Source organism: Triturus cristatus, chromosome 4_2, assembly GCF_964204655.1.
Source record: "Triturus cristatus chromosome 4_2, aTriCri1.1, whole genome shotgun sequence".
Classification (NCBI taxonomy): domain Eukaryota; kingdom Metazoa; phylum Chordata; class Amphibia; order Caudata; family Salamandridae; genus Triturus; species Triturus cristatus.
The window spans coordinates 215,968,202-216,112,380 of record NC_140586.1 but is presented as its reverse complement, the minus strand read 5'-3'; the positions used below and the strand labels follow the sequence as shown (position 1 = coordinate 216,112,380).

The 144,179-nt window shown below is 46.4% G+C and overlaps 1 protein-coding gene across 1 annotated transcript; it reads right to left on the bottom strand.

The window, feature by feature from the left end:
* Nucleotides 1-99,391: 99,391 nt before the first annotated feature.
* On the bottom strand, nt 99,392-143,828 carry ENTHD1 (ENTH domain containing 1). Its single transcript, XM_085600072.1, has 2 exons — nt 143,394-143,828; nt 99,392-100,454 (listed from the first exon to the last, which is right to left on the bottom strand). Exons 1-2 carry the CDS (start codon nt 143,740-143,742, stop codon nt 100,201-100,203), a joined length of 603 nt encoding a protein of 200 aa, XP_085456198.1. The 5' UTR covers nt 143,743-143,828; the 3' UTR covers nt 99,392-100,200.
* Between the last annotated feature and the right edge of the window lie 351 nt (nt 143,829-144,179).

Here is a 144,179-nt window from a genome sequence, read left to right as displayed (position 1 = left end):
GGAAGAGGGGGCATCATGTGCCATGGTGGTGTGTAGGGCTGCAGAGGTCTTGGACCTGCAGCTCCCTACAGTGGCAGTAAAGACTAGCATCTTGACAGAGGTCTTGCAGCATGGGGTCTTCAGCTCGGAACCCTTGCTGCCTTTTAATGAGGCCTTAACTGATGTCCTTCTGGGCACCTGATCCAAATCCAGCACAGGGCTCCTGTGAATAGGATGATTGCTCACTGCCATCGCCGCGCGCCGAATGACCCTCTTTTCCTCACCACCCACCCCACCCCAAAAAGCTTGGTGGTCCAAGCTTCCACTTCCCGTGGTGCGTTCCCTTCCACATTCCCGGACAGGGAATCCAAGAGACTGGAGAATTTTGTAAAGAAAATATTCTCTTCCGCCAATCTGGCATTGCTGTCAGTGAACACCGTGTGCCTTTTGGGCCATTATTCCCATTCTATATGAGACACGGTTGCGCAGGTGCTGCCCAGGGTCTCGGAGGAGGACTGGGCTGTACTCTCTTAAGTAATTTCTGACGGTAGGGACACAGCAAAGTTCACCATCCAATGTGGCTTGAACACGACAGACTCGCTGGGTGGAGAGATTTCCACAACTGTGGCCATCTGTCGCCACACCTGGCTGAGAACGTCGGGAGTTTTGGGAGATGTCCAAGCTAACCTCATGCCCTTCGATGGCTCCTGTCTCTTTGGATACAAGGCAGATGCCGCCCTCGAGCATTTCAAGGACTCACGGGCCTTGGCCAAGTCCTTGGGCCTCACCATAACTTCCTGGGCCTCATCTGCCTTTCGCTTCGTTTGTGGCTACGGAAGGGGCTATCAACTGAGCCAAACCTAATCCGGCCAAAGGGACCAGCAAGCTCAGCAGGGCCCTGGATGCGGTTCACCCCTAACCCGCAGGTCGGGAGGCCAGAAGTTGAGCCAAGCCATGATCCCCTCCTCCACTGCAAAACCTTCCTAGTTCGATCCTTCAGTATCATTTACAGCCAGTTGGTGGCAGAGTACACTATCTTCTCTACCTCTGGCGGGACATCACATCGGACAGGTGGGTGTTACAAATTGTCCGAAGGGGTTACTCCCTAACATTCGAGACTACCCCTCAACTGATGCCTCCAGTATACGATCGGCTGACAGTGGAGCACCTTGCCCTGCTCCACGAGGAAGTCAAGACTCTCTTGGCCAAGGGATCCATAGAGAGGGTTACTGGGCCAGAAATAGGCTGTGGTTGTTATTCCCACTATTTTCTGGTCCCAAAGAAGGACGGAGGCCTTTGTCCTATCCTAGACCTCAGAGCCCTCAACTACTTCCTCAAAAAGGAGAAGTTCAAGATGCTCACCCTAGCTCTGGTCCAGTCTGCCATGGACCCGGGAGACTGGATGGTAGCGTTGGACTTGCAGGATGCCTATATTCATATCCCTGTCCAGCCCATCGTCGCTACCTGCAGTTTACAGTGGGCCACAAGCAGTTTCAATTTGCAGTGCTTCCATTCGGCCTCACCAGAGCCCCTCGGGTGTTCACAAAGGTGATGGCGGTGGTCGCAGCCCATCTGCGTAGATCAGGGGTTCCAGTCTTCCCCTATCTCAACGACTGGTTGTTGAAGGCGGGCTCGTCCCTAACAGTTGTTTCTTACCTCCAGACTACGGTGAGCCTCCTGCATTTGCTGGGGTTCACTATCAACGTGCTGAAGTCACACCTAACTTCCTCTCAGACGCTCCCTTTCATTGGAGCAGTTCTGGACATGGTACAATTTTGGGCCTATCCTCCTGAACGACAAGTCGAGGATATTCAGATTGTGACACTGATGTTTCAACCTCTATCCTGGATTTCGATGAGAAAGCCTCTGAGGCTGTTGAGCCTCATGGCCTCCTGCATCCTGCTAGTGACCCATGCACGGATGCATATGCAGGCGTTGCAGTGGAACCTGAAGTTCCAATGGGCACAGCATCGAGGAAATCTCACCGACCTGGTTCAGATTTCAGAGGGAACTGCGAGAGACCTGCATGGTGGCTAACAGACCACGATTGGTTCAAGGGCAGACCTCTCTCCCTTCCCCACCCAGAGCTCACAGTAGTGACGGATACGTCCCTTCTGGGATGGGGTAGCCATCCGGGGGAGGTGGAGATCAGAAGACTCTGGTCTCCGGCGGAAGCCAAGCTCCATATCAATCTGTTGGAGCTTCGGGCGATCCGACTTACACTGAAAGCCTTTTTACTGCTGATAAAGGGAAGGCTCGTACAGTATTCATGGACAACACTCGTAGGGGTCGTGGACTCTTTACCAAGAGGCCCTGCATCTCTAGACTTGGCTGGAACAAAAGGGTATTTCCCTGGTGGTTCAACACCTGGCAGGTTCTCTGGACTCCGGGGCGGACGAGCTCAGCCGAAGGTGCCTTGCAGATCACGAGTGGCGTCTCCATTTGGAGGTGGCACAAGGTCTCCTTCGGCAGTGGGGAGAGCCTTGGTTAGATCTGTTCACCTCCGCAGAGAACGCGCAATGTCGGCAGTTTTGCGCTTTGGCGTTTCCAAGGCGGCTCTCACTCAGCTTTTTGCTGCGAGTGGAGCTCAGGCCTCCTATACACCTTTCCGCCCATACCACTTCTGCCCAGAGTGCTCAAGAAGATCAGGAGCGACCAGGCTCACGTTATTCTTGTGGCTCCGGACTGGGTACGGAGAGTTTGGTATCCCGAGCTTCTAGACATGAGCATCGATCTCCAATCAGGTTGCCCCTTTGGGAGAATCTTCTGTCGCATCAGCCGAAGCTGTCCACTCTCCGCCTCCTTGCTTGGAGATTGAGCGACGATAGTTGACAGCTTTCGACCTCCCTCCCAAAGTCTGTGAGGGTTTTTTGGCAGTCAGGCGTCCCTCCACAAAATCGGAATATATGCCTGCTGATAAAACAATTTTGGTAAATATTGTACAGACCGGTCTATTCACCCTCTGCATCTTTATCTGATGTTCTCCTGTTTATTCTTTCCCTGGCCTGGCAGTGTTCTGCTCTGGGCACCTTGAAGGGATATCTTTTGTCCCTTTCTTATTTTCTTCAGCTGCCTGATCAGCCTTCTCTTTTCAAATTCTCTCTAGTGCAGAGGTTCTTGAAGAGGTTCCCTCTTGTTCCCCTCTTCACCCTTCATTATGTCACAGTGGGACCTTAACTTGGTTCTCAACTTTCTGATGTGGGCACCGTTTGAGCCACTGCACAACTGCCCTCTACGGCTGCTCACTAGCAAAACAGCCTTTTTAGTGGCAATAACCTCTTCTGGGAGGGTGAGTGAACTGCAGGCACTCTTCATCAAAGCCTCCTTACCTGACGGTCTTCCCGGCCATAGTGGTACTCTGGACCAGGGCATCTTTTCTGCCTAAGGTGGTGACACCCTTCCATCTGGGACAATCTGTTACCCTGCCTACCTTCTATGCAACCCCGCACCCTGCCAAGGAAGAGGAGCGTCTCCATCGCCTGGACCCAAAAAGAGCATTATCTTTCTATCTTGATCAAACCAAAGTTTTCCGGGTGGACGACCAACTCTTTATAGGGCACGGTGGGGCAAAGAAAGGACGTGCTGTCAAGAAGAGGACTATATCCCACTGGGTTATCCTCTGTATTAAAATCTACCACGCCTTAGCGTCCACCGGGGCAAAAGCGTCCACCGGGGCTCTTCAGCGTGCTGTCCCTGTTTATGATATCTGCGAAGTGTCGCTGCACACGTTTGCCAGACACTACTGCCTGGATTCCCACGTTTGCAGAGAAGGCCTGTTTGGTCGCTCTGTCTTGCAGGGTCTCTTGGTCTAAACTTTCCGCAGTCCCTCCTCCGGGGAAGGCATTGCTTGGGTATGTATCTGTTCTAAGGTAAGGAATCTGCGGCTAGATGTCTCTATCAGATAGACAAGTTACTTATCTTCGGTAACGCCTTATCTGGTAGAGACATGATTTAGCCACAGAGTCCTTACCAACCCTCCCATCCTGCCCGCACTGTGGAATTGTTTTTAGTGTCAGGGATGTTTCCTTTCAGGGCCATAGCTGTTCATTTTTTAAAACACCAGGGTCATTCACTTCATGGCTTTGCGCGGTTATATATTGATGACGTGAACGTCATGACGACGATGAACACGATGCAAACTACGTCACGTAGAGTCGACCGACGTCACCTACCGGCGCGCAGGGGTACTGCTAAGAAAAATCTTCTGGATCCAGACTGATGCCTGGAAGTTCAAAGGTAAGCAATCCGCAGCTAGAGCACGTCTCTACCAAATATGGCATTACCGAAGGTAAGTACCTTGTCCGTCGGGCCACTTCGTAGCTATCAATATCATTCTGGCCTTCCAATAAGACAGCTTGATGATTATAGATGAAATCAGGGGAGTCGGAGGAAATGTGTAGACTACTTTACCAGACCAGTTGATCCAAAAGGCATTTCCTAATGTCCTAGGTTGGTAGTACCTCGAGGTAAAATTTGGGCATTTTTTGCTTTCCGTGGTTGCGAATAAATCTATCTGAGGAAAACCCCACGTGCAGAAGATGTTTTAAGCAACCTCATTGTGTAAAACCCACTTATGATTTTCTTGAAGAATCCTGTTTAGGGTGTCTGCTTAAGGATTGTGGACATCCAGTAGAAGGGTTTGGGTTTTAGCGATTTTCAGGTTCTTGGCTAGCAACCAATTACATGTTGTTTGGGCTTCCAGTGAGAAGGCTCTGGACCTTGTCCCCACCTTGCTTGTTCAGATAGTACATCGTTGTTGTGTTGGCTGTCTAAACAAGATTTCGTCTTGAAGCGTGGTAGGAAAGACTTCAAGGCCTAATGAACAGCATTTAGTTCCAGAAGGTTGATATGATAAGTTATTTCCTTCGAAAACCATTTTGTTTATTTATTTTGACGGTTTAGTATAGCGCGAACAAGACCCTTGCGGGTATCAGAGCACTTTACAGGGTAAATACAGGTGAATGACAAACATATAAATACAATGAATTATACGAATACATTATTGGTAAATATTAGAGACTAGCACATATCTACAAGAATGTATAGAAAGTTCAGGTGAATTTGGACAAGAGAATCGATTTCACTTCTTTTGTGAAGAAAGCAGCAGACAACCATGTTCCCTAAATTTGAAGGTGATACATGTGCGCTCCCCAACCCAACAGAAAAGCATCAGTCACTATTGTCTGAGAGGGAACATTCTGATGGAAAGTCATCTCTTGTAGGAGATTTTTCGTCTTGCACCACCATTTGAGGGATTTCCTTGCTTTGAGTGAAAGTGTAACCTTGTCTTCCCAATTGCCTGAGAATTGACTCCACTGGCCCTCCAGACATTCTTGTAGTGGTCTTGTGTGGAGATGGGCATTTGGTGTCAGAAATATGACACTTTTCTCACTGTTGGATGAGAGACTTTCATGAGAGATTGACATTTCAGACGTATAGATAAAAGTCTCTCCTCTGGAGGACACACTTTTGCTTTAATGGTGTGGATAGTTGGTTCTACATAATGAAGAGACTGAACTGCTGACGAGGTCAATTTCTGGTTACTGACATGAAGCCCTAGCCGGTTGAGAATAGAAATAGTTATTTGATCATTATTTTCTGCTTGTTATTGAGTTGACACCTCAACAAGCTAGTCGTCTAGATATGGATATGCAAATATTCTGAGTTCCTTGAGATGTGCGGCGACCACTGCCATGCACTTTGAAAAAGTTCTAGAGGCTGACTTGCAGGCAAAAGGAAGTACATTGTACTTGTAGTGCTTAGTTCTTTCTACCAGTCTCATTAATTTGTGGTGCTTTCTGGCTATCAGAATCTGAAAGTAGGCATCCTGAAGGTCTATGCAAAAGAGCCAGTCTCCTTGATGAGGATAAATGTGATGTAAGGCAAACATTCTGAATCTATTCTACGTATCCATTTGTTTGTGACTCTCAGATCTAGTATAGGTCTGAATTCGTTTTTGGGGCATCTCTTTTTCACAAAGAAATAATAGGAATAAATCCCTGCTCCCCATTGGTTGAGAGGTACGAGATCCACTGCATGCTTCTGCAGAAGGATGTTCACTTCTGATCTCAGCATCTGTAGATGTTGGTTAGATGCTTTTGGTGGAATACTTGGTGGTGGACTGGTGAATCTGAGACAATAACCATTCTGTAAAATATTCAGAACCCTGGCACCGTTTGTAATGGATTTTCACTTTGTGTGATCTCATCTCTTTCGAGACTGAAGGTAAAATATCAAATTTGCAGATACCTAAAGAAACCAATACGGGGAAGAGTAAACTCCTGCTGCATGGCCTCAAAAGAGAGAGACATCCCTCTCACACAATTGTCCCAGGGAAAAAATGTTTGGCCGCCTCTCAACTCTCCCGAAAGCTGTGATGGACACAAAGATGTAAGTTAGGGCTAAATCCTAAATACGAATATCGATTAAAAGAGGTAGTGCCTTAAAATACTTTTTCGAGAGAATTCCAGCTAAGATGGAATAGCTTTAAAGTCTTGAACTGAGTCCTTTTAAAGTAGACTATATCAACCATGCCAATCCCTGGCACAATCGAATCCCCTAGTGGCAAGTAATCCACAAGTATGAAGCCCTGCTCCCACATCCCACAGCCCATTACCAGACGGAGTCGAGAACAAAATGAAGCGAGAGAAGACCTCACCTTTCTCATGGGGCAACTAGAAGAACTGTATCTTGCAGTGAGGTTTATTATAATTCCAGATGAACTTCTGCCATGAGGACTCTACCTTATTTAAGGAAGCCATAGAGAAAAATAGAGGTATGTATTGGAAAAGATACCAATACCGGGGAAGGACAATCATTTAAAAAAGATTACACCTGCCAATTAGTCCGAGATGTAATCGATTCCACTTTTTCAAGACATAAACTGTCCATCGATAATATTTCCCATGATTATGTTCGATGATGTCCTCCATTGAAACCCGACAGTTCTACCCCCAGATAAGTGGCCGAATGTACCCATTGCTAATCGTGAACGGGAGGGATAACATTAGACAGAACCTGTGTTTTGTAAAGATTGAGCTTGTATCCTGTAAATTCATCAAAAACTTGCTCGGCCGCCTCAAGTGCCTTTATGGCCCTGGCCGGGATTGGGATTACGACTGCCACATCGTCTACATATGTTAAAACCTTCACCTCAAATAGGTGTATCTGCAAAGAATGGATATGCTCCGTCATTGTAAGAGATTGAATATAGGGCCCGATGTATGTGAATAAGATTTATAAGGACAAATCACTCCGCTCCTGGTAATTTTCTTGTTTTTTTTAAATTATATATTGAGCCTTTTTTATTTTCAAATTAAAGCAATTGGGTAATATAGCCTCATTTATAGGCTGCAAAATGGTTTAATTAATTATGTGCTAATTCTCATCTTCCTGAAGTAAGGCGAACATCTACACTTGGGAATATATATCTATTGTAAAGAAGTGCTCCGGAATCCCCACACGTGGGCGGGACTATTCAGAGCTTATGATTATCAATGGAGATCCCCTGAGAGAGAAAAAGTGTTTGTGGAGGATGTTTTTAAAAGATCACTTTTTTATTTTACTTAAGTGATTTTTAAGGGTATAGCCCTTTTTCCTTCTAAATTTTTAAGTAATTCAATAAGATTGGCAATGTAGCCTGTTTTTAGGAAAGAAAAATTTTACATCTCTGACACATATGTTTCCCTGCCTTTCCGAAGTAAGGCGAAGTAGACGTGAATTTGAAAGAACTGCTCCGGGTCCTCGCATATGGGCAAGACTATTTAGTTCTTATGATTATCAATGGAGACAGCCTTAGAGAGAATCAATGCATGGCTTCCATGGGTCTGCTCAACAGATCAGATACTGGAAGCCTGCACTGTGGATACATTGTCAATAACTTGGTTAGAAGGTCGCCTGTATGCCTTCCCTCCACTCCCCCTTCTCCTGAAGGTGCTCTAGAAGATTCAGAGGCAATGTGTAAAAGAAATTCTGATTGCCTCTTTTTGGCCAAGAAGAACTTGGGCCCATATGTAGAAATTCCGAATTTTGGATTCCCAAATAGCGAATCCATAGAAATCGCTATTTGTGAATCGCAAAACGGAATGTATATACACTGTGGTGTCCTAACAGCGATTCCTACGGATTCACATTCGTTATTGAGAAATCACAAATTGGGAAATAGTAAAAGTGCAATCTCCTATTAGGAACATGCAAAATTTACACAATAGTTCCTACACGTCATGATCATCAATCAATCAATCAAGGGTTTGTAAAGCGCATTACTCACCCGTGAGGGTCTCAAGGTGCTGGGGGGGCAGTTCCGGATCAGTCTCTGCCTCGGATCACTCGAAGACCCAGGTCTTGAGGTCCTTCCTGAAGGTTTGCAGGGTTGGGGAGCATCTGATGTGCACGGGGAGCTCGTTCCAGGTCTTGGCTGCGATGTAGGAGAAGGCTCTCCCGCCTTTTCTAGTTCTGCGGATGCGGGGGACTTCTGCCAAGGCGAGGTCAGCGGAGCGGAGGTTCCTTTTGGGTACGTGGAAGGAGACTCTCTCGTTGAGGTATTTTGGTCTGATGTTGTTGAGGGATTTGTAGGCGTGGGTGAGGAGCTTGAAGGTGACCCTCTTCTCGACGGGGAGCCAGTGGAGTTCTCGCAAGTGTTGGGTCATGTGTTCGTGGCGCGGAGTCCCGGGGATGAGTCTGACGGCGGGCTTCTGGATCGTCTGGAGTCTGCGTATAAGACCTCTGTTGATTCTGGCGTATAAGGCGTTGCCGTAGTCCAATCTGTTAGTTATGAGTGCGTGGGTGACGGTCTTTCTGCAGTCGGGGGGGACCCATTTGAGGGTCTTGCGGAGGATGCGCAGGCAGTTGAAGCTGGTGGAAGCGACGGCGTTGATCTGGCGGTTTATGGAGAGGGAGGAGTGAGGATGATGCTGAGGTTTTGTGGGTGGTCCATAGGGATTGGTGGTTCCCGAGGGCTGAGGGCCACCAAGTGGTGTCCCAGGCGGACGTGCAGGGTCCAAGGATGAGTACCTCGGTCTTCTCAGAGTTGAGCTTTAGACCGCTATCCTTCATCCAAGCTGCCACATTCTTCATTCCTTCCTGAAAGCAGCGTCTGGTGTCTTCGGGTTTCTTCGTGAGTGTGAGGATGAGCTGGGTCTCATCGGCGTAGGGTACAATGCTGAGCCCATGCTGTCTGACGATGGCGGCGAGGGGGGCCATGTAGATGTTGAAGAGCATGGGGCTGAGCGATGATCCTTGTGGTACTCCGCAGTTGATGTCAGTGGGTTCGGAGAGGAAGGGAGGGAGTCTGATCCTCTGGGTTCTACCAGTGAGAAAGGATTCGATCCAGTTGAGGGCGGTTCCTTGTATCCCCGCGTCTTGAAATCTGGCTGTGAGTGTGCAGTGGGAGACGGTGTCGAAAGCTGCGGAGAGGTCTAGGAGGATGAGGGCCGCGGTGTGACCCTGGTCGAGTAGCATGCGGATGTCATCGGTGGGTGGCGGCGAGAAGGTCGGTCTCGGTGCTTTTGTTGCTGCGGAATCCAGACTGGGAGGCGTCATGTGTCCTTGTTTTCACAAAATCAGGACTGCTATCAAATCCTCCTTTTAAGTATTACAGTAGCAGGGACACTGCAGCACTAGAATATAGACAAAGTCCTGACATAGTAATTGTTTGAAAGGGATATGCACATTTGTTTCTGGAGAGAATGAAAGGAAATGATATTCAAGTGCCCCATTTCTTGGATTCACTGGGAAGTTCTGTTTTAGTGAAAGATGATAATACACACACACTCAATGGGAGGGGGGCACAATCACAGTTTTTTTCTCATGAGCGTCTTACAGAAAGTGTGAAAAACATGCAAAAGTAGCTAAATTCCATGTGAGCTGAGTCTTCATGTGAAAATCTTGCACATGTTTAATTTGTATTGAGGCACCCTTGAGGAAAAGCATAACCAGGCATGCAAAGTGCATGCAAAATACTCGCGAGTTGCCAGTGTGACATGGTTTCAAAGTTCTAGTGAGAAAATGCCAAGCAAGGTATGCCTGGTCATGCAACATGCTTACAAGTTACATGAACTAGTTGGATGAGAGGCAATATATACGCATGCACAGTTTGTACAGAAAAAAGCACATCAATAATAAAACGTCAGCAGAGAGTCGTTTCTGGTCTTTTATTTCCAGATATACTGGATATGCAATTGATGGAACCAGTCAATGCGTTTTGCCCAAAAATGGGCTTCTTCAGGGCTGTAATGGCATACAATGAGGGTATAATTTAGAATGTTGGTATAAGACCACGCGAAACATATTAATGAATGAAAAATAGCAGAAGTTGGAGAAAAGAGGAAAAGAGACGAGAGGAAAAAAACGCAACCAAGGAGTGGTGGAGTTATGGAAGAATGGTGAAACCGTGGAGGGGATAGAAAAGCGTGCCGTCGGAAAGAAAAAGTGAAAGCACCAGTGACATTCAAAAGATGTGTTTAGATGTTGCAGGGTAGTGGAAACCCACAGAATCCTTAGGGATAATAAACGCAGTGATTCACAAGTGGAGCTAGGTCAAAAGAAAAAAGTGTCCGTGCTCAGAGAGAGACTATTAAAATCCAAGGGTAGGTGGCCTACTAATAAGATAATGATATGAGTTAGATCCTCAGTAGCCGGATCAAGAACGGGGAATAAAACCGTTCTGAAAAAAGCAAATTCAGAAATAGAGATAAATTTTCCTGTTACGCATGCCAAAACTTTAATGATGTAATGGAAGCACAGATAGTGCAAGGGTGTGTAAGCGACATACCTAAGACGTTATGAAGAATTCTCCTGGTGAAGAACAGTTCTATGTTTAAGCGAGGTACCTGCAGATAAAGGAGTAGTGCGATAAGGTTTTCAGCGCTAGTAGTTTAATCCACCGCAAGGTGAAACCAATAAATGAGTATTATTATCAAAATGTTTAAATACGGGAGAACGGTCAAGTACCCACTTATAAAATACTTAAAGTAAAGTGATCACAAACCTAAACAAAGCCGAGAATGAGTTTAAAAATGAGAAAGGTAGTCAGATGCAAAGCGGTAATGCCCATAGTTAGGGATAGTCATGTATGGTGCGCATGAAACACAAAAGACATTAAAAACACATTGTGTATGTGACTAGAAGTGGAGCACAACGTTTTAAATGGAGTCAAGAGTCTAGTCTATAGCGGAAAGGACCACCGGTGAGGTAAAATTGTACGTAGCGCATAAGGCGCCCATAGAGAAAAGCACAGCGTGTACAAATCTATAATGGAGAAAGCGCCAGAACTGAACAACGTGAGAAAAACAAACTTAAGGGATGGCCTTCTTTGTGGACGGGGGATGTGAGCTGGTGTAGTGTAGAGTACTATTGACAGCTGTTTCCTTCCTGTGAAATGTACTGTGAATGGTGTGGCCCTGGACATATAATTCCAAGTCAAGGAAGTGTATCTTGGTTTGAGACATTTCGAGGGTAAAAGAGACATTGAGAGTGTTATCATTGAGAAAATTGAAGTATTCTTTCAGTTCTGGACCAGTGCCTGTCCAGATGATGATAATGTCATTAATGTAGCGGCCCCAGAATTGGATATGTTTGGTCCATTCTGAGGCCGCTCTGGACCATGCATGGGTGCGCTCCACCCACCCCATGAAGAGGTTGGTGTACGACAGCGCAAATTTACCGTATATAGACTCATGCTACTTAGCAGCGAATGCAAGCGCAGGGCAGATTCTACCAGACACGCTGGCTACAGGACGCGGTCCGGACACGGCTCTGATCCATTTCACAGCGAATACTGAAATACGGTAAGATTTACCCACTCTTCCGTATTTGATCTCTTGCGCGACGCATTTCTTGTAAGGTGACGATTGTAGTTTGTATCTGCTTTTTTAAAAGGATTCACGGTGTACCTTCGTGCTTTGTGCATCACGGGCACCGTGCATCCAAAGTTTGTTTTTCTCACTTAGTTCAGTTCTGGTGCTTTCTCCATTATAGATTTGTACATACTGTGCTTTTCACTATGGGCGCCTTATGTGCTACGTACAATTTTACCTCAACGGTGGTCATTTCCGCTATAGACTAGACTCTTGACTTCATTTAAAACGTTGTGCTCCACTTCTAGTGACATACAAAATTTGTTTTTTTGTGTCTTTTGCGCTTCATGCGCACCATACATGACTATCCCTAACTATGGGCATTACCGCTTTAAGTATTTTCTAAGTGGATACTTGACGGTTCTCCCATATTTAAACATTTTGATAATAATACTCATTTATTGGTTTCACCTTGCGGTGTGTTAAACTACTAGAGCTGAAAACCTTCCTCTTGCTTATCGCACTACTCCTTTATCCGCAGGTACCTCGCTTAAACATAGAACTGTTCTCCACTACGAGAATTCTTCATAACGTCTTAGGTATGTTGCATGCACACCCTTGCACTATCTGTGCTTCCATTATATCATTAAAGTTTTGGCATGCGTAACAGGACATTTATCTCTATTTCTGAATTTGCTTTTTTCAGAACGGTTTTATACCCCATTCCTGATCCGGCTACTAAGGATCTAACTTGTATCATTATCTTATCGGTAAGTCAGCTTCCCTTGGATTTTAATAGTCTCTCTCTGAGCACGGGCACTTTTTTCTTTTGACCTAGCTCCACTTGTGAATCACTGCGTTTATTATCCCTAAGGATTCTGTGGGTTTCCACTACCCTGCAACATCTAAACACATCTTTTGGATGTCACTGGTGCTTTCACTTTTTCTTTCCGACGGTACGCTATTCTATCCCCTCCACGGTTTTACCATTCTTCCATAACTCCACCACTCCTTGGTTGCGTTTTCCTCTTGTCTCTTTTCATCTTTTCTCTAACTGTTGCTATTTTTCATTCATTAATATGTTTCGCATCGTCTTATACCAACATTCTAAATTATACCCTCATTGTATGCCTTTACAGCCCTGAAGAAGTCCATGTTTGGGCGAAACGCGTTGGCTGGTTCCATCAAATGCATATCAAGTTTATTTGGAAAAAAAAGACCAGAAATGACTCTCTGCTGACGTTTTATTATTGATGTGCTTTTTGCTGTACAAACTGTGTGTGCGTATATATTGCCTCTCATCCAACTAGTTCATATATTCATTTTTTTGGTTTACAAGCGGCAGATCATTTGAGGTGGCCAATATCATTTTTTGACGTAGTGACTAGTCCAGGTGGTGCAGTCTTCTAAGATCCAGCTGCTTTCCTTTTTGTCCTTCTGCTTACAAGGTACAACTGACATTTGTGAGAGAAAAGTATATCAGTGCATAATGAATGAATGAATGAACAAAATGTTGATCAGTGTAACGTTCACCCCAACGGTATTTTGGCATTTTGACTAGCTGAGACAACACGTGATTATAGTGATGACCATAGGTAAAAGGAAAAGATGTGCCTTCAAGGCTCTTCAGATAGTACCGGATGTGCTTCAGTAAGTTCTTCCAGAGTTTACGTGCCAGTACTGAAAAGACCCAGCCTCCTAGGTGCAAGAGGTATAGCGGAAAGGGTTCAAGGAAAGATAGGGGAAAATTCAGAGCTTGAAAGATATGAGCTCCTGGCCGTATAGAGCACAGCGAACTATGCACAGGGATTTAAGTTCAATATTTCTTTCCACTGGTAGCCAATGTAGCTTATGACAAGCAGCTGTTACATGGTCAAACTTCTGCAGCTTGAAGACTGGTTTCACCATCCATATTTTGGAGGGGTAGAAATATGTTCATGTTTTTTTTCTGGGAGCCCCACATTGCACACATTTGCATAGTCTAGTCTAAACGAGATGGCTGGGCCCACCGAAAGAGCTTTACTCTGGGGTTTAATGTAAGGAAGAATCTTCCTTAGGGTTCTCAATCCGTATCAAAACAGAATCCAAGATTCTTGACTAGAACAACCAGATGGGGATTGGAGAGCACCTCATTGTTTAGGTTAAAAATAAGCTTTTATTAAAAACAGTGCTGCAAATGAATACCTTGCTTTTGTCTGCATTAAGTTTAACATATTCTCCGACACCCAAGATTGAATGGTTAGAAAGCAAAAGTGAAGAATATGTTGTAACTCCTCTGGGCAGGATGATTAAGTCTCAAGATCAATATAAGGTCATCCGCATAGGATACACACTTTATGTCCAAAGATCTAATGATTTCAATATTAGGCTTCATGTATGTTAAACAGAATGTATGATAGTGATGGTCTCCGGGAGACTCCACGTTTGGGTGCTTTTTTAAAGTTTGTACCTGATTACCACTAGATCGATTTGATGGTAATAGCATTCCCTAAATGGCCATTTTTCGACTAGTGGCAATTAGGAAATGCTAAGTACATGCGGTTACCGATTCGCAAATAGGAAATTCCTCTTTGCAATTTCCTATTTTACAAATCGCAAAATGTGATTGATACTGGGTAGAATTTCCATTTTGCAACACCACATATGCCATTCATACATACAGAAAGGCAATTTTGCATTTCTTAACGGCCCGAAATAGCGACTTGGACCCTCAAGAAATGCAAAATCCTTTCCGACATATGGGTCTTCGTTCCCACTATTAAAGAAAAAGTCAATGTATTCCCAGGAAAACATGATAAAGTTGTTTACAAAGTGTTGAAAAAAGATTTGAATTGTTTACAAAGCATTGAAAAAGAATAGGAGGAAAATAGCAAGAGAAACTTGTCAGTGATGGGCGGGAGACACCACTAAAAGGTGAAGAATTGGAAAAGCATGTGCCTATGTACAAGAGAAATCTAGCAGTTCCACCAACAATAAAAAAATATACTGCTGAGTTTCCTTCTATACCCACCTTGCGAGGAGATCTCTCTACATAAGTTGAATGTAGGAAGAGCTACATGCATACATTTGAACAGGGTAAAACTTTTTTCACATGCTCACCCATCATTAGTTTCTTTTGGTGGAAGTGGGAAAGAGAAAAAAAAACATCTACAACTGCATTAAGTAGATGGGTGAAGTTTGCTATCACATATCATGATATATATGCTATGCAATTTAAATTAATTTAATATTCTGGACTGCTCAATGAGAAGAATTCACGGATTACTCATTTACAGATCATCATTTTTTTTATTTGTTTTATATATCTTCAGTACAGCACATCCTGATATTTCTCGTCACAGACCTAAGGGGCCGATTACGATGGCGGGCGGATCACCCCCGCCGGCCCGGCGGAGGCGTTCCGCTCGCCTTCCTGCCTGCAAAGACACCCCGCCATATTATGATGGCTGGGGCTCCGCGTCGGACGGAAAGACGGAAAACGGGTTTAATATGGTGGTGGTGTCTGGAAGACACCGCCATCCATATTACGATGCAGGCTGTGATCAGCCTTTCCATGGCTGCATTGCCGCCATGGAAAGGCTGGCGGTTCCTGCTGTTGGGGGCCCGTAGCGGGCCCCCAGGGTGTCGGGTGGTGGGGGGTGCACATGGGAGGTACCTATGGTACCCCCCTGCGTTTGCATGTACAATGTGGCAGGCACTGAGTGGTGCCTGTCACATTGTGCATGTAAAAGCACAACATGTATTTTTTACATTGCGGTGTGTGCTGTTTGCAGCACCGCCCGCCGCAATGTAAAATATACAGGATGCGCCCACCACACTGGCGGGCACATCATAATTCGTATGGTGGGACCGCCGCAACTATGGTGGGCGGTCCCTTTTGCAGCTGCGATGGCATCGTAATCGGCCCCTTAGATTCCCACCTCCCGCTCCCTAAAAATAACACATAATCACGGTAGACTTGGAAAAGTCGATATTTATAAAAAATATTTAGGGAGGAAGGGGTGGGTCTATGGCAACAGAACATGGTAAAGATACTTTCATTTTTAGGTAGGGCCTGGGCAGCGCATGCGCTGCTCTGCGAGACACTCTCTATTGGGTATGGAATAGAAGCTCTGCCCTCTACTCCTTTATCCGCAGGTACCTCGCTTAAACATAGAACTGTTCTCCACTACGAGAATTCTTCATAACGTCTTAGGTATGTTGCTTGCACACCCTTGCACTATCTGTGCTTCCATTATATCAGTAAAGTTTTGGCATGCGTAACAGGACATTTATCTCTATTTCTGAATTTGCTTTTTTCAGAACGGTTTTATACCCCATTCCTGATCCGGCTACTGAGGATCTAACTTGTATCATTATCTTATCGGTAAGTCAGCTTCCCTTGTATTTTAATAGTCTCTCTCTGAGCACAGGCACTTTTTTCTTTTGACCTAGCTCCACTTGTGAATCACTGCGTTTATTATCCCTAAGGATTCTGTGGGTTTCCACTACCCTGCAACATCTAAACACATCTTTTGGATGTCACTGGTGCTGTCACTTTTTCTTTCCGACGGTACGCTATTCTATCCCCTCCACGGTTTTACCATTCTTCCATAACTCCACCACTCCTTGGTTGCGTTTTCCTCTTGTCTCTTTTCATCTTTTCTCTAACTGTTGCTATTTTTCATTCATTAATATGTTTCGCGTGGTCTTATACCAACATTCTAAATTATACCCTCATTGTATGCCCTTACAGCCCTGAAGAAGTCCATGTTTGGGCGAAACACGTTGGCTGGTTCCATCAATTGTATATCAAGTTTATTTGGAAAAAAAAGACCAGAAATGACTCTCTGCTGACGTTTTATTATTGATGTGCTTTTTGCTGTACGAACTGTGTGTGCGTGTATATTGCCTCTCATCCAACTAGTTCATATATTCATTTTTTTGGTTTACAAGCGGCAGATCATTTGAGGTGGCCAATATCATTTTTTGACGTAGTGACTATCCAGGTGGTGCAGTCTTCTAAGATCCAGCTGCTTTCCTTTTTGTCCTTCTGCTTACACGGTACAACTGACATTTGTGAGAGAAAAGTATATCAGTGCATAATGAATGAATGAATGAACAAAATGTTGATCAGTGTAACGTTCACCCCAACGGTATTTTGCCATTTTGACTAGCTGAGACAACACATGATTATAGTGATGACCATAGGTAAAAGGAAAAGATGTGCCTTCAAGGCTCTTCAGATAGTACCGGATGTGCTTCAGTAAGTTCTTCCAGAGTTTACGTGCCAGTACTGAAAAGACCCAGCCTCCTAGGTGCAAGAGGTAGAGCGAATAGGGTTCAAGGAAAGATAGGGGAAAATTCAGAGCTTGAAAGATATGAGCTCCTGGCCGTATAGAGCACAGCGAACTATGCACAGGGATATAAGTTCAATATTTCTTTCCACTGGTAGCCAATGTAGCTTATGACAAGCAGCTGTTACATGGTCAAACTTCTGCAGCTTGAAGACTGGTTTCACCATCCATATTTTGGAGGGGTAGAAATATGTTCATGTTTTTTTTCTGGGAGCCCCACATTGCACACATTTGCATAGTCTAGTCTAAACGAGATGGCTGGGCCCACCGAAAGAGCTTTACTCTGGGGTTTAATGTAAGGAAGAATCTTCCTTAGGGTTCTCAATCCGTATCAAAACAGAATCCAAGATTCTTGACTAGAACAACCAGATGGGGATTGGAGAGCACCTCATTGTTTAGGTTAAAAATAAGCTTTTATTAAAAACAGTGCTGCAAATTAATACCTTGCTTTTGTCTGCATTAAGTTTAACATATTCTCCGACACTCAAGATTGAATGGTTAGAAAGCAAAAGTGAAGAATATGTTGTAACTCCTCTGGGCAGGATGATTAAGTCTCAAGATCAATATAAGGTCATCCGCATAGGATACACACTTTATGTCCAAAGATCTAATGATTTCAATATTAGGCTTCATGTATGTTAAACAGAATGTATGATAGTGATGGTCTCCGGGAGACTCCACGTTTGGGTGCTTTTTTAAAGTGTGTACCTGATTACCACTAGATCGATTTGATGGTAATAGCATTCCCTAAATGGCCATTTTTCGACTAGTGGCAATTAGGAAATGGTAAGTACATGCGGTTACCGATTCGCAAATAGGAAATTCCTCTTTGCAATTTCCTATTTTACAAATCGCAAAATGTGATTGAAACTGGGTAGAATTTCCATTTTGCAACACCACATATGCCATTCATACATACAGAAAGGCAATTTTGCATTTCTTAACGGCCCGAAATAGCGACTTGGACCCTCAAGAAATGCAAAATCCTTTCCGACATATGGGTCTTGGTTCCCACTATTACAGAAAAAGTCAATGCATTCCCAGGAAAACATGATAAAGTTGTTTACAAAGTGTTGAAAAAAGATTTGAATTGTTTACAAAGCATTGAAAAAGAATAGGAGGAAAATAGCAAGAGAAACTTGTCAGTGATGGGCGGGAGACACCACTAAAAGGTGAAGAATTGGAAAAGCATGTGCCTATGTACAAGAGAAATCTAGCAGTTCCACCAACAATAAAAAAATATACTGCTGAGTTTCCTTCTATACCCACCTTGCGAGGAGATCTCTCTACATAAGTTGAATGTAGGAAGAGCTACATGCATACATTTGAACAGGGTAAAACTTTTTTCACATGCTCACCCATCATTAGTTTCTTTTGGTGGAAGTGGGAAAGAGAAAAAAAAACATCTACAACTGCATTAAGTAGATGGGTGAAGTTTGCTATCACATATCATAATATATATGCTATGCAATTTAAATTAATTTAATATTCTGGACTGCTCAATGAGAAGAATTCACGGATTACTCATTTACAGATCATAATTTTTTTTGTTTGTTTTATATATCTTCAGTACAACACATCCTGATATTTCTCGTCACAGACCTAAGGGGCCGATTACGATGGCGGGCGGATCACCCCCGCCGGCCCGGCGGAGGCGTTCCGCTCGCCTTCCTGCCTGCAAAGACACCCCGCCATATTATGATGGCTGGGGCTCCGCGTCAGACGGAAAACGGGTTTAATATGGTGGTGGTGTCTGGAAGACACCGCCATCCATATTACGATGCAGGCTGTGATCAGTCTTTCCATGGCTGCATTGCCGCCATGGAAAGGCTGGCGGTTCCTGCTGTTGGGGGCCCGTTGCAGGCCCCCAGGGTGTCGGGGGTGGGGGGTGCACATGGGAGGTACCTATGGTACCCCCCTGCGTTTGGATATACAATGTGGCAGGCACTGAGTGGTGTCTGTCACATTGTGCATGTAAAAGCACAACATGTATTTTTTACATTGCGGTGTGTGCTGTTTGCAGCACCGCCCGCCGCAATGTAAAATATACAGGATGCGCCCACCACACTGGCGGGCACATCATAATTCGTATGGTGGGACCGCCGCAACTATGGTGGGCGGTCCCTTTTGCAGCTGCGATGGCATCGTAATCGGCCCCTTAGATTCCCACCTCCCGCTCCCTAAAAATAACACATAATCACGGTAGACTTGGAAAAGTCGATATTTATAAAAATATTTAGGGAGGAAGGGGTGGGTCTATGGCAACAGAACATGGTAAAGATACTTTCATTTTTAGGTAGGGCCTGGGCAGCGCATGCGCTGCTCTGCGAGACACTCTCTATTGAGGTATGGAATAGAAGCTCTGCCCTCTACTCCTTTATCCGCAGGTACCTCGCTTAAACATAGAACTGTTCTCAACTACGAGAATTCTTCATAACGTCTTAGGTATGTTGCTTGCACACCCTTGCACTATCTGTGCTTCCATTATATCATTAAAGTTTTGGCATGCGTAACAGGACATTTATCTCTATTTCTGAATTTGCTTTTTTCGGAACGGTTTTATACCCCATTCCTGATCCGGCTACTGAGGATCTAACTTGTATCATTATCTTATCGGTAAGTCAGCTTCCCTTGGATTTTAATAGTCTCTCTCTGAGCACGGGCACTTTTTTCTTTTGACCTAGCTCCACTTGTGAATCACTGCGTTTATTATCCCTAAGGATTCTGTGGGTTTCCACTACCCTGCAACATCTAAACACATCTTTTGGATGTCACTGGTGCTTTCACTTTTTCTTTCCGACGGTACGCTATTCTATCCCCTCCACGGTTTTACCATTCTTCCATAACTCCACCACTCCTTGGTTGCGTTTTCCTCTTGTCTCTTTTCATCTTTTCTCTAACTGTTGCTATTTTTCATTCATTAATATGTTTCGCGTGGTCTTATACCAACATTCTAAATTATACCCTCATTGTATGCCCTTACAGCCCTGAAGAAGTCCATGTTTGGGCGAAACGCGTTGGCTGGTTCCATCAATTGTATATCAAGTTTATTTGGAAAAAAAAGGCCAGAAATGACTCTCTGCTGACGTTTTATTATTGATGTGCTTTTTGCTGTACAAACTGTGTGTGCGTGTATATTGCCTCTCATCCAACTAGTTCATATATTCATTTTTTTGGTTTACAAGCGGCAGATCATTTGAGGTGGCCAATATCATTTTTTGACGTAGTGACTATCCAGGTGGTGCAGTCTTCTAAGATCCAGCTGCTTTCCTTTTTGTCCTTCTGCTTACACGGTACAACTGACATTTGTGAGAGAAAAGTATATCAGTGCATAATGAATGAATGAATGAACAAAATGTAGATCAGTGTAACGTTCACCCCAACGGTATTTTGGCATTTTGACTAGCTGAGACAACACGTGATTATAGTGATGACCATAGGTAAAAGGAAAAGATGTGCCTTCAAGGCTCTTCAGATAGTACCGGATGTGCTTCAGTAAGTTCTTCCAGAGTTTACGTGCCAGTACTGAAAAGACCCAGCCTCCTAGGTGCAAGAGGTAGAGCGGAAAGGGTCCAAGGAAAGATAGGGGAAAATTCAGAGCTTGAAAGATATGAGCTCCTGGCCGTATAGAGCACAGCGAACTATGCACAGGGATTTAAGTTCAATATTTCTTTCCACTGGTAGCCAATGTAGCTTATGACAAGCAGCTGTTACATGGTCAAACTTCTGCAGCTTGAAGACTGGTTTCACCATCCATATTTTGGAGGGGTAGAAATATGTTCATGTTTTTTTTCTGGGAGCCCCACATTGCACACATTTGCATAGTCTAGTCTAAACGAGATGGCTGGGCCCACCGAAAGAGCTTTACTCTGGGGTTTAATGTAAGGAAGAATCTTCCTTAGGGTTCTCAATCCGTATCAAAACAGAATCCAAGATTCTTGACTAGAACAACCAGATGGGGATTGGAGAGAACCTCATTGTTTAGGTTAAAAATAAGCTTTTATTAAAAACAGTGCTGCAAACGAATACCTTGCTTTTGTCTGCATTAAGTTTAACATATTCTCCGACACCCAAGATTGAATGGTTAGAAAGCAAAAGTGAAGAATATGTTGTAACTCCTCTGGGCAGGATGATTAAGTCTCAAGATCAATATAAGGTCATCCGAATAGGATACACACTTTATGTCCAAAGATCTAATGATTTCAATATTAGGCTTCATGTATGTTAAACAGAATGTATGATAGTGATGGTCTCCGGGAGACTCCACGTTTGGTTGCTTTTTTAAAGTTTGTACCTGATTACCACTAGATCGATTTGATGGTAATAGCATTTCCTAAATGGCCATTTTGCGACTAGTGGCAATTAGGAAATGCTAAGTACATGCGGTTACCGATTCGCAAATAGGAAATTCCTCTGTGCAATTTCCTATTTTACAAATCGCAAAATGTGATTGATACTGGGTAGAATTTCCATTTTACAACACCACATATGCCATTCATACATACAGAAAGGCAATTTTGCATTTCTTAACGGCCCGAAATAGCGACTTGGACCCTCAAGAAATGCAAAATCCTTTCCGACATATGGGTCTTGGTTCCCACTATTACAGAAAATGTCAATGCATTCCCAGGAAAACATGATAAAGTTGTTTACAAAGTGTTGAAAAAGATTTGAATTGTTTACAAAGCATTGAAAAAGAATAGGAGGAAAATAGCAAGAGAAACTTGTCAGTGATGGGCGGGAGACACCACTAAAAGGTGAAGAATTGGAAAAGCATGTGCCTATGTACAAGAGAAATCTAGCAGTTCCACCAACAATAAAAAAATATACTGCTGAGTTTCCTTCTATACCCACCTTGCGAGGAGATCTCTCTACATAAGTTGAATGTAGGAAGAGCTACATGCATACATTTGAACAGGGTAAAACTTTTTTCACATGCTCACCCATCATTAGTTTCTGTTGGTGGAAGTGGGAAAGAGAAAAAAAACCATCTACAGCTGCATTAAGTAGATGGGTGAAGTTTGCTATCACATATCATAATATATATGCTATGCAATTTAAATTAATTTAATATTCTGGACTGCTCAATGAGAAGAATTCACGGATTACTCATTTACATATCATCATTTTTTTTGTTTGTTTTATATATCTTCAGTACAGCACATCCTGATATTTCTCGTCACAGACCTAAGGGGCCGATTACGAAGGCGGGCGGATCACCCCCGCCGGCCCGGCAGAGACGTTCCGCCCGCCTTCCTGACTGCAAAGACACCCCGCCATATTATGATGGCTGGGGCTCCGCGTCGGACGGAAAGACGGAAAACGGGTTTAATATGGTGGTGGTGTCTGGAAGACACCGCCATCCATATTACGATGCAGGCTGTGATCAGCCTTTCCATGGCTGCATTGCCGCCATGGAAAGGCTGGCGGTTCCTGCTGTTGGGGGCCCGTTGCGGGCCCCCAGGGTGTCGGGGGGTGGGGGGTGCACATGGGAGGTACCTATGGTACCCCCCTGCGTTTGCATGTACAATGTGGCAGGCACTGAGTGGTGCCTGTCACATTGTGCATGTAAAAGCACAACATGTATTTTTTACATTGCGGTGTGTGCTGTTTGCAGCACCGCCCGCCGCAATGTAAAATATACAGGATGCGCCCACCACACTGGCGGGCACATCATAATTCGTATGGTGGGACCGCCGCAACTATGGTGGGCGGTCCCTTTTGCAGCTGCGATGGCATCGTAATCGGCCCCTTAGATTCCCACCTCCCGCTCCCTAAAAATAACACATAATCACGGTAGACTTGGAAAAGTCGATATTTATAAAAATATTTAGGGAGGAAGGGGTGGGTCTATGGCAACAGAACATGGTAAAGATACTTTCATTTTTAGGTAGGGCCTGGGCAGCGCATGCGCTGCTCTGCGAGACACTCTGTATTGAGGTATGGAATAGAAGCTCTGCCCATATCCCACCCATCTTTTCAATTGGCATCTGTTATTGTCCTTTTAAAATCGTTACTTTTGATTGATAAAAAGGCTTAGTAGTCCCTGCTTGGTACCGTCTTGTCTGTATTTGTAACCTCCCATAAGGACTGGACTTTTAGGTCTCGCCTAGGCAGCGCGCATGCGCTGCTCTAGGAGGGCCTTTAGCCATCGGTCTGCTCATTTTCAAGCACACACTCGTGCTTGTGGTGGCATCCACCTTGCGGGAGCGAGCAGCGGCGCGCCACAAGAACGAGTGCAGTGGTTGAACATGAGCAGACTGCCCTCCCAAGCGCGTGCACCACTCACGGGCTCCATTTCCATTAAAGCGTGCACCACCCTGCATTCTTTATCAAATGACTGCGTTTTCAAAGCATATGTTGAAATGCACCCTCCGCTCCATTGAAGGAACGTTTTACTTCAGAAGCAGTTAGGAGTAAAGAGCTGTTCAGAACGTGCAGATAGATATAATTTGTCACGTCTGTTTGGGATTTTACTCCCAAATTCACGAAATGCTTGCATTCTACTAACCGCAGAAACCCCGTCTTACAGTTTCAGTGTTCTGAATCTGCTGTCTGAGCAGTGTTTACTTCGTCTCCAAACTCTGTGTAGCTGAGCCTACAGCACACTTTAAAAGGTAGTTTGCGATTTAGAATAAACTTTTCTCCTTGCCCTACTTCCGGAATGCCTCATCTTTGACATTTGTTATCCTTTGGGAGAAAGTCCCTACAGTTGTCCAGGTGGCCCCGGCCGGTCACACGAGGCGTTCCTTACTTGTCTCAGGAAGCACTCAGTTAAGCAAATCCTTAACTATGTGAAATGTCACTTCTCTGACCCGCTTCTCAGCTCCCCACAGCACCAGTTAGCCGGAGCAAAAAATCCCTAAAGTTTCTGGCAGCGTTTGAATATTTGATCAACTTATTTCAAGCAAGTGTTTGCTTTATTTGCCAAAGTGTTTTGTTAGTTGTTACTTGTTTTGAGAAATGTTCCTGAATATTTCTGCTTAAATGTCCCATCTGCCCCTGTTAAAAGAAAAATCTTTTTTTCTTTAGGGTGCAAATGCAGATCTATTTGATTCATTTCAGCACCGATGATTTCATTAGTTTGTGTACAGTTCGCTTTCTGTGCATGCTTTAACCCAGAGAAGCTTGTGTGGGACCACAAGGCAGTCTCACGGTGTCCTTTGTACCTCACTTCCTAATCAGTACGAGCAGTTATGTTCAGTTTTAATCACAAGGTAATCCTAATTCGATTCCCAGTGAAAAATGTCTTTTGTAAGTTACATTTTGGTTTAATTAACTATTTTTGTATTTTGCCAAATTCATGCCTTGATCTCTTACAAGCTGTGTCAGCCTTCATTTAGCAGGGTTGGGTTAATCTCCCCGGCCTTTGGTCTAACAGTATAATTTAGTTAGCCTTCGAAGGTAAATAGCTATTGCTGCAATACCTTGGACCCTGTTTTGCGCTTACACAAGGATTTCACTAACTTATGTTCCTTGCAATAAAGATCCTCCTTGTCTTTAAAATGCAACTTATTTCAGATCGAAACCTATGCTTCTTGAGGATATTCTCAGAAATGCAAAAGTATTTAGATTTTTTTTCTCTATTGATTATAGTCTACAAAAATATTTTAAAATATATTTCCGCAAAAAGAACTACTTATTAGAACTTTGTTTTGGATTTTTTCCATACAATTTATTGGTGTTCCATTAAAAGTTGAAAGACTTAATATCTTCCAAATTGTGCTTTTGTGGCATTTTGATGAAAGTATCTAGTGCTACAAAGGCGTACCTTAGGTGTGTGGACTTGCATATTTGGGCATAGCACTGACAGGATGCAGAATTTTTTTGAGAACCCCTCCTAAAACTACAGCAGGTTGAAGTACATATGGGAACCCGTTTGAAGACATAAAGGTGATGGGAGGAATGCTTTCAATTTGTCTAACCACTGGCAGTCATTCAGGGTAGCATTTCAACCTATCATTATTTTGCCCACCATGCCTCCTCGGATTAGACCCAGTCATATGCAAATCAGTGTTGGTCTTACTCCTGTAGGAACTGTGCATCCTGAATTGCTAAGCTAGATCCACTTTGAATCAGAACTCAAGCAACCCACGACTGGTTTTTGCCAATTTAGGCCTCTTAGTGGGGTGTAGCTTGGTTCCAGTAGCACAGTGAGCACAGGACTTGCATCTGGGTATACCCTTAGTAACTTAGGGCATTATATCAAACACACAAACCATGATCGGAGGATTGCTTGCAATTTGTGTTAACCACTGCCAATCACCCATTGTTTTCTGCCCACTGTGCCACCTCCATTTAGAGCCAGCCATATGCAAATCAACCTTAGTGCTGCTACAGTAGGAACAGTCCAGACCAGACTGCCAAGCCAGGTCAGACTGAACTGAAAAGCCAGCAACCTCAGAAATTCAGACTGCTGCTCGTGAAATGGAAGATTCTAAAGCTTGTGTCCAGGAACATTCTCCACCCTTCTGTGGTGGTACATTTGGTAACGAAGGTTAGGACTTCTTTAATTACAACTCAAACCTCTCACGCACAGATGCAAAGCCCTACACAACACAGGGCCAGAATACCAGAACAGCCGCATACACTTTCACCAACCCACCAGACACCTACGCTCTGCCTCACTCTCCCCTGCAAACATTCCCTGCATCCGCAAAAAGAAAACTGGAGGTCGCTCATTCTCCTACATAGCACCCAAGACATGGAACTACCTCCCTAAACACATCTAAGCCTCTGCCTCACTTCTTGAGTTCTGCAAGAAGCTGAAGACCTGGCTGTGCTTGGTACACACATGCTTTTTACATGATGCCGGGATTTGGTTTTGTTGACAGGTTAGCAGCAGCTCTTGTAGTAAGGCCTCTTGGTTGTAGATTGTGCTTGTACTGAGTTGGACTGGGGTATGTGACATTGGTCCACGAAGGATGGATTAATGCTAGATTTTCGGGATGACTACAGATATCTGAATGATTCCCATTGGTATTAGTTTGTATTAATTGTATGTTAATGTGTGTCATGTAGCTATCCTGACAACGCTCTAGCTTTATGGACCATAAGTGTGTAAGTCCCAGTAATAAAGTGCATTTGGATGCTATTCAGTAACCCGTAATTGATTCATAGCCTATACATACTTACAAGTGCAATAACATTACTTCACCAGTCAAGAAGCCGAGAGCCGCAAAAGTAAAACAAATTGAAAGGCCTGCTTTCTCTGCTTACAGAATCCAGTATCTAGATTAATATCCTGCCAGAGATGAGGCTTCATATCTCATTTTCTCCTCCCTTTAAGACAGGAGGTGAAAACCCACCTTTTCAACTATATTTGTTGCTGTTTATACGCACTTACAGCTTCTGTATCGTTCTGGGTTGTGCTCAAACAGACCCTTCCTCTTCTGTGCATTATCATGAATCCCTCTTTCTACTATGGACACTGCTGGCTTGATTCCTTACTGAATTGGATGACAGATGAATGTAGTGTAGAATAACTATGCCAGGTATGCAGGGAGGATCATAAGTGTAAAGGACTTCAAGGCCCATCCTGAGTACCCGCAGTTGGGTCTTGCTTAAATTAATTGAATCAACCATAGTTGTAGAGCGCCTAGGCTAATAGGTTGTAAGGGTTGCCAACCTAGATATTGATATCACCATTTCATTGGATCTTTCGAAATGGTGGCCCCATAATTTTTGAAGGCCTTAGATTCATCCAGGGTGGAAGAGAATAGGCTGAAAATGCTGTAAATTAACGATGCACAAATAATGAGTCCTAGCAATGAATCATTGGACTTCTCATGGCGGCTCCCCAGAGCTCAGCTCTTCAGTTATTCAATACCTCGCCTCGTGAAATTGGTCCTTGCAGTTCTCCATTGTCAAAAAGTCCCTGGAGCTGTGATCTCCCAAGGCTGCTGCTAGCAGAAACAAGCATTGACATAGCCAATAGGTCTCGCCTTTGAGACCTTATAAGTGTTTAGCAATGCAACAGTTGATGTTGTTTCACCAAGGATATTGTGCTGCATAACTAAAATACTTATAAGGTTCCAACGGCTAGACCTATTGGCTATGCCAATGCTTGTTACTTGTGTTGTTACACAGTCTGCTTTATCTAGTGTGTGAGCACAATTTTCTTTAATGATCTTCCAGTATTCCACCCACGACTTGCTTTCCTACAAGGCAGCACGCCCCCGCTTATATATTTTTAATAGTAATAGCTGCGGGCCTGCTTTAACTATAGCGGCCACACTTATTTATTTATTTAATTTGCGCAGCATGGTCTGCTCTAAGTATAGCAAACATGCTTTTTTATTTATTTAATTTACGAGCGCGGTCTGCTTCAACTTTAGTGGCTGCACTACAGAACGTTATTTATTTTTCTATTTATGTGAAAGCGCTCCATACTGCGCTTTCACTTTAATGTTGGATGCACCCCTTTCTTTAGACGCTGCTCCCTGTAACCTGAATCCGGCAAGCAGAAAGGGGCGCGGCCAACGTTAAAGTGGTCTCACATTTTCGAGAATTTGAGCTATTGGCATTATAAATAACAATTCCTGTTATATGTGTGTTTGGTTTAAAAACTTATAAATAAAAGTCATTGTCATTTACAATGCCAATAGCTTATATACTCGCAAACGCGAGACCTATTGCATTAAAAATGCTTGTTTAACTAAAGGATCTAGAAAAGGGTTGGAGGAGGATGTCTCTGTCACGATGAGTAATAACGTCTGTCTCCACATTCTGCGAGAAAACCTTCTGGTGCCATGTCTCTAAACACCCCCACCCCAAAAAAAATTCCTCAAACTTTGTATGCACTTTACTGCGGTTTATTGATCAGAAGTGCTCATACGGGGCTACATACATGCTCTTCAGTGGATGGAATTATCTGCAGAGCGTGTTTTTAGAAGGTAACTAGGGTTCAAGGGTGTTGTGGAGTTTGTGGCCAGTGGCCCGTGTCAACACAAAGGGAACTTGCACTAGAATTGTTGAGCTTCGAGTTTCTTTGTCTGAGCGGTAAGGAGTTCAATTCCTCAAAGTTAATTGAGTATTTAAGCGGTCCGTGACTATTTCCTAGGACCATTAACCTTGAGCTCCGCGCGAGGGTGGTAGCTCTCTGTGCATACTAATGGCCCCGGAATGCCTCTCTCGCAGCCCCCAGCCTCGCTCCTGAAGGGGAGCAGGGCGGCCGGCTCGCCGGTTAACGGCTGCCGTTTTATGGGCGCTGCCAGGAAAGGGAAATGCCTGACTTAAGCTCGCGCCATCTCAGCCGTTCCGTTCCTGCAGCCAACGCTCAGCACCGGTATCATTGCCTCGATTAGACGGAAGTAATAGTCTTTTAAGTGCTTTTTGAGGGCCTTCAGATAAAGCACTTTACAGAAATGTATTTTATGCAAATAATATTGCATTGCAGAAGTGAGCCTCGTTTTATGGGCGCAGATAAAAATAGGCTAAGTTCGACCTTGTCCAAATTGTAGCATTTACGCCCCAGTTAACACACATGATCAAGCCCCAGACACCAAAGCCACGGATTGAGTTGCTCTTGTATCACATATTCACCAGTGTCGGTCTGGCCTTTAGGGCGAACTGCCAGTGCCAGAAGGCCTTCTATGATAGGTCAGGACGCGGCCCGTTTTGTGGCAGTTTGTGGGCTTGTTTTCTTGTCTGTTGGGCGGGTTTTTACGGTGGCTTTACCACAATAATAACACAAACATTGCATATAGCTAGCACAAATGCATGCAGTCTCCCCTAGAGTAAACTATTTTTTTCATCAGACATCAGAGCTATCTCTCGAGATACACTACTTGTCAAAGCTCCAGTCAACAGTTTTCCACGTGGTTAAACTGTCAGTGGTATATGCCTCACACAGCAGAGCTATCCATCGATATCACAGGTTTGTGCCTTGAAGAGCATGACTCTCCCTTCAGTTACACTGACAGAGCTGGCGGTTCTAGAACTTTTCACCGCAGGACAGCCAGTGACACCCTCGAGGTGCAGGTGAATGTCCCACAGTGAAGCTTCGCTCCCCTCCATCAACCCCCCCGCATACCCTTTTTTAAACGCTGTTCTTCCATGTATTTGTTTGGAAGAGTGGCCTCTCTGATGGTTGAAAGAAGAAGAACAGAAACAGAACGTGAGCCCAGTTTCTGCGGCCCATCTCCATTTCTGATATTATTAGGCCTGGCTTTGAGACCGCTTTAGAGTGTATTTCTAAGATAACAGTGTTAATATACATATTGAGAGGGGCTTTCGGTCAGAGGACTTTATTCACTGGTCTGTTGAATTGTCAGTCACATTTCGCTTCTACATAGCATATAGCACAGCATAAGTGGTTACCTACCCCCTTTCTCAATGGCTCCTGTCACTTTGAGTGACTGCACAAAGTCTGTGCACATTGTTTACTTCGAACTAAAAATAGATCCTTTTTCGTCAGTGACAAAGCTTTGTATATTAACTTTAAACACCAGCTATTTATTTCGTCTGCACATTAGGTGCTTAGATGGATATGTATTTTCTTTCTCCTTTTTTTAAAGTTATAAAGTGTTTAAGTAACTTTGTAACTGCTCGTAATTTGAGTGGTTGTTTGTGAGGTGATTTATTCTTATCTCCTTCACAAATAACAATAGTCACTCAGTCAATAAAATTGTATTGGGCACAAGGCCATAAACATAGGGACATACTATACATACAGATACATTGGTGTTAAAAAAATAAAAATGACAGAGTAAAACTCCATAGTGTTAAAAATATAAGACAATAATAAAAAAAAAGCATGGCACAACTGAAGGGTTTGGAATTTGAAAACATCACTAGTGAAATGGCCACATTAGTGAATGTTTTTTAAATATAATATTTTAACGTAAGCATGTGCCAGCCATATACGGATATTCTTTTTTTCGTTTTGTGGCATATGTTTGCAATGAAACAAAATGCACCACTTGCCAATGTCTGACCTATTGGCTTTGCCAGTGCTTGTTTTCTTACTGGCTGGTGCCTCCTCGTTTTCCTTGCTGTTTCTTTTTTTTGTAGTTTTTAAAATAGTGACCACTACATACTCCCACGTCTAAAAGTCCGACTGGCCGCACTCTGCTCATCCTACCAGCGTGTTACCCCAGGGCATTGTGGTCCGTGAAGTAGCGTCGGCGAACACGTCTATGCCAAAGTTTTCAGTGAAAGTAAGTGTCGCGTTAGCCATCCCTGGACACGTGTTTCGAGGTAGTTGCCTCTCGTCAGCAGGGAGTAGGTATATGTGTAGGGTTGCTGCGTAGGCTGCCAAAAAAAAAGTATTCTCAGGTAAAGTACCACTCATGGTGCGCAGGTGCGTATCCATGGGCTCGTCAGCCCCACCGGCTCAAGGGAGCCTGAATACAAACAAAAGTCCGACTGGCCGCACTCTGCTTATCCTACCAGCGTGTTACCCCAGGGCATTGTGGTCCGTGAAGTAGCGTCGGCGAATACGCCTATGCCAAAGTTTTCAGTGAAAGTAAGTGTCGCGTTAGCCATCCCTGGACACGTGTTTCGAGGTAGTTGCCTCTCGTCAGCAGGGAGTAGGTATATGTGTAGGGTTGCTGCATAGGCTGCCAAAAAAAAAGTATTCTCAGGTAAAGTACCACTCATGGCGCGCAGGTGCGTATCCATGGGCTCGTCAGCCCCACCGGCTCAAGGGAGCCTGAATACAAGCAAAAGTCCGACTGGCCGCACTCTGCTCATCCTACCAGCGTGTTACCCCACGGCATTGTGGTCCGTGAAGTAGCGTCGGCGAATACGCCTATGCCAAAGTTTTCAGTGAAAGACTTTTGTTTATATTTAGGCTCCCTTGAGCCGGTGGGGCTGACGAGCCCATGGACCAGCACCTGCGCGCCATGAGAGGTACTTTACCTGAGCATACTTTTTCGGCAGCCTACGCGGCAACCCCACACACATACCTACTCCCTGCTGACGAGAGGCAACTACCTCGAAACACGTGTCCAGGGATGGCTAACGCGACACTTACTTTCACTTACAATTTTGGCACAGGCGTATTTGCCGATGCTACTGCATGGACCACAATGCCTTGGGGTAACACGCTGGTAGGAGGAGCAGGGTGCGGCCAATTGGACTTTTGTTTATATTCAGGCTCCCTTGAGCCGGTGGGGCTGACGAGCCCATGGACCAGCACCTGCGCGCCATGAGAGGTACTTTACCTGAGCATACTTTTTCAGCAGCCTACGCGGCAACCCCACACACATACCTACACCCTGCTGACGAGAGGCAACTACCTCGAAACACGTGTGCAGGGATGGCTAACGCGACACTTACTTTCACTTACAATTTTGGCACAGGCGTATTCGCCGATGCTACTGCATGGACCACAATGCCTTGGGGTAACACGCTGGTAGGAGGAGCAGGGTGCGGCCAATTGGACTTTTGTTTATATTCAGGCTCCCTTGAGCCGGTGGGGCTGACGAGCCCATGGACCAGCACCTGCGCGCCATGAGAGGTACTTTACCTGAGCATACTTTTTCGGCAGCCTACGCGGCAACCCCACACACATACCTACTCCCTGCTGACGAGAGGCAACTACCTCGAAACACGTGTCCAGGGATGGCTAACGCGACACTTACTTTCACTTACAATTTTGGCACAGGCGTATTCGCCGATGCTACTGCATGTACCACAATGCCTTGGGGTAACACGCTGGTAGGAGGAGCAGGGTGCGGCCAATTGGACTTTTGTTTATATTCAGGCTCCCTTGAGCCGGTGGGGCTGACGAGCCCATGGACCAGCACCTGCGCGCCATGAGAGGTACTTTACCTGAGCATACTTTTTCGGCAGCCTACGCGGCAACCCCACACACATACCTACTCCTTGCTGACGAGAGGCAACTACCTCGAAACACGTGTCCAGGGATGGCTAACGCAACACTTACTTTCATTTACAATTTTGGCACAGGCGTCTTCGCCGATGCTACTGCATGGACCACAATGCCTTGGGGTAACACGCTGGTAGGAGGAGCAGGGTGCGGCCAATTGGACTTTTGTTTATATTCAGCCTCCCTTGAGCCGGTGGGGCTGACGAGCCCATGGACCAGCACCTGCGCGCCATGAGAGGTACTTTACCTGAGCATACTTTTTCGGCAGCCTACGCGGCAACCCCACACACATACCTACTCCCTGCTGACGAGAGGCAACTACCTCGAAACACGTGTCCAGGGATGACTAACGCGACACTTACTTTCATTTACAATTTTGGCACAGGCGTATTCGCCGATGCTACTGCATGGACCACAATGCCTTGGGGTAACACGCTGGTAGGAGGAGCAGGGTGCGGCCAATTGGACTTTTGTTTATACTCCCACGTCTCTCCTTTTAAAACAAGCATTGGCATAGCCAATAGGTCTTGCCTTTGGGACCTTTGAATTGTTTAACCATGCAACACTTGATGTTGTTGCACCAAGGATATTGTGCTGGATAACTAAACACTTATAAGGTCCCAAAGGCGAGACCTATTGGCTATGTCAATTCTTATTTTAAAGGAACGGCCCGTGCAGGTAAGAGCAGTGATGCTGTGAGGTGGAGTGGGGGGGACTCGACAGACGATGACAAGGGAAAAAATAATTATTTATTTATTTTTCCCTCGTTTCTGTAGAGACCACGCCCTACTGCTCTTACCTGCATAGCTCATGGGCGACCCTTTGGAGACTGGTGCGCTAGTGTACTAGATACACTCTAGTGTCCCACAGCAATCTTCTTTCCTTGAAACCAAACTACAAAAGAACAAGGAAACTATTAAGGCAGAGGAGGGAAGGATAATCTTCGCCAAACTGGCTTTATAAAATCTAAGCCTTTTGTCCCATGTGTGAGGGAGAGGCTCTAATATTTTAATTAGGTTCCAAGCCAGTCATAAATAATAGGCTTGTAATCGAAAAGTCTAAAAGGAGATTCATAAGACCAGTCTGCTGCTTTCATAACATTCTGCACGCTACCACAAGTCACAAATGCTTTTGATGTCATAACTCCCCCCACCCTCCAGTTGGAATAGCACCTAAGCCAGATACACCCTAGCATTAATAATCTGAACCGACTTGCAAAGGTGGATGTAGAAATAGGTGTACAGAGCTTCTTCAAAGAAGTTAAGATTGAGAGACTGAAAGATGTCTGAAATCAGTCTGGGATTCGTATGGTCCAAGGCATTTAACAACGCATAATTTGCCATCATTAGCATAACTCGAGTAAAACACAGGAGTCAGAAAAGCAGTAGTGTGTCTATTGCAATTTCTGTATTCACATCCAGAGTGTTCACACCCCACACCTTTCGAAAGAATATCAGACAAAAGAAAAATCAGTTTGACTGACAGTTGCTTCAGATTGATTGAAAACGTGAATGTAAAACCTCTTTAACACATCCCACAAGATGGAGATTTGAGACTTTGATGGAACCTTAAGATGGATGGGACGGACATGGTGTGTTTATATGGTGGGCTGGAAAGGAGGGGGCCGGTTTTGGGGTGGTGGGGGCCGGTTTTCTTACTGGGGGCAGTTTTGCAGGGATGCTGCAACATCGGGCCCCAGTTACAAAAGTAGCAGTGCTGGGGGCCACTGGTTCCCAGTCCGGCCCTACGTAAGGCTCTGTGGCTCTTACAATGGTGAAAGGCACGCGCATTAGTAGTAGAGCAAGGAAACGCTGTGTGGTTAAACCAGGCTCGCTCATGTGCTCCCAAGCTCTCACGGACAAAACAATTCCCTTGTGAGCATTTAAAAACATTAGATTCACGTGCTCAGAAATGACTCACACAGGCCACCACAGCGCCAGTGGCAGAGTAAACGGCTCCAGGCCCAGCAGTCAAGGAAGGTATCAAGTAAAACAAAAATACACTTGATAACAAGGCGGGCGGTACTGCATTAATATTATTGCAGTGGCCTTTACAAGCACTTCGCGGTGCTGACAACGGGAGCAGGCGAGGCAAGAAGGCCAAAGTGAATGCGAGCCGATCGGCCTGGCCTGACTCAGCAAGTAGGGAATAAGGGCAAGATTCTCCGGCCCGCGCCGAGGCTGACAGCCAGTGAGATGCTGTAGCCGCTGCCATGGCAAGCGAGGAGCCCGCATGTTGCCAGCCCGACGGCGTTAGCAGCGCACAGCGCTGCTCTTGCCATGTGAGGACTTTTTACATGTGCACGCGTACGGAGGTACAAAGATGGCGTCGGGCTGTCCACATGCGCGTACATTTGCAGCTGTATGTGGACAGCCCGACGCCATCTTTGTCTCTCCGTACGCGTGCACATTTTGAATTGATTGCAAAAAGCCCTCACATGGCGAGAGCAGCGCTGTGTGCTGCTAACGCCAGGCGAGACCTAAAAATGTCTCTGCTTCCAGTTCACCTAGTGTGTTATCCCGCAGTGTGGGGCAGGGTGGAAAAAGCCTGTCAGCTGGAAGGTAGTGGCAATTAGACCACTTACGATCATTGTTTTATGCAGTACTTCATGCTGGGCTCCACTGATACACTAGTTTATGCCATGGATAGCAAAGCTATCACTCAGGTTACATAGGTTTTACAGTCCCAGCCCCCAGTCATCAGAGCTATTTGAAAAATTATAGACATTATATAAATTCCCCGGCTCAGGCATCTTGCAACCAGGGCCGGACTGGTGATTCCGGGCACCGGGCAATCCCGCGGTAGGCTGCATGCGGTAGGGGCCGTTTTTTTCAGAGGGGGCTGGTTTCCTTGCTGGGGCCGATTTATTTTAATTCACCCGTCCACACAGTCAGGCAGGGAGTGATTGATGACCGTCAGGTGCGTGAGTGTCACCACCTGACCACCAGAGAGAGACTTAATCATCCCCTAGGGTGCAGCCGTGCACGACAGGCGGGTGAACTTGGGGAGGGAGCGCAGATTATTGGTCTGACTCAACGCGACGCGCGAGTCTGACCAATGATCTGCGCCTCCTCCCAAATTTTGCCCGCCTTCATTATGCATAGAATAGCAGTGCACAACTGCGCACCTTCAACTTCTGCCTGATACACCGTACACGCACACGTCGCAGGCACCGCAGACCGGCCGAACACAGAGTAGAGACATTGCTGAGTGCATAGGCCGCCCGCCGCCTGAGTTGCCTGGCCTCCTCCACTGTATAAAGTAAGTGTCCCGGCGACTGTAACCTGGCTGACTTTGGCTTAAGTTAAAATTGTAGCAGTCACACTCCCGTCGCGGCCTCGCATGATGTTGATGTATCATGTATACAACAAATGCGTTTAGTCTGAACATTGAATACATTGAGAGGTTGTAAGAAAATAGGATTAAATGGGTTTAAAGTTCACACACTGATTTCATATGTCAAAAATGCAAGGAAAAACATATCTATGCCACCATTACTTGTGTATCGTCTGTGAACAAAAATGGGGTTTATTCAGTACAAATGTTGCTATCTTTTCTGCAAATGAGTGAATACTTCCACTTCTGGCAAAACACTAGCGTGTTTATTCTTACAAAGCGGTTAACTAGTGAACCTAAAAAGTGTAATCATGTGTTTACATACAAAACACATTTGGATGCAACAGCGTCTTATGATGGTAGCATGGGGTACACAGCAAAGACAGAAAAGTTACACAGCGACTGAGGGGCATGTTTTTGTGGCACAGTACTTGATAGGAAGCTCTCTGCCATTTACATGCACAGTAATTATGCGTATCCCTTTATAAAATAGTAACTTTAGGTTTGGTCATTTGGTGCACACTAAATGATGCTGCTGTCGTTATTGATAGTAGTACCATTGACCTGGCCTTGTCAAAGAGTGAAGGGCAAAGGGTGTCTTCCATCGATTTCAGCTTCTGGAAGACTTTATAAAAAAAGAAAAAAAACAACAACAAAAACCGCCATTTTAATTTTGTCTACATGTGAATAATACCTATTTAGTAGTTTATCACGGCGTGAAGGAGACACAACACTCCAAACTTAAAGGGCCCTTTCAACCTCATCCCATCCACCATACTCCTGCCAACGCGACAGCATGTTACACCATCAGCCAGGCACACACACGTTTTTCCGAATAATGCACTGGGCATTGATTAACCTACATTGTAGGTTCATCATGCGAGGCCGCGACAGAAGTGGGAGTGGGACTGATGGAGGTGCTACTACAGCAGGGGGTGGGGTCCGGGCCCGGGGGCTGCTTTTGTTATGTATCCTCGTGTATCCTGATGACATATCTGCCAAGGTTCCAGATTGCTATGTGTGACATTTTCATAATTTCACTGTAATTATGAGGGACATTTCAGCGGCTATGAGTGACACTTTGTTAGGAGCAAAATCAAGTAATGAAGACGAGGGAAACATAAATATCAGAACCCATTTGAGCAATGAGAAACGATAATATCTTAAAACTGCTGGAAAATACAAGAAATCAGGAGAGCGAGGCACACATTACAGCCAACCAGGATGCTGTATAAGTCTTGACTATACTATGGCGTGTTCAACCCTAATAAAATCAGCACTGCTGAGCGGTGTCTGCCCCACTGGGTGCACTGCTGCCCAGCCCCGCAGCACCAGATCTGCCAGTAGGCTGCGAGTGCGGCTGCCACAGAGCTTCTATGCACACCAGGCTCTTGTAGACTAAGTGACACCGGCCACACGGAAAGTTGACAGACACCAGTGTAGGCCTGCACCAGTGTGGTCACTCACTGCAGGCTGGCGCTGTCTGCACTCACTAGGACTGAATGGGGCTCCGGAGCTCTTTTGGTCCTGGGAGGAGGTATCCCAAGCCAGTTCTCTAGAAATCCATGTGCTACCTGAGCCTGTGTCCCACAATGGCTCTGGAGGTTGTGCCAAGTGGTTTTGTGGCATGGTAGGGTATTTTGGCCTGGTTGTGGAGTGCACTACAGTGCCGGATTGCGCCGGCGGGATGCAGCTGCGACAAGGTCAGTTCAAACATCGAGTCTTAGCTGGCGCCGCTGCCGGCCGCAAAGTGTTAGACTGGGGCAGGTGTGTGCTTGCCGCTCACTGTGGCGCTATGGTTGGCACATTTTAAGTGAAGGAATCACTTGGCTTTGCTTGGTGTGGGGGTGGGAGCGACTATTCGAGCGGCGACTACTCCAGTGGCAAACGCCGGCACGGCCACAAATCTGGGCCTGGCTTGACAAATCAGCAATCAAGAAAAAACCAAAACCCCCACACTAACACTTCAGGATTTATATCCGCAGAAAGGACGGGGGTGTTCACGGACGTTCAAAATCCACTCTGTAGGAATGTCTGTGATTTTAGACTGGGTATCCTGGTGCTCCATAAGGTAATCATTTACTATGCTTTAAAAGTTAATGCAATATAATATGTAATGAAAAATGTGTTGAAAATGCATTGTTTTGGCCTTTCTGTTTCCAAAATTTTCTTGGGGAGGAGAACCCCCCCCCAAACTCCCCCTAGTAGTGTTTGCTCACTGCGTTTGCTCGCGACACACCATATGGGGGCTGATCTCACTTATACTTTGTTCTCTCTGATTCACTACTCTTGTTTCTATTTTTGGTGCTCTCTGTAAGAATGTCTATGGGTACATTTGACTGGGTAACCAGGTACTCTTTAAGGTCATCATCTGCTATTTACTGTGCTTTAAAGTTGGTACAATTAAATATGTAATGAAAAATGTGCCGTAAAATGCACCACTTTGGTCTGTCTTTACCCAAAGTTTTCTTGGAGGGGGGACCCAACCCCCCTAGTAGTGGTTGGCTTCACTCGCTGTGCTCGCTCGCTACGTGCCGGACGGGGGCTGGTCTGGCATCATTTGCCAGGGCCGCTTTCAGTTCCCAGTCCGACCCTGCCTGGAACCATGGGTTACTGCTGGTTCCACAGGCACTGCTTGTTTGATATGTGTGTGGGGTGTGGTGTGGTTTCTGTGTGTGTCTGTGTGTGCGTGTCTATGTAGGGGGTTCTAATACAACCTGTAAACAAACGGATACAATGCGCAAAATCAAGGATGCAGGCTGTGTGTGCTTGTATGACTACTCCATATGAATTCAACACCCTTTGTTCACTCTCCATGAGCAGTAGCTCCCTCGGTCCCAGGTTCATCTTAGCCCCAAGCACTCAGGCTTCTCAGGATAAGTTCCCTCAATAGACAGTTTTTCTCTGGCAGGCAGGCAGAGATGCCAACCTCCCTGGAAAGTTCCTCCAGCATACTGTCTATTCTCAGGAGTGGTGACACAACTGTTTCTGTACATTCCAAGTGGGGAACTGTCTCTCCCAGTTGAGTGGGGTAGGAGAAAGCTTGACTGGTATTTTTCTCTATTCACTGTAACATTGTCTGGGCAAAAGATAAGCGACCATGGGCAAAGCCAATAGGTCTGGCTTTAATGTGCTAATGCATACACAGGCAGATAGAAATGCACAGAGACAATTTGTGCTATGCCACTATGCAGTTTACTTCACGGCAAGGTAAGCTTGGCATAGTTTCATAAAAGGACATGTTGTACAGAGAAAAGGTACAAATAGTATTTCAATATTTATGCAAGCCTGTGTTTTCATGCTGGAACCTTAAACGTTAGAGTGCAGACGTTGGCCAATGGGCAAAGCCTGCATTCTCTTGCCAGTGCACCTGATGGCCATTGGCCGACACTAGATACGGCTCTATAAGACGCTTTGGTGCTCATACCAAAGGGTTTCCTTTTCTCAATTTTTAGCTCGGCCAGTCTTTTTTTTATATTTAAGGAAGTGACTATCAGTGCGTATAGTGCACTAACGTCATTTCTGTGAAAGTGAATGAGCCGATCCACTCATTTAACTCTCATTGAACCAGTACTTGGGGCCTATCTCAACTCATGAACACCAATATAGATAGGTGAGGTATCGCTGTAAAAGGAAGAAAGCTCACTAGACACAAGGGAGTAGTTCTAAAAATAATAACGATAGGTAGTGGAGGGTGCTTACTCAGGGCATGGCCATTCCCCCACCCAAAAAAGGGTGAAACAGTCTCTCTGCCCCCCTCCTCCAGGGTGTGGGGAGGGAGGCACTGGGTCATACTCCCACACCAAAAGGGACAAACCAGAATTTAGACCCACACCAAAAGGGACAAACCAGAATTTAGGCCTCCCCTAAAGGCAGAGAGGGGTTTGCCCCCAGGGCTGAAGAAAGCACACTCAATGGCAAGAATGAAAATAAGTTACTTACCTGTAACTATGGTTATCCAGTATTGGTATCTTTCATAGATTCATATGCTTGAATCATTCCCCGTCGTCGAGATGGGACTCCCATCTCGACGAACAAGCATGTGAATTTATGAAAGATACCCCAATTCTGGATAAATTGTATTTTTATGAAATAATTGGGTGGGCCTGACCCATCCTGCCATCATGCCCCACCCTCACCCCTAAAGCCTCAACTCATCTTTCGACCCCTGCGGACTAAAACATCCCTTTCCAGTGTCAAGCAAGAGGACATTTTATTCTTTGAGAATGGAGCTAAATGTCAATATCCTCCAATTTGCCTTGGTGAATGGCTATCATTTTTGGGCTTGGATAGGCTGCCACCTGGGGAAACCTACTAGATCCTGAAATTTCTGAAAACTAGACATCAAGGGAAGTCCAGGGTGGTATGGCTTCCGTGGGTCTCATGAAGTTTTCTTACCCACAATATTCTGCTTACGTCAAACTGCCTAAAATCACACATTGTCTTAGCATTTCTGTGATGTAAACTTCCTGAATACACAGGGATCCTCAAAACTCCTACTGCCCAGTGTTCCTCCACTTTTTTTCTGATAAAAACTCTATCCTTCTTGTTTGGGTGAGCCTAGTGTCCACAGTAGGGAAAGCCCCAAAGCGTAATGTAAAAATTCCTGTAAAAACGGACCTGATGTGGCAATTGGGGTAGCTGTGTTAACTGGGTCTGGGCGCGGATGCCAACTAGGGAAACCTACCAAAACCAGAAATTTCTGAAAACTAGACATTCGTGGGAGTCCGAAGTGGTGTGCTACATGTGGATCCCACAACATTTTCTTACTCACGCTGCCCTGAAAACCTCAAAATGTGCCTAAAACCACAGTTTCCTCGCATTTCTGTCACATAATCTTCTGTAGGGATATAGAAAATTCCTACCACCCAGCCTTCGCACACTTGTCCTAATAAAAATGCTACTCCACTTTTGTGGCTGGCCTAGAGCCATCGCAAAGAACAGATCAAACCAGGCTCAACGAGAGTCCTCCCAGGGGACTCCCATTGACCTTGGTGTGATCTATTCCTGTTGCGGTCACTAGGCCTAGCCACACAAGTAGGGCAGCGTTTTTATCGGGACAAATGGAATATCACTGGGTGGTAGGAGTTTTGGGTATTCTTGCTGATTCTGGATGTTACCATTACAGTAATTTATGGAAAATGCATGATTTAAGGCAAAGTTTGAGGGTTGCAAGGTACTCTGGCTAAGAAAATGTTGTGGGGTGCACACAAGGCACACCACCCAGGAATCCTATGGAAGTCTAGTTTTAAACAAGCATTGGCATAGCCAATAGGTCTCGCTTTTGGGACCTTATAAGTATTTAGTTATGCAGCACAATATCCTTTGTGCAACAACATCAACTGTTTCATGGCTAAGCACTTATAAGGTCCCAAAGGCGAGACCTATTGGCTATGCCAATGCTTGTTCCACATGTTATCACTGTCTGGGCAAAGGTCTCACCTCATTACCAGTTTAACATCCAAATGCAGTTATAAGCATCTGAAAGATGACCAGTCAACCATAACATAGGGCCTTCCGCTGCAGGGCAAACAGATCAGCGTGATTTTATTAACGTTTGTTCCGTTTGAGTTGGAAACATTTTTGTTGTTGTTAAAAGCTGTAGATTGTATAGCAGATGACAAATTATGTTAAAAAATTCCCACAAATCCATAATTATGTAGAAAACGCAGCAGCCAAAAATCTGCATAATTCCGGTGGCCCCGACTGTAACAGAAAGAAGTAGATGAAAGTATTGCAGCGGAAGGAGGGGCAGGATGGAGGTTAGGGCAATGGAGGGGGCACTCGGAGGGGGAAGAGGAAAGAGACACATTTTCTGCAATTGGGATGAAGACAGAGCCCTCCAGGGCAGCCCACTCAGTCACAAGCTGAGCTGTCACCGGGCCCAGCGCTTCTACAAAATTGTTGTGCTGTAAACTGGCTGCGGTGATTGTTTGTGGGAGGGGGAGAGAAAAACATGCTCAGTGCAGTAATGAAGCTGTGGGTGGCAAAGCACTTGGTGCTAACCTTGAGAGCTCTTTTTGAGGCTGGGGCAGGTGAGGAAGGAGGGGGTCAATGAGTGCAGCTAAGGTTATACATCATCTTCAGCTGCTCTGCCGTCACGATGTGTGGGGTGAGTTAGGACGGGTGGAGGGTCTGGACATGGGGCATGCTCACATGCTCTGAAGGTTTGAGGTAGAGGCACGTTTTACGGCTGCCAATGCTTGTTATTAGTGAGTTAACCACATCCACTGGACTTCGAAAGAGGGTTTGGTGTCTGATGATTGGACTGTGTTACTCAGCCGTGCAGTGAAACAAAATAATCTGGTTTTGGGGGGGGGGGGGGGGAGTGTGTGGCGGTAGCATTCGGCTCATGTGAGTAACGGCTGGGCGCTCGGAGCTGAGGTATCTTTATATATCTCTGGGACGGGGTCCAGCGCGAAGGGAGGACGGAGTTGAGGCAAGCGAAGAAGAAAGGCATGTTAGCGGAGAAGGGAGAAACATTCTGCAGTCGCCCTGCTGCCTGGACTCCTCAATCTGGGAAAGATATTAATCCCGGCACCTTGGTCAGAGAAAGGAGCGGAGGAGGCGATGGGGGGATGAAACGACGGACCATGGGCTGTGATAAAAGGAAACATAGGGAATAGGTCAATGGGGAGGGCGGCAGCAGCAAAGTGAATTACAACAGGATAGTTACTAAACAAGCAAAGGAAAAAGAAAAAAAGCCCACTTACATGAAACGAGACGCGCGGCCGCGAGACACGCTCTGTGGTGGGGGAGGAGCGAGCAAGACAGAGAGGCGGAGCGAGGCGCGCGCGCTTGGGAGAGCGAGAGGAAAGCCAGATGGCGCCTCTGCTTGTGCCTGTGCGCGTAACCGCACGCAGTATGCCACCCAAAAAGCTTGGGTAGGCTTTTTAAAGCCCACTCACTAAATGTATCGCCAGGGCAGCGCATGCGCTGGCTCAGGCGAGCCCTAAAAATGAATGTGGTTGTTAGGTTTTAATTGGTGGCGGACGAGCATGGCCCCAAATACCGTTGCTACCCCCAGTGCTGATCTCTCCAAGTAGCGCTTTAGGGCTTTTTATGCCACAATCTATTGGCCCACCTACACAAGTGGGGTACCGCTGTTACAGGGAGACGCATTGGAACTCTGGCTGGTATGAAATTTGTGGATGCCCACAGATTCTGGAACTTTCCCGCACAGATATGTGAGCATAATGTGCGTTTTTAGCCTAACTGAGGTTTGCAAGGTCTTCTAGGTAAGAAAACCCGAAGATAACTATGCATGTCACCCCACCCTGGATTTCCCCAAGGGCCTAGTTTTCAAAATGTGTTAATTTCCTTGGTTTCTCTACATGCCAGCTAAGCTAGGGCCCAAAATCCACAGCTATCCACAAAGCAAACAAAAAAGTCAGTTTTCAATAGAAAAATTTGATATCTTCATGTTGTTTTTTGGCACCCTTACTTGTTGTGTGCACATATACATTGCCGGCCTACATACACAAGTGAGGTACCACTTTTATCATGAGACGAAAGGGGAATACTTGGTTTTAGGACATTTGTGGCTCCCCTCAGATTTCAGATATTTTTCCTGACAGAAAGGTGAGGAAAATGTGTGTTTTTAGTAAAACTTTGAGGTTTGCAAGGGCTTCTGGGTGGATAATAAAACCTGGTGAGAACTGTAAAAGTCACCCACCCTGCATTCCACCAGGTGTCTACTTTTAAAAGATGTGCAGGTATGCTAGGTTTCCCTAAGTGTCAGCTGAGCTAGGGCACAAAATTCACAGCTACTCACATTGCAAAAAAAGGATCAGTTTTCAGTGGAAAATTTGTATGTGTCCATGTTGCGGTTTGGGCCCTTTCCTGTTGCGGGTACTAGGTCTACCCGCACAAGAGGTACCATTTTTATCAAAAGATTTGTTATTCTCAATTGGATTTCTCTGCATTTGTGCCTTCTAAATGTAAGCCGGTGTGTAAAAAAGAAGATATTTAAAAAAATGCCCCCTGAATCGCTTGCTAGTATGGATAGCCACAAATTCAGAGATGTACAAATAACCACTGCTCCTAAACTCCGTATCTGGTGTACATGTCAGAAATAAATAGGTTTCCATCATACCCATTTTTCACTTTTTATATCATACCATATGAATTGCTCTATACTCGGTACCACAATGAAAAGCCATTATAAGATGCAGCTTAGTAGTTGGCTGTGGATACCTCGGGTTCTTGGAAAACCTGCAACCCTTACATTTAACCAAAACTAGAAGGGTCTAGAAGAAGTAATACTATATTGCTTTTGTAAATCAGCGATCTTGCCAACAATTTACAGATGAAAACGTTGTCTAAAATGCCCAGTTATTCCTACCATGTTCAATATTTTTTTATTTCAACAGCTAGTTTCAAGGGAAGACCTTGAGGGATCTACACAAGTTACCCTGTGCTCAATTCAGAATTCTGTCTTCTTTTGAGAAATATATAGCCTTCTAGGGTCACCTGTGGGTTTCACACCAGTTACCACCACAAACTGGAAGTATGTTGAAAGCACAAAAATTAGGAAAAATGGGCTGCCTCTTAGAAAAATGCCAAAACTGAGATAAATAAATAGGTTTTTTTGATTCAGCTCTGTATGTTTCTGAAAGCTGAGAAGATGGTGGCTTTAGCACAGCAAATCTTTTGTTGATGGTATTTTCTAGGCTAAAAATGGACACTTTTTTGTGGAGCTCTTTTTCATATTTCTCCCTATAAACTCAAAATGTAGCTATATTTTGCATATTTTCTGGGTCCTCTCTCCAGAGGAATCCAAAAACCCAGAGTACCTTTATAATCCCCATGATGTTGGGGAAAAAAGGGCGGAAATTTGTTGTGTAAACCTTATGTTGGGAAAAAGTCATGGAGATCTAAAGCACAAACTACCCCAAATTGCTTAAAAGGGTTCAGCACTAGGATGAAAAATCCTCAGCGGTTAATCTATTTATTGGCTTTGATGTTGCTTGTTTGTATCACTGAGACGCCATGAGTGCACAGAGTATACAGTGATAGAGTCCTGTGCTTATAGTGCCACAGGACTATAGATGTGCCTCCAAGATAAGGCCCAGCATGTCAAACTTGTTTTCGGTTGCTTGCGTACACATTCAGAGGAAGCATAGCTTAGCGCAGAGGTCTTCATACTTATTTTTGCTGAGTCCCCTCAAGGCAAAATGATTTCTGGTCTGCTCCCTTCAAAACCTTAGGGTTGGAAAAGAGGGGACGGGCTTATTAAGTTATGTGAAGGTGGGGGCAAAAGGGGGAAAATAAACAAAATGATTTTTTTGTTCTCATTTTAAATAAATACACATAATTTAAATAAATATACTGTTCAGCGAGAGAATCACACGAGAGAGAACGCAACACAGAGCATGAGGTAGTTAGACAAGGCAGAGCTTGCAGCCCATGAGGTAAACAGCATGAGGCGAAAAGGAAAGCCTTTGAGTAAGTAGCAAGCAAATGAGAGTGAGAATAAAGCCAATGAATGGAAAGCAATGGGTGGGCTGTAAGTGCTTGATAAGTCCACAATAGGTCTCTTGCAACTAGGCAACTGCGCCGATAGGCTAGACTTAACTCACAATGAGACAAAAAATAAACATATTGCACCCTCCAACCTCAACCCCACCGTGGGCCATTGCTACGAGGCTCCCAGCAGGCAGTCGCTGCTGTCTATTTGCATTTTTAAAAAAACAGAAATTACAGTGAGACAACCCCTCCCCTTGCACTTCAGCCCCCTCCCCAGGGCTATCACTCTGAGGCCCCCAGGAGTTTGAACACAGGGCAGCTGTGCCATAGGTGGGTGCCAGAGCTGGCCTGACAGCTTCCTTCTCCAATTCCCTCACTTTCAATGATGTGTTAAAGAAGACAACTTGGAAACAGGCCACGTCACACTTCCAAACTATTCTTACAAACAGTGGAGCACCGCTCTTTGTCTCACCTCTCCCGATTTATGGCTGCACCAATTTTGATGAAGGATGTGCACCTTCTGCAAAAAGTATCATGTGACTCCATGTTTGAAGACCTCTAACTTAGTGTCTCAGGTTGGACTGTTCGTCCTGTAGCAGACTCAAGGTTTTTCTACATATAGTTGGGTTCCATCTGTAGTGGTGGAATGTGGCCCAAATACCAGTGTCCGAGAATAATTCAAGCACTCTGCATATCATTTCTCAGTGGTTATAACTGTGTTCACTGCTGCCGATCCCTCTCTTTCTGGTAGTAGCTGTTGAGATGTTATACCGGTTTTGGTGGCAGCTGTTGTCTCTGATGTGGTTCCTGATAGTTGCTATTACTGTTGATGGAATCAGGTTATGCATTGATTTACGCAACCTTAACAATAATATACGGATTGAAAGGCATCCCTTACCCCGCATCCGTGAAATTCTAATTATTATGGGGGAAACTACATGTTTAAGTGTTCTGGACCTATCCATGACCTACCACCAGGTGTAGTTGAACCCCAAGTCTCGGTAGTTAACAGCATTTACCACACCTATGGGCACATTCATGTTCCGCAGAATGCCATTTGGACTAGCGTCTGAGGTCTTCCACAAGATTATGCAACATATCTTGGAAAAAGTACCCAAGACCTTATGTTTCCTAGATGATGTCCTGATATATGGTGCCACAGCTTACCAAACTCAGGGATGCAGGGCTCACTTAAAAAAAACACGTGTCAAATTGGTGTTAGTGCAGTGGAGTATCTTGGACACACCATTTCTAAAGAAGAGTTTAAACCCAAAATATGCCTGCTAGAAGCCATTAAGAAATCTCTGGCTCCAGAAACAAAAGATGAGCTCAAGTTGTGTTTAGGACTTGCAGAGTATATGGCAAAACCAGTTAATGTTGCAAACCTAAGGAGCAACCTTAGAGACCTGGTAAAAAAAACACACTCAATACAAGTGACTGGAAGAACACCGATTTTCCTTTGAAAAACTCAAAGAAGCTATACTTACAGCCCCGTACTTATGCAATTTCGAACACAGTACAAAGACCTTACTTACTACTGACACCAGCAACAAAGGACTAGGTGTCACATTATCGAAAATCATTGCTGGGAAAGAAAGAATTGTTGCTCTCACTTCACAAGCCCTAACAAAGTCAGAAATGAATTACTCTGATGGAAAAAGAAGCCCTTGCATGCTTCTGGGCCGTGAAGCATTTAAAATTCTTCTTGTGGGGCCTACAATTCAGTATGCGCACCGACCATAAACCACTCATATAGGTTTACTTTAAAATGGTCTTCCAACAGCACCCCTGCATAGAGAGTGTTTGTTTCAAAATGAAGTATGTTCCAGGAAACCAAAACACAGCTGTGGACTTCCTATCCGTAGCTCCATTTGACAAGGAAGAAGAATAAGAAACTCTGAAGTATTTTATACTAGGAATTAGTTCCCAGTTATTACTTCCAAGGATTGGGAGCAGAGTACTGCAAAGGTTGTATCTATGAAGCAACTTAAAACATACGTGTTACAAGGTTGGCCCAATTCTTGTAAAGAGGTGAATGAAGATGTCAAAGGGTTTTGCGAAGTCCTTCATGAGATCAACATTGATTAAAACCTACTACTGAGAAATGACAAAATAATACCCCCCATTGAGATAAAAACTAAAGTTATATATCTTGCACATGAAGGCCAATTAGAGAGGGGCTTGACCAAATCAAGACTTAGGGAATGTTATTGGTTCTGCAACATTGATTCCATGGTTGAGTTTAAAGTGAAAGATTGTACAATGTGTGCCAAGAGCCCATAAACTGCAAAGGTGTAATGAAGCGTTTCACATTTGTCTTAGTTGATTATCAATCTCATTGGGTAGTCACTAGGATGGTGAATCGGATCACTACAGAAGCCCTCATAACTTTTTTAAGAGACTCATTTAATACTGAAGGCATACCATCCACCATCAACACAGACAATGGGGTACAATTTACTTCATTAGCCATGACAGACTTCTTAACTAAATCAGCTATCACACATCAGAAAATGGCGTTGTACTATCCCAAGGCTAACAGCCTTGTTGAAAGAGTGAACTGAATGATAAAAGAGTGCATTCAACTTGCATGTGCAAACCATCTACATGTAGAGAAAGCCACACGGCATGCTCTGGGCATGCCACTCTACTCCCAACCAAGTTACTGGGTTATCACCATTCTTATCCCTTAAAAGAAGGAAGCCAAGCACAAAAAAATCCACAAGCAGGTTGGGGGAGGATAATATACATAATGCGAGAAGCAAAATCGCATCACACCAAACCAAATACGAAGATTACTATGGCCACAAACACGAACCTAGCAACAATAGTGGGATGTCAGAGACTGGGTATCTGTACAAAAAACAGTAGGAAGAAGTGACAATGACTCAAAGTTTTTACAACCCATGTGTATTGTCGAAATCACATGCTTGATTTCCTTAGGCATGGGTCATAGGGAAGGTGATTGGCGCAGCGCACCCCAGGTTTAAGCGTGATAGGAAATGTCTGCAGGCCTTGTGGCTAAGGATTGCGAGCACTTTTATGCAGGGACAAGCTGCGGACAACTGGTGCGGAGGAATAATAAGAAACAAACCCTATAACAAGCCTAAAGCAACAACAATCAGAGCAATATATGGTGACTTCATTCCGTCTTGATGCAAACACTGGTACCGGGCGCACCACGGTCGCGGCATAGACAGCCAGTCTAAACTTCCCAATCGGGGGACACAGCTTCCACAGGAGAGGGAAGAAGAAGAACAAATGACTGCATGGCTGGGGATTCTCACTGACTCCGCCAGCCCTGTGCTCTCCTACCTAGCAATCCTCCACTTCTTCAGGGAGTCTCCGGTGGCACTGGCGAGCCAGCTAGGGTGGTGAGCATCGCCTGTCTATTTTTGGCCATGTGGACTGTGTTCAGTTTGTGTCTCCCAAGGGCTCCTTTCTTTTTGTACCAGCTATACCGGCTGTGCCCTTTACCATCCAGGGAGTCGTACTTCCCTTCCGCAGCCTCCTATCCATTAAGGCCCACGACCTGGAGAGCCTCCCTGAGGGATCACAATTGGCGCAGACTGCCCTCATACCAGAAGATGAGGTGAAACGGGTGCCCTCAAGAATATGATATCCCTTGCTTTCTGAGGTGTGACGTGATAGGGCGGAAGTCTCTGCGCTTTTGGAGGGTAATCATGGACAAGTCCTGATACAGCACTTGAGCATGGTCACTAAACTGGACCGGGTGGATCTCCCTGGCCCAGCAAAGGATTGACTCCTTTAGCTAAAAGTCATGAACACACGCAAGAATGTCCACAGGAGGAGCATTTCCAGATCTGGGCAAGCCAACTCTATGCACCAGATTAATGTGGATGTCTGTTTTTTCTGGGGACCCAAGGATGTGGCGGAACAAAGCCCCAACGTAGCCCCTCAGATCCTCACCCTCCGTCTGGTCAGATGCCCCTCGTATTTGGACGTTGTTCCAGCGGGACCGGTTTTTCAGGTCTTCTGCATGCGCCTGGAGCTCAACGTGCTGCTCCTTCAGCAGATGGATCTCCTGCTGCATCATCTCCAGTTCCTCGTCCCTCCCCGATTCGCGGTCCTCCAGCACAGCCACTCTTTTTCCCACTTCCTCTAAGTCCTGACGCATCTCTTTCAGGTCTGCCAAGAGCTGAGCCTTCATCGCCTGTAGATCCTCACACAGGTATGAGAGAAGCAATGCCATAAAGGCTTTCGTGGCCAGTCTGTCCATCTCCTCAGTCTCCATTTGGGGGTCTGAATTAGTCATGGGGGACTTTGATGGTGCTCCGGCCGCCATGGGCTTGGTAAGCATGTCTCTCAGGAACTGATCTTTCTTTGGTCGCACAGCCTCCATAATGTGGGTCAACAGTCAGCCCAGCTAGCTCCGGACTGCCAGGGCCTACCAGCTTCTGGTCCGAGAACCCCCACCCAGTGTTGGGATGATCAGACTGGATGAGCCCTCCTCCAGGGCACCAACGGAAGGAAGACACTAGTCGGTCACAATGTCCAGCTCAAGAAGCCTGCTTGCCCAGCAGTGCGCCCAGGGGAGTAAGGCATTTCCTCTTGCTTCCGGGCCCCCTGTACCTCAGCAGGGGGCCCGGAAGCACTCGTCTATCAGTCACGGGGCCAGGACCGCGCACACTCACCTCAGGCACCAGAGGCACCAGACACAGGCGGCGCATCACCTCAGAAATGGTCCTCCATGGGTACAGCCACAGCAATCTAGCTGCTGATCACCCGAAGGCGGACGCCCCTACCAGGAATGACCCCTTTCCGCAGGGCCCCACTGCCTGCAGTTTGCGGCTGCAACTACTCCTCTGGATCAAGTGCGCCCCCAGCGGGACTCACAGGCACCTCGGAGCAATCCTTACAGCAAGTTCTCTCATGGGCTCCGCCTGCGCCAGGCTATCTCCTGAGCCTATTGCCACAGACACCTCCCCTGCTCAGCACAGCTCAGCATCAGACCTAGGTTGCACCGGGACAGCCTTGTCGCCTTCACCTATCACATGACAGGAGCCCCCCAGCCCGGCCCCCACCTGCTCTGCACCACTAATGAAATGCATGGGGGGAATTCACACTGCCTCCCAGTCCTCACCCTGCGTTGATTCCGTGTAGCCTTCCTCAGGCCCCCCAGCTTAAGCATCCGGTCCGTTCCTCACTCCACTTCCTACTAGGCTGCCCCCGCAATCCCCTCGGGCGTGGCCGCTGGTGCAACACCGTACACAATCCCGACTTCTTCTCATGTGGCCGCTGCCACACAGCCAGTACCTCAGGAGGCCTCCAGCCCTCCTCTGCGTGGTTGCCTCTGCTGCCTCTCACTCACTGGGGCCCTCAACTATACTACTCCATTGATAAGATGCGTGGGGGGAACACACCGCCTCCCTGTTCCCTCCCCTGGTGATGGTCCGGTGTGGTCTACCACCGGTGTCAAGCCCTGGGCAACCAGGTCCACGAACTGCTCCGCCGCTGCAGTCTCACTCGCAGTCTATCCCGGGGCCGCCCCCCAAAGCTGCCTCAGTGCACGGTCTTCGGCATACCACCACGTGCAGTCCCAGCTCTTGTCAGGCAGCAGCCGCCATGCAGCCCGCACTTCAGGTGGCCGCCAGCCCTCCTCGGCATAGCCAGGCCCCAGCTTCTGGGCACACCACAGGACGTCCTCGCTCACCAGCAGGCCCCCACTGTAGAGAGGGGAGACTCCCCCGCTCTTTGGTATTATTCCATCTCACTAAGGAGGCAGTAGGACGGCGCTGGTAGCTGCTGCTTCTTGGCGAAGTCGGAGAGACCCGTAGATGCTTTCCATCCGACCGCCATCTTGGCCACGCCGCCAGGTAAGTATTTTTTAAATAACATTATTTTAATGTTATTTTTTTTTATAAAAAGGGGGGTTGAGGTCATGGTAGTGGTAAAGGGGAGTAAGATTTAGGGAGATTTTGGGGTAATAGGTTTGGTAGAGGTAAGGGTGATTTTAAGGTTACAGGTTGGGTAGAGGTAATTGGAGTAAGAGTGATTTTAGGGTTATGGGGTGGTTAGATGCAAAGGGAGGCAGGGGTGCTTTAGGGTTAAAGGATGGGTAGGAGTGAAGGAGTTACGAGTGAATTTAGGTTTTAGGAGTGGGTACAGGTATAGAGAGGTAAGGGTAATTTTAGAATAAAGGCATGGGTTTGTTAGGGTTCAGGGATAGGTAGAGGTAAAGAGAGATAAGGGCACTGAAAAAGGAGGATTCCCCTCCAAACAGACCCAATAAAGTGAGACAGTTTGGGGGGTCACCCTCAAAAGTTACACACATATCAATATGAATGATATAAGATTAGCTTCTTATGTTCAAGGGACAGCCCCACCTGTGTAAAGAAACCCCGCTACTCCAGATGGAAACTGGAGTGAGGCACAACAACCGCATAGAAAGTTCTGGAGATCTTCTCGCTGTTTCAGCAGAAGCCAAAATTAAGCTTGAATCTTGCTCATGAGCCTGCCTCACCAAAAACAAGGGCAGGCAAGATTGGGCAGTCAGAGACTGCAGCAATTCCGGAATCTTCGAGCAATCAACCATCTGCTGCTTCTAGCCAGCCTGTATCCTTACCAGCAAAGGACACAATATCATATTACGATAATAATACAGGGTCGCCTCCCATGCAGTGCCCACTTTCTCACCTTTAGGCTGAATGCCAGTATTATGTCTGAACTAACACCAATACTGGAAGATATTCTTGGTGGGATAACATCACTCAAACAGCAGGTTGAAATGGCAAATTATACAAAAACTCATACAGCTAAACCTGAGGCACACATGACACAATCTGTGGACAGGATGGATGAAATGGAGCAACAGGTATCATGTTGCGAGGATAAACTATCTGAGTTTACTCAGCAAACAGAACAGATGGAAAAGAAGATTGTATTTCTGCGGGGCAAGAAGGAGCAACTGGAAAATCATTATTGGCTATTCAACTTAAGACTAACAGGATTTCCTGAGGGGGAAGGAGCAGAGTGCGGATCCCTTCACCTATGTGGAGTCACTCATCTGGAGCCACATTCTGCCTGACTTCCCTCAAGACTTGACAATAATATATGCTTGAAGAGTTCCCTCACAGATTCCACGAGAGCCAAGTACCCACTTACAATTAAAATCAATTTTGGGGATTTTAGAGTCAAGGAGTTGGTCTTATCTAAAGCAATTATGGAAAAAAGCTTTTCAGTACAAAAGGAATTTACATTTAAAATGTTCTCAGATATGACAGTGAAGACTGCCCGGAGGTGTAAAGACTTCAGGAACATGATTCTTCCTTTTCATACAGATGGAGGTCAAGCCTTCCTAGTCCAGTCGTCTAACCTAAAAGTTCTTTTGAGAGGCAAAATTCATGTGTTTAACAAAATCAAGGAAGCACAATGTATGTTACACGAAATTCTAGAAAGCGAATACGTGGGGTTAGGGAGATAAATGGTGGTTCACCATCTCAACTGTTTAGAAAGCTGTGGCTATGAGTCCCTCTTTAGAGCAATTTCAGAGGCTCACTTAATTGTTAAGTATGGGCTGTTTTATGTGAGGTGGTGGGGATGGAGATGGGGAGGGGGGGTCATTATTAGTAGGAGCTGGAATACTTAGTCACTCTATTATGGCGCCAAAAGCCTTTCGACTGTGGGAGCATGCAGATGATGGGCATCGGGGTGCACTACTTGTTAGCACAGTTGTTAGTGGAGTAGGGGTTGGGTCATCATGGTTTGCAGGTGAGTAAAACAAATGCATGTACTGTATATGTACAGTTCACTATGCAGAAGCACTTTTAGAATCTCAAGCACTTTTATCATTTTTTATGATTTTAAGGCTTTTTGTAATGTATAATACTATGTATATATGCATAGTGCACTTGATGTTTGTGCATGTATGTTTATGCCCTTGATGCACTTAAGGGCAAAAGAATATGGTCCGCATGAGGGCTGTGATATAGGATGATGGAAATGACTTACTCTAGGTTATTCCCGCCTATCTCAGAAGATAGGAAGTTTTAGAACAATAGAAGATGGTCGATAGTGATAAATTGAAGCTCAAATCATTCACAGTGAATTGCTTAAATAACAAGAGTAAAGCAAAAGCTATTGAAAATAGAATAGTGGGTATTTCCCCTAAAACAATACTGATTTAAGAGACTCAATTGAAATAGGATAAACTGGCTGTTTTTTCAGTTTTTCATAAATGGGCTGGTTTGGGTTTTTTAAATAAAAGCAATATACAAATATAAGCAAGCTACTTCAGATGGTGTCACAGACTAAGGGTAACTGGACGCATTTGATATGGCAAGGTACGAAGCTGTTTGTTTGGTACCAATATTGGAATAGTGCCTTATTATATCTAATGTAATATGGCCCACACTTAATTTTATTAGGTTATCCCTCGCAAACAGGGGTAAGTTCAAGCAATAAGAAGTTGTAGCACAATCTTTAATAATGCAGATTTGGAGAACAATGTTACTACGGGAGAGGATGTGGCCTGAAGGCTACAGTGGTTGACCTGTGATTCTGGGCAAATCACTTAATCTCCCCGTGTAAAACAAAATTAATGTGTCCGTCTGTAACCTAACTGGTGCTCATGTAAAGCTCTCTGATACCTTCGGGTCTAGTTAGCGCTATATAAAACGCCACAAAAGCGGACTGGGAAGGTTATCCCTGGGTGGTGGGAGGGGATTTTAGTACAGTACTACACATAGACCTTGATCGTTCACACTCCCTACTATTAGGGGCTGACACTAGGAGACAATCCAGGGCACTAGGGAGCTGGGTGACGGGATGGGCTCTCGGGGTGCATGGCCGGTGCACAACCCGACAAGCCGGGAGTATTCCTTTTAGTCCCCAACACATTTATTGCGTTCGCGCTTTGACAGGGTGTTTTCTTCTATTCCTTTACTCGAAAATGTTGCTCATGCAACTTATCTCGGGAAGACACTGTCTGACCATAACCCCTTGGAGTTCACGCTGGAATGGGGTAGAATCCCCAAGCTGGTACCAACTTGGAGGTTGCAGCCTGTTGCCTTGGAGGACCCCGTCTTTCGCTCTTCCCTCTCCGCTGCCATAACACATTACTTCCCAGTAAACGCAAACACTGCAAGTACACGCCAGGTGGAGTGGGAGGCGTTCAAGACTGTTATCCGTGGTGTGGCCATTGGTACTAAGGCAGGGGTCCGGGCTCTTGTTGATAAAGACTTGTGGGAGCTGGAGGACCGACTGGGAGGGTTGGAACGCGCTGCTGCGTCAGACAATACACATAGGGAAGCACTACAGGAGCACTACAGGAAGCACATATAAAATATGCTGAACTATTGGAACAACTGAGGATAATTGATTACCTCACTTACACTCAAACACAATATGCTGAGGCAGACAAGGCGGGTGCACTACTAGCTAGGATTGTACGCCACACGCCACCCCCTACTCCTATACTTGAGGTTTATACACTGGAGAGTGCAGTGGTAAACACACAATCTGGCATCAACGAGGCCTTTAGGAACTACTATGAAATATTATATGCGGCACCTGAGGAACTAAATGAGGAAGAGTTGTCTGACTTCCTTGACGGCCTTGAGTTCCCCCAACTAACCGATGCACAGAAAAGGGAACTAGCAGCACCCATAACAAAAGCAGAAATCCGATCAGCAATAAAGGACCTCCCACGTAATAAAACCCCAGGGCTTGACGGCCTGCCGGTGGAATTCTATGAGACTTTCTCGTCACAATTGGTCCCCATCTCGAAACATTATACCGGGCGGCACTGGAGACTGGTTTATTACCCCCCACCACGAGACAGGCTCTGGTTACATCTTTGCCGAAACCCGGCTGTGATCTGACAGATATGTCGGGCTAACGACCCCCTTTCTTTACTAAACACTGACTATAAAATCCTCAGTCAAATAATTTCCGGTAGGCTTCTTCATCTTCTACCACAACTGGTGCACACTGATCAGTGTGGCTTTGTCCCAGGCAGGAGTACATCTTTAAACATTAGATGACTACATCAGATACTAACTACGGTGCTTCCAGGTGATGATGTGGCAGGCTGTATCTCACTGGACTTGCCACAGGCATTTGATACTCTGCATTGCAACTATATGTTACGAGCTCTTTCGCTTTTCGGTGTACCCCATGAATGCATAAACTGGGTAAGATTGCTATACACAGCTCCCACGGCGCGGGCCCGGACTGGAGCTCATATTTCACGACCCTACACCGTGGCCAGAGGCACGAGACCGGGGTGCCCACTGTGGCCCCTGTTCATGTTGGCGCTCGAGCCGTTGGTTACTAAGCTGTTGTACAGTTGCTGGCGATAAGGGCTTTAAACTAGTTACCACGTCCCATATACTTTCGGCCTATGCAGATGACATTATACTTTACCGTAGCAACCTGCAGGGCCCCAGTGAACCCCTTTCAGCGGTATTTCAGCTCTTTCAGTCGCTCTCTGGCCTAACCATCACTGAATCAAAGTCTTACGCATACTATTTTATGGACACTGCTCGTTTAGACCCTGTTCATTTTGGTCATTGGACGTATCCTATTGCGCCCACAACATTTAAATACTTGGGTGTACAAATATACTGAGAACCAAGGGACCTACTAAAAGGTAACTTGGGCCGTGCAATAAAGGCGCTCAAAACACAAATCACATTCTGGACATCACTACCACTTTTAGTGGCAGCGAGAGTGACCATTTCTAAAATGGTTATGCTCCCTCAATTGCTTAATTGTTTTATCAATTTGCCAATACTCATTCCGACACATATTCAAAACGCTAGACACAATGCTGACTGAATTAATTTGGGGTAAGGGGCGAAGAAGAATAGGACTCTCAAAGTTACAACTGAGCACGGATAGGGGTGGCCTGGGTGCCCCAGACTTCCAGGCGCACTGCTATGTTAGCCAGCTCCAGTGGTTTTCTTACTGGATAGCTGGTCGTCACTTGCATGAGATAAACATGTCGAGGGCAATATGGGAAAAGGGCGTAATACATACACTGTTATTGCCAAAAAGTAGGCCTGTGCTGCTGACACCGCCATTATTGAAGATAGCCCTATCCTACTGGAAGAAGGCTATTCATTATACCAAGGGACTGTGCCCCGATGCTCCTAATATTCCACTGCTGGGGATTCCAACTCCATTTGGGATACTTTCCTCAAGGTGTCTATCCAAATGGTCGGATGAAGGCGTTAATACCGTCTGAATGCTGTTTGCGGATAACTTGCTTGTGGACCATAACACCTTTGTTAGAGAGCAGGGGGTTCCGAATTCACTATACATCGTCCATGCTGATATCAGTAGATATGTGCGGCGTACCTGGTCACCTGAAGGCACAGAGCCCCAAACTCATGAACTGGCACACATGTTATATCTTATGGGCACTTGGGGACACCTCACCAAAAGGCTGTGTAGAAGCATTCAATCACACGTGGCGATTTCACTCCAAGCACTGAGGCATAAATGGTCAACAGATATTTGTGGGTTTTATTGGACAAGGACTGGGAAAAAATATTGGAATATCCTAAGACAGTATCACGTAACTCAAAGTTCAAATGAATCCAATATATGCTGGCGCACAGGGCATATCTAACACCACACAGACTGAACAAGATGTTCCCGGGCACAGCAGATGCCTGTCCTCGATGCCACACACAACTTGCTGAGTTAATACACATGATAAGAACATGCCCAAGACTTTCGTCTTTTTGGACGACAGTTCACAAACTCATGAATGAAGTGGCATCTGGGATAGGAAGGGACACAGTGGAATATTGCATATTGGGGCTATGTAAAAAGAGCAAGTCGCAGGGAACACAGGCTAGGTTTGTTAATCTGCTATTAATTTTGGCAAAACAGTCAATTACAATGCGTTGGAGATCTGCACAGCCCCCGGTGGCGCTTACATGGCATAATGAAGTGCTGAGTGTTGCTGTGTATTACCAATGTCTTATAGACCCAACCCGTAGCAGTTCCCTGAGGGACTTTGATATAATGTGTTTGACAAAATGTACGTTGTACTATAAGAATCATGATCTGTATTGAAAATCGGTTGCGGATATCAGGTGGTGTTAACAACTGATGAGTCTGGTTGGGTGGGTGGGCTTGGTTAGTTAATAATATCAGGGAGGGGTATGGGAGTTAGCGGTTTGGTTAATCCACTTGCATGTAAGTGTACTTATGTACTAAGTATGTTACTATGCTACCATTCTGCGATCTATACTTGATCCCATGGGGCCACTGTCTTGTTCTTATTTTGCAAAACCAATTACATCTGTTTTAAAAAAAATCAAATGTAACACTCTCTGATACCTTCGGGTTGAGTGTGCGCTATAAAAAGCTCCCCAAAAAATAAATAATACTAACGTTTGAACTGAGGGAAATAAAAATGTTGAAAGTCATAGAATACGAAAGGTGATTTGCATTAAGGTCTGGGTCATATATTACGTTTTTGGCTCTATCGGATAGTTTTGTTTAAAAGAAGAGAGTGGATCAGACTATTAGTTTAAATAGATGTGATAATAATGCTAGGATATTCAATTACAGGTTTGTGCAATATATACTTAGAGGTTATACAGTTATAGTGAAGATACAGAACTGTATGCATTTTGGCCATTGTTGTATGTGAAATGTTATTAATCTAACTATATGTATTACTGATGAAGTGCTGCAAATCAATTGATTGACCGTGATTTGTTCTACTCCAACAAAAAAAAAAGCACTTTGATTGGCTGGATGCAACCTGAAGTAAAAGTTGGGTGGCCATCTTAGAACTCGAAAGAAGGAAGGCAGAATGGGCGCACTCCGTTTTAAAAGAATTGTAGGTAATTTAACCAGGTAATAGGTGCCGACGAGTATATCCCCCTGAGTAGGGAATTCAGTAGAAATCAAGTAAGCACGTTCCTGGGGAAGGAAGGTGTCACTCGTGTGGCACTCAGTGAGAGAACAGGGGTTCTCTTTGTCCATGAATCTAGTTTCAAATAACAAGGAGGTAATCCAAGATCAATTGGTTTTATTGGTAACGTTCATCAAATGATATTTATGAAGAATTGTCATCATTCTTATAAAGTCAACTCATTATTCAAATGCCCAATGCATTTCGGGCTGTTCAAGGCCTTCATCGGGGGCGGCAGTCTTTCATAACTTCCGGGTTGTATGACAGCCAATCAAATAGCTGTACTCACTCTAGGTGTCATCTGCTCCGCCTTCTTCCAGATGACACCTAGAGTGAGTACAGCTTGATCTTGGATTACCTCCTTGTTATTTGAAACTAGATTCATGGACAAAGAGAACCCCTGTTCTCTCACTGAGTGCCACACGAGTGACACCTTCCTTCCCCAGGAACGTGCTTACTTGACATCTTAGAACTCGGGCACTCCATATCCTACAAAATAAAATAAAATATTAGGGGGTACCCTAACCACCTGGCCCAAGTGGGGGATCCCTGATAGACACCCTCCTCCCAGCCTGCAGGACCAAATAAAAAAAAATATATATTTTTAGGATTCCGTGGATCTGCGAATCCACCACAAGCCCCAGTATAGCTCTTTGGAGAATTGCTGTAGATCCCTGGTGCCACAAAATAAAAAAGGGGGGGGGGCGTGTGGGCACCCACAGGGTATTGGGTGCAGGCCCTATGCCCAACCCCACGCTGCTTAGAGCCGAAAGCTGTGCGCAGCTGGGGGTAGGGCGCCCAGACTTGGTTAGGCACAAGGCCTGGCCAAAGGCCAGTCCCTGCACCCAACCCCACGTTGCACACAGCCAAAGGCTGTGTACAGCGGGGTGTTAGGCGACCCTGTGTGTAGGTGTCTGTGGGGAGTTGGGCAGAGATTGGCCTTCAGCCAACTCCACAATGCGCATGGCAATGGGCATCTTACTTTACATTTTATAAAATCATACAAATTCACTGGGAAAAAAACAAAGGTTAATCTGACATTATTGTTAGGAATTGTAATATTATCTTACTTTACATTTAAAAAACTTAGAAACTCACTGAAAAAAACAAAGGTTAAAGGGGAATTATAGTTAGGTGAAAATGTTCGTTAAAACATAATATTTTAAACTAACCAAACCACTCAAATTTACCAGTTACAACTATCTCAATTAACTATAGTTTGTGCCCTAAATTAATTAGAACGTGCACCCTCCCAATGCACTGCTAGTACCCTTACATATGACATCACTCATGACATGGTCAGTGACTGCTTTGATAACATCCTTAATGACATCTGAAATTACATCCTTGATTAAAAAAAAACACTGTGCAGAAAATTACATTACTATTATTGGGAACAGCTGGATCATCCAAAGTTTAAGTATGGGTTTGTGTGATGATAATGGTTGAATTATCAAGCACACCCTGAACTGCTGCACATGCAGCAAAGAAGCGTAGTTTAGTGCCCACCACTAGCTGTGCAGAACCCCTGATGAAAAACTGTATGGTATTTATGTAAAGGTTGAGTACGTGGTGTATGTAGAATAGTCCTATGTTAATCTAAGAATGTCTTTGTCTTTAAAGTAAGGTCATCTTCAAAGTGTATTGCTGCTACAGGTCACTGCCTACCGCACCCACTGATGGGGTAAGGCTTTGGAATTGGGAAGGCTGGCCTTAGAAAGAGCTTACAAACAGAGGATTGATAGACATGTATTATTTTCTTTCCTTGGGCAATGTATCTCTATAATTGTGAAGGAATGCCCAGGTGTAAGAATCGTTTCAACTGGTGCAATTTATTCTTCTGATGTTGAATAGAGGTAAGACATATGTGTTGTGGGAGTTTGTGTAAAATGTGAAATCCTGATCTCCGAGCTATTAGGAAGCATTTCAATGACATGACTATAACCGTCATGTTGGCAGACCTTTTAGTTCAGATGTGGCCAGTAAGTGCACTTAAAGCCCCATAGAAATAATCGATCTGCCAAAATACTGTACATTTCTGTACATTCTCCCAGAGATTTTGGTTGCCGAAATCAGTCTGTGTGTTTAAGTATGAGGGAAAATAAAGAATTACTTGGGGAATCTGATCCAGAATTACCATTGCAACATCCTTAATTTTATTTTATATCCTGAATATTGTAAGTACATTTGCAACACGTAAATGTTCATCTGACTAATTATGTGAAAGGTATGTATCATCAACATGGGATACAATGAATTGCTCATTAATACTGCAAGAACCTACAAGGGCTTGCTGGCCTAATAACCGCCAAGGTGAAATATTACAAATACGCATATTTTGGATTTCTATCGCGTGGTCTCATCGTATATCTTGTTTTTATAAACATATAATTGTTTTTTTATGAAACTCGTGTTAAGTCCATTTGTGGTGTTATCACTAGGTTACTGAGAGTGTGGTTGCAAATACTTTACACATTTGCCTTGGAGATAAGCCTGGTGGCTCGTGCCAAGCTACCGAGGGGGTGAGCAGGGGCTATCTGAGAAGGTGTCCTTTCTTTCCCTGACTTAGAAGTAAGGGTTCCTATTTGGGCTAAGGTAACTACCTCCGCCAACTAGAGACCCCCAGTTCTAACATCGCTCATTTTGAATTTTAGTCTTTTAGATTACATGTGGCTCATTGAAGGGCAAATCCAGTGTCTCCACTGAAATGTAATTATTCACTAAACTTATGCTCACAAGGAGGGCTGGAGCCTGCAGCCAACCAAGAGGGCTGCTTAATGTGGGAGCTCCCTTCCCTTGCCCACACATTCTGTCATCATCCTACGCATATAGGACCAAATACTGCCACACACTTGCTGCTGCATCCCTCTCAGCTGCTGCCAACATTTTGTGGCAAATGCAAAAACAACAGTTGATGAACAGAATGCAGAACAATGTCATACATTCACCCCAGTACAGAGATCTGGGCCTAAATCCATCGTTTTTTTGCTCGCCATGCCATTCCAGTTTGAACCCAGCCATATGCAAATCAGTCTTGACCCTGTGCTTCTTGGGAACAGTCCAACCCGAACTGCCAAGCCAGGTCCTCCCTGGACTGGAAACAAGCATCCTAGGACCGGTTTCGGGGTTTCACCCCTCTTCAGCCAGGATAGCTTGATTCCAGTGGCATGGAGAGCACGGGAATCACGTCTGAGCATACCCGTCCCACTCGGGGTGACAAATGCAAAAACAACAGTTGATGGACAGAATGCAGAACAATGTCATACATTCACCCCAGTACAGAGATCTGGGCCTAAATCCATCGTTTTTTTGCTCACCATGCCATTCCAGTTTGAACCCAGCCATATGCAAATCAGTCTTGACCCTGTGCTTCTTGGGAACAGTCCAACCCGAACTGCCAAGCCAGGTCCTCCCTGGACTGGAAACAAGCATCCTAGGACCGGTTTCGGGGTTTCACCCCTCTTCAGCCAGGATAGCTTGATTCCAGTGGCATGGAGAGCACGGGAATCACGTCTGAGCATACCCGTCCCACTCGGGGTGACAAATGCAAAAACAACAGTTGATGGACAGAATGCAGAACAATGTCATACATTCACCCCAGTACAGAGATCTGGGCCTAAATCCATCGTTTTTTTGCTCACCATGCCATTCCAGTTTGAACCCAGCCATATGCAAATCAGTCTTGACCCTGTGCTTCTTGGGAACAGTCCAACCCGAACTGCCAAGCCAGGTCCTCCCTGGACTGGAAACAAGCATCCTAGGACCGGTTTCGGGGTTTCACCCCTCTTCAGCCAGGATAGCTTGATTCCAGTGGCATGGAGAGCACGGGAATCACGTCTGAGCATACCCGTCCCACTCGGGGTGACAAATGCAAAAACAACAGTTGATGGACAGAATGCAGAACAATGTCATACATTCACCCCAGTACAGAGATCTGGGCCTAAATCCATCGTTTTTTTGCTCACCATGCCATTCCAGTTTGAACCCAGCCATATGCAAATCAGTCTTGACCCTGTGCCTCATGGGAACAGTCCAGCCCGAACTGCCAAGCCAGGTCCTCCCTGGACTGGAAACAAGCATCCTGGGACCGGTTTCGGGGTTTCACCCCTCTTCAGGTAGCCAAGAAGTCTCGTTATTCCAGATAGTATCATGAATTGTGATCAACTGGACTAATTCCTTCATATTTCCCCTTACTCTGGCCATCACAATTTGTCCCCTTTCTTCGCCCCTCCACTGGGTCACTGACTCCTTAATATATTTGGGGATTCACCTAAGTACTAGCAAGCTGACCATTATAGTTCAGAATTATGGTGTCACACTGTCCAAGCTGGAAGGCCAGATTCGGGGATGGATGAAATTGCCCCTTTCACTAATGGGGCGTGTCTCTCTCATAAAAATGGTTGTCCTCCTAGAACTTCTTCAACTTTTTATGAACATACCCATCCCTCCACCCCGTCACTTTTTCCATACTTTGTGTACTTTTATGGTTGCACCTTGCCTGGGCAGAAGGCCAACCTTGCCTTAGTTGGGAGACCTTGATGCTGCCTCATGATCGGGGCAGCCTTGCATCCCCAGATTTCTAGCTTTATGTTTTTTGTGCTCAGGCTTCCTTTGCTAACTGCTAGCTCAGTTATTTGATTGCCCGAGCATGACCAAATGCACCCCATCCCTCTTCCGGATTTGCTCGGGGAGGTCCAGAGGCAATTCTAGGTGGACATTGATACGATTATATGTACTCAACAGGCCTGGGCTTGCTTACAGACTTAGCTTGGTCATCAAACCCTGTATTCCCTGAGAAAATGTATTATCCATTCTGCCCTGCATGGTATCCTGCAAGTCAAGGTGGCTCTGGGGCATAATGGAAATGGGCGGCCTTTTCCCTGACGGACACTTCCATGAAAGATTGGCTGCCAGTGCAAGCAAGCCGCTGGACTGCTATATCACTTCACCTTTTTCCACATCCGTGCAAAGGTCCATAATGCTACCCAGAGTTCCCGGCAGAATATACTACATTCACTCTTCTCTTTGACAGCGCCTCCTGTCCCGTCTCTATGCATCTGTGCAGTCTGAGATGCCTTTCGACTCGCAGCTGGTAAAGAATTGCTGGGAGAATGCCCTGGGCAAACCTATCTCTGATAGGGAGTGGGCAGCCATGTGTGGGTTGACAGTCTCTGTCCCCCAATGGTAAGCTACGTCTTGTACACTTTTGGTTTCTTCACCAGGCATATTACCCTCCAGCTAAAGTGCACTAATACAAATTGCAAGCCACTGAAGAATGTTCTAGATGTCAAGGGAGTAGAGCTGACATAATGGATCATGCCTGGACCTGCTATCTATAATCGCCCTACTGGACTGCAGTTTTCACTACCCTCTCTGACATGTTGCACTTCCCACTTCACCCTTAGCCACGGCTGGCGCTGCTATTTCTCTCGAAGGAAATGCCGGATGGTCATAAGAAACTTCTTGCCTTGACATTGTTGCTTGTCGAGCAAAGAGTGGGTTGCGCGTGGGGCCGTGGGAGGATCCCCACCCCACAAGAGTGGTTGTTAGACAGACGTGGCTTATTGTGCAGAGCAGTTAACATTGTATTATTCTATACTTCCTTCTGCTTGTAGGCCTAGAGACATCTGGAAGCCGTTTCAGCTATATTTGTTGATACAACCACAGCCGCCTTCTCTTGCAGCTGCACCAGCAACTCATTAATGTGCTTATGAACTTGCTCCTGGTGGGACTGTTTTGACTGACCCCTGCACTTCTGATACGACTTCATTGTTAATGTACTATACTGCTTATTTTGCAATGTATACATTCTACCATAGGTGACTTCTGCCTGCCCTGATACAGTATCTGATGAATTTCTGTTTCCAGGTATTGACAGTACTATATGCGGTGACGCAGCTGTTTATTCTTGTTGTACTGGTTGTATATTCCTAAATGATAAATAATGTTTTTTAAAACTCAGGGTCACAAGGCCCTCAAGAGGCTTGAAGATACGGGACGTTGTGCAGTGCTGTATTGAACCGTTACTCCCCATGCCCCACTCATCAGAGCTTTCCTTTGTTGGTTGTTAATTTCTTCTTTGGAAATACAGTTTTAGTCCTGCTCCTTGTTTCTCCCATTTACCCATATATTCCGTGTGCTAGTGTCTATTCTTTCAAAGACAAGATTTTCAGGAAGAATGTTTGGACTTTTGGGAGGCAGGTTGGTGGCTCATCCATTCCTCAGTATATTTATCAAAGCATCTTGTATATCTGGGATCATGTGAATATTGAGGATAGGGCTGATCAGAATATTGAAAGCTAACTTGAAGTTGAATCCCTGTGCAATCCCTTAGACGTCCCTTTTAAAACTCCATTTTGTAGTATGCATTTTGAAGTAGGTAAAGTACTACTCGTGTGCTACAAATTCTATTCAGAAACCTATGTTTGGAGACCATTGCTTCCCCTGTCTTTTCTATTCAGAACTCTCCACCACAGTGGCAGAGATCTTCATACACATAGATACATGTTTCATTACTAAATGTGGGAAGGACAAGTGGGAGTGGATGAATACTACACTTCTATAGTTACTACATCCGCAGAGGTGTCAATAAAAGTATAAATGTATTCCAGCCAAGTTTAGGAGTAAGTCAAGCACTACGTATGACCACTCACAGGCACTGAAACATACTCCCATAGAAAACAATAGATGCAGGAAAATAAAATAACACCTTATAGGAACTATTGTTAAAATAATTAGGTCATTTCAACATCTAAATTATATATGTATTTATTTTAATTTTAAAATGCGATTTAATTATTATTTTTAAATAAGAAAATTAATTGAACAATAAATTACACTTTTAAACTGTTATTAGAAATGGTAAACAATTTAAACTAAATACATATATTTTAACAAGATTTGCTTGTTATTAAATACAAGTTAAAATGTTAGTGAGGGTGGGAAATTATTTTTTAAATTAATGTTTAAACATTATTCTTTATAAACTAAAATATTTTAATCAGTTGTTTAATATACATTTAATTTGATGCGTTAAAGTGCTTTAACATTATATTTTATAGGTTCTGATTTAAAAATAAATATTTTAAATGAATTTACATATATATTCCTGATTATAATTTGTTTATCCTTTTTGTCTAAAAAATAATGTTTATTTTTCCACACAAAAGTGGCTAAGATGGAAATGTCACGCACTACTCTAGTTTTGCATCATAGGTATTCTCACTGAAGCCATAAACTCAGAATAGTCCTGCCTGTGTGCGGGGACCTCGAAACATTTCCTTATATATTTTTGATGTTGGAGGTAGACACCTCAATGTTAAACAGTTCGGTGACGCTGCCATGAGTCTGATACAGGCCAGCTTTTCCTGTATTGTTCTGTAGAAAAGAAAAAGCAAACCAAACTGCATCATCTTGTTGTAGAAATGTGCTACTTAGCCAAAGTAACCTGAAACCCTGCTAGAACTGCAGAGAAAAATGAAGGGAAAGGTACCTGTCAGGTCACAAGTGCACTACCAGTATTCAGCACACAATGTAGCTTTAAGGAACGTGCAGCTTTCATTACTTAGCATACACTGTACTTGCAGATTGTCATACAGCCTCAGTTCTTTTTCAATGGGAGAATATGACGTTCCAAGAGTTATGATGCCCAGAAAAGGTAACCTACATTTACAGCTGCGAGGAGGGAAGGTTGTTTATGACCTCAGTGAGAATACCTATGATGCAGAACTAGGATTACAAGTAAGTAACATTTACCCCGCATTGTAGGATTATTTCTGATACTCATAAATGTAGACTAGAGTAGCAAGCATATCCCACTGCACAGTTGTCAATGTAAGGATTTTATTTCTCTATTTAAGGCATACAGTATAGGTGTTATGAGCTTTGGTTATGCTAAATAAATTACGTAGAGTTCTCTGACCCACTAATGTGTCAACTCGAGAATCTTCATTAGGAAAGTAATGTCTAGTGATTGTATGAATAGATTTCCAGGTTGCCACCTTACAGGAGAAAATTCCTGAACCAAGAGGCAGACCCTGATTTTCCTCTAGTGGAGTGTGCTTTGGATCTACCAAGTAAAGGAAAGGTTTGTTTGCTGGCCTATAACAACATATAGAGAGGAGCCAAAAGTTTAGAAAGAAACAGATTCAACTCTCAGGGTGGAGCAGGACTTTTAACTTGAGGCTATGTCTTTTTTTTTAGTCCATCCAAAAAGTCTTTACTCATTGGGATCGTGAAGAATGACCTTCAATTTGGGCATTTTTAGTAAGCCTTGATGGCAATTAGAGGAATTTTGATTGAAGAGAATTGACTCTTTAACTCTGCCTAATGCAACAGGTGAGGAAGAAAACCATTCTCCTGGCACGAGAGTAGGTCATTATTGTTGTTTAGCACTGAATCACAAATCGTTTCCATTTGAATGCATAGGAGTTCATGGCAGATGGTTTCTCTGCTTTTTTAAGAATCTTCATACAGTCTGGCGGACAATATGGATGTCAATACTATATGACTTCAGGAGCCATGCTTCCAAATTCAATGATTGTATGATGGGGCTGAGGACCATCCCATTTATCCTGGAAAGTAACCAGAGGATTGTTTAAATTTCGTGTTGACTAAGCATACAGAAATCAGTTTAGCCACATCACTAAAAGAGCATTGCCTATTGGTTGTCGGTCCCACTTTATGGATCCTTAGCTTGTACATTTTGTGTTTTGCCCGGTGTCAAACAAGTCTATTTCTGGGAAATCCTAGAGTTCAAATCAGAGTACTAGATGTTGTTATTGAGCTCCAACTCTTGATTTTTGTAGAAGCATCTGCTGAGTAGGTATGCTTGATGGGTTTGTAGACCTAGCAGATACACCACTTGTAAAGTTAGATTCTTCGTTAGTAGCCAAATCCCTTGGGCTTGCTACAACTGAGTTCTTGATGCTGTTCCTTCTTGCTTGCTCAAGTAATACACGATGTTGGTAGTGCCTGTCCATACTAGTAATCTGTGTGCCATGCTGGTTGCAAAGTCCTGAGGGCAAGGTAGTCTGCCTTGAGCTCAAGAACATGGATGTGGTACAGTTGTTGCAATGACACTGATCCTGAATCGGAAATATTCCAGATCTGCTCCCCACCCAGTGAGAGAGGCCTCAGTCATCATGGTCTGAGTAGGAAGATCCTGATGGAATGGGACTCCCTTGAATAGGGTCTGTCTTTTGAGCCACTACTGAAATGACTGCTAGGCTTTATGTTTCAAGCAGATTTTGTCTTCCCAGTCGCTGTGATGTTGTGTTTATTGGTCCTCCAAGCACTGCGGCAGTCTTCTCATGTAGAGATTGGCATTGGAAAGTAGGAAAATGCAAGAAGCCATGTACTTTAGCAGGGCGAAGAATTTCCTACCTGTCGGCTTTGTGGTATGTAACAAATAGTGACTCTGCCCTCTGAAAGAAGCACTTCTCTGATGGTATTGATAGATGGGCCAAGAGAGTCCAGAATTTGAACCAGAGATATGATTTGTTTTTCTTGGTTCACAATTGTCTAATAGGGCAACAGTGAAGGTTAAGTACTTTTGTGCCTAAAGTACAGTGTCTGCCTTCATTAACCCTTTGCTTAAGTACTGGTATGGGTAGCTGAAGACACTGTTTTGTTTTGTGGAGATGGGCTTTAACCACTGCCATGTTTTTTGAGAATGTCCTTGTGAGCTTTTCCGATAAGGAATCAAAGAAGTGTCCTGTGCTTTACTGTTCCTGGGATGTGGAAATAAGTATTCCTAAGATCCACAGAACAAATTCTGTCTTCCTTTATGACATTTGGATAGATCTGATGCAGTGCCAGCATCCTGACATGTTCCTTTTTGATGTACCAGTTGGCTTCTCTCAAGGCCAATATGGGTCTGGGGCTTTTCTTGGGTACCAAAAATTATCTGGAACATATACCTTTTCCTCTTTGTGTTGACAGAGCCAGTTCTATTGCATGTTTTTGTAAAAGTAATTTTACTTCCACCCGCAGATGGTGTAATTGGTGCTGTTCTGATGAATTGTGGGTAGCAGAAGCTTGAACTGGATATTGTAGCCACTCTGAATAATTTGCAAGAATCATTTGTCGGTTGTAATGCATCGCCCATCTGCCATGTGTTTTGTCACCCTCTTTCCCACTGTAGTGGTGAACAGAGTAGATTAAATAATTGAGTTATTGTTTGTTGTTGTAGGAGCTTGATTTTCACAGAGTGTGTCTGCCAGCAGTTTTCTAAAAGGACCCTGCGTGACAGGGAAAGGATTAGACTCCTTGTCGTTTTGGAGAGGGGAAAACGTCATCCTAAAAGTGGCCTTGGGAGTCAAGAGCTGTCCTCTCACCAAGAACATCGAAAACAATGTCAACCTGCCTCTCCAGGGTCAAGAAAGAGGCAGATTTTAGATTGTTCGCCGTCGGCGTTGGGATTACCGTCAAAGAAGCAGGCAAGGCACTCTTCAGCGTTGAGACGGCGAGAGCCTCCATCACCGAGAAGGGGATCGGCGTCGAGAAATACTACTTCGGGCGCAAAGTATGTTGGCCCCAAGAGGCCTAAAACAAAGCACCCGTTGACATCGAAACATCTGTCGACTGCGAGGCACAATCCACCACCTTCCTGAGGGTCGGCGTCGAGAGTTTCGCCGGCTAAGACTCTGCCAACAGCCTACAGACTGGCGACGTCGAGATCACCGTCGCCGTTGAGGCGTTTGCAGTCAAAGAAGTCGACGTCGAAGAAGTGCCATAGAAGATCAATGTCGAATTCCCCAATTCGATCTCATGGGCGATCGACGTTGAGGGCATCGCGGAGACAGGAGTCTTCCAGCATATCTCCGCAGAGGAGGTCGAAGACGGCACAGTCTGTGTCGTCATCGAGAACTCGGTCGACGTCGAGAGAGAAAAATCCCGCTGTCACCTCGGAGGAGGTGACAGAGAGGCCAAAGTCGACGTCGAGATCAAGACGTTCGACGTCAAGAGACAAAAATCCTGCCGTCAACTCCGAGGAGGTGACAGAGAGACCAAAGTTGACGTTGAGGTCAAGACGTTCAACGTCGAGGGAACAGTCGTCAATCCCTGGCATTAACATTGTCCAAATTTCCCCGGAGGGCTCTCCGGTGGCTGCTAAAAAGTCTCATCCTTTTAACCTTTCGCCAAGGTGACTGGAAAGTGTCAGATGCATGGAAGCAGAGGGTGCTGGTCATAGAAGTAACAACTCGGATTTCTCTCGTACCTATTCTGCTTCAAGGGTCTCAAGGGATCCTCTTCCAATGGCTTCATCGAGAGGGTCTCCGAGAAGAACCCTGAGAAGATCGAGGTCCCCATCCTCCCGCCGCACACGGTCACGGGAAAGATCACGTTCTCACCATGCTTCCTCTACAAAACAGAGGCGACGAAGATCACCAACTTGGCCCACGTACACCAGGCCTTCGATAAGCGACTATTCCCCAACTCTGTCGGCAACTCCTCCATCCAGAGTATCCCCGATTGACCCATAGGTACTTTCACAGAAGTTCTCTGCAAAGGGGCCAACAAACTAAACATAAGTATGTCGGCTCCAACGGTCTCCACTTCTGTTATTTTTTGAGACCTTACATCATCGATCGTCAGCTAGGTCTCTGCTGCCATTAGTCTCAGGCCTCTGGGAACCTGCCATGCAGACTTTCTTAACTCCTGCAAGAGTAGGTGCAGTACCTTCTCGCATTGCAAAGAAATACAACGCCCCCGATCAAGATCCATTTTTCCTACGTTCTGATCCTCCCCCGATCTCTGTAATTGTGGTGGCGGCCAGGAAGACGCACTCCGCGACATCCTCTTCTTCAGTCCCTCCTGAGAAGGACAGCAAGATTATGGACTGTTTGGGCAAGAGGATGTGTAATACTTCGGCCTCAGTCATGAAAGTTGCCAGCGCCTCAGCTCTCTTGGGGAGATATGACAGGTCACTATGGGACTCTCTGTCACGATTTACGGAAAAACTCCCGAAAGAAGACCAGCAGGACTTTCGGAAGATACTGCAGGAAGGGGGCTTAGTAGCAAACCAAGTAATAAGTGCTGCTGCGGACTCATCTGATCTGGCCGCGCACGGCTATTCGCACGGCATCTGTTCTAGATGCTCTGCCTGGCTGCGTCTTACAGGTCTTAAGCTTGATGCACAATGGAAGATTGTCAACCTACGGTTCAATGGTTCTACGTTTTTTGGGTCTCATGCGGATGATATGTCCAAAATGAAAGCTGAATTGGACCCTGTGTAGGCCGTTGGACTGGAGAAGCGGAAGGAATTCCGCAAACAGTTTCGTCCCTACGACAGGCGTTCCTTCCAACAGAGGGTTCAAACCCCTCAGTGGTCCTCTCAAAATCAACAACAGCAGAGGTCGCACTTCCACCAAAGAAGACCTGGTAGAGGAAGAGGAAACAACACAGCAGACTTCAACTGCTTAACAACCAGCCAAACAATGAGCACATGCTAACTCCATGCCCGTTAGCCACTCCGGAAGGGGGAAGTATCGCTTTTCATCTGGAAGAGTGGAGATCAATCACAAACGACAAATGGGTGCTGAATATTGTGAAAAATCAATACTTGCTGAGGTTTAAAGCCCCACCTCCACCAGTTCCTCCACAAGGAAAATTCCGCCAATGCCACTACATGTTACAGGAAGAGGTGAACAGTCTTCTATGAAAAAAGGCCATAGATATGTATCGACACAACAAAAACAGGGAATACATTCTCGTTATTTCCTGGTCCAAAAAAGAGGCCCGGCCAGAGAATACAGACCAATTCTTGATCTGCACTTCTTAAACAAATGTATCCACAAGCAGAAGTTTCGGATGCTGGCCCTGCACCAGATCTTCCCTCATCTCCATCAGGGGGACTGGATGTGTGCTATAGACCTGCACGACGCTTATTTCCACGTCCCGGTTTTCAAATAGTATCGAAAGATTCTCCGCTTTCAAGTAGCTCATCAGCACTTCCAATTCCGAGTCCTTCCATTCGGGCTGAAATCAGCCTCCTGAACATTTTCAAAGTGTATGGCAGTGGTGGCAGCGTTTCTCCGCAAACGCTAAATTTTTATTTATCCCTATCTGGATGATTGGCTCCTGAAGAGCGCTACACCTTCCCTGCTTCAGAGTCATCTCTCCTACTGTCTTCATCTACTGAACACGCTGGGGCTGCGGGTCAGCTACAAGAAGTCAGTCTTCAACCCGACCCAGAAAATCCATTACCTGTGTGCTTCACTGGATACCGTAAAGGCAAGCCTGTGTCCTTCATAGGAGAGGTTATCATCACTTAGGGAAAAATGTCGCAAACTCCTCATCTCTCATCTTCCCACAGTCAGGCAGGTGTCTTCGCTACTGGGGTCAATGGCTCCTTGTGTCTTCATCGTCCCCAATGCCAGATTGAACATGCGTCCTCTACAACAGTCTCTGGAGGACCAGTGGATGCAGACGTCAGGCTGCTGGGAAGACCGTTTGACTCTACCTCCATCGGCCAGAGACTCCATCACATGGTGGATGAAGGAATCACATCTACTGAAGGGAGTCCCTTTCCACCAAGATACTCCCACTCAGACTATAGTCACGGATGTTTCCCTACAAGGATGGGGAGCTCACATGGGCCATCTTCAAGTACAAGGTCTCTGGTCGGAGACAGAGCGGGGGTATCACATCAATCTTCTAGAGTTGAGAGCCATGCACCTAACTCTCAAGTCGCTGTACCCTTCTCTCCAGTCAGCCCCCTCTTGATTCAGACAGACAACACCACGACGATGTATTATCTGAACAAGCGGGGGGCACCAGGTCGAGACCTCTCTCTCAGGAGTCACAGACCACCTGGAAGTGTCTTCTTGCACGAAATCTCAACATTGTGGCCATTCACCTGCCAGGGTCCCTGAATGTCCAAGCAGACGCCTTAAGCAGGGACTTCATAGAAGCTCACGACTGGGTGCTAAACAGCGAAGTCACGTAAGACATCTTCCGGCAATGGGAAGTGCCAGACATCGATCTCTTCACAGATGCGGTAAACACCAAATGCCCCGTCTGAGCGTCCAGGTTTCACCAGTCAGGATCACGGGGAAATGCCATTTTGATAAAATGGTCTCAGACATTACTGTGCGCTTTTCCGCCACTGCCTCTCATCCCAGCAGTGATCAACAAGTTTTACAGGACCAACACCAGAATGATCCTGATAGCTCCGGAGTGGCCACGTCAGTGGTGGTACCAGGACCTTCTACAACTATCCGAGGTACCACACCAGAGATTGCCTTGCCGTCCAGACTTGTTGTCCAAGAACGAGGGGAGAGTGTTACATCCCAATCTCTCATCCCTCAGATTGACAGCATGGCTCCTGAGGTCCTACAATACGGACACTTAGACTTGCCAGCGGACTGTATGACCAATCTCAAGGAAGCCAAGAGACCTTCCACCAGGGCATCCTATGCTTTCAAATGGAAGCGGTTCTACTTGTGGTGCATGGACAATGCTCATGATCCGGTGCAGGGTCAAGAGCAGGTGATCTTGCCATACCTACTACATTTACCCAAATCTGGCCTGCAGTTCTCCTCGATTAAAGTTCACCTAGCAGCGATCACTGCATACAGAAAGTCCCCTACACAGGTTTCTTTTTTCCAAATGCCAGTGGTTAAAGATTTCTTTGAATGGAAAAAGAAGGTTTACCTCCAGTGAGAACGCCTTCTCCACCTTGGGAGCTCAACTTGTTCCTTACAAAATTAATGGATGCTCCTTTTGAGCCAATTCACAGGGCTTCTCTGCAGCACTTGTCATGGGAAGCTGCCTTTTTAGTCGCCATCTGTTCGGCCTGCAGGGTTAGTGAAATCCAGACCTTGTGTTGTAAAGAGCCCTATACTGTTTTTCATGCAAACAGGGTAGTTTTAAGAACCCATCCAAGTTTTCTACCTAAAGTGGTCTCAGATTTTCACATCAATCAGGCTATCACTCTGCCCACTTTTTTTCGCAATCCCACGACTCCTCCTGAGAGGTCCCTCCATTCTCTAGATCTCAAGAGGGTTCTGAAATTTTATCTAGACAAATCTAAGTCCTTGAAAAAGACAGACCGGTTGTTCGTTAACTATGGTCCCACGAATACCGGTTCGGCAGCTTCTAAAAGATCTATCTCTAGATGGATAGTCTCTTGCATATCTTTGTCCTACCTACTAGCCAACAAGACTCTTCAGGGCCAACCTAAAGCACATTCTACCAGGGGAAAAGCCTCTACCAAGGCTCTCCTTAGGACTGTTCCTATAGCAGAAATTTGTAAAGCAGTGACAAGGCGTTATGTTCATACTTTCACTCGTCATTACTGTTTGGACTCTGATACACAGGCGGATGCCCAATTAGGGCAAGCCTCTTTGAGAAATCTATTTGGTTGATTCCATTTGAAGATGTGCTGTTAACTGTTTTGTGTACTGGTTTGCTCGTCCGCGAGGTAGTGGGTATGGGCTTGCTACTCTATTCAGTGCTTATGACTATTGATGAGTATCCCCTGGGAGAGAAGGATAAGTTACTTACCTGTAATCCTAGTTCTCTTCCAGGCGTATACTCAACAAAGTCATAAGCAACCCTCCCGCCTCCCCGGACGAGCATTTATAGTACATTAATGTGTTATTTACACCTTATATTCAGGTTGCTACAAGTTAGTACACCTTAAAAAAGAACTGACCGTTCACCTGTGGTGCATGATGGGAGCAGAGGGGCACCTGGGGGTCTTAAAGGCACGGTGCCCAGGTTCTTGGAAGCCTTAAAGGCAAGGTGCCAGTTTTTTACTGTACTGTGATGTTATTTATCTATGCAGTCTATGGGCCAACTGCCTGCTATTACTTGCTTTTTCCTTTCCGAAAATAAAGGATTCTTGTATGACACTAATACAGTGTATGTTCTCTATTACAAGGTGTATTTAGGAGATTATTTTCATACAAGAGAAACCTATGCAATTTTGGCATTTTGCCCTATTAGAACAATTTTAGGATATATATATATATATATCAAACACATATATGTATATTTCTATATGCTCCAGGATCCTGCATGTGGGTGGGATTATTCACTGTTTATGACTTTGATGAGTATACCCCTGGAAGAGAACTAGGATTACAGGTAAGTAACTTATCTTTCTATGCCATTTGTCCGGAAGCAATAAGGAAAGGAGGATAAACTGTTTATTACAAAAAACAATTCTATTTAGAGGGCTGTTTTTCTAGCCCTAATGAAAGCCTGGGACCTATAATGGCCTACAGAAAAGGTTGAAACATTAAAAGAAAGGGTGCATGCTCATTATACCCCGCTGCCACTCCACATATTTTTTTATCTATACCATGGACACCCTTTATTAAAGGGAAAATGGGTATTCATACAGTATTTTTATTTCCCATTAGCCCCAGCTGAAATAATATATATGGGCTCGATTCACAGAACTAACTTAAGACAAAATCCTAAACTTACTACCATTTTGGTATTCACAGAAGGCACTTACTCATTTTGGTATTCACAGAAGGCATTACGCATTTTGGTATTCACAGAAGGCACTTACTCATTAATGAGTAAGTGCCTTCTGTGAATACCAAAATGAGTAAGTGCACAATGTGGATTGGTGTGAAGGGAGAAGGAGTGTGTAGCCAAGCCTTGTTTTCTATCCCCTTCATTCCCGTTTCTCATTTACATACTTATGCATTTTTAGGTCTGGATTGTTTGGGTAACCAAAAAATCCAAAAGGGATGTTCTGTCTGTTAGTTCCCATTTTTATCAGTTTCTTGAGAGATTCAGAGGAGTCTCAGGTGAGCTGCTTGATAGTATCTCCAGAGGTCAAGAAAGGCAGGAACCACCTTAGATCTTGGTGCATGTTCACGCTATACATACTTTATAATAAATAAATATAGTCATGGGTTTGATTGAATTTGATGAAACCAGGTAGATATATATCAAGTCTATGTGCTAAATTTTAGTGAAGAGTTTAGTATTGAGGTTTACGCATGTGTTTTGTTTATATGATTTACTCTCTTTGGAGTCTTTTTCTTGTTTCAAAATCAGCATGATAACGGATTCTCTCATAGATTAAATTAGGCCAGACTCTACTCCAAACGAGTTGAAGAGCTATGTTAATGGTTTTTTTACGGTTCCCTCTAGAAATCTGTATAAGGCTGCCATGAAGCCATCCAGTTCCAATGCTGTCCCCAATTTTAGTAATCTAATGGCATCTTTAACGTCCTCCTTGGCTTTAGGACTCTACAAATACTCTTTTAGTCCCTCGTTAGATGAAGGAGTCAGCGGTTTTCTTCTGCCTCCCTATGTTGCCCCCATTGTAAAGATGCTGGTAGAACTGTTTAAAGGCTTCCAGTTTCACCTTCTTATCACTCTTGGTTTCTTTTCTGGAGTATAGAATTTCTGTTTAGAATGTCTGTTTATCAGTTGTAGGGCTAGCGACCTGCCTGTCTTATTATTCTTTGCATAAAATGTCTGTTGGAGTCATAATAGGGTTTTCTCTAATCTATTTGTTTTGAGTATTGTTAACTAATTCCTAAGTCTATTGATTTTCTTCATTGTGGTTTGAACTTTCTGATATTGTATCTATAATTCTTAGGCTGTTCTGTCATGCTAAATTTCCGTTTCCTAGTGTTAAGTTTGTAAGGATTGCCCTAATTTATGCCTTTAAGGTGACCTACTTTATGAACTTTGTCGCCTTCATATCTCTGTAGGAAATCCACCATTTGATTGTGGCATTTTTGTAGGTTTGCAGGGTCTCGAAGTAGATAATCCTTGAGCCTCCATCTGCATCTGTGTCCCTCCTGGAATCACACCTCACATTCCATCAGCAAGCATGAGTGGCCTAGTAAAATGATGTCTCCCATTTCCGCCTTCCTCACTGTACCTAAGAATCTCTTGTCTATAAATGTTTTGTCTATTTTACTATCCTATGGAAGGCAGAGTTCTTTTGGATTTGTGAGTGTATTTCCATATGCCTACTAGGTCTATTTCCTACTTTCGATTCTTAAAAATGTTGCTAACTGCTTTGTAAATAAGGTACTGATTAGATCAATTTAATGCACCATCCTAATCCCAGTTGAACTCACCACCTATAATAACGTCTCCCTTTTAATAGGTCCCCGAATGTGTGCAAGCATTGGCTAATATAAGGTTCCTGATCAAAATTAGGAGTGTTTATGCTTTGTATAGTTATTATGATTTCCTGATATTCTCACTGTATGAGGATGTTATTTTTCTTCGTCAGTGTGATGACCGGCTCAGTGTTATGTCTGGTTACAAAAGCTACTTCTTCCATTTTAGGCGGTGCAGAGGAGTGAATCATAGCAATATCTGGCTTCATACAATGGAATATATGGTTCCATAGCCTTTGTCTTATATTAAGGGGCTTTAAAGCACTCCTATTCATCAATAACAATTTGAGCATTAATCTTGAGTTATGTTATGTCACTATGTACTGTTCATGTTATGTGGGTAGCTAATGTCCTTGGCTCAATAACATCAAGAGAATTTCAGCAAACATTGATGTTTGTGTTAGACTTTGGGCATAGTTGGCAGTGGAAGGCACTGGAGGAACGTTATGGTAAACGAGAACCAGCACCCATTTTCCTGTTGTAATGTTCACCCATTCGCTTTAAAGATGAAATTATCCCAACTAGAGGGCTGGAACTCTGAACTCTGAAATATGGGAAATATGGTTATCAGTGCCAGGGACCCAGAGGGGCCTGGCCAAACACCGATGCAGTAGGTCAAGGAATACAGAGCTCCCGGCAAACAAGCCCTCACCCTATAACATCCTATACAAATGCAAACCCCAGGGGGTCTCCATCCCTCACAGGGACCTCTGGACTAGCAAAATGCACCTTGACCATTGTGGTAATATCGGTGAGCTTAAGGCAACTCACATACCCTCCAAGATGGCATGTGCAAGTTGGCGGCCGCTATGGGCTGATAGCGGTGCGGGGCTCTGAAAACAAATGGCGCAAAACGGAGGGCAACGCCCGATAGACACCTGGAAGCTGAGCACGAGTGGAGTGGCCCTGACTTGAATGATTTGGAGGGGCCCGGAGGGCCTTAGCACCCGTCTGGCCTGAACTAGTGAATGAGAAACGTGGCGAAGGTGGGGGGATGCAACTGGGCCTCCACTTCATAAGGGAAGTGACTGCTTCTGGAGTGCTCGTAAGGGTGGTGGTCTGGGCAGAGAGCCGGCAACGAGGTGACGACAGCACATAGGGGACAGGCTGTGATCTTTGCCAATAAGGCCCTTAGGGTATGGCTAGCCTGCTGCGGATCGGTGACAGGTGAGAGGCAGGGTCTGGGCTCGGGCGTGAAGTCGAGGAGGCCAGACGGGCCCTAGGGCGGCCCACGAAGGGTGTGGCTGCTTCTTCTGGTGGGGTCTTGTCTATCTGCAGCTACCCATCACCAGTCGAATATGGTGCTGCATCATAATTGATGACTGCCGGGTCGTTCCCCTCCTGCCGAGCTTATGGAGCAACTAGGGCAGCCTGAAGTGAACCTGGGGCTGGGCGAGTGAAGGTGGTCCCGCATCGTGCTTACATCTCATGCGGCCCTTGGAACAGTAATACAACCAGAATAGAAGGAGTGCTGAGGAGAGGGCAGCACAGAGGTGTGAGGAAATCTGTGCTTTTTGGAAGCCCTGGGGCCCCTAGATGGGAAGAGTGGACCTGCCCTACTAACTCCACAAGACGTCTTTGACCCTAAAGGATAATGTTAGATAAACGGGCTGAACTGTGGGCTGACCCCCAAAATTGTCTACTGGCTCACCATTTGCAACCATACCAGTTTTAAGCTGTGGGGAGAGCTCTAAACACTTGTAGGGCCCAGAACAAGACTGCTGTTTTGGCGACTGGGGCCCCATGCCTGAGAGCCTCACCTGTCTGCCTATAGACTGAGAAACGATGTGAGGTATGTGCCAGGCTGCTACACCTACTTGAGGGCATCGGGGGGCTCCTGGCTTGTGGCTACATGTTGGTTACAGTTACTGAGCTACTGAATGTTGCTGATTGATTACCATGGGCAAGATAACTTGGCGGCGTGACCAGGATACCCCTGGCCTGACAGCGGTCATGGGCTCAGCTGGGGAAACAGCAGGAATGTTACCTCTGTGACATGAAGGAGACCAGGATCGATTTACACTCCGTGGTGTCATGCAGGCTATCACTGCTTCTAGGGAGGCTCTGTAAATGAAGATTGATACCATACATAAGGACAGATCTGAGTCTCTAAAAAGATGACCACCAGCGTCTCACGGAACGTGTCATGACTGCCAATCGTGTGCTGGCGGAGATACCTCCAGATGTCTCCGCGCTGCAGGAAAGACTGGCCACTGTGGAAGTTAAAGTCAGAACGCTGGAGCTCAGGGCTGAGGCAAGTGAAAATAGGTCAAGAAGAAACGATGTACAAATCATAGGCCTGCCAGAACGCGCAGAGGGAGACAATATGGTAGACTATTTGGAACATATGCTTAGCAGTGAGGTGGCACCAGAGAACCTTTCCGTTTTACGTCCTGGAGAGGGTGAACAGAGTTCCAGCTTGCCCACCCCAGCTGGGGCCACCCCCACACCTGCTATTGGCCAGATTCCTTTACTACAGAGATCTCGACCATATTCTAACGCAGGCGAGGATAAGGGGGAACCTTAAAGTAACTAACAGTAAGGTTATGATCTTCCCAGACTTTACAAGGGAGGTGCAAAAGCAATGTTTCACGTTTCTAGAGGCTAGGTGCCGGCTCCACCAGATGAGCATACCCTGTGTTATGTTGGTTCTGGCCCACCTGCGAGTGGTACTCCCGAAGGGAGTACAGTTCTTCTAGACCCCACAGGAAGTGTGGGACTGGATTGTGGCACATCTGCCGGTTGTGCCCTGCGGGTAGTCCCTATGACACGTTCTTAGGTGCTAGAAGATGAAGAAAGGGAGTGATGGTGCTCCATTGGGGCTGAGGTGCAGCGCCAGCGAGTGGACAGGGCGGTAGCAGACAGGAGCAGGGGCGGAGTAGGCCTGATATCGTCACTGAGTGAAGAACCGGGCCAGAACTATGACTGCACCAAAGATACTTGCTCTGCAGAGGTCTCGGATATTGAACTGCCTAGACTCACAACTGGCAAAGCTGATGACCTTATATACTGGGGGTCGGAGGGCTACATATGTTTGAGCATGATTGCTGATAACAGAGGGGGCCAGATTAAATAAATATTTTTGACTCATCCTCATATTTAGCGTTACAAACCCTGGGGTACAGTTGATGATTTATCCTAGGTCGGATGGGGGACCCGGCTGAAAAGTGGTCATTGCTTTTACCCTCATTGAGGTTGTTGTGGGTACACCCACAAATGTATGCCTGTTGATCCAATGTTTGGATGAGGGGAGTTGCTCTGCTTGTCCTAGGAAGTGGGCGTTGGGTCCATAATGTTTGCACTAAGATGGGGTTTAAGACATGCCTGGCATGAGAACTTCTATGTGTGAACAAATGAGGAATGCTGGAATCACGGTAGGATGCACATCTGTATAGGTCAATTGAGACATATTTTTTCTGTTTCATGGAGTCCGCCGTAACATACAAGGTTCTATCGTAGAATGTTAGGAGGATGCACACTATGACCAAACGGCATAAGATCTTCTCATATCTCTATCGGAGAGGAGTGCAGATAGCATTACTGCAAAAAAATGCATCTTCTTGCCAAGGAGGGTGCAGCGCTGCACTGTAAGATGCGGGGACAGGCTTCATATACTGACTATTCTGCCTTCGCTAGGGGTACTCTGGTGTGGATTAGCCCTGGGGTCCCCATCCAACACACAGGGCATTTGATACATCCAGTGGATCGCTATTTGGCGGCCGAGAAAACACAATAGGTAGCATTTACTGTCCCAGCGTTGAACAAACAATGTGTCTGGCTGCACTATTGAGAGTATTGGCCCCGTAGCTGGTAGGTCTGCCCTTCTGGGGGGGATTACAACTGTGTGGCCGATCCTGCATTGGATCACTTTCATCCTCCCCTGCGGGATTCCCCAATCGTTCGAGTGGCGAAAGCTACATCATCCAGGGGAGCAGGACTATTCATTTTTTAGTTCTCGCGCCTAGCGATGCAGTGCGTAGCACTGCTCGCACAGCGAGAGTCCTTTTGTCCGGGGTTCCGAAACGGAGCCTGGAATTGTACACGCTCGTGCGTGTGTTTTTACTTTTTTGTGTCCTGCTATTGGCCTTTGCCTGCGTGTTTGTTTTTAAGATAGCATGCAATAGGCCAAAGGCGGGCGCATTGCTCCGCCTATGGCCTATTGGTGTCTATTACGCACATTGCTGCCATATGGTTTGAATTATCGTGCCCAGACACGGGCGCGATATTTGAAACCATATGGCTTGCTGTGGCACGCGCGCACACCACTCGGGGCTTTATAGGTTTCCAAAAGCTATTGCTTTCAGTTTCGCGATTGCTTTACTTGGGGCTTTGCGGCTCCAATACACTTTGTGGCTTGTATCAATTATAAACAAGCCCTTGACTGCTTGCTGCACTCAGGCTGCTGCTGAGCTAGCAGCTCCTGTTTTACAGGCGCGCGGACAGTCACTAGACCGCTGATGGTGGTCGGAGGCAGTCTTCAAAGGCACGGGGCGGCGATGGAAGCCAGCAGGGGGTTGCATTTACTACAGGCTAAGCGAGCAGTATGTAGGCCAGCTATAGCGTGGCACTGACCCCTCGGTGTCGGACACGCAAAACATCCTGCGGCCGCGGCATTTATCATTAAGGCATTTTCTGAAAAAGTGTTTACCTATGACCACGGACACTGAAAGTATGTAATTTTGCGTCCGCAGTGTCTTCCACGTAATTACCAATTATCCGCATTTGCCACGTAATGCTTCAATTGGCATAACTTACACGAGCACCAGTTATGTTACACAGGGACACATTCTTTTGTTGCAAGCAAGGGGAGAGTAAGTGATTTGCCCTTAAGCCCAGGACGTTCAGCCCACGCACCAGGTCCGGAGCCGGCAATTCTGGCTGTTAAGCCACATTCTATCTTGGTTTTAGGGCTCTACTGCCAGGCAGAGCAGAGAGCGAGAGAGGGAGCTTGTCGCTGGCTTAGCCGCTTTGTATGTTGGGTAGGACAGTGTTAGTAATTTTGCGTCCCAGTGTCTTTCATGTAATTACAAATTATCCGCATTTGCCACATAATGCTTCAATTGGCATACCTTACACGAGCACCAGTTATGTTACACAGGGACACATTAATTTGTAGCAAGCAAAGGGAGAGTAAGTGATTTGCCCTGAATCACAGGAGGTTCAGCCGACGCCCCACGTCCGGATCCGGCAATTCTGGCCGTTAAGCCACATTCTATCTTGTTCTCACTTGCATGAGCTACATGTGAGGCGGGATGCGCTCTTGTGTACACCTAATGTGCACGGACATCTAGCGAATACCTTTTGAGGACTTTATCAGATCATAATCTCTTATTGCTTGAGCTGAATTGGGATGAGGGGGGGGTGACACTGTATCCCTACATGGCAGCTGAAATCGGAGGCCCTAGAGTACTTGTTTTTAAGAGACACCAGTGAGATGGCCCTCAGACAATACTTTGCTGACAATGCTGGCTCTGCCTCGAAGGCACAGATTGAGTGGGACACTTTCAAGGCGGTGATCAGGGGTCTGTGTATCTCAGAATAAGTGAAAGTTCGAAATCCCTATTGATGGAGACAATTGCAGCGGGGGAGACCCTGAGAGACACCTAGAAGCACAGGCCCGGGTATCCAGAGGAACCGGCTGCATTGTTGAAAGCAAAAGAAAAAGTAGCAGAACATGTTGGGCGGCTGAGGTGCTTTGATTACAGAAATTATATGTTAATAGCGCATGCAGAGACGGACTGCACTGGAGCGCTATTTGTGTGGCTTGCCAACCCAATGAAGCATGGGTCGGTGATAGTCGAGTTTCGAGGGGACAATGGCAACACCTTGTTCCGCCAAGTAGATATTAATCTTGGATTCCAGGGCTACTAGTCTAATTTATATAGTAGTAAGGCTACCTGCTCAGTTGCTGATATTGAGGCCTTTCTGGAGCCGATAGTCCGACAGTCTGTGCCCCTAGAGGAGGCAGATGATCTGGGTGGCAATATTACACTTTGTGATATTGCAGCAGCCATAAAATCTATATTTTGGTCCGGCTTGGTCCCCGATTAGTGAAATTATATAAAGCAGCTGGAGGTGCGGGGGTACTTCCTGCTACTATACGGGAGGTCCTGAGTGTTCCCCTCCCGAAGTTTGGGAAACCCACCCATTACATAAAGGTCTACAGGCTGGCATTGATGTTAAACCTAACTATAAGATACATCGAGATCAAGCAGGGTTTATCCCAGGTAAAAATACGTCCCTTAACATCAGGAGACTGCTTAGGTTGTTGGAGGCCGACACATACAACAAAGAGTAGCCCGTGATTTTCGTGGTCGACATAGAGAAGGCGTTCGATAGCCTAGAATGGGCCTACTCTATAGCGTAATGCTGCGTTTTGGCCTAGGCCCGAGATCTGTTGCTTGGACCCGCATGTTTTATACAGACTCTTCAGCCAGGGTGCGAACAGGTAGCATTATATCAGAGAGCTTCTGAGTGAGACGGGACACCAGGCAGGGTTGCCCGCTGTAGCCCTTGCTTTTTGCCCTGGCCATGGAGCCATTAGCTTGTCATGCCAAGGCCGGAACCGCGTATCAAGGCATAGTGGTTTTAGGTGAGGTCCGCCTTATTGCACCTTACGGAGAGGATCTCTTGCTCTTCCTCCGAGATGTTGGGGAGGAGGACTTGGGTGGGGCGTGAGAGCTCCAAACACAATTTGGGATGATCTCAGGCTTACAGGTTAATTGGCAAAGTTGTGTCTTTTCCCAAACAAGCAAACAGACAGCCCAGAGGGATTGAGAGGCATGATCTGGGAATTTCGGTGCCTGCCATACCTAGGGGTAATGATTTATCATGATCCTGCAGATCTTCTAGAGGGCAATGTGGGGAAGGTTATTCACAGAGTCACATCCATCGTTGAATTCTGGGCAGCGCTTCCTCTCTCCGTAACGTGGAGGGTTGCCTTGTTAAAAATGTGAACTCTACCTATTTTGTGGTCCTAAGCGTGTGGATTCCCCTGAGATTTTTCTCAGATCTCACCACCCTTTCCACAAACTTCATTTCGGGGTCGGGCCGCAGGAGAGTGGCATTGTCTACAACACAATGACCAACAGAGGAGGGGGGCCTAGTCCTCCCGGACTTTGAGACTTAATATTTGGCAGCGCAGCTGCAATGGCTCACACAATGGATGGTGGGTAGGGTCACCCAGAGGAAAGTCATGAGCCCTGATGTCCCAGATATTCAGCGCTTGTCGCGAGTCTTACTACACTTACCTACTCTTTTTTTTTAAACACATTTTAATTACATCTTATTGAAACACAGCTGTGACGTTCAATAATCACACACAAAAAACATCAGTGCTTCTAGTTACAGGCGTGGCGCTTGCCACAATGACATCATATTGTTATGTTGAATACTGGCGTCTAATAGAATGGATCAGTCCTTGTCCGTTGCCAGGGACCCCAATATCAGTTTACCTTAGTTCAAAGCATTCTAACAGCTGGTATAACAGGGGGAAGATGGGGTAGTAGATATAAGACAAGGGAGGGATAAGGGGAAAATAGGGAAGGAGAAGGGGAAGGAAGAGAGGGAATGGTGAGAGGGGAGGGGGAGTACGTCTTCTCTTAATTATCATTCTCTAGTATCACAGGCTTCCTCGTCAGGCATAAAGCGCTAGCAATCCTAAACCCCAATTGCAGGTGTCATACCCATAGTGATAGGGTCATTCTCATCTTGTTCACACGCACGGAGATATCGCTGTAATGGTTCCCAGATGTCTGTGGGGTGCGCCTGCATGAGTTCCCAGTATGTACATAGTTGTCCACAGCAAAACGCAGCGTTTTTGAGCCAATCCACCTCGGAGGGGGTGCACCGGCGGCCTCAACACATCGCTATTCTACGCTAAGCAAGCAACAGGAGCAATGCAACTAGTTTCCCATTCTCCATGGGCACACCTCTCACGTGACCCAGCAATCCATTCATAGGAGAACATTGCAGGTGGAGATCCAACATTCTCTCTAGCGAGTTGAAGATGGTTAACCAGTATCCGTGAATATCAGGGCAACCCAGGCCAAGTGTTGAAAAGTCGCCGAACTTGTCTGGCATCGCTTGCATCCATCCTCCTCGCTGCAACCACTCGGGCGTTCTTTATAATCTCTGCAGTAACTTAAAGTGAATCAGGCGCAGCTTGTAGTTGGAGGAAGTCTCGCAGGCCTGCACACAGCAGAACCTCCACGGTTCCTCGGTTATAGCTATGCCGAGCTGATCCTCCCATCCACTCCGTACTAGCAAACCGGGGCTATGCGCTGTATCGCCGCGTAGAGGCAAGTGATGAGTCTGCGAGGTGAAAGGTTAGTTAGAAAGTCCTCCAGTACCTGGAATGTGGGGGGCGCTGTCGGAAACGAGGCAAAGAGTGCACGTAGTGCACTACGAAGCTGCAAGTATGCCAGTCTGTCCAACACATCTGTCCCCTCCCCGCCAAGCACCCTGTCCTGCAAAGACCTCTTCCAGAAATGCGCCCCCCATCGTGTGTAGGCGGAGCTTTGTTAGCCTGGAGCAGACCCGCGTGTCAGCTGTAAATGGTAGCACGGGGTTTCTAGCTAGTGGTATGGTAGGGGCATATAGCAATTCTAGTCTCGCTCTATGTTTCAACCCGTGCCAGGCCCTTACTGTGCAAACTATCATGTCCATCCCCCTGCAAGGGTTGGTCAGAGCTATATAAAGAGTGGTGATCAACCGTGTTGGTGCCGCTTGATCGTGCTCTGGCGCAGTAAGTACCATGAATTCCGTTGGATATATCCTGTGGAAGCTGAACTGGGCTTGGGCACACAGATAGTAAAGCTCCATATCAGGTGCACCTAGTTCACCCTGCTCAAAAGGTAGCGTTAGTGTTTCCCATGAAATCCGTAGCTACTTGCCAGCCCAGGCAAGAGAAATTAAATTTGATCGTAACCTACGCCTGAAGGCACTGCTGAGGGGGATCGGAAGGTTGATAAACGGGTACAAGAACTTAGGGAGAATCACCATCTTGGCGATCACCAGGTGTCCCGTCAGAGACAAAGGTAGGCGATTCTCCAACCAATCCATCAGTCTACTATAGTTAGAGCACCACAGCTCATCTGTGTCCTGGCTAAGCCAAATCCCTGAGTACTTCACTGGGTCGTCTGCCCATCGGAAGGGAAACTCCAATTGGAATCGCACAGTGACCTGTGTGAGGGGAAATATTATCCATTTGCTCCAATATATGCACACACCCCAAAGATCACCGAACCGCGTAAATTTTCGTATCGGGTGTCAAGGTTTTCCTCAGGGTGCTTAACATACAGTCACGTCATCTGCATAAAGTATTACAAGGACCAACCTCGGCTGGAAGGCTATCGCATGGCATGCATGATGCTGCCATAGACGGGCCGCTAGGGACACCATGGCTAACGGAAATAGGATTGGGGACAACGGGCATCCCTGTCGGGTGCCCCGGGTCACTGAAAACAGTGGATAAACCACCCCATTCAAGCTGTTGGCTTAGTGTATGAAAGAGGGATCAGTTTGAGGAAATTGGAGCTAATGCCCAACTGGGCTAGGAGTGCAAACCGGTAGGGCCACTCTGGGTAGTCGAACACCTTTGTGGTGTCAAGAAAAATAGCAGCTGCCGGCAATGAGGGATCAATTTCCTGCATTGTGGCAAAGAAGATGCGTAAATTGTTGGATGTGGCCCTCCCAGGGACAAAGCCACATTGATCAGGCCGCATAAAGGTGGGCAGGTGGGGCAGGAGCCTAGATGCAATGAGTTTAGCAAGAATTTTGTTGTCCAGGTTAATCATGGACAGGGGCCTGTAGGATTTGCACCTAATGGAGTCTTTGTCCAGTTTCAATATCGTTACGATGAGCGCCTTGTGGAGACGGGAGAAGCTCCCCCCTCCCCATCGCATCCTCGTACATATCAATAAGGCGTGGCACAATGAGATCTGCATATTCTTTGTAAAAAGCAGCCGAGAGGCCATCAAGCCCCGACGTCTTATCCCCAGGTAGAGCGTGAATGATAATAATCACTTCTACCTTTAAGAATGGCTCCTCCAAGTATTCCTGGAGCCCATCTCCAAACCACAGCAGTTGAATTGAGTCAAAAAAATCAGTTAGGTTGGGGTGGGGGGTGTATCTGCTTGTTTCGCAGCATACAGTGATGAGTGAAAGAAGGTGATAGAGTTTTGGATCGCCACCTGCCCGTGACTTCTTCATTGTCAGCATTAATAACGGTGTGTACGTAGTTGCTAGCCCAGGGTTTCCTTGGTAGCCCTGCAAGAGTCTTACCGGCGAGGTCCCCCTTGCCATATCTTCACGGTTGGGCTCCTTTTTCCAAGAAATGTGACTCCCACTCAGCAGCCTCCTCAAATTCCACTATCTTACCTCTGATGAGATTTAGGATTGCCTTGCTATTGGTAGCATGAAAACCTGTCTCCAGACCACAGATTTCTGTTTCTAAGTGTGCCAGATCTGACTGTAGTGCCCGAAGAACCCCTGCCTGCTTTGCAATGCAATCACCACGTATTCCTATTTTGAACGCCTCCCATAACGTGGAAGGGGAATCTACTGTGTGCGTGTTTAGCTCAAAGAATTCTGTTATGGCGCTTCGAATCGCTTCCCTGAAAACCTGGTCTCTCAATGCTCCAGATGGTTGTCGCCAGCTGAACAATCTGTTGGGATATTCGGGAAGGACAAGCACTACTCCTACTGGTGCGTGGTCTGATAGCATCCTAGCCATGTAGGTAACCTCGGTACCCAGTCGAAAATGTCCCGCGAGGTGAGCCAATAATCAATTCTGGACCAGGAGGGACCTGCCGAGATGACGCAGGTGCCCCCTTGACACTAGCATGTTGTCTGCGACGGATGTCTACTAGATCGTTGTCAGCAATGATTGTTTGCAATAGCCCTGCCGCCATAGGGTGAGGGTGCCTCGCATTCCCTGATCTGTCCCAGTCAGGGTCTGGTATTACGTTGTAATCCCCACCCCACAGGATCACCCCGGGACCTAATTGGTCAATCAGCTTCCAAACCTCTGCAAAAAATTCCGGGTCTTCAATATTAGGACCATATATAGAAGCCAGCCTGACAGGATGTCCCCCAAGTGTGCCTGCAATCATGATATATCTCCCCTGCATGTCGCAAAGGGACCTCTACAGGCGCCAGGGCAGTCCTTTTATAATGGCAATCGCCACATCGCGTGCATAATTTGAGTAGCAAGCACCACACTTTTCTCCAATCCAGCCTGCGCCTAGACTCTCACTAGTGCAGTCAGTCAGGTGAATCTTCTGCAAGAAACATATATCCGCGCCCTGACAGTTCAAATAAGCTGTCACCAGCTGCGTTTTACGTTTGTCGTATAGGCCACGGACAGTCCAGGTGATCAACTTGAAATGGGCCAGACATTCTGTGCGCCCCACTGGATGCAATACATTTCTATTATGCGGCATACCATAAGCTTGATTCCAGTTTCAGAGAGGGGACCGACAAAGGGGGGGGGGAGGTAACAGCAAAATTACAGCATACCTTCAAAACACTAATTCTACCCAACACAAGACCCACCCACCTCCCACAACCGCCACCACTCTGACAGGTTAAAGCCCTCCCAAACCCCAAATGGCCATCTAAGGCCAACTGTTTGATGACAAACGGGAACCATCCCTGTTGGGGGAACCGCTAGGGGCCCAGTTCAACCCAGCATGTATTGCTGGGTGGTCAGACAGGAATTGGGCAGTGGGGCAGAGCCCACTGCCACCCCCGACAGCAGGCATCCCAGGCATTCAATCTGAACATTAAGTTCAGGAAAACCAATAGTTACTTCCTTGCAGGGTGTCGTGTGCAGATTTACATAATGGTTACACCGATCGCAGCAGGAGTAGCAGGTGTCGCTATTCACCCCTAGTTGTCGCTGATGTGGCTCTAAGCCACGTCCTCTCTCCTATCTTGATGATCGCCCGACCTGACAAAGCCCACGCACATATTTGGTGGAGAGTTTAGGGTCCATGAAGTATGAAATCTTGACATCGTGGAAGATGCACAACTTTGAGGGGTAGAGTAGCGAATATTTGATATCATGCTTCTAGAGTTGTTTTTTTAACAGGAAGAAACTCATGTCTGGCCACCTGCACCGCAAGGGTTAAATAAGGACAGAACGATACGTTGTTTCCCAGGTAGCATACATCCCACCGATCTCTCACCATCCGGAATACAGTGTCTCTGTCCCTATAGTTAAAGAGGCGGGCGATGATCGGCCATTTTTGGGGGGGCCCCCGGTGAAGGTCTCGGGCCTAGTGATTTGTGCGTTCTTTCAACTATGCAAACGGCGGAAAGCGATTCACCGAACAGAGATCTCAGCTTGTCTTCGATGTAATCTTCCATTCAGGACATGGCGGTGGACTCCGGTATTCCCAGAATGCGTAAATTATTTCGCCTGGATCTTGCCTACAAGTCTTCATTTTTATTCCGGATCACTTCAAGCACCTTCTCCATGCTGAGGAGTTTTTTCTGTGTGTTTACTCTGTCATCTTCGATTTGGGAAGTGCGTTGTTCGATACGTTCGATTCGTTCATCATGGCCAGTCACTTTGTCTTCCAGCCTGTCCACAAGAGAATCAATTTTGTGGTTGATCGCGGTAAGGGAATACTACAAGTCTTTAAACATCTCACGGATATCTAGTTGAGGTCGCCTCGGTCACTCCCATCCCTCGTTGGTCCTTCTCCACAGACTCTGTGTTCTTGGCTTGTCTACTCTGGTAAAAGGCCAGTTTAGCCTGCCGAGTGTCCCCCTTACCCATGATGATGTGGATCTACCACGCCCCCACTGGGTTCTCGTTGCAGTATCCATGCAGGTTGTTTATGACTGGGGGGTAGGGGGAGAGGTACTCTGGCTGTGAATCAGTTCTCATGGGCCTGGACTTTGCCCACACTACCCTATTTCCACGCGGCTTAGGAGGCCAGATGGCCCCTTCCTGTTAGTTACCAATGGTCCCTTGTACCTAGAAGGTCTGCAGTGTGCGGCCTGGGTCCCAGCAGTAAGCCCAAACCAATGCCGTCTGTCAGGGAGTTTTCGGACCCTATGGGAGTCTTCCTGCGCTTGCGTGTAACATTCAGTGCAGGTACTGAGCTCCTCTTATAGCTACTGTCTACTCGCCAAGCACTTCACCTAACCTTCTGCCTCAGGGTCTAGTCGGGCCTCAACTCCTCTGGGTCTCTTGATGTCAGCCCTCCAGCACTTCAGTGCTCAGATGTCCCCCAGCACGACCCTCGGCGTATGCCACAGTCTCCCCACATCTAGCTCGTGACCTAGTGCAACTAAGGTCACCACTGGGCCCCCGACCTTCCTAGGGCCCCCCGGTTGCAATCGGTCCAAGCCCGCCACCTTAGCTCTCACACCTCGTCGTGTCCAGGCCTGGGCTTCTCACATAAGCTTGCTCTTGAACTCAAGCGGAGGCTCAGCTTCTTCTCACCGCCTAGCCTCCCATCTCTCAGGCCCCACAGGGGACCCCAGTGCAGAATCTCAGGACCTCAGCGTCGGTGAGGCCCTCTGCGCCCGCCTTCAGTCCCAGGGAAGCCTCCGCAGGGCCAGCGTACTGAGGAGAGTCCCCCACCACAACACCAGCCTGCGTTATCTCCCCAGCTCAGCTCCTCTTCCTTTTAGGTGTTGTCGGCCCAGGATAGCCGGCATAGCGGGTGCAGCTACGCGCCCTCCGGCTCTCCACTGTGTGTATCAACTCCTGTTGTCCATCTGCTGCTGGCGGGCAGCCGGACGGGCCTTCGGTCGCGCCAGTCGTCTCCGCACTAGGCACCTCCACAGTACTGCACAGTGTGGGCCCGCTCCTCCGATGGCTTCTCCACGGCTCTGCCTGGGGGGAGCACCCTTTATCGTGTCTCTGGGGGGGCTATCGTGTGGCCAGCACACCGGTGTCCGATCTGCACCATCACTCACACCACTCACCACCTGCTTCCGAGCCGGCAGTGTTGGGCCGCAGGTCCCTTTACACACGGGCCGGCTGGCAAGCCAGCAGAGGCAGCGCCTCTGATCTTGCACCGCTCCTCAGCGGTATATCCTCTCTCTTCGGGCACCTCTCCACAGCCGCAGGGACTTGCCTCTGCGTGTCACCCGCAGTCTAGACCCCTCTCTCTCTCTCTGGGTCTCTGGCTCAGAGGACCCCTTTCCCAGTTATGACCATCCACGCACCATAATTGTCAGTCCTCAGTTGCAGCGCTGCGTCATGTTGGTGCGAGGCGCCCAGGATCGCTGTGTATCACCGGTGCCAGCTGTTTGTGCGACTTGATATTGGGCACTTACTGTTCTCCAGGCACCCGTTGGGAAACTGCAGGTGTCTCACGCTTTTGATGTCCTACCAATTAATGGATTATTGGTGGATAGTCTGTCCGACCCGCAGAGCCTCAGAGTGGCAGCCATCTTGCGGTCAGGCTCTTTAGCGCCCCCCATGCTTGCCTACTCTTGGCGACACCTCGGAGTTTCGGGTACTGCACAAGTGTTGGAATCGGAGCCTAGAGAAGGCGAAAGTGCCAGCACTGTATGCCACGGACATCCCTTTTGAGTTCCTAGCAAAACTCCCACATGGGGGTGATGGAGGAGAACTAAAGAATTGGGTGATGGTGGGTGCAACAATGGTGGGTGCCCTGTTCGAAGAGGAACTCTTGCTCCCATTTGAAGATTTCATGGGTACGATATGACTAACCTCAGTGGCACTTCCTTCCGCATAGGGCACTCAATGGCAGTCCGTAAATATTGGAAGGGGGAATAGCGGCACCACCACATTCGGGAAGATTCCAATATATTGTAACTTCTTCGGGTACCTATAAGTCAGTCACCTGCCTCTATAGAAGGCTATGGGGAGATGTGATGCTACCCCTAGGCAATCTTCGGACACGTTGGGAGGAGGACCTTGGGATTCCCCTTGAGGAGAAAGATTGGGGGAACACTTGTGGCCCGCATATCCAAGGTGTCTAAAAACGCCAGATTCAAGCTTGTAAACTTTTATGTGTTGCACGGGACATACCTCACACCAGGAAGGATTAATAGACACTTTGCTGTAGAGGATGCAATATGCTCCTGATGTGAAAAAGGTTGGAGTTGAGTATCTCCACATGTTTTGGAGTTGACCGGCATTGGCGACTTAATTGGAGACCATCACAAGCACCTTCGCTGAGGATACTGAAGGAGAAGTTCTAGCCGCAGATTCCTTACCATAGAATATTCCCTAGGCGTTAGACTGGATTTGGAAACTTTTGACGAGCAGTACTCCTGCGTGCCATTAGGTGCGTTGTTCGGCTCCATGTGGCATTCTCCTCGTTGGAAATATAGTACGCTGTGCCTATAGAGGCACCACCCCAGCGTGCTGATATCATTTTATTTTTGCGACTTTCCATGCCAGAAGTTCGGAGTCACGATGAACACTGACCTCTTGTGTGAAAAGATTGGGGCCTTAAAAGGGGGGAACCCTTGACACAATAATTTGTTTGCACAGTGGGGAGGATGGGAGAGTTGGAAGTCTCTACCAAATAAGGCATTACCGAAGGTAAGTAACTTGTTCAGCTGATAGAGACTTCTAGTCACAGAATCCTTATCTTAGAATAGATACCCAAGCAATAACTCCCAGGAGGTGGGGCTGCGATACGGATTAGGCAAAAAATTCATGTAGGACCGAACAGGCAAAGTGACTGTCATGTCAGACCTGACTGTCCAGGCAGTAAAGCTTCGTAAACATATGCAAAGAAGGACAGGTTGTTGCCTAACAGATATGCAGGGCAGGAACTCCGCGAGCTAACCTAGCGGTGCATCTTCGGCTCTGGTAGGGTGAGCACACAAGCCCTCATGGGGTTACTTTTTGGCCAATGCATAGCAGATTTTGATGCAGAGATGCGATGGTCCATTTCTGCACTACCTTCCCTTTCTTGGCTCCAGCATACCCAAGGAAGAGTTAATCATCCATCCGGTACCCCTTTGTGCAGTCAATGTTGAACAACATGGCTCCTTTTGGATCCAGTCGGTGGAGTCTCTCCTCTTCTTTAGAGGGATGAGGCAGAACGTAGAAGGTTGGCAGAGTGATAGATTGGCCTACGTGGAAAAGAATTACCACCTTCGGTAAAAAGGATGCTTGAATCTGTTGTACTAGCTTGTCTGGATAGATGGTAAGGTATGGAAGATTTGTAAGCAGTGCCTGTAACTCACTGACCCTCTGGGCAGATGTTATCAGCACTAGAAAGGCTGTTTTGATGGCTAGGAGTCTGAGTGGGCAGTTGTGGAGTAGTTCAAACGGAGTACACATCAGAAATGGAAGAACCAAATTCAAGTCCCACTGAGGCATAATAAAAGGCGCTAGTGGAAATATATGTGGGGGACCTTTCATGAAAACATGTATAGAGGATTAAAAAAGGGATGGCTAGTCTGGCAACCACAGAAATGCCAAGATGGCAGAAAGATAACTTTTCAACATGTCCAAAGCAGAGCCCTGTTGGGCCAAGGAAGGAATAAACAGGAGAACTTGGTAAAGGGGTGCAGACAGAGGTTCATGTTGATCTGTACACCATGCCTCAAACTTGCTCCAATGACATGCATATTACGTTTTAGTGGAAATGCCTGGCTGCCAAAATAACAGTGCAGACTTCGGGCAGAAGGTAGAAAGCTGTCAATGATCACAGCTCAATCCCCACGTATGAAGGACAAGCGTTTTCAGGTTTAGGTGCAGAACCCTGCACTGTTGCTGCAACAGAAGATCCTCCCAAAGAGGCATCTTGATCGGAGGATCAATGTCCGTGCTCATGCTCAACAGCTCGGTATACCACACTCTCTGTGCCTAATCCAGAGCTACAAGTATGACTTGGGCCCTGTCATTCCTGATCTTGAGAACGCTGGGCACGAGTGGTATTGGCTGAAAGGTGTACAGGAGGCTGGATCTCCACTGGAGACGTAAAACATTTCTGAGCGAGAGGTGCCTTTGAAATTCCAGCACGCAAAACTGCTGCCATTGAGTGTGTAGTGGGCAGTGGCAAACAGATCTAACCAAGGCTCTTCCCACTTTTGAAAGAAGCCTTGCACCACTTCTGGATGGAGATGCCATTCGTGATCCACTTAACATCGACAGCTGAGTTAGTCTGCCCTGACGTTCAGAGAGCTCTCTAGAGGTTGAACCACTAGGAATATGCCCTGGTGTTTCAGCAAACATCCAGAGGCGCAGTGCTTCTTGACAAAGAGTCTACAACCCCATTTCGCCCTGTTTATTGCAATACCACATGGCCGTGGTGTTGTCCATGAACACTTCTCCCAGCCTTCCCGATTTTAAGGAAGAAAAGCTTTCAATGACAAACGGATTGCCCAAGCATCCAACAGGTTGATGTGGAGCCCAGATTTCACTGGAGAACAGAGTCGCTGATCTCCACCTTTCTCTCCCAGGTGGCCGCCGCAGTCCAGGATTGATGCATCTGTCACTACAGTTAGCTCCGACTGGGGGCGGGAAAGGGGTCTGCCACAGACCCAATCGCAGTATGTCAGCCACCACTACATATTTTCACTGTTCCCTCCGAGATCTGGACCATGTCGAAGAGATTTCCCTAATGCTGCGCCCACTTTGTCTTCAGGTAAGATGGCAGAGCCCGCATATGCCAACGGACATGAGTAATGAGCAGGATGCAGGCAGTCATGAGACCCAACAGCCTCAGAGTCAGTCTTATTGAAATCCAGGAGTGAGGGCTGTAACATAGTTATCATAGCCTGAATATCCTGGACTCGCCGCTCGGGAGGATTGGCCCGAAACTGCACTGTGTCTAGAGCAGCTACAGTTAAGGGTGGCGTCTGAGAGGAAGTCAGGTGTGACTCTGGCACGTTGATAGTGAACCCCAGCGAGTGCAGTAGGTTGGCTGCAGTCTGGGGTTGAGAGACGCCAGCCTGGGGCCTGCCTGCCTTCAACAGCCAATCTACGAGTTGGGAAAAGACTGGGACCCCTTATCTCCGCAGATGAGCTGCAACCACCGCCATCATTTTTGTGAACACCCGAGGGATGCTGATGAGGCCAAAGGGGAGCACAGCAAACTGAAATTTCTCTTGGCCCACCGTGAAGAACAAGTAACGGCTATGGGCAAGCAGGACGGGGATGTGGAAATATGAGTCCTGCAAGTTCAAACGCTACCATCCAGTCTCCCGGGTCCAAGGCACAGGACTTGCATGAGTGTGAGCATTTTGAATTTCTCCTTTTACAGAAATAGATTGAGATGATGCAGGTCTAGGACAAGACAAAGGCCTCCACCATTCTTGGGAAACAGAAAATGCCAGGAATAGCAACCACGGCCAACTTCTCATGCCGGCACCTTCTCTATGGCTCCCTTAGCCAAGAGAACATGCACTGCCTGATGGACCAAGGAGAGGTGATACTCCATCAGCCTTTTGTAAGTGGGTGGCATGGGTGGAGGGTTGTTCACAAAGGGGAGGAAGTAACCACCTTGGACAAGCTGCAAAACCCAATGGTCTGATATTATTGACCTCCAGTGGTGCAGGTGATGGCGTATCCTGCCCCTCTTTGAATGCCTATGATGGTCAGAGGGCAAACTAGAGGGGTTTGGAGGCTGCGGCTGCTAGGGGAGTGGTGGACTGGCCCTACTTCTAGCTACCTGTCCCAAGTGGTCTGCGGGAACCCAGTCCTCGACCACAAAATGTTGGGAAACTTGCTAGCCTTGGTGGCTGGGAGGGTAGAGATGCAGTTGATATCCCCCTCCGTGACCATGAAAGGGGTTCAAGGCGGACTGGGGTTGGCGAGGTGCCATAGAAAGGCCCAAGGACCTGGCCATGGCCCTTCTGTCCTTAAAGAGCTTGTTTGCTGAGTCCACCTTCTCTCCAAACAGACTGGAGCCATCAAAGGGCATGTACAAGAGCGACGCCTGGACATCCCCCAAAAAGACAGTGATTCTCAACCAGCATAGCACCTAAGGGCTACCAACAAAGAAATCAACCTGCCCAGAGAGTCTGTCATGTCTAGCCTACATTGTATGGCAATTGATTGAGAGAGTACGGCTCGAGTCTCCTCCTTAAACCATAGGCAGCACTTGTGTAACCAAGTCCCAGATCGTATGGAAGTATCAGCCAAATAGGTACGCAATATTCATCGACTGCAGTGCTAGGCTGGGAGAAGTGAACATCCTCTTCCGGAAGGTATCTAGCCTCTTGTTTTCCCTATCCTGTGGAGTGGTAGGAGATGAGCCGGGTTAATTTTGGAGGTGGAGACTTGGGTCACAAAGTTCTCTGCGGTGGAGTGCTTGGTGAGGAAACTGGTGTCCCTTTGGGTGGGATGATGTCAGGGGGCAGTTGTCCTGTGCACAGGAGCACCTGGGGAGGGCTTGGACCAGGCTCCAAGCAGGATGTCAGTGAGGGCTTCATTTAAGGGGAGAATTGGTTTGGTTGGGGTCACTCCCACTTGATTCACCTCCGTCAAGAAATTTGTGTTTACTGCCACTGAGGGCAATTGAAGGTCCAAGACCTCAGCTGCCCTCCTCACCACCATAGCAAGTGAGGCACTCTCCTCCGCAGTCACGGTAGGGAGAGAGACCAAGCCAGTCTCTGTGGAGGAGTCGAGGACAATAGCATCTGCCAGATCCTCATACCAGATGCCCTCAGGATCTTCTAAGGGCTGGTAAATATAAGGATCCGCATACCCCTCCCAATCATCATCCAATCCAGGCCTATCATAGGAATAAGGTACTGGCTCCAACGTGGGGAGTCTGACCTTGGTCAGCTCTGGCACCGGCATCAGAAGACACCCGTCCAGCAGCACATCGGAGCGGGAATGATGATGAGGCGGTGCCACCACTGGCATCAGCACTGGAGCAGGTGCTGGGGAAGGTTGAAGTTGCTCCGGATCCGTCAATGGATCCCTGGGACCTGACTAGTGGTGAGGGCAAGCCCGCAAGCGTACAATCAGTGGAGGACCCTCCCGAACCCATGGGTCTGAGGACGCTCCAGAAGGGCCAGGCCGCCCAAAGATGAAGTGTATGGCCCCATAAAATTATTTTATCTAGGCGGGGTCACTCCAGGTGCCGGGAGGCTCAGAGAAAGCCCAGGCACAGACTCTATCAGACAGCTAGGCCTCAGGTGCCCAGGGCCCTGCAACTCGTTTGAAGACTTGTGCGGTGAAGTTGAAGACCTCTTCAACTTGTTTTTCTTGTGGGACTTACGTTTTTTCCAGCAAATTGAAGTGGAACAGAGATCGCAGTGTGCGGCTCCGCAAACAATATTGTGACCATCCTCGTGGGGTTGTTTGGCGAGCAGCTTGAGGGGCCGCTCCTTCAGCGTCTTCAGGTGCATCGCCTAGCCATCCTTGCAAGTCTTGGCGTCATGTTTGCACTTCAAACACTAAAGGCAAACCAAATGTGAGTCTGTCACCGACAACTAGCAGTGACAAGCATTGCATGGTTTAAAACTTGTCTTTTTAGTGGGCATTCTTACACAAGGTGACAAAGTCTAACAAAATATTCGACAAAAGGCCGACAAAAGGTCAGTCAAAGAATGACTAGGGGTAGCTCTTTCCGGATCTGTGCTGACTAGCGCTGAAAGAAAAGAACTGACTTCAGCTTGCTTGGGTAGCACCTATATAAGCACTGCGCACGTCATTTCTGGTGCGGACAACAACTCCATGTGGAGCTGAACAATGCTACCTACCAGCACACAGAGGTTCTGCTTTTGTAAAGTTTCCGTATCCAGTCTGACGCCTGGGGAATATTCTAAGGTAAGTTTTCTATCAAATTAGGTCGACAGGCACCTGTATCATTCAACGTTCTTGGTAGTCTTCATAGTCAGCATCATAGGGATCATAAGGAAGGTTATAATAAGCACGCTCTTCATCCCAGGCCTGCTCACAGTATCTGGTATAGTTTGGGTGGTATGATGGTTGTTGAGTACCTTGATTTCACTCTGGTTAGAAGCGGTGCTTCTCTTCTGTATCAAGGAATTTTATTTTCACTTGATCTAGGTTACATGCCAGTCATTTTCTGCCTCAGTTTCTAGCAGTCTAGATGGTGGTAAAGGAGGTACTTTGCCGAAGAGTAGTTCTCTGGCAATATATCCAATGTTATTGATCCCTTTTGTCTTTGGGTACTTCATCAACTGAGAAAGTATCGATGGGTTTGTCATCGACAGCTTTATCAATGCTATCTTTGTGGATAGGACAACTTTGAGGGAGGTTTAGTTGTTGATGGGACTAATTGAGATGGAGAGTTTGTTGATGGATGAGCCTTTGCAGCAGTTATTGACGGATCTATCTTAGACGGGCTTCTTACCGGTGATGGTGTCATAAACAGTGGCACTTTAGGCGCCGTTCTTGCAGTTGCATGCTTCGGTATTGCTGTTGCCATTGAGAATGGGCCATCGACTGGGGCTGTGAAAGACATCGATTGTCAACGAGACAGTGAACATTGCTTTCTCCACTTGAGGAGATGCAGGTGGTGCCATATGTGGTGACGCTTTTCTTTTTCTCTGGTCCCGATCAGGTGAAGAAGATGAGGGTCTCCGACTTTTTGAGAGACTTCTTGTGAATATTATCTTGAGTCTAATTTGAGGCAGAAGTTGTGACTTGGGGTTTTATGTGTTTCGATATGGCATTTTATCGGCTTTTTCTCTGGCAAGGGCTTGCATCCTGAGGCTGAATCATCCCCAGAAGAAGAGGTTCCAGCCGCCTTGGTCTTTTTTTTAGCCATCCCAAAAATCTTTCCCTCTCAATCATTGAGGGTTTTAGCTGAGAATACTCTGCAAACCATGCAGCCGTTTGACGCATGATCAGGGTACAGTCAGTAAGTACACTTTTTGTGAGAATCTGTCAAAAACAGCCTCATCTCGGTGCAAGAGTCACAACCCTTAAAACTGCTCCTGTTTGATTTCTGCTTGGTTAAAATCAGATAAATTGCCTATTCCAGAAGTAGTGGTTGAAAATCTCAACCATGCACAAACAACCTGAGGATAAGTCAACAGTTGAATTTTTGACATAAACTAGAACTTATCTTTCGGAACAGAGAGCAAACCTCTGGGACTCCCTTTCCTAACAATGTGTGGTGAAAATATGAGATGGAGGGGTGAGGCTAAGGGCACTCTCACTGAGTGTGTGAGGTTTGGGTCTTTTCCCATAAGGTGAATGTGCTACTAAAGCAGCTCTGTTTTAACACTTTTTAGACAGATAGACCGAGATGTACAAAGCTTTTTTGCGTTTTCAAAAATTCTGATTCACAGAACCAACCATTTGAAACTTCAGAAAGGCTTTTTGTTATGCATGAAACCCAAACTGCGATTAGATAACATGTTACAGAATTACATTTTGAGTTTGCCACCAAATACTGAATCGTTATTTTGGAGGGGCATGTTTAGGATGTTCCATTCCAAATACCGATTCGGAATAGGATGTATTATTGTTGTGTGACCAAAATCCGGTTGCAAAAAATCCATATTTTACCGACTGCACAAATATAGTCGTAAGCCCTTCGCAAACAGGAAGGGCTCCCCAAGGGCCCTGTCCCCTTTGTAAATGTTGACATAAACATTTTTAACAATAGGCAGTGGTCCCATAGATCACAGCCTACTCTTACAAGATGTTACATAAACTTTTATGGTTTTTTTGGAAACACATTGCTTTTATCTTAAATGAAAAGGATTGCATCAAAAAAATTGCTTTATTTAAAAGCAATCACAGACTGATCTCAGAAGACATCATCCCTCTGATGGCTGTGATTCATAGTGGGTCGCAATTTGGGACCTCCATCATTAATATTCATGAGTAGGTGGAATTGTGAACCACTATGAATCCGTTTTTTGCTAACAAACCTATTAATACATAGGTGGGTCACAAAAACAGAATAGATTCTGTAAATGTCAGTGCGTAATGTGTGACCATTTTTACTAAATCCATTCTTAGCACATTTGGCCCACAGTGCATGGCTTATACTGCTGTTTGTAAGGTCACGATGGAAAATGATTCTTGTATCTGAACCTATGAAAAGTCCAATGCTGTAGAAACCTCTTTGCCACTGACCTAAAATGAGATTGAATTTCAAAATGAGGGCTCAAGAGGTTGAACAAAAGGAGATGGAAAAAAAAAGGTATTTTATGACCTTACATATCAGATACTATCCTACAGGGTTGCTGAGGACGAATCCTGATATGTGAAGCAAGAAAGCACTTCAGAAAGAACATTCTGGTGAAAAAAAGATAAAGGCATCGCCCTATGTTCATAGATCATAAACACAGCAAGAAAACACATAAAAAGTAGGACCAACTTCCACTGTGCTGCATTAGCTTTCTCAAAGTTTTCTTTATTACTGGACAGTCATTTTTCTCTATCAAAAAAGTGTCCCAGATCACAAGCATGGGGAGTGGAGCATGGGAGGTATTCAATGTGGATGAATTTAATACAGTCCAAGTTTGGTCCATAATGATGTGTGGAGGTTATGGGGCGTAATAATGTGGAAAGGATTTGAAAAGCTTCATTGATAAAACAAAGTGGTTTGGATCCACACATGAATGTTGTATAGTTATTTAACAAATCACGCAAATCTACTTACAAAACCTAAACCAGAGAACTGCCATTTCCACTAATCAACACTCTACTGTATGGTTCCAGTCACATCTTCGACTATTTGTTGTACTTTAAAATGTATGAGTTTTGGCGGTAAACATGTAACTTCCAAAATTAGAAAGGAAGTTGCATTCTGTTATACTGGCCATAGCAAGGCCAACAACACGTGTTACTTTTCAGAAAAAAAACCAGTTGAAATACCCATCACACATCCTCCACAAACGAAAAACGTGTCTACAGCCTTCTACAGAGCCAGTGCTCTGTGCATTAAGAATTACAGGAATGCATCTCTCGTTTGCCAAGCCAACGCCTGTGAGCTCATCATTGCGATAGGAAAGGAAAGCTGTAGACAACTTAGCTTCCTCAGCATTCATCTACGGACTCCCTCCATAGGGCAATTAAAAAAATGAACCCCTCCCCCAAACTTTCTTAAAGTCCTTGATAACCTCATGCTCCCAGTCCACTCGAGTCAATTTTGTTTGTGATGTGTGCTCTTCCAAGTTCCAGTGAATTACACGTTCAGAAAAATCACTCACTCTTAAAACCATACAAGGCAACGTTTTGAAGCTGTTAAAGAGGGGCAATTTGAAAGCAAATCGGCGAAATTGACTTTCCCGATTGACTTAAATCGAAGCAGACGTGATTGGAGGCGGAAGGCACCTAATATAAAGCCATTTTGGGCTTAAAAATCGGGAATCTCCCGCGTGGATCAGGTGTATTGGCGTATATGCTTAAAACTAGAGGCTGATATGAACTGATTACACACGAGCACAACTAAAGCACACAAAATGTGAGACATAGGTATACACACACACAACCTGGATTACATGACTTAAAAAGGCAAATACATTCAAACCCAAAATGGGAGAATCCCGTTCATATGCATGTGCAAACTCCAAACTGAGATTCCCCTACATATGTGGTTGGGTAGTGATGCTCACGGATGGCAGTGGCAATCTGGTCAGTCTCATGGCCTTTGAGATCGCCACGTCTGGCCGACAGGCTTCTGAAACTCATGGAGGGTGACATTCGCACCCTGGTGCGGCGAGAATCCCTGCGCTGGGTGGACAGTAGGTCCTCGTCAGTCAGTAGCTTCATGACCTGCTTGGCTTTTTCTCGGACATGGGAACCTGTTGGGTTCAAGAATTCAAACAAACCTGTTTAAAAAGGGAATGTTGTACCCTGCTGAATATTAGCTTGAGCAAAACTTGAAATTCTATAATTTTGACCTTTCATGACAACTATCAACCATACTAACAAGCATGGACAATGGCATTAGGTCTGGCTTATGGATAAAAGTGCCTTTTGTATCATTGATGCGTTTAGGCAATAAATAACTCCTCAGACATGCTCTCTGCCATTCATCATTTGACTTATGCACCCATTCATCCACCTGACTCATTTTTGCACCCATCCTCTACAGAGCCACAATAAAACACACACAAACCCAACAAAACATGCATGATAAATTAAAATAATACAAGAAGAAAAAAGTAAACATAATGCTGTCTGAACTTGGTGGGCATATGCTTGCAATAATGAAACTAAGTATGACAGCAGGTGTCCGTCTTGCAGTGATAATGCAAATAGTCTATAGTTGTTTTAAAATTTCGGCATGGTCGCAACATTTTGAACCAATGTGTTGGCCAACTTGGAATGGTAAAACAATGATACACTATGGATGATAGCTTTCCATAATGGTCTCCTAGTTTGGAGGAGGGGGCTACGTGGGATGCGGCACACTGTAGATGAAGAATAAGTTACTTACCTTAGGTAATACCTTATCTGGTAGAGACCGGATCTAGCCTTAGATTCCTTACCTTTCAACTATCTCCAGGCGCCAGACTGGATCTGGAATTTTTATCTCAGCAGTGCCTCTGCACATCGGTGGAGGGCATCGAGCGACTCCATAGCGATGTTGTCCAATGGATGTGGTGTCGACAGTGTCCATATAAGCCCTCCCCGACGTGCTGACGTCAGTTTCTTCTGTGACTAATACCCGCGCTAAAAATGCAGAGCCTCATATAGAAACTGCTTATGGAAACCGTGTGCCCAAAAAGACTCTTCCTTTTGCAAAATGTTTGTTTTCTTTCTCTCTCTCTCTTTTTTTTTTAAACCAATGAAAGGCACCAGAGTGTTCAGAAAGGGATCTGGTAGACAAGGATAAAACCAGCATGCATAGTGGGGAGGATGGGTATGTCAGTAAGGAATCTGAAGCTAGATCCTGTCTCTACCAGATAAGGCATTAGAGAAGGTAAGTAACTTATCCATCTGATAGAGACATCTAACAGCGGATTCCTTACCTTTGAATTAGATACCCAAGAAATACCATCAGGGCTGGCTCTAGGGCAGTGCGATCCGTGCCACCGCTCCGGGCACTGACTTGGGGTGCGAGCACCATGTTTATTGTTTAAAAGCACCAGATGCCCGTTCCATGTCCCAGCGATTTTCAAACATCAATAAAAATGTCACAATAACTCCGATGATTAATGTTCTTCCTGGAGAGAGACTGGAGCTTTGTGTGGTAGAGGAAGTTTTGACTCATCATAGTGCACAAGGTTAATTTGGCTGCTGTAAAGAACGTGTCCCATTCAGATTACAAAGTGCATACACTATAAATAGGTCAATGGGTTATCGCTTTTGTCAGAAAAATCCATTTGTTACTTGTAGTTTAAAAGTTAAAATCCTAATATAGAGCAGTGAGCTCTTAACTGTCATCAAAGAGCTGCATGCAAACTGCAAGGAATATATTACAGCGACATGTTTTTTTGCTCAGTCTTTCCTTATCCTAATATTGCTAAAAGAGTTCATTTGGGTAGAAATCAATTCTTATTATTAAAGAAAACCCCTAACAACGGTGTTACATTTTAAATTCAGAATTTGTGCTTTTCCGGACCAAGGACTCTTAAATGATACAGCCTACAAGTATGAATGACATGTGACTCCTACACTTGTTGGCCTTTGTCTTAATTAAAATTCACTTTACACTTATTCACACACTTATGATTGTCTCCGTGCAAAGTATGTGTGATATAAAGTGTTCTGACACCTTAAACTGGTATGAGTGGCGCTATAAAACTAAATGGATCTAAGAGACATTGGTTATGGAGACTTGGGGGGTATTGTCAAATGGTGGTAGTGAGGGAATCCGTGGCAAGGTGGTCATGGGGGGCGCAAAAAACATTGTCGCACAGGGCGCCACCAGTACTAAAGCTAGCCCTGAATAACCATTATAAGAGAGAGAGAGAGAGAAAAAGAGAGACCAGCTGTCAGGAAGGTAGGTGAGGAAAGAAGACACCTCACAAGAAATATTGTGGTAAACCTGTATGGAACTGAAGTCCATAACTATGAAAAAACATGGGAAGACACCCATGATACAAGAATAAAGAGGTGTTGAAAAGAACACTTCATAATACTACATAGCTCCTCCAATGCTAGCCAGACCATTAGTGGATGTGGCTGAAGGCCAAGGACAACGGCTAATACCACTGAGCCAAAGCCCATTGCCATACAACCAAGCGATGTAGGGAGCACCAATCAATGCTTTAGGAAAAGCAGTGAGAACAATAACAATAATTATGGGCAGGGACCACTCGTGGTCAAAGGAAACACTTTGTAGCCAGGATTCGCAATATTCAGACTTACAATAATACAATTTCAACCCAATCAAACATTACCAGCCAGAGTTTTTATGCAACTACTGGTACTGGGAATGATGACATCCTGCATTGCACTCGTACCTCACGCAAGGCTTCATAGGCTTCCTCTGCGGGAATATCTAGCGCGTCAGTGGAATCAGTCACGGGGTCAATTAACCAATCTAGTGTTGGTAGATGGCCGCACTCATCACTCTCTGCAGTGGTGGAACCCTCAAAACTTATCAAAAGGGCGGCCCTTCATAGACCCGATTCTACAGACTGCACAAACAGTAGACGTATCTTTGACAGGTTGGGGTGCTCATCTCCAACATCACACAGTTCAAGGGCTGTGGTCAGACAATCACAAACATCTCCACATCAACTACCTGGAGCTTCTAGCAGTGTTCCTAGCACTCAAAGCTTTCCACACTCACCTTACAGGCAAAACTGTCTTAGTCTGCACAGAAAACATGACAGCGATGTATTATCTACAGAAACAGGGAGGAACACACTCTCTCCAGCTGTCGTGCCTGGACAAAGCATTTGGAATTGGGCAATTCATCACAAAATGTATCTCCTAGCGGAACACCTTCCAGGAGTAAACAATCAAATCGCCAACCTGCTCAGCAGACACAGACAACAAGTTCACAAGTGGGAACTTCATCCCCAAGTTCTTCCTTGCTTTCAACAATAGGGATTTCTGCAGATAGATCTGTTTGCTACAGTACACAACGCAAAATGCCCAGACTTTGCATCCAGGTTCCCATACCGTCTATCCAAAGGCAATGCTCTATGGATGAATTGGTCTGGGATATTTGCCTATGCTTTTTCCGCCTCTCCCACTAATTCCATTACTGGTTCAGAAGCTCAAACAAACATCCCTTACATTGACGTTAGTAGCCCCCACATGGGGTCGTCAACCCTGGTACACCACCCTGTTAGAACTGTCAGTGGTGCCACATAAAAAGCTACATCTCACACCCAGTCTCCCCATTCAGAGCCATTGAGAAATCAGACATCCAAATCCCAGAGAACTCAACCTAGCGATTTGGCTCCTGAAGTCATGTAGGTTGGTTATTTACCACTACCACCAGACTGTATGAATATTGTCAAGGAGGCTAGAAAGCCTACCTCTAGAGCATGTTATGCAGCAAAATGGAAATGGTTTGTTATCTATTGTAACAACAACATCAATCCACTTGATGCCTCTGTACAAAAATAATTGTGTTACCTGTTGCATTTACAGCAATCTGGATTGGCTTATACATTCATTCGGTTACACATATCAGCAGTAGCTGCATACTTGCAAAATGGGCAACACCTATCTCTATTCAGAATACCAGTGATCAAAGCCTTCATAGAAGGGTTAAAAAGGGTGATCCCACCAAGAGTTCCCCCTGCACCAGAGTGGAACCTTAACATAGTCCTTACAAGGCTAATGGGTTCACCTTTTGAACCAATGTACAAATGTCAGTTACAATTCCTCTCATGGAAGATTGCTTTCCTCATAGCAATAACCTCACTAAGGAGAGTTCAGGCATTAACTATACAAGAGCCTTTCTTTCAACTTCACAAAGATAGGGTGGTTCTTTGAACCAATCCTAAATTTCTGCTTAACATAGTTTCAGCCTTTCATGTCAATCAGTTGAGTTACCTGTGTTATTTCGTCAACCTGATTCTGAAGCAGAGCAAGCTTTACACACTTGATGTTAGACGAGTTATACTATATTATGTTGAATGAACTTAAGAATTTCGAAAAGCAAAGCAACTCTTTGTTGCTTTTTCTCCACCACACAAAGGCAATCCCATATCTAAGTCAGGTATTGCAAGATGGATTGTAAAATGTATCCAAACATGTTATGCTAAAGCAAAACAAACTTTAATAATACCCCCTAGAGCACATCCCACTCTCAAAATAGGGGCTACTATGGCTTTCTTAGGAAATATTCCCCTAGCTGACATCTATAAGGCAGCAACATGGTCTACACCATACACATTCACCAAATACTATTGTGTAGATGTGTTTGCGAGCCAACAAGCAAAGGTAGGCCAGGCAGTACTTAAAACGTTATTTCAAACAACCACTACAGGTTAGCCACCGCTTTGGGAGTCTACTGCTATATGGTCTATGCAAAGCATGTGATCTACAGCTCACATGCCTCGAACCGAAAATGTTACTTACCCAGTAAGCATCTGTTCTTGGCATGTAGAGCTGTAGACTCACATGAGCCCACCTGCCTTCCCGGTCTCCTGTGGTTGTTGTTGTTGTTGTAGTGAATCTACAGCTCTACATGCCAAGAACAGATGCTTACAGGGTAAGTACATTTTTCATATATGTAAAATATATATATATATATCTATATATCTATATATATATATATATATATATATATATATATATATAGAGAGAGAGAGAGAGAGAGAGAGAGAGAGAGAGAGAGAGAGAGAGAGAGAGAGAGAGAGACCAACACATACACTGTATAATAAGAAATTCCGAAAAGGGTACAGATAAAGGATTAAAATATAGGTCATGGACCGGGGATGTGAAAAAACGGTGAGCTGTCAGACAGACACATGGTAATGTATAAAGGAGTAGAGGGAGTGGGAGATATCACACGCCCCAGAAAAATAAAAGCAGTCGGACATAAAACAATACTTCCGACTGAAAGGTTACAATCAGGCGGCTGAGAGATAACTGAAAAAGAAAATAGCAGGTGAAAAACAATCCCTCTAGTATAGAGAAATGAAGACCACTATCTGGACTGTAAAAAGATCAAGTTAAACAAGGCCCAACACAGGGAAGGCCTATTCAGATAACTAGTCTCCATCCTTGAGAAATAATATCAGACAGAAAAATGTACATGGCGGGAGCAGCGAATAAAAGGCAGAGTAAATAGTTGTAAAAGACCAAACACCATGAGTGAAGATCCAAACCAAACATTACTATAACGAACTGAAATAAGAGATGGAGTGGCAGTGCATACAGCATAACAAGTGTGGAGGCCATATAAGAAATGTCTCAATAGGAGACATGACCCGGAAGGTATAATCTAAGCACAGCAGGAAACCTTTAGTATACCCCTACCATGGAGGAAAAAGAACCCTGCCTCATCAAAAGGAAGAGAAGGGAGAGAGAGAGAGAGAGCACAAAAATCCATAAGCAAAAAGAAATCTCCATCTTAGATGAGACAACCTGTGCCCAGTCAACAATTCTGTGGACATTCATGAATGAGGATCCTGGCGTCACTCAAGATCATCATTTTCCATACTCATTAGTTCAAGGAATAACAAACCCCAAAGGAGTTGAAACCTTATCCATGCTCGTGAGAGGTGAAGGAAACTCACTAGAGAAGAATCCGAAAGGATCACCAAACCTTACGAACCACACCCAAAAGAGTGTGGTCGAGGAGCACATGTTCAGAAAGAAACATAAGAGGAAGAAGGCAACATCTGAAGAACAACCAGTTCAGTAACTAAATGTTGGAGTTGGTATCGGAAATGTTTCCAACAAGTACAAAAACATTTCCCAAAAATGAAAAGCAACAACAGCTTTGAGCATGGCAATAGCAGATTAAAAACAGTCCATGCGGCTGCATAAAAGAGAAAAAGTCGGCAGAGTAGTCCACCCATGCTAAGATGCGAACAAGGTATCTCCACAGGGAACCTTGAGAGTAACAGAAAAGGTAAGAGTCCTTCTTGCTCGTTCATAGCAAGAGCTAGCACAAGGAGCGCAAATGCCTAAAAAAGACTAAAGATGAAATACCGCCTAAGCCAAGATCAGACGTACCCTAGGCTAAGAACTATACTCTCTTCTCTTGTACCCGCTAGGAGAGAAAGGGCACCAGATACAGTGGAAGGAAAATTCCCCAGGCTAGTGAGGATAATACACTGAACAAAACTGGGGAAGGGGGCGCAAGGAGAAAGGCCTTGCACCATCTCACCAAAGCAGACAATCTAAAGTCCCCTATAAGAGGTAGTAAGGTGTTTGAAACACATGAAAGAATGCCTGTAAGGTATACAGCTGAAGTATCCCATAGGGCAGGGGACAAGGCAACAGTGCATCCACTCAATGTAAGCAAAATACCCCAATGGAACCTGGGTAGAAAAGCAAAAGTACATCTTGCATCAACAGGCGTTGAAGCCCAATAGGGCCATAAAACAATATTTGTCCCAAATAAAGAGGAAATGTCATGGACAGTTTAGGAAGTAATACAAAATACCTGCAGGAGGCAGGAGCACCTCACTGGGTGCCACCTGTTGGTGAAGTTTGAAAGAAAAGCCAATGTAAGGTGAAGTTTGAAAGAAAAGCCAATGGGTACTCCCCAGAACGGCTCACATGCAGAAGAAATCAAGGAGACCATACCCTGTACAAGCTCAGTACAGGAGGAAGAAGAGGAGCAGACAGTAGAGCAAAACACGGTTTAAGATTCTGCTCCACCCTGACTGTCCAGAAAACAGTGTACAGCTGTATCGGCATGAGCATCAACAGATGTTGACCAACGAAAGGCATGTTTACCTAGGTGGATTGGACAGACTCCAATAAACCGAGGTGCGCATCCAGGGATGCCAACAAAATGCCACTGAAAGAGACATGACTCACCCAGCAGAATCTGTGGTATCCATGCCACATCGAATCAGCAATCTAGCTGCTTGTCGGCCATCATGAAGTAACTGAGTAAGATTGTTTCGGGTCTCATCCGGGAGGTAGGGGAGAAGGTGCCAGACGGAATCCCACAACACATGAGAAAACCGTCTCAGAACACAAGCGGTATTAAGGGACTGCAAAGTGGAACTGGTGGCAGAAAAAAAATCTGATCAAAAGAATCGAGACCCCCTAGACTCCCTGTCTGGATGGACGTTAGGAAGGGCACTGATTTCACGGGAGGTTGTAGCAGCCTGAACCACAAAGCTGCGTGGAGGAGGCAGGCCGGGTCTCCAGGGACAGGACGGTGTCTTCGAGCTGTAGACCGATCCACTGGGCACCCCGAAACGGGCTTAGCCAAAGAGCCCAAAGAAATCTCAACTAGTGCTCCACTTAAGGGGAGAATAGGCTCAGCTCGCGTTTGGTCCTGATGAAGCACCCAAATTAACCCTTTGGGTGCCAGGCCTTTTCCCCCTCCTGTGCCTGGCGATTCCCTAGTGGGTGGGTGTCATGACGAGATAGTCTCGTCATGGGCACAGCGCGACTGTGCTCCATGACGAGACCATCTCGTCATGGGCACAGAAGAGGTTAAGGGGTCAATGGCCACGTCCACCGAAGGGAGCCGAAGCTCCAAGACAACAGCTACCGTCCTCAGAAGCTCAGTGAAAGCAGAGCTAGCCTCAGAAGCGAAGCTGGGAGGAGAAAACAAGCCATAGGAAGGGAAAGACTCAAGGCCACTAGCCTCATTCAGTTCAGATATTCACTTAACTTCCAGAGAAGACTGAGTAGTGCCAGTCATGGGTGGAAGAAGCCCCAATCATGCCCGTCTCCACTAAAAAACTGGTCTCCTGAAGGAGGATCCGTAGGGAGCTCCTCTGAAGGAGAAAAGTAGCCCTAGGTGAACCGCTTCACTGACACCGCCCCTGACGCCACCTGGCGTTGATGCGGTGATGCCTTGGTGTCTGAGAGGAGAGATATAATAGCGCCAATTGGCATCGTCAACGTTGGAGCTGGCTGGTCAAGTACTGGCGTTGCAGGTGGTAACCACGAATGGCTGTGTACTGGAACTGACACAGATCTGACTATGGCTCCAGAGGGCCTCACTGACGCAGTGGGAGACCCTGTTAGAGTGGATCCAGTTAAGGCTCCTCTGGCCTCCTTGGGGCAGAGGCGCGCACCAGAGAGGCGGAGATCCAAAGACAGCATGAAGGGAGTGATAATAAACCCATCATCTGATCCCAGGCCGCCAGCCCAACTTTTTGTCCTGATGAAGACCTGCTCTAGATGCACACAATCCAGCACTACTACATAGGGTCGAAACATCGACGTTACTTGTCCAATTTGTCTACACAATTCCACAATCAGAACTAGGAAAATTATATCCTGCTTTGGTCTATGCTCTTGATTTTGGACCTTTTTGTGTATCACTGTGTATTGTTATTGTATATATATGTTATATGTGAATTTTGGGTCAATTCCATGTCAATAAGCACACTCAGTCACTGATTGTTTTACGTCTTATGTGTTCTAAGGTTGGTTAGTCCTGTAAATATTTTGCTGAATATTTTGATACATATCACAGAGTAAAACGAATTCAATTCAATTTCTGAATCTCTTGGTTCATGTGTGTGCTTCGTTGTTGTTTACTGAATGATTACTGACACATTGATTATTTGTATTAAGTACATACTTAACCCCTTCGCCGCGGCGCAAATTCCGCCGCGGCGCTGGGGGTTTTTTCGGTGAGCGCGGCGCCGCTGTGCTCATGACGGAACCACGCCGTCATGAGTCACGGGTGAGCTGTGCTCATGATGGAGTGGTTCCGTCACGGCGCCGCCCACTTACGTTACACGCCCGCACAAGCGGGGAAAAGGCGCCGCATGGGCGGAGCGGCCGCCAACGGCCGCAGCATGATGGAACCACTCCGTCGTGAGCACAGCGCGACCGTGGCTCATGACGGAGTGGTTCCGTCATGAGCAGGGAAGGGGTTAACTAAGTCTACGTGTTTCCCAACAGAACCATTGTTTTTTTGTTTTCCTAGAGTTTATGCAGCGTTCCTGCAACGCCTTCAGCCACAGTTGATGACAGGAGTCGCACTCCTCGGCTTCATGTGTTTTCCAAGACACCACATGCAAATACTCTGTGGGTCTGTGGCTAATATCTGCCGTCCATAGGATCCACAGGGTTTGAACCTGATGACATCCAGAAAAAGCACACTGTTTTGTCGACAAAATGTCGAGATGGGTCAAAAAATGGCCAGAGGCACCGCTTTCTGGATCCACGTTGCAAGCTCGAAAAGGAAGAAACTGATGTCAGAGCATCAGGGGAGGGCTTATATGGACTCTGTCAATGGCACATCTGGTGGACAGCGTCGCTGAGGAGTTGCTCTGCGCCCTCTACCGACCCACAGAGGTACTGCTGAGAAACATTTCCCGGATCCAGTCTGGCACCTGGGGATATTTCAAAGGTAATGAATCTGCGGCTAGATGGCTCTATCAGAAATGGTCATCAAGAAAGTGACCCGTTAGCACTGCTTTGAGAGCTGTGGCATCAGCTTACAAAACACATTAAAACAAACTGAGGAGAAGCAAGGAATTGATAGGGAACTATAAAAGGAGAAGAATTAAAACTAAAGGACTAGCCAAGTACTAGCTACCAGCCCTGATACTTAAGCAGACTTATTTTCAGGTCAATGTACACCTGTGATAAAAAATGCCATAGTTAATAAGGCAATAAAGCCAATTACTGATGTGAACTGAATGATTAGTGCATGTCATACTGTCATAGATTGAAGCAGTTTAAATGACACTGAGACAGACCAGTGGCAGAATGGATCTGATACAAAGTTTCTCTATGTATCTGTATGAGCATACATATATGGCCCCCAGGGACCCTCAGGATTGAGGAGGAATTAATTCTCCAACTTAAAACGCGCCACAGGGTGTGTTTGCAGACATGTCACCTCAGGCCACGCCCCCTTCCTTCACCATTATGCAAACACGCCCCGTGGCGAGTTGTAAGTTGGGAAATTAATTCTCTTTCAATACTGAGGGTCCCTGAGGGCCAACTAGCCCACCAGGTACCTCCAGTATGCGCCACGGAGCTCGTTGCAGACAGGTGTTCAGAGACCACGCCCCTTTTTACATCTCTCTGCAACACAGCTCTGTGGTGCTTACTGGAGGTACCTAGTGGGCTAGTTTGACCCTAGGGACCCTTAGGATTCAAGGGGACTTAATTTCCCAACTTAGAACGACACAGAGCGCGTTTACACAGTGGTGAAGGGAGGGGACGGGGCCTGAGGTGACGTGTTCAAACACGCCCTGTGGCGTGTTTTAAGTTGGGGAATTAATTCCCCTTCAATCCTGAGGGCCCCTGGGGGAAAACTAGCCCACCAGGGGCTTCCAGTAAGTGACACTGCACTGCGTTGCAGAGAGGTGGTGCAGGCCGTGCCCCTTTTTACACCTCTCGGCAACGGCGCTTACTGGAGGTACCTAGTGGGCTAGTTTGACCCTAGGGACCCTCAGGATTCAAGGGGACTTAATCTCCCAACTTAAAACGGCCACAGGGCGCGTTTACACAGTGGTGAAGGTAGGGGATGGGGCCTGAGGTGACATGTGAAAACACGCCCTGTGGTGCGTTTTAAGTTGGGGAAATAATACCCCTTCAATCCTGAGAGCCCCACGGGGCCAACTAGCCCACCAGGTGCTTCCAGTAAGTGCCACTGCGCTGTGTTTCAGAGAGTTGGTTCAGGCCGTGCCCCTTTTTACACCTCTCTGCAACGCAGCTCTGTGGCGCTTACTGGAGGTACCTAGTGGGCTAGTTTGCTAGTTGGACCCAAGGGACACTCAGGATTCAAGGGGACTTTATCTCCCAACTTAAAACGGCCACAGCGTGCGTTTACACAGTGGTGAAGGGAGGGGATGGGGCCTGAGGTGACGTGTGAAAACACGCCCTGTGGTGCGTTTTAAGTTGGGGAAATAATTCCCCTTCAATCCTGAGGGACCCTGGGGGCTAACTAGCCTACCAGGTGCTTCCAGTAAGCGCCACTGTGCTGTGTTTCAGAGAGGTGGCCAAAGCCATGCCCCTTTTTACACCTCTCTGCAACGCAGCTCTGTGGCGCTTACTGGAGGTACCTAGTGGGCTAGTTTGACCCTAGGGAACCTCAGGATTCAAGGGGACTTAATCTCTCAAATTAAAATAGCCACAGGGCGCGTTTACACAGTGGTGAAGGGAGGGGATGGGGCCCGAGGTGACGTGTGAAAACACGCCCTGTGGCACGTTTTAAGTTGGGGAAATAATTCCCCTTCAATCCTGAGAGCCCCTGGGGGCTAACTAGCCCACCAGTTGCTTCCAGTAAGTGCCACTGCGCTGTGTTTCAGAGAGGTGGCCCGGGCTGTGCCCCTTTTAACACCTCTCTGCAACGCAGCTCTGTGGCGCTTACTGGAGGTAACTAGTGGGCTACTTGGACCCTAGGGACACTCAGGATTCAAGGGGACTTAATCTCCCAAATTAAAACGGACACAGGGCGCGTTTACACAGTGGTGAAGGGAGGGGATGGTGTAGGAAAGTGGCTCTATATATACTGGACCAAAGTAAGGTACAGTGTGTATAGAGTCCCCAGAGGTTTGGCAGAGGTTACAGTTAGATATAACCTTACTCTCTATAGGGGTAGTTTGGCCGAGCAGTAAGGCAGTATCAGAGGACAGTGTAAAGCATTTGTTGTACACATTCAGTCAGCAAATGGTCTCACACACTCAAGAACTGAACTCTAGGCCAATTGTTTTGTATCAAAAGATATAGTTGTTTTACCAACAAGGTATCAAAATATACTTTCGCAGGATGAGTTACTTTAGTTAAATACTTTTCAAATAGGCAATAGACTTTTTGAATGCAATAGTTACAGTTTGTTGCAATAGGCAACACAATTTCAAACACAATGCAACATTGAGCAGCTCAATGGGAATTTCTGGTTAAATGCAATTAGTTACTTTGTAGATCACTTTTCTAACCACAGGACTGGATCCTAGATTCAGTCCCGGGACATGAGCTGTAAACAGTTAAGTAAAAGCGTTTTGGTTACAGTAGTGATTTTTAAGGAATATTATTTTATTTTATAAGTTGACACTTAGAAACTTTTTCAGTTGGAATTACCAATGTTATCCATTTGAAGGAAATTCAATTTGCAGGTAAAGTATGTTCACGTTACTTTTGTAATACAGTGCTGGACTCCTAGGTTCAGCACTGGGACCTCTATCTAAAACAAGCAAGTAATGACGTTTTTATCGTTGGTACGAGTTTTAGAGAATATTTGTAGGTTTCAAAAATCGACACTTAGAAACTTTTTCAGCAAAAAGCAGGCAATAATATCCTATGGAAGGAAATTCAAGTTACTGGTAAGTATGGTTAAAATTACTTTTCAGGATCAGTACTGGGTTCAAAGATGCAGCACTGAGGTCTCTCCTGATAGCAGGTGAGTAAATCGGAATTCGTAGTTCGGCTGATTTTAGATAAATATTTTAAAGTTCCAAAACTTCACACTTAGGAGAATTTCCAAGTGAAACCAGTCAATGTTAGCCTATGGAAGAAAAGTGAGTTATCGGCTTTTAGGTAAGTACTCGACTGGCAGAGTTAAGGTTCTAGGCATAGACTCAAGGAAATTCAAGTTACTGGTAAGTACGGTTAAAATTACTTTTCAGGATCAGTACTGGGCTCAAAGATGCAGCACTGAGGTCTCTCCTGATAGCAGGTGAGTAAATCGGAATTCGTAGTTCGGCTGATTTTGGAGGAATATTTTAAAGTTCCAAAACTCCACACTTAGGAGAATTTCCAAGTGAAACCAGTCAATGTTAGCCTATGGAAGAAAAGTGAGTTATCGGCTTTTAGGTAAGTACTCGACTGGCAGAGTTAAGGTTCTGGGCATAGACTCAGGGGTCTCCCAGGGCCAGGTAGGTACAGTTGGTACACCCTCAGCGGCACCGGGGCAGCTGGGTGCAGAGGTAGTTAGGCCCAATGTTATCCAATGGGAGGCAAGGGCCCTTCGGTTGGTGGCTGCTGGCTAGCAGGCCAAGCGGCTGTGGGAGCTGGGCTCCTGGTCACTTGCTCCGGGCAAATGGGGAAGTAGGATAGGACAAAGGTTGCACTGCCAAGGGCACTTGGGCGGCTGGGTGCAGGGTGCTTTTGAGCCGTCGGGCGCTCTATGTTATTCAATGGAGATCTTTAAAAGGGAACAAAGGCTGCAGGCTCGGGACGGTGGATCTTCTGGAGCGACCAACACTTCGAGGGGTAAGTTGGGATCTTGGAGGGTAGGTAGGCACCCTGGAGTTGGGCACAGGAAGCCGGGGGGCGCCGGGTGCAAGGGTGTCTTTGGACGTTGGGAAATCTTAACCTCTGATGGTCGCGGTTGGAGGGGTCCCTGGTTCTGAGTCTGCAGGCGTCGTCTGGGTCATCGAGGAGGGTCCTTGGGCACTGGATTCCAGGTCAGAATCGCCGGGGGGATGTCCTCAGGGTCTTTGTACACTTGGGCACAGGCCAGGCTCGGCGGGTGCAGAGTGGGCTGGATTCGCGATTCCTGGCTGGCACCAGGGGTGTTGCTGTTTGAGCAGAGCCACTGCTCGTGGGAGTCCCAGTTTCTAAGAGGGTCAAGGCAGGCAGGTCCTCCGGGGTTCTTGAAGTTGCTGTCCGCAGGAGACGCCGGGATTTAGCAGGAGCAGGTTCAAGAATCAACAGGCCTGTAGGGCTGGGGCCAAGTCAGTTGGTGTCATCCTCTTGTTAGCAGCAGCACGGCAGGTCTTCTTCTTGGTCTTCTTTCTTGTTTTGAAATTGGGATCTGAGGAAGGAAGGTTCAGGGTGCCCCTAAATACTAACTTTAGGGGCGTTACAGGTAGGAGAAGGGCAGGGACCAATAGGTCCCTGTCCTGGGGTGAGTACACCCCCTATCCTGCTCCTCTCCTGTGGGAGGGGGGCAGAAGCCTATCTCTGATTGGGCAGGGCTCCCCATCCTCAAGATGGCCGGGGCCCGGAGTTGTGCTTCACCTCGCCTCTCCCACCTGAGGGGTGGAGTTGGCAGAGGCTGGCACACCTCCTTTCCTCACGTAGGGTTTATCGCCAGTCTTCCCGCCAGAGTGGGGGTCAGAACCGGTGGGGGCCAGTTGCTGAGTGCAGCAAGTGGTCTGGAGAAGCTCACTAAGGCGGTATGCCTTTGAAGCTTCCTCCTGCCCATCCTGGGGGAGGAGACCTAGCACCTCGCCCAGGAAATGCATTGTTGCAGGCCTAGGGGAGCGGGGGGCTCTCCACCCAGGGGTCCAGCAACATGTCTGCTGTGTGGCAGCCTAGGCAGCCTCTCAGACAAGACGTGGATTGTAGGTTAGGTTTCAGGGGGCATCTCTAAGATGCCCTCTGTAGTGCATTTTACATTAAATCCCACACTGGCATCAGTGTGAGTTTAATGTGCTGAGAAGTTTTATATCAAACTTGTCTGTCTTCAGTGTAGCCATTATGGTGCTGTGGAGTTCGCAATGACAACCTCCCAGCACCATATACTCTTAATGGCATCACTGCACTTACTGTGCCCATGAATGGCCCTGGGTACTGTAGGGGCACAGGGCTCATGCACCTGTGCCCACACCACTGGCATAGGGCACCCAGCTAGAAGGGTGACTGATGTATGCCAGGGCAGTGGGATTGTGGGCATGGCACACAGGGATGTGTGTCATGTCGACTCTATTTAGTTTTGCACCAGGACACTCAGTCTGCAAAGGCAGTGTGTGGGTGTCAGGGTGCAGGGCCCCTAAGGGTGGCACAATAAGTGCTGCAGCCCTTAGGGGTCTTCTCTGGTCACAATGCCCTGGGTACCTAGGGTACCATTTACCAGGGGCTGACATGTGGCCAGAGATGCCAATTGGGTTTCAGCTTCAATACAGTTTTAGGGAAGGAACACAGGCCCTGGGCACCTGATTGGCAGGAGCCCAGGGCACACTCAGTCAAAGCACATCAGCAATTCAGCAAAAAGCGGGGGCATACTATGCAAGAAAGATGGCACTTTCTCACAGATGGGCTGAGGTGACGTGTGAAAACACGCCCTGTGGCGGGTTTTAAGATGGGGAAATGATTCTCTTTCACCAGGTGCTTCCAGGGACACTCAGGATTCAAGGGGACTTTAGACTTTATCCCCCAAATTAAAACGCCCACAGGGCATGTTTGCACACGTCAGCTCAGCCCCCCCCCCTCACCAGTGTGCAAACGTGCACTGTGGCGCGTTTTAAGAGGTAGTTTTAATCCCCCTGCCCTATTATGTACTAGGGGCTTACAGAGGAGGTCATTCTAATAACAGGGGTACCCCAACGCATAGTGATTCCCTATGTATGTAGGTGTTTTTACTGTATTCTAAGTGTCTTTTAGCATAGCACTGGCTCTAGGACTGGTTAGTCAGAGTCAGTTACCACCAGTACCCATCTGTAAAAATTGTAAAAACTGCACCAAAACCCAACCACTTATAAATTCACCCAGGCACTCTCCTTGCAGTACTCTAATCATTCAGTCAGTACCCAAGTACTCATGCACTGAGCCAGGCCTTAGCACATGGACTGCTTCAAACGCCTATCCACTATGCATGCAGTCCTCTAACCACCTACACACTTGTCTTTCACACCTTCAATTCCCCAGTCAGTATCCATACACTCTGCCAAACACACTGTCACTCCCCTTGCACTCCTCTAGTGACCCATTCAGTACCATGTACTAATCCATTCACTGCGCCAAAACCCAACCACTTATAAATTCACCCAGGCTCTCTCCTTGCAGTACTCTAATCATTCAGTCAGTATCCAAGTACTCATGCAGCGAGCCAGGCCTTAGCACATGGACTGCTTCAAACGCCTATCCACCATGCATGCAGTCCTCTAACCACCTACACACTTGTCTTTCACACCTTCAATTCCCCAGTCAGTATCCATACATTTCAAGCAAACACCCTGTCACTCCTCTTGCACTCCTCTAGTGACCCATTCAGCACCATGTACTAATCCATTCACTGCGCAAAAACCAAAACAATTATAAATTCACCCAGGCACTCTCCTTGCAGCACTCTAATCATTCAGTCAGTATCCAAGTACTTATGCAGCGAGCCAGGCCTTAGCACATGGACTGCTTCAAACCCCTATCCACTATGCATGTAGTCCTCTAACCACTACACACTTGTCTTTCACACCTTCAATTCCCTAGTCAGTATCCATACACTTCCAGGAAACACCCTGTCACTCCTCTTGCATTCCTCTAGTGACCCATTCAGCACCATGTACTAATCCATTCACTGCGCCAAAAGCCAAACACTTATAAATTCACCCAGGCACTCTCCTTGCAGAACTCTAATCATTCAGTCAATACCCAAGTACTCATGCACTGAGCCAGGCCTTAGCACATGGACTGCTTCAAACGCCTATCCACTATGCATGCAGTCCTCTAACCACCTACACACTTGTCTTTCACACCTTCAATTCCCCAGTCAGTATCCATACACTTCCAGCAAACTCCCTGTCACTCCTCTTGCACTCCTCTAGTGACCCATTCAGCACCATGTACTAATCCATTCACTGCGCCAAAACCCAAACACTTATAAATTCACCCAGGCACTCTCCTTGCAGTACTCTAATCATTCAGTCAGTATCCATGTACTCATGCAGCGAGCCAGGCTTTAGCACATGTACTGCTTCAAACGCCTATCCACTATGCATGCAGTCCTCTAACCACATACACACTTGTCTTTCACGCCTTCAATTCCCCAGTCAGTATACATACACTCCAGCAAACATCGTGTCACTCCCCTTGCACTCCTCCAGTGACCCATTCAGCACCATGTACTAATCCATTCACTGTGCCAAAAGCCAAACACTTATAAATTCACCCAGGCACTCTCCTTGCAGTACTCTAATCATTCAGTGAGTATCCATGTACTCATGCAGCGAGCCAGGCCTTAGCACATCGACTGCTTCAAACGCCTATCCACTAAGCATGCAGTCCTCTAACCACCTACACACTTGTCTTTCACACCTTCAATTCCCCAGTCAGTATCCATACACTTCCAGCAAACTCCCTGTCACTCCTCTTGCACTCCTCCAGTGACCCATTCAGCACCATTTACTAATCTATTCACTGCGCCAAAAGGCAAACACTCATAAATTCACCCAGGCATTCTCCTTGCAGTACTCTAATCATTCAGTCAGTACCCAAGTACTCATGCACTGAGCCAGGCCTTAGCACATGGACTGCTTCAAACGCCTATCAACTATGCATGTAGTCCTCTAACCACCTACACACTTGTCTTTCACACCTTCAAATCCCCAGTCAGTATCCATACACTTCCAGGAAACACCCTGTCACTCCTCTTGCACTCCTCCAGTGACCCATTCAGCACCATGCACTAATCCATTCACTGTGCCAAAAGCCAAACACTTAAAAATTCACCCAGGCACTCTCCTTACAGTACTGTAATCATTCAGTCAATACCAAAGTATTCATGCAGCGAGCCAGGCCTTAGCACATGGACTGCTTCACACGCCTATCCACTATGCATGCAGTCCTCTAACCACATACACACTGAGCTTTCACACCTTCAATTCCCCAGTCAGTATCCATACACTTCCAGGAAACACCCTGTCACTCCTCTTGCACTCCTCTAGTGACCCATTCAGCACCATGTACTAATCCATTCACTGCACCAAAAGCCAAACACTTATAAATTCACCCAGGCACTCTCCTTGCAGTACTGTAATCATTCAGTCAGTACTCAAGTACTCATGCACTGAGTCAGGCCTTAGCACATGGACTGCTTCAAACACCTATCCACTATGCATGCAGTCATCTAGCCACCTACACACTTGTCTTTCACACCTTCAATTCCCCAGTCAGTATCCATACACTCCGCCAAACACCCTGTCACTCCTCTTGCAGAAAACTGATCCAGCCCCGCCACTTGCAAGGCAAGCACAGGCGGGGAAAGTCTGGCAAGGACCTCTTCAATATGCTCAAGCGATCAGGAACCAACAGGAATCCGGATTCAGTGCAAAGGAAAGCTTATTCGGCATGAAATAAATCCAGCATGTTCATCAGACATAGTGTCCGCCATGACGCGCTAAGGGACAACCATAGTTAAATTGTAGCACATGTACTAATTCCTTTAGACAAAAACTACTATGTGCATAGAACTAGACAACAGACTTCAGAACACATGGTAAATTGCCATGAAACTACCGACAGTACTTATAACTAGAAAAGAAAATATATAAATATATACATCAAAATCAAGTTTAAACTCTGTTTAGAATCATGTAAACTCAAATACTTTTTCGCTGCAAACACATTAGAGCATTTAAATACAATAAATATGTTAAAAACCTTGTCATAGAAATACAAAAACAGCATAATATCTAACCATATTTGTAGATAGACTGAATGTCATGAATACAAATTTTGTCATCACATAAGTTCCCATCTCATAGAAAATGAACCCCAGATGTTTGCAAAAAACTGCGATATTAATATTATGCATATTCAGATAGTCATGCTGCACAAATAATAATCAGCATATAGATACCTAGCACTATATCAAAAATGTCCCAACCATAATGCAGATGCTCATAAACGAAGAAAGACCTCAAGGCACATGCCATTGGTAAAAATAAGCAGTGGAAAAACAACAATGAACATTACATAAAGTGCAAGTGCAAAAATGTGAGTGCAAAGTATGATAGTTATATATCCACCACTGAATCATTTACAAGTGTTAATAGTCCCTAGGACATAGGTCTTATCTCAATGAGCAATGACAAATAGCTGCTAGAGTAAAATATATGGCACAAGCACATAAGATAGAATAATGATGACATCAAGGAAAATTCCTATTAAAATATCAAAATTCTAAAACAATGTGCAAATGGGCATTACGAGACATCGGCTTAATCACATGCGTACAGGTGACACAGATAGCATTTGGAAATAGCAGCAAAGAAGGGAATACTTATCATAATCAAAATCTATATACCAATATATGAATTAATATGCTATATACACTAGTGCAAAATAGAGCACGGTTTAAATAATGGTAAATTCCAATCTTGATCTAATGTGCAAAAATTGGTCATGGTAGCAGCGACAAACAGAATGAACTAAGAAAAAGACTGTCAGGTCTATCAGTAAGCATAAAATACCTATAAGTCAAGAGAGTGATAAAGTGCAATGTGCAAAAAGTAAAAAACATATTAAAATGATAATTATACGAGGCAGTTGGCAAAATTTGTTCAAGCCTGAACAACTATGCCAAGAGAGACACTTAGTAAGTCATATCATGAATAGAATGTAATGAATTATACAAACTTGAATAGAATAGATTCAAAGATAAAAACATCAAAAAAGCACCAATTAGATATTACATCATATCATAAAAGACTATAATGTTAAAGACATATTTTAATCTCTTCCAAAACAGAAGACAACAGAGCGCAGATCCAACAAGGAAACTCAGACAGCATGTATTAGAGGAAATTGTGTAAATCCTCGCTGTTGTTGAGGCCATTAGGCATCTTAGTGTCTAGGGACAAGATAAAATGAGTCTCCAATTGACGGAGGGTTTTTTCATGATTACCTCCCCTCACGAAAATGGGGACAACCCTTAAGACAGTATACTCAAGATCCTTAAGTTTGTTGTTATGGACCATTTTAAAATGCCTCACTACCGGATAATTAGGGTCCGAATTGACGATTGCCCTAACATGCTGTAAGATACGCTTATGTACAGGGAGCTTAGTGCTTCCGATGTACTCAAGACCACAAGTGCAGCGTAATTTGTAGATCGCAAATTCTGTACGGCAAGTTAGATAAGCCCGAATAGGAACTCTTTTATTGTCAAATGCCGTAGTATAATCAGTGCTATTAGTTGCGGAAGTACACGCTCGACATGAGTTGCATTTATAAAAGCCTTTTTTAGTCAACCAAGTTGTTTTAGGAATGACTTCAGGACTTGATTTAACAAGGGCATCCCTCATAGAGGGTGCCCTTCTAAAGGTGATCGCTGGAAATTCTGGCAAAATAGATTTAAGTGTCATGTCGGTTAGTACAATAGGCCACTGAGTATAAATCATATTGCGTATCTGTTTTTCTTGCTGACTGTACGTGGTAACAAATCTGATGTTAGTTTAATCCGTCTCGAGATTCTGTTGGAAAGAGGATGTCAATTGTGCTTTTCTTACAGTTAAAAAATCAACCCTAGTTAACAAATTAGCTTTAGTAAGTGCTGAATTCAAGACTTCTCTTGAATAACCTCGATCGATGAAACGAACAAAGGCTTCTGATTGGCATGTCTGACATTCTAATTCCTCACTACAAATACGGCGAATCCGAAGGAATTCGCCGTATGGAATACTCCGAATAGTGTGGTGAGGATGGGCACTATCCGCATGTAGAATGGAATTCCCTGCGGTAACCTTCCGATGTGATCTAGTATGTAATTTGCCCTTACTGACATAAAGAGACATGTCAAGGAATTCCACTTTGGCATCATTAATTGTTGCAGTGAATTTGAGATTCAAATCATTAATATTAATGGAATCAACAAAATCTTGCACACTCTGTCTGTCGCCCTTCCAAATCATACAGATGTCGTCAATATAGCGCCGGAAATACATCACATTATCAGTCCATACAGTATGGTAATTGGCCATTAGGACATGTTCCTCCCACCAGCCCACATGTAAACATGAGTAGCTGGGGGAGAAACATGCCCCCATAGCCCCGCCTCTCAACTGCTGATATACCTCTGTGCCAAACAAAAAGAAGTTAATATACAGGCAGAGTTCAATCATTATTAGCAGCATTGCATTATGATTGCGCATACCAATATCCGTTTTTTAAAGGAAATGTTTCACCGCTGCTAAACCATCTGAGTGATTAATACTAGTGTAAAGCGATTCAATATCCATAACAACTAGTAAATAATCTGACTGCCACATTATATTCTTGATTTTGTTCAGAAAATCTGGAGTATCTTTAACAAAGGAAGGAAGGGCTAGAACAAAGGGTTGAAGAAAATAGTCCACATATTTGGAAATCTTTTCAAGTAGACTTTTTTGGGCCGATATTATAGGCATACCAGGAACAGGATCTGTTTTTTTATGAACCTTTGGCAAAAAGTATAGAATGGGAATCACTGGAAAGTCCACTTTTAAGTAATTAAGTTTATCCTTAGTTAAAAGGCTTTGTCGTTTCCATTGTAGTAGACTCTTTAGTTATTTTTTCTTGAACTAGTCGCATCTCTTGTCGTGAAGATTTTCTGTAGCATGAAATGTCACTCAGATGACGCTTTGCTTCTGCAAGGTATTGATCTTTATGCCAGAGTACAACATTGCCGCCTTTGTCAGACTTATTAATTATGATATCATATTTTTGCTTCAATTTGTTCATTAGGGTGTAATATTGGGCACTCTTGAAATTATGAATTCTTGTTTTGGAATTGACGTGACGATCCAATTGTTTCAATTCTTCAATTATTCTCTCGCTAAAAATGTCAACAGCATCTTTTTGCATAAGAGGTTGAAAAGTGGACGGGGGGCGAAATGGGCTAGGAGCTGGTTGATTGGTAATGATGCCCATATTGAGCACTTGAGCTTGAGTGGGCATACTACCACCAATTTCAGGTTCAGTATCAGAGAGGTGAAGAAACGTTTGAAGCATCGGGACATCATTTGCTTGTAAGGTCTCAACAGACGCTTTATCAGCTTGTCAAATATTAGGTACAGAGGGAGTTTTATTCAATTGATAATATATATATATATCTTTAAGAAGTGCTGCTGGGTCCAGTGCTAATGATTATTGATGAGGATCCCCTGGAAGAGAAACATTGTGTGCCATTGAGGTCTGCCACAATGTCGTCCATGGTTGGAGTGATATGTTGTTCTCACCAAAGACCCTTGTTTGGGAGCAACATGTCCACACAAAGCCTAATTGCCCTGATTTGCTTGGGTTTGGGTGCTATAACAAGGGGCGAAACCCATGGTGCGGGTCGGTGACCTTTTCGATCACCCTTTGCTGTTCCAAACTCCGTAGATGATCTTCCCCTAATGGCCTCAAGTGTATAGACACCCTCCTGTGTCCGACCTCTGTGGGCCTCACTATTTCGTCTCTGTGTCGCCGCACCTTGCTAAAAGCCCTTTGAGTAGCTGGGAAAACGCTTGCATAATAGCCGCAGCATGTGACTTATGGATCTGCCGGGTGAAGAACACCAGTCTCGGGTCCTCCGCTGTGTGGCAGTCCAGGAGGGTACCAGTGTTGTTCTTGGTTACATGGAAATTAATCTTCGTCGATCTGCTTTCGCTCACCACTACCACTTCCATCATTCCTACCAGTGCCAACGGCTCCATGCCCCCATATGAGTAGATTCTTGGGACATGCCACTATCTTGTCAAGCTGGGTGGTGTCTGTGAGGTTGACTGATGCCCCCATGTCAATCAGGGGCCCATACAAATGTATTTGCGATCTCCACGGTGCACATGGGCAGTGGGCATTTTGGTTTCCTTTATTGCCCTTAAAGGAGGTGAGAAAGAACTTGTTGTCATCCTCTTGGATTGCTTCTTGGGGGTTCATCTTCATGCTTCTTTTCATTGATACACGGCTGCCGCAGGGCCCCTCCCAGCTTGTCCCTGCTTGATGTCCTCACTCCTCTTGCTTCCCTCCAGCACACTTTTGCAAAGTGGTTCAGCCGAACGTAGTGAGAGCCGGCGTGCCCCATGGACGTCCAGTGCCTGAGGCCACAGTTCCCACAACTGCTCTCCAGTTGCAGCAGAGTGCTGGGTGTCCGCGGGAAAGCAGGTCGTCTCTGGATAGCGTCCACTTGTTCCTCCTCCACTTTCACAGTGCTCGCCGCATTTGGGGAAGGCCGTCCCGTTCAACATGGCCACCTCCATGTCACCTTCACAACTGTTTGCCAGCTCAGCTCATGCGAACTTGCCAACATCAGAATCGAATCTGTGATACCTAGTTGTCGCAGGATAACCCACAGTAGGACTGCCGAATTGCAGCCTAGTATCAGCTGCGCCCAGATCACATTGGGCTGGTCAGCTTTGAAGCATGTGCTTGACAGCTTCCTGAGGCGCGTGCAGAATACATCAACGGTTTCCTATTCATCCTGCCTGGCCTGTCGCAGCTTAAACCGCTAATAGTCCGGGGAAGGGGCTGAAAAAGATTTTTTTTGGTGGGGGGCTAATTCTTCCAGCCATAGGCAGAGTGCCTCTATGAAAGGGTGAAAACACAACAAAAGCCTCATCAACAAGTAAATGGCCTTTTAAAGACCTGTGAAGCACACGGGTGCGGCTGCAATTAGACGGTCGGCTAGCCCGGGCTGACACACATGACGGGGGGGGGGGGACTGAAGTCCTGTGAGCCCAATGGGTGTTGCGCGCCTGGGTCAGGATGTCTGTCTAAGGTCGCCACAGCTGCATGGAAGTCCACATCATCACCAGTGTTGGGCAGGTTTTAGACCTGCTCAGACAGGTCCGTTCCTCCAAAATGAAGCAGCAGTGATCTCTTCACCGTCGCATCCATTTCACGTGTGGCGGGAAACTAGTGCTTTAGCCTTTCAACCTATTAGCGTCAACGTGGCACGGCTGTTGCCAAGTCTGCAAGCTCGCTGAACGGTGGCAACACCATGAGAGATTAGTGGGTGTGCAGAGCCGGGGGTGGAAAAGATGGAGCCTGCTGTTGGTGCAACATTGTGCAAGTCACTCTACAGCCTGCTGTCCTTCAGTAGTTGTTTGGATCTGGGCGAACGTGTAGTCAGCAGCTTTGTGGGCCAGATGGTACCCAGGCCAACTGCATCACCTTCTGGGAACCTCAGTGTCCCAACCTTACACTTTAGGGGGCAGGCTGGATCTCATGCGCCGTGTCCCTGCCAGAAGAGTCTGCAGACACGCACAGTTCTTAGACAACCTCTCCGTGTAATCCTTTTTTTCCCTCCCACAGACAGCCGCCTTGAGGCCCTTCTTCATGGGTTACAACCAAAGGCTGTACACCACATGGGCCGTCCATCCCCAGCAGGCCTTACAGGCACGAGCGCAAATGAGGGACCATTTTCAGTCACCGGGTCCGCTTTACCACTTCTGCATGCCACCTCTGGTGGGCCGGCAGCTCCAGACTGGAAGGGTGTGGTGTATCACGTTCACCTGTAGGTGGCGCTGTGCGCGCGGCTAGCGAGCGGGACCTCCAAGAGTCCAATCATTGTCCATGCGCTCCAGTCGGCACGAGCAGACTTCGGGGGGCCGTGGGCACCATGGACCACTCACGCTCGCACTCCTTTACAGGCCTCAGTCAGCTCCACTTCCATAACCACCTCACGGTGCTGCGGAAGCGGTTCTCCTTCGGCGCCACGGGTGTGGCACCTCGGCGGCACAAGCACGGGAAAAACCATTCCTCGTTACCCCATGTAGAGCGCTTGTGGCTCCTACAGATAAGTAGTCCGGGTTAGGGCTGCGCAGTATGCAAGCCGAATGAATACAAAGACGCTTGGTACGTGGTCTTTCTTTGGGAGTGTACCGAGCCATCACAACAGTGTTCATATATACCTTCGGCAGTCAGAATGTAAATAATGGTGCTACAATTTAAGTTAAAGGCCGGGTGCCACTCTACAGTAAGTGTCTGTTTGAGGCATATGAGCTGCAGATTGCACACTTTTGCATAGATCGTCATCTGGTGTTGGGCCCGGATGTTTGCAGTTTGTTTTTCCTCTTGGAAAGTCTTTGGAAGTCACAAGGTCAGTGACTCCTCCCTTGGTTCGTATTGCACATGGGCTTCGGCTCCATCCTCAGATTGTTTTTTTCCGCCATCGGGCTCGGATGTAATACTTCGCGCTCCGGTTCCGAACATTCCAGTTCGACGATCGAAGCGAAATCCTCACTCTCCGCGGTATTGTTTAGATACTAATCTCCTCAATCACCTTCTTCTTCGACGGACCTTCGATTCCAGTCATCGACGGCGGCCTTCGGGCCTCTCCAGGCTCCGGTCCCGGCTGATGGAAAGAACTCCATTCACGAAGTGCCCTCGATGTGGGTCCAAATTCCCCCACACCGATCTTCATGAGGTGTGCAACCTCTGCCTCTCCCCTGAACACGAGGCTCGAGACTGTCCCGCCTGCAAGTCTTTTAGATCTAAAAAGACTATTCGAGATCGAAGGGCCAGAAGAAAAATGGCGCACTCCTCGACCTCAGTTCCAGTCGACATCTTCGGGGACGACGTCGAAGCTCCGGGACACCAGCACACCGAAGAGGACCTCGTCAGTGCTTCCGAAGCCGACGACTCGGATGTGGAGGACATCACCCCAGCGCAGAGGGTCATGAATAAAATACACCCGCGCCGACACCCAAAAAGGCTTCGGTCACGCCTTCGCCTTCAGGCCTAGGCAAGACCAAAGACACTGCTTCGAACACCCCACCTTCGGGCCCGGTAACGAAGCCAAGTAAGCCTTCCGGTGGCTCAGGCTCGAGCCAGCCTGCCAGCGGTGCCGAAAAACACCCTTCGGCACCGAAGAAAAGATCGGCCTCTACCTCCACACCGAGCTCCACACCAAAGCCCTCGGTATCGAAACCCAGCCTCTCAGTGCCGACCAAACACCATAAGGCCCTCGGCACCAACACTCCCGCGCCGAAGCCTGTATCGGCACCAAACAAAAAATCGTAGGTTCCCAAAAAGCACGGCACAGACAAGCCTAAGAAGCCGTCGGCCCCGAAAACGTCGGCGCCGACCGAACAACCAGTGTCGCAAGAACTTTTTACACCGGATCCTTTGCAAAAGACACTTACCAAGGATCCAAAAACTGGACATTTGGCACTGTCTTCTAAAAAGAGACATTTGGACAAACCAGCTCCATCTCCACCTGGAGGAAGGACTGTGCTACCTCCCCTTTCAGAGTGCCTTCCCCGCCTCCTCCACCTCCTCCACCCTCTCCACCACCACCCCCTCCACCTTCTCCACCCCTGCCTCATCACTCTCCGACCCCGTTTCCAGACCATGATGATCAGGGGGACCCATACTACGACCCAGCAGATGTGCCACAAGACCCCACCCCTACAGGATCCCCAGACCCCTGGGATGATTATAATAATCCAGACATTCCAGATGTCCCACAAGATGACCTATATCCATCCAGGCCATCGCCACCAGAAGACTCACTAGGTTTTCACCACCTACTTCAGAGGGCGGCACATTATCACGGGGTAGAGCTACACACTGACCCAGTAGAGGAAGATTTCCTCCCAGACACCTTTGATACAGCACATAGGTCTACTGCTATACTACCTCTGCTCAAAGGAGGAAGGACTGTGCTACCTCCCCTTTCAGAGTGCCTTCCCCACCTCCTCCACCCTCTCCACCACCACCCCCTCCACCTTCTCCACCCCTGCCTCATCACTCTCCGACCCCGTCTCCAGACCATGATGATCAGGGGGACCCATACTACGACCCAGCAGATGTGCCACAAGACCCCACCCCTACAGGATCCCCAGACCCCTGGGATGATTATAATAATCCAGACATTCCAGATGTCCCACAAGATGACCTATATCCATCCAGGCCATCGCCACCAGAAGACTCACTAGGTTTTCACCACCTACTTCAGAGGGCGGCACATTATCACGGGGTAGAGCTGCACACTGACCCAGTAGAGGAAGATTTCCTCCCAGACACCTTTGATACAGCACATAGGTCTACTGCTATACTACCTATGCTCAAAGGGGTAATAAAACATGCGCCAGAGGTTTTTAAAGACCCAGTCAGGGCTAGGGTCCTAAACCCACGCATAGAAAAAAAGTATAAAGCTGCCCCTACAGATCCTGCCTACATCAAAGGGCCAGCGCCACTAGATTCTCTAGTGGTATCCACCGCAAGAAAGAGATCAAATTCCCAGGCGTCAGGCGAAGCACAACCACCTGACAAGGAATCAAAGCTCCTGGACGCATCAGGAAAACGCACTGCATCACAGGCAGCTAATATATGGCGTATCGCCAACACTCAAGCGCTATTGGCCAGATACGACAGGGCGCATTATGATGAACTAGAAACCATCATGCACCATCTCCCAGAAAAATATAAAAATAGGGCCAATGAACTAATCCAAGAGGGTAAGACCATACCCAATACCTCTATACGCTGTGGCTTAGACGCAGCAGACACAGCTTCCAGGGCCATTAACACCAGTGTCCTACTCCGTCGACACGCTTGGATGAGAGTGTCCGGCTTTAAACCCGAGGTACAAGCCTCCATATTAGACCATCTGTTCGATCAGGAACATTTCTTCGGCCCAAAGATAGATGAGGCCCTCGAAGATGAAAAAAGATACAGATACGGCGAAATCTATGGGAGCCCTACAGTCACACCCTCCTAGACGCTCCTTTCGCCGCTCTTCCTTTCGTGGCACGGGCAGAGGCTATCCTCAGATAGCGCGTCCACGTCCTACAAATCCCCTCCTCAGTCCACCTTCACAAAAGGTTATCAAAGAGGCGGATATAGAGGAAATAACAATAAAGGCAGAGGCAAAACAAATACTGCCCGCTCTGCCACACCGCCTACCCAATGACTTTCCCCTGCTCCCCCCAGACCATCCCACTCCGGTCGGGGGCAGACTACAAAATTTCCTTCACGTCTGGGAGTCCATCACATCAGACAAGTGGGTGACTCAAATTATTCGTTCAGGGTACTGCCTAGAACTCACATCTACCCCCCCCCCAACATTCCACCCAGGCAACGACCAATGTCACAAGAACATTCCACGTTACTAAAGCAGGAGGTGATTTCCCTCCTACAAAAACACGCAATAGAACAGGTCCCCCACAATCAGCAAAATGTAGGGGTCTACTCCCTATATTTTCTGACACCAAAAAGAGACAAGACTCTACGACCTATCTTAGATCTCCGACCTCTAAACACATACATACATTCGGACCATTTTCACATGGTAACACTTCAGCAGGTACTTCCGCTCCTCTCCCAGGACGACTTTCTCACCACACTGGACTTGAAAGACGCGTACTTTCACATTCCGGTACACCATGCCCACAGAAAGTACCTCAGATTCGTAGTGGACGGGCAACACTACCAGTTCAAGGTGCTCCCATTCGGGGTCACAACAGCACCACGGGTATTTACCAAGTGCCTAGCAGTAGTGGCGGCACACCTCAGAAGACAGCACATTCACGTCTTCCCGTATCTGGACAACTGGCTGATAAAAGCCGCGTCCTACAACCAATGTGTACACCACACCGCCACTACAATCCAGCTACTTCACCAACAAGGCTTCACGGTGAACCACCAAAAGTCCCAGCTAACACCATCCCACATAAAGCAATACCTCGGTGCCACCATAGACACCTCAAAAGCCATTGCCTACCCCAATCCGGCAAGGATCGCAAGCATTCAAGCTTTGCGTCAAAAATTCATACTTCAACACTCCCTCCCAGCAAGAGTGTTTATGCAACTGATAGGGATGATGGCCTCTTGCATTTTTATAGTGCCTTATGCAAGACTCCAGATGCGTCCAAACCAAGAGTGCTTAGCGCGCCAATGGAACCAGGCCCAGGGGCAACTGACAGATCTGGTGTTGGTAGACGGTCACACCCATCCCTCTCTGCAGTGGTAGAACACCACAAATCTTTCCAGAGGTCGACCGTTCCTGGACCCGGTTCCACAAATAATCCTGACAACAGACGCATCGCTCTCCGGCTGGGGAGCTCATCTACTACACCTCATAGTGCAGGGCACATGGACGCCGCAACAAAAGTTACTCCAGGTCAATCATCTGGAGCTACTGGCAATCTTTCTAGCCCTAAAATCCTTTCACACACAGATTTTAGGCAAGGCAGTCCTTATCTGCACGGACAACATGACCGCCATGTACTACATCCAAAAACAAGGCGGCACACACTCTCCACAGCTCTCTCAACTAGCACAGAGCATATGGAGATGGGCAATTCCACACAAAATCTTTCTCCTAGCCCAACATGTCCCAGGAGTCCAGACCACCATGGAAGATCTGCTCAGCAGACAGACGCAGCAGATCCACGAGTGGGAACTTCACCCGCAAGTTCTTCACCCGTTCTTTCAAATGTGGGGGCATCCACAAATAGACCTATTCGCCACCCACGAAAACAAAAAATGCCCAAGCTTCGCCGCCAGATACCCACACCCATTGTCCAAAGGCAATGCGATATGGATGAACTGGTCAGGCAAATTTGCATACGCCTTTCCACCTCTCCCACTAATTCCATTAGTGGTGCGAAAGCTACAACAGCACTCCCTCACACTCATTCTAGTAGCTCCAACATGGGCCAGACAACCATGGTACACCACGCTGCTGGAACTCTCAGTAGTGCCACACCAAAAATTACACCTCTCACCATGCCTCCTAACCCAGAACCATGGAGAGATCAGACACCCGGACCCAGCTCAGCTCAACCTTGCGATCTGGCACCTGAAATCCTAGATTTCGGATACCTTAACCTTCCCCCCGACTGTATGAATGTTATCAGAGAAGCTAGACGTCCTACCACTAGAGCCTGCTACGCTGCCAAGTGGAAAAGATTTGTTGTTTACTGCCATAACAACACAAACAACCCTCTAGACGCATCCATACAGCACATCATATGCTACTTACTACACCTACAAAGATGTAACATAGCATATACATCCATTCGGCTACACCTCGCAGCAATTGCTGCTTACTTACAAAACAGACAGCACCTATCACTTTTCAGAGTGCCTGCCATTAAAGCCTTTATGGAAGGCCTAAAACGAATAATTCCCCCCAGAGTGCCCCCCTCACCTGTGTGGAACTTAAATATAGTGCTCACAAGGCTAATGTGACCACCTTTTGAACCCTTGCATAAATGCGAACTGCAATTCCTCACATGGAAAACAGCTTTCCTTGTAGCCATCACCTCCCTTAGAAGGGTCAGTGAAATACAAGCACTTACTATACAAGAACCTTTTCTCCAAATGCACCCGAACAAGGTTCTCCTACGTACCAACCCAAAATTCCTACCCAAAGTCATCTCACCCTTTCATCTAAACCAATCGGTAGAACTACCGTTTTTTTTCTCGCAACCTCAAACTGTTGCAGAAAGGGCTCTACACACACTGGATGTTAAAAGAGCCTTGCTTTACTATATCCAGAGAACACAACCTTTCAGGAAGACAAAGCAATTGTTTGTCTCTTTCTCTCCACCTCATAAAGGCAACCCCTTCTCTAAATCAGGGATAGCTAGGTGGATTGTGAAATGCATACAGATTTGCTACCACAAAGCAAAATGCACGCTATCTGTTCCCCCTAAAGCCCACTCTACAAGAAAGATAGGGGCTTCTATGGCTTTTCTAGGGAACATCCCATTAGATGATATCTGCAAGGCAGCTACATGGTCAACACCGCACACTTTCACTAAACATTACTGTGTAGATGTGCAAACCAAGCAACAAGCTAGTGTGGGCCAGGCTGTACTAAAACAATATTTCAAACCACTGCAACAGATACCGGTGGTCGCCGCTAAGGTTGGGAACTGCTATATAGTCTATGCAAAAGTGTGTAATCTGCAGCTCATATGCCTCGAACGGAATATGCTACTTATCAGTATGCATCTGTTCTTGGCATGTAGAGCTGCAGATCTACACACACCCACCCGCCTCCCCGGCTACCTGTATCTGTTCCAGTCTATCTTATTTAGATACAACACACATGGGTTTCTTCACTGTTATTACTACGCTCCATCTTTCCCTGTTGGCGAAAAACAATCTGAGGATGGAGCCGAAGCCCATGCGCAATACGAACCAAGGGAGGAGTCACCGACCTTGTGACTTCCAAAGACTTTCCAAGAGGAAAAACAAACTGCAAACATCCGGGCCCAACACCAGATGGCGATCTATGCAAAAGTGTGTAGATCTGCAGCTCTACATGCCAAGAACAGATGCATACTGGTAAGTAGCATATTCCTTTTGAATTCCTATCAAGTTTTATGGCAGCGACGGTGCTATATGTTTGTATTTACTTAATAGTGTGAATGTTTCAAGATGACCGTGCTGTGGAAATTCCTCTGCTGGAGCGCTATTTTTCCTGCTAATTTTGACAAAGGTGCTTGAGTGCTTGTTATTCTTGTCTAATTAGTGCATGTCTTTTCTTAATATGTTAGAACTCGGTTGCTGGAGCACAGGTATTTTTTTTTTCATTTATTGCAATTATACTGAAATTAGGCTTGCTGAGTTATGTAATGTTTATGAAAGCGGTTCCCTGTGTCACAGTGAAAAGGGGCAGACTGGGGTCTAAGAGCAGACTTACCTTTTCTGGTTTGTTCCTCTCTCCGATTACAGAGACATGTTCTCAACCTTTTTTTTGAAGGTTTTCAGGTCTCTCTCTGCTTGACTGTACTCTTTTACTTAAACAAATTTCTGTGTCCTTTTAAAAAGAGATTTCCGAGACTATGTTAGAAGGTGTGCAAGTGTTTTTGCCTTCCTGCTACATGGCAGTGTTTGTTACGATCAACTCGTGGGGCAGGGCAACTCAATTAAGACCCTTGCAATATATAAGGCGAGGTTTATCTATTAAGACTATGTTTGTTACACGGAGTGATTTTGTTTTCACTATGGGCAAACATCAGAGAAAGTCCCATCATTCATCACCCTTTTCACTGAGATTTCTTTATGGTGTAAGAGATTCCACCTGTTTCTGAAAGAGACTTACAGGATAGGGTCAGATCCCTATCAGAGGTGTATGACGGGCACCGTAGAACAACTCAGTTACCTTAGGATTCACCTCCTTCGTCTGACAGAACACAGTACTCTATTTCTCCTTCCTCCTTAGTTTCGTCCTGGGATTCTCCTGAATATTAGGATGAGGAGTTGGGGTTTGATGCACACTCCTCTGCTTCCAGAGGGAAATATATTTGAAAGGAGGACCTGCAACCTGTCCTTTCTTACCTTTCATCTAACTTCAACTTCAGATAGAGGAGAAGAAACCCTCTACCAGTGTTGAATGGTTCCATCAGTTCCAGGAACCTGCATTTCCTAAAATGCTAATAATTTCTGCAGTCCAGAATTTTCTCAATAGGGAGTGGAAGGATCATTTGAGAGTTTCTGTGCCCAGGTTTATGGGGAGACTTAACCTGTTGCCTAAGGGAGAGACAGATCTGCCTCAGTCATTGGTGGTGAATCCCTGGTTGGCAAACTTGGTTGGCAAACCATCTCTGCTTACTGAAGACACTGTGTTGTCGGATCCTGGTCAAGAAAGTAGAGGGTTCCCTAAAGAGTTCTCATGATATCCTTAGTTTGGCCTTAAGTTAGGAGATTTTTTTAATACTCACATTTTATTAGGTTTTTCACAGACATTTCAAAGACACGACCACATTTGTACCAAAATTGCGGATGGATAACTCAAACCACTCTTCAACGTCCCCTCCACACACACGTATACAACCCATTGTTATACTTATGTGCAGCCTGCGCTGGCACACGGCCAGAGCCCTCCTTAGCCCCTCCTCCCCATTTAACCCAGGCAGCAGCCCCAGCCATTTGCCCACACTTGTTTGTATTTCTGTGGACATCCACGAGCCAGGTACACGGGTTGTTCCTGTGCGGCACACCAGTCAACGCCCCTCCTCCATCGGGCTGTTGGGGGGGTCTTCCATTTTGGGGCAATGTCTCATTTTGCCACCACCAGGGCCGTACCCAAGAATTACCTATCTGCCCTAGAACCTCTTATACCTTCCAGGATCCCCAAGAGCACAACCTGGGGTGTACAGGGAACCTCCCAACCCAATATTCTGTTCAGCTTCCCCACCACTGCTGTTCAGTAATTTGCGACGGGGGCGCTGGACCAAGTCATGTGTTAAAAGTCTGCGGGATCTCTTGCACAATGAGGGCAACTCGGGGCAGGCAGACAGCCATCGCGGTGTAATCTGACGGGGGTGAGGTATGCACAATGGAGGTAGTAAAGTTGAATAAGTCTCAACCTGGCTGATATAGTGATCACTCGGGGGCCGTGATTGCGTCCCTCCAATTGTCATCCTCCATAGGACCCAGCCAATCCTCTCATCTGGTTTATAAGTGGTCTAGCAAGGTGGGGGAGTTGATGATGAGGGATCTGTAGATCCGGGAGACCCCTCCTTGACCCAATTCCCCCATGAGTATCTTTGCTTCAAGGGGGCTGAACTCTGGGAGCTTGGTGCCCGTGAGTATATGTGTCACAAGAGCATGCCAGAGCTGCAGGTTTTTGTGTAATTGCATGGTGTTAAGTGAGTATATGTGCTGGAGGTCTTGAAATGTGCAGAGATGCCCTCCCTGCCAGACGTCTCCGATTTGGGAGATACCAATAAGGTCCTGCTTCTGGAATCCTAGCTGCGCCACCGCACCCACCCACGTGCTCTGCCATAAGGGTGTTTGCAGTACCAACCTATGGACCCCGTCGGTGTATAGAAGCATGGATCGCCATGCCAGGAGGACAGATCTAGTGACAGAGGGAATACTCTGGGGAATTGGAGAACCATAAAGCATTGCTTGGACCCGTGGGAGGCCCAACTCATCCAGCTCCAACTGGTAGGCGGGGTCTGCCCACCCTCCTGACATCGACTCATTGATCACCAGTAGGTGTGTGGCTATATAATATAGGTGAAGGTTTACCATCCCCATGCCCCCATCAAATGGGGCTATTTGACAGTGAGCCAATGGATTGAGGCTGACATTCTGTCGAAGGTATGGAACCTATGTGGAACTCCTCCAATAAAATACCATTGGTCATGACCCGGGGCGAGGGGTTAGAATATAGCACCTTGACAAGCCCTCTGAAGTATGGACCGAACCCTGTACGGACCAGTACAGCCTCCAGGTATCCCCAATCCACTGTATGAAAGGCCTTCTCAAAGTCTATTAATAGGAAAGCCAAGTATAGAGGAAGGAGGTGTCGGTTGGCCAGAGCTATCTGTAGACGTCTCAGACAGTGTCTCGTGCTTCTACGGAGATCGGTGTGTGTAAAGGTTGTGATTACCCCCTTGAGTCAATTTGCTAGGATTGAGGCATATAGTTTAATCTCTGTGTTGAAGAATGAGATTAGGCGGTACGCTGAGCATTCTGTGGAGGGAGGATCAGTTTTGGGAATAACCATTATCGTTGCTACATCAATGTCACAAGTGAAGCCTCCTCTCTCCACCGCCTCAGCGTATAGGGCATGAAGGTGTGGGGTCAGAAGCTCCCTAAAGGCCAAATAATATTCCACTGGGTACCCTTTGGAGCCCGGGGTTTTGTTTGTGGCCAGTGACGAGATGGCCTGGTCTATCTCAATCTGTGTAAGGGGCTGATCCAGAGATTCAGACTCCAATTCGGATAATCTGGTAAGTGGAACATCCCGTAAGAAATTCAAACTTCGGTTTGCGACTGAAGTCTGTGCAGCAGAGTAGAGTTGTTTGTAACTGGATGCAAAGATCTGGGCAATCGCCTCCGGCGCCTAGTGCGCGCCACCTTCCATGTCAACTATTTCGGGGATAATCCGATTGGCGATGGGGCGGATTGCTAGCCAGTAGAGGAGCATCCCATTTTTGTCTCCTCAACCACGCCGAGGAGGATCGCCACATTTGCTTGGCCAATTCTAAAGAAATGTGACAGATTTCTTCACGAATAATGTCGAGCTGGCAGGCCTGGATATCTCCCGCTGTGGCGCCCCCGGCCCCCTCCAGGAGTACTGCACGGGCCTCCAGACGAGCAAGATGATCGTCTCCGGCCTGGTACTTTTTAACATAGCCTTTGGTGAAGCCTCTAATCGTCGCCTTACTGGCAGCCCAGAGTGTACCGCAGCGGCCACCGATCCCTCATTCCGCAGGAAGTATTGGCACAACTCCCCCTTAATCGCTTTTTTGCAGTCCCTATCCTGTAAAAGCCGGGCATTTAGGCGCCAGATGGGGTGAAGGGTGCCGTCAGGACGTCCTATGTCTATTAATAGTGGGGAATGGTCTGAGTGACCTCGGGCAAGCGTGTGGACGTTTGCAATCTGTTGCCAATCGCGCGGGCATGAACAGCATGTCAATTCTTGAGTGAGTATGATGGGCAGCGGATGTATGTGTGTAGTGATGGGGGTGAGGGTACCACGTTCTCCAGACGTCACAGAGTCCTAGACGGTAGGCCCAGATTGTGAGGTTCTTGGCGGATCCCACCCTTTGAGGGGAGGAGGAGATGCCGGACGCACCCCATTCAGGGTTCATGACTGCAGTAAAATCACATCCCACCACTGTGACAACCAGGGGTAAAGAAGATACTAAGTTTCTGAGGTCGTGGAGAGAGGGGTCAATGACCGCTGGAGGCATGTAGTCTGTGACCAGATTCAGAGGGCCCCACCCCGCTGCACCCGAAAGTGCCAGAAAATGTCCCTGGGAATCACAGACTATTTGGCTCAGAACAAACGGGAGGGAGCGGTGGAGGAGGAGCGCCACTCCGCGGGACCCCTGCGTGAAGCCTGCATGGTATACTCTGTTGTATCTCTGTCTGGCGAGAAATGGGCAATGATCATCCAACAAGTGGGTCTACTGCAGCATGAGCACGCAGTGTCTGGAGCGAGTGGAGGTTTTTAGGACCGCAGCACGCTTCACCTTGTCCAGGAGACGATTAACGTTCCAGGAAAGGATACTCTGGGATTGTAGGTCATGGTGGGCGCTTGCCATGGGTGGGATCTCCTAATGAGTAGCAGCGTGTGGCCCGGGGCACATTGGGGCCCTTGTTAAAAGCACCTCTGAGAGTGGGGTGCAGAAATGAAGCACATAGGGGGGCAGCATGTGAGTGGTACAGACCTGTCGTGTCATGTGTCTCGGGAAACCTAGGCCAGAAAACCCTAAACAAGTAACTAAAACTCCAAAGAAAAAAGACAGCCATCCCCACTCCCCATACTTCAACACCAGAAGCATCTGTCACCCTGTAAAAGAGTGGTGGACCCCTCCAGATTGACAGATGTCTACGAGTTCAGGAGTCTGGAATTGCTTGCATTCAGCAAAGCCGCTTCACGAGGACCTCTGCCGCTCGCAGGGACCTGAGGTCAGATTGTTGGGCTGCGTGAGAGCTGTGAATCTGGAATCTTTGCCATCGCCGGCATCGGAGATCGGATCAGGGACTGCTCCATACTATTCTCTCTCTTGACCGAGGGGTCTCGCAGCTTCCCTCCAGCCAGGGAGACAGAGGTACTTCTTGCGGTCGCCTCAGGTGATGAGGATTTCTTCCTGCTTGCTGTGCGTCCCCGGCGGGACCGGGTGTGACGCCATGGCGGCCTAGGCGCACGTCTCACTTCCTTGCTGGTTTGCTTCCTCATCACTGCGGGGGAGGGGGCTCTTGGCACCCCTGTTCAGTGGTCACTCCTCTATGACCCAGTTCCTCGCCGCCTCCGGGGCATTGAAGAAAAAGCTTTTGTTGTGGACAACCCTCAGGCAGGCCGGGAACAGGAGTCAATACGATAAGTTGAGCGCACAAAGCTTTTGTTTGACTTTGGTATATGGTCTTTGTTGTGCCTTTACCTCTTTGGTATTATCCGGGAAGATCATAACCCTACTTCCTTGGTATAACGGTCGGGATAGGAGCGGGCTTCCTGCAGAATGGCATCTCGGTCTTTGAAATTGAGAATGCGCGCTATGATGGGTCAGTGCGGGGCTTCAGGGGGAGGCCGAGGAGCAAGTGTGTGGTGAGTCCTCTCCACCAGGAACCATGTGGACAGGCGGTCCATGGGCATCCAGGATTTAATCCAGGTTTCTATGAAGGGCGCCACTTGAGCAGGCTCTGTGCCTTCTTGAAGGCCCACCAGGCACAGGTTGTTCCGACGGGAACGATTCTCTGCATCCTTGGCACGCCTGTGGATCTCAGAGGTTTGGGATAGGAGCTTCGAAACCTGGCTCTTCATAGTGGCAACCTCATCCTGTACTAAGGACAACCGAGATTCCGCCTCCGTAATTCTGGTTGTGGCGTTGCAAAGATCCTGATGAATAAGCGTCATGTCCACCCGCACTTTGCCGATCTCAGTCTCCACTGAGTCTTGTGATGCGCGGATCGCTTGAAGACTGGTGGCCAAGTCCCCTCCAGATGGTGGTGCGGTGTTGGTGGTAACTACAGTAGTGGCCGCGGCAGCTGTAGTAAATTGCTCTATTCGGGTCTGGGAGGGGGAAGGTTTTGATGGTCTGTCCTTGCCTATGACTGTTACTAGACTTCGGACCATCACCGCCACTAGGGAGCTGAGTGCGCTCCCCTAGAGGTCAGAGGAGCATCAGGGGGACCCCCCCCCCCCCATGATCAGAGGGAGGCCAGGAATCAACCGTTGAGATGGAAGAGATTGAGGATTCTGGTGTGGGGCCAGCCCACTGCCCAGACCCAATACATTTCTTGTCACGGCTCAGCTGGTCTCAGCACAGTTGGGTCGACCCTCTGCTCCATCAGGGTCCCCCCGGTGAACAACCAGACCCTTCCTTCGTCCAGGAGGCCCACTTTGCTACTCGGGTCGTGAGGCTGCCAGTCAGGTTCTTTAGTGGGGCATTAGGATCAGGAGAATCCAGGGCCTGGGCGTGGTGCACACTACTTTTGTAAGCTAAGAGGCATCCAATTGGCTCTGAGTCCCAGTGCCACCATAGCACCCAACCCCTCCACTTGCTTCGAGTCTCAGAGGCTGTCCAGTGTCATCTGGTGTCCCCCCTCAGCACCTCACCGGATCCACAAGCGGCGGTCATCTATCAGGCTGTAACTATGGATTGCTTCAATGTAGGCCCTCAAGGCCTAGGTATGGCCTCCATTGGATTTGGGCAAGACAAGTGCAGCCCTCAGCCGCTCTTGGAGGTCCGGTCCCAGCCAGACGGGCCTCCCCCAGTCGCAGCCCAAGCATGTCGCCGCTGCGGGGCCGGGCGGCATGTCCGGGGCAAAGTCCGAGGTCATAGAACGCCTTTACATTGATCGCTCATGGGGGCTTTCCTGTCACAGAAGACACCACTGCAGGTATGTTCTTCGGGCGCCCCCACCGCCGTAACGTTGCTCCCGCCCCACTGACCTGAAATTGCAGGATGAGTCAGTGCTGGAGTCTGGTGTCTCTGGCCTCCAGGCCGCACTCTGGCCGTCAGGACCTCTGCAGTCTGTTGGTGGAGCTCCGTACATCTGTCCTCCCTCCGGGGCCCCTCCAGGGGGCCAGCTGCCCCCGCACACCTGGATCAGCAGCCGGGGGAGGCTTATGCCAGGAAACCAAACCACAGCCGCCCGGTTCCTCGTGACTCAGACTCCGGGGGTACAGGCCAGGGCTCCGTCAATGCCCCAGAGTTGCAATCTTGTGTACGGGTGTCAGCAATCAATCCATGGCTCCGGCAGCGCTCAAGACCACAGCCCACAGGAAAGGTCAGATTTTGCCCACGGCGGGCAGGAGCTCCCGGGAGCTGTTCAGGCACCATGATTTGGCATTGGCGATGAGAGGATGACCAAGGGGTCTGGAGCACTCTCAGAGTGCGACCGCCATCTTGACACTCGTCTAAGTTAGGAGATTTATGGGATTTATGCATCCCAGTTCTTAGTCAAGGATTTCCACACGCTCTCTGTAACAATTCAGGAGGGCGGAGATTTCTCTCAGTTACTAGAAAGAATGGAGGCTCAAGCTAATTTTTGCAAATGTGATGTTTGACAGTTTGAATGCCATAGCCATGGCCTCTGTTGGATCTGTAGCAGCTAGGCACCATATTCATTTAAGAAATTGGAAAGATTTATCAGGACAAAAGAACTGTCTTCAGAAAATGCCCTTTTCAGGTACCAAGCTGTTAGGCAATGAACTAGAGGGGGTATCAGTGCTTAATTTGTAAAAAAGAAAATATTGGTGCCAGCGCTCTCGTCAGGAGGCCACTGCAGCTTGCACATCACATTGCCCCTACCATGCTGCCAATGATAAAAACAACACAACTACTAACCATCACAATCGTACACGTGTGACATTCTGGACTATTTCAGGCCCCAAAGCTATAAGAATGGCTGGGACAGCATGTTATAGTCATTTTTAATGTATATTGAATTATTAATTGGCTGTTGTTGTGGTCCTCTCTAAATTAGCCAGACAGTGCTCCCTTGTGGCAGACTGTCACAAGAACCAGTGTTGACAAATAAGTGTTGGTGCCGAGCACCGCAAACCACCAGCTCAAAGTAAGCACTGGGCGGTATTAAGAAAATCCTTTAAGAGTCAGAAGCACACCTAGCATTTTGTAAAAAAGAGAAGTCTTGGGAAGGTAGTAAGGGGAGATATGACTATAATGGGTCTTGCATCCAGCCAAAAAGGGTTCAGCTTGGCTCATCCTCGAAGTCCGGAGCGAGAGGCGTTGTCAAGCAGGGTTGCTGACTATGCAGATATTCTTATTGGACCAGTGGGAAGTCACTTACTTCCAGCAGGTCTTGAGGGACTTCATTCCAGGCAGTTGGGTGAAGCAGATCGTTTCTCTAGGGTACCAGATGAACGTTCTCCCAGATTTCGCTGAACTTCACTTTGTCAAGACTCTCTGGCTGTCTGACCTGGTGAGGAGTACAGCCTTAGAGGACAGCATATCTCTCCTGAGACAGAAAGAGAGGAGCATTCCCTTTCCTCCACGTGAGAGCGGTCTAGACTGTTGTTTGAAGGTGTTCCTGGTTCAGAATGTGTCAGGTGAGTCCGGATGATCATTGATCTGATGTTTCTGAATCTATTTATCCCTTCAGCCGACTTAAAGATAAACCCGTTCAATAGTGTCATCCGATTGAAATCAAAAAGGGATTTCTTGATGACGATAGACCTTCAGGATGCCTACATTCATGTTCCGATTTAATGTCACCAACAGAGGTTTCTCAGGTTTGTAGTGCATCAATTCCACTGGAAGTTCAGTGTCCTGCCTTTCAGTTTGAAGACCTCTCCTAGAGTATTTACCAAAGTCCTGGCTCCACTGATAGGTCTTCTGCATGCTCGCGGGGATACTAGTCCACCCTATCTCGATTACCTTCTTATTCAATCTCAATCTCTAACCAACTCAAGATACAGCATTTTCCATTCAGGCACTTTAGAAGTTTGGTTTCTAATAAACTGGCAGACGTCCAATGTTCCACTGTCCCTATGACTGGATTACATAGGAGCTACTTTCAAAACATTGCAGAGTTTAGTACAATTCCCACAGACCAGGAAAATCAAGATCAGTATCATAGTGCACAAACTAATGATGAAGCATGAAGCTAATCAGGGAGTGACGTATGTCCAGGGAATATGGTAAGAACCTGTTGTTTACCCTCAATTTGTTTTGTTTAACACCCCCTGAAGTGACGTATACTAATTGTATGTTCATGTTTATTTTGTCACTTTCAGGCAGCATTTTATAGTATTATTCCATGGGCACGACCCCATTTGGGCCAAGTTGTGTCGCACATCGTGAGTTACTTGAAACATTGTCACCAGATTATGGGGACCTGATTCCAGTGATTCCCTCGATTCGAACAGCACAGCGTGACAGAATACCCTTCGTCTCCAGACAAGAGTTCCCTGTTCTCATGTCCCATCCCTGTACACCTCACCACGTATGCCAGTAGTCTTGGTTGAAGAAAGCAAACACAAGGAGATGATGGACAGAGTGCTGAAACTTTTCAGACACTCACTCCCAGTCACAGATCTGGGTTGAATCCATCATCGTTCTTTAGCTCACTTCGCCACACCAGTTCAGACCCAGCCATATGCAAATCAGTCTTGACCCTGTGCTTCATGGGAACAGTCCTGCCTCAACTGCCAAGCCAGGTTCTCCCTGGACCGGAAACAAGCATCCTGGGACCGGTTTCAGGGTAATACCCTGCATCAGCTAGGCTAGCTTGAACCCAGTGGCAAAGTGAGCAAGGGACCCACGTTTGGACAGACCCTGCCAACTTAGGGTAAACAAAGCAAACACAAGGACCTGGCTTGGCAGTTCGGGCTGGACTGTTCCCATGAGGAATACGGTTAAAACTGATTTGCATATGGCTGGGTCTGAACTGGGGTGGCGAAGTGAGCTAAAGAACGATGATGGATTCAATCCAGATCTGTGACTGGGGATGAGTGACTGAAAAGTTGCAGCGCTCCGTCCATCATCTCCTTGTGATTGCAGTAGTCTTGGGTGGGGCGCGGTCTGGAAATGTAAACTGTTCTTGGTCAGTGGGACACTTTAGAATAGAAAAGGTCTTCCAATTGGAAGGAGCTCATGACATTTGAAAGGGGATTTTCACCCTTTCCCATCTAATACAGGTGAGAGTGTTGGTGGTTTGGTCAGACAACACTGTAACAGTAGCCTGTATAAATCATCAATTCTGAACAGGATCAGTGTCCCTAAACCAATTAACTCAGCAGATTTGTACCTGGAGAGAGAGCAACCTTTTAGTCCTCAAAGCCATTCACATCAACGGATCCTTAAATACCTAGGCAGATTACCTCAGCAGGACCATTCCCAGCTCTAAGGAGTTTGTTTTCAGCCCTCTCATATTTTCAGGAGGCATGCAGAAGATGGGGAACCTCCAGGATAGATCAGTTTATGACACAACAGAATCCTCAACCACCTCTGTCTCTGTTGAGATTTCATGAGCACAAGTCTGTGGGCACAAATGTTGTGATCAGTCCCTGGGCAGTTGGTCTTCTCTATGCTTTTCCCCCTATACCTCTAATCTCAAGAGTCCCAGCAAGATTGCAGGGGAAGTAGGTGGACATGGTGTTAATTCTTCGTTTTTGGATAAGGAGACCGTGGTTTCCTTTACTAAGGCGTCTATAGGTGGAACAGTAATTCATTTTTCCATTATCCCCTTCCTCGCTAACATTTTCTCATCTCCCACCAGGGACTCTTGCTTAGTTAATACTATCGACTTGGAGGCTGGGAGAGAAGGATTCATAAACAAATGTTTGTCGGGTTCTGTCTATAGTTCCCTGCAGGCTTCTATAAGAAAATCCACAAACACAGCCTACGGTCATCATTGGGCCTCTTTAGATTCTTGGTGTATTCAGAGGGTCTAAGATCCTGTCTCTTCTCCACCAACTAATATATTACAGCTTCTTCTGGAGGGGTTTGAGAAAGGTTTATCTGTGTCTACTCGTTGACTACAGTGAGCTGTAGTTCTCAAATTCATATCCCTGTGTAATGACCTTTTTCCAGCTAAAGAATTACTATCAAAGCATTTTAGGGGATTTTAACTGTTGAGACCAAGAGTGCACAGTTCTTTCCCTTCTTGGAATTTACATTTAGCCATTAGAAACATTATTGCATAAATTTGAGGTGTGAGATGAATGAAAATAAATTCACGTCCATCTCTATTTCATGTCTCCTGGTCTATTTTTGTGTAACTGATGAAGAGGTATCTTGCTTGGGTAGACCTCAAAACATAAGGAATGGGACAAAGAAGAATATGAGGAGGAAATATCTGGATTACTTACCAGTAATCTTCATTATTCTGATTCTCCTTACTTGCCCCAGTATTTACTAGCCTCCCTCCCAGTTTTTCTTTCATCACCTCTAACTTGGGTTTGGTCAAGAACAGAAAGTTCTGGAGGAATTGAAGGGTTTTATGGGTTAAGTCTATCAGGGTAAAACAGCTTGGAAAGTGGGGATGAAGGGGAGTGAATACATGCATTCACTCAAATCTTTAAGGATTGGGATGAGAGAGGAGAATCGGAGTAATGAAGATTATCGTTAAGCAATCTGACCAATGCACATCAATCAAGATGGATTGTGTATTTACACAAAGACATGGCCACTATCAATATCCGTTAGAATTACCTTGTTCTCGTCCAGAATCATCCACGTAACGGAATTCCTCCAAGCTCTGAATGTTGAAGAGACCTTCCCTGCAGTGTTGGACAACCCTCTCTGACCCATTCTTCAAGAGATACTCCACCAATGTAAGTGACTTGTAGACATGGCGCCAATTTTTGCCCTGGTCATTCAGTCTCTGCCACAGAACGCTCATTATCTCAGAGAGGGCAGTGGCGTTGTACGTCAAGTCCGCGATCTCCAACATTAATGAGCCTGATGGACCCCAGGGGTCATTCGATGTGGCCTCTCGGACTTTCACAACTGGCAGTGAAAACTTGTTAACAAAATTCTTCACGCTTCTCCGGAACGACATTGATGAAAAGCTTGTTTCAACAGCTTTGAGGATTAAAATGCAAAATATGTCTCTGAGAAAGTACGACTTTTAGCAACTCCCATTGCTGTTTCATAACGTATTCCTGCAAATATATCAGAAAAAACATGGCACATTATTTTGGTTAATAGAAAATAACAACTGACACCAAGCTACATTTCTAATTTCAAAAGTAAATATTCAAAAGGATGTGCTTGTTCGTTGATTCTCAAAGGTGGCAAGATATTTCGGCTAACAGAAAAACTAGTGACACTAAACAACATCTCGTTAGTTAACTCGAAAATGGTTCAGCGGCACACTCAAAAAATCATATCAATTTAAATTTTGTTGCCATATACTTTTCGATTATTCAACTAGTTTTGGAGCAGAAGGAATAGTTTCCTACCTGTAATCTCAGTTCTCTCTCAGCGAAAACTCAA

Excerpts from the sequence above, each read along its gene's own strand:
- ENTHD1 (XM_085600072.1), bottom strand. The coding sequence starts at position 143,742 with ATGTCGTTCCGGAGAAGCGTGAAGAATTTTGTTAACAAGTTTTCACTG. Across the intron at positions 100,455-143,393 it reads TGATTCTGGACGAGAACAAG|GTTCCCATGTCCGAGAAAAA; the intron begins GTAATTCTAACG and ends TGAACCCAACAG.